Source organism: Macaca fascicularis, chromosome 17 (genome assembly GCF_037993035.2).
Source record: "Macaca fascicularis isolate 582-1 chromosome 17, T2T-MFA8v1.1".
NCBI lineage: Eukaryota > Metazoa > Chordata > Mammalia > Primates > Cercopithecidae > Macaca > Macaca fascicularis.
In genome coordinates, this window is record NC_088391.1 from 67,418,642 (window position 1) to 67,562,820 (window position 144,179).

Consider the following 144,179-nt stretch of genomic DNA (forward strand, 5'->3'; position numbering starts at 1 on the left):
TCTCCTCCATAAGCCACAGCCTGAAAACTTTCTTCAGGAAGTAAATTGGGTAAATCATAGGGCTTATCTAATTTGCTTCTTATCTCTTAAGGATCATTGTTTTTTATTGATCCCGCATCTTGACTGTCACTCTGTCATATACTTTCTTTAGCTGGTGTCTTAGTTGTTAAAGGCAGGAAGTAAATTCAGTCCTTGTTACTTCATATTAATCAAAAGCGGAAGTCTCACTGTCATTTTTTAAACTTCATATTGTAGAATAAGCTTTTGCTTGTGTCATTAAAATTTGCTCAAAATATATTTTAAATGGATTTGTATTTTACTGTGTAGATACAATATAATTTTTAGTTTTACTATTATATCTAATGCTTCCATTGACATTTTTACTATATCTTCATTAGCATGCAATTATTTATCTAGAATATATTGCCAGAAATGAAATGACTCAAAAGAATTAAACATTGTATTAGTTTACTCAATCTTAACAAAATACCACAAAATGGCTAGCTTAAATGACAGAAATATATTGTCTCACAGTTCTGAAGGCTGGAAGTCTAAAAGCAAGGTGTCAGCAGGTTTAGTATTTCCTAAGGCTATGAAGGAAAATCTATTCTGTGTCTCTCTTCCAACTTCTGGTAGTTTGCTATCAATCATTGACATTCCTTGGTGTATCTCTGTCTTCATCTTTACATATGTGTGTGTCTGTGTCCAAACTTTCCCTCTTTCAAAGACATCAGTCATAATGTATTAGGAGTCCACCCTGTTCCAGAATGACTTCATCTTAGGTTAACTAATTGTAGCTGCAATGACCTTATTTTCAAATAAGTTCACGTTTTGAGATAGTGTGGATTAGGACTTCAACATATGAATTTTAGTAGAGCACAATTCAACTTATAACAAACATATTTAAATTATTTTTTATATAATTCTCTATTGATCCTCGGAGGGTAGGTATGTTTTGTTGGTCCAAACATAATTTAACCTTCAAATTAGAAACTGCAGAAATTTCTGGTGAGAATAGCACTGAAGTCTGATTTACATACAGATTTGTAAAAGAATGTGAATGAAAGTGTTAATCCTGGCACTGCAGATAGAAAAATAAGAAATAAGAATGACAAAATGGTACATTTCTCAGAAACCGTATTCCCACCTCCTTGGATATGGTATTCCTTCAGCCCCCACAATAACTGTCAGTGTATTTGTACTAACGTCATCCTATTACTAAAGCTGAGGAAAATTATGTTGCCAAGGGAACAAAAACTTATTTTTGTTACCTTGTCATTTATTCAAGAATTTTTAACAATTACTCTGTGCCCAGCACTGTGCTAGGTATTAAATATAAAATGGTTTTTAAAAAGGCGGCATGGATTATCCTGAAACTTAACATCTAGTCAAGTGACAAGCATTAGCAAAAAATAAATATGCTAACTAATTTTTACAAAAAATAACAGTGGTCTGTATGAAAACAACAGAAGCAACTTTATTCAGATTAACTCAAAACGTGACTTTCAGCTAATGCCTGAAGAATGAGTGGTCATTTGCCAAGATCATGTGGAAGGAAGGATATTTCAGGTAGAGGAAAGGAAGTGATGAAGACGTTAATGCAAGGAAGAGCTTGACACATTAGAGTAATTAAATGAAACGTCACTGAGATGTAATGATCAACTGTGATGAGACAGTGTTAGAGAGGAAGGCAAGGGTATGATAATATAGGACATTTTTAGGTCATGTTTACAAATTGGGATTTTATTCTAAATACAATGAGTAATAAAAGAGGGTATAAAATATGGTAATGAGATGCATAACAACATTTCAGTCAACAATGGATCGCATATAGGACAGTGGTCCCATAAGATTATAATAAAGCTGAAAAATTTCTATTGCCTAGTGAGGTTATAGCCATCATAATGTCACAGTGCAATGGATTACCTTTTCTATGTTTAGATACACAAATTCTTACCAGTGTTACAATTGCCCACAGTATTCAGTATAGTAACGTGCTGTACAGGTTTGCAGTCTAGGAGCAATAGGCTATACCATATAACTTAGGTGTGTAGTAGGACTATACCATCTAGGTTCGTGTAAGTACATTCTATAAGATACACAAGAGGATAAAAATCACCTAATGATGCATTTCTCAGAATGTATCCCCAGTGATAAGCAATGCATGACTCTACATGAAATAAGCATGGGGCATGGTAACTTCATTGTTGTAAGAGGAATGGGTGGGAAAAAAAAAGAGGGAACAGGGAAGTCAAGATGAGAATTTAACTTAGATTCAAGTGGTAACAGTTGTAGTGGAACAACATATGTAGATTCCAGATATATTTTTGAGGAAGCAGTGGCAGGACTCATTCTTAAATTTAATGTGGCAAGTAAAGACAGGCAAAGGGAGATCTCAAAGATCCCTTCCACTTCTCTGACTCAAGTAACTCAAGTTACTCTGACTCAAGTTTAATGAATACTTAAAACACAAAGACCAGACAGAGTAAGGTTAGGTTTGGCTCAAAGATTGAGAGTTAGTTTTGGATATGTTAAGGAACTTAAGCTGCCTTTTTGATATCCATCAGATGTCAATGAGAAGTTGACTATAAAAAGAGTCTAGCTATTGTGAGAGTGGTCATAGTTGGGAGTATGAATTTGAGAGCCATTGCCTTCTAAATGGTATTAAACATCAGGCAAATAGATGCAATCATCTAGTGAGAAAGGTTAGAATGAAAACTGAGGACAGTCTGAAACTAGACTATAGAATTCCAATATTTAGAAATAGCTTAGAGTAGGAAGCAACTGTTGTAGAACTGGGGAGGACAGCAGTTCAGAGGCTAGAAAACACTTGACTACAAAGCATGGTGTCTCAACCACGCAAAAAAAAAAAAAAAAAAAAAAAAAAAAAAGGATAAGCTTGTTAGGCTAACAGCTAAAAGACCCATCGCTTTTGGCTAGACTTCTGAGATTTTAGCAAAAGGTGTTTCTCGGGAAAAGTAAGGGGCAAATCCCAACTGGTGTGAGTTAAAGAGGGAGAGGCAGGTAAGAAAGTAGAAACACTATAGCAGTATAGCCAGTGATGAGAATTTTGCCAACACAGAGGAAGGGAAAATGTGAGTAGGGCTAGAATGAGATGTGAGCAAATAAAGTTTTGGTTTTTGTCTTTCAAAAAAGATATGAATTATTAGAGCAAATTGGTAAGTTGTACAGGAAGATCCTATGGATGGGATGGAACGAATACACAGGTGGAGAATGGATACCTAAAGAACAAAAGTCAGAGAAGAAGTATTGTATTTGAGAAGATAACAGATCTCCATTGACTGCAAAGAAGAATAGCCTAAGATGGTCCAGATTGAAGGAGACTTAGTAAAAAGAAGATGAAGTCAATATGGGAAAGAATGAGGGCCAAATATTTTATAATTATTTTTAGCAAATTTCATACATTCTTACTAATTATAAAATATTTTTAAAATAAACTACATGTATACGTTTACATAAATTTATACATGTAAATTTATATTACATTTTTATTTAAAAAAAGCAACAAATATGATTAAACATACAGCCCATTGGGCAATGCAGTTTTCCCCTTTTACACGTTGTCTTACAAAGCAGTTGACAGCTTTTCTTGTATTATAAGACCTAAATGACAATCTTGACTTATATTTTAAGGATAGAAATAAATGCCAAACTTGTATAGATGTCTAAGAGTGCATTTCATGAAATATACTGCTAGAAACCATCAAAAGTTGAAGGGCTTATGGCTCTAATATAAAGCCAGCTTTATTCTGTCTGTAGAAATCTGGTAATACATGCAGTAAAACATAACAGCCCAATAAAGAATGTTGTTTTCAATTGTTTTCTTCTCCACAATCTTACATTTGCCGGGGATTTTAGTTTAGTCTCCTCTGTTTCGTAAAATACATCTGCAAGAAGCTGTTACATAATGTTTGCTTATTATAACAAATCTGAAAAAAGTATTTTCTTCCTACATTGTTTATTTTAGTGATTTATTCTCTTCCTCTCATCCTTCGATTATGACTTAAAAACTCTAAAATCCAGTTTTAGTTCCACTGAGAACCAAATGACTCATTATTAGGTGTTGTGGTCAGAGATCTTTCTCTCTTTCTTTTCCTCCTTCCCTTTCTCCTTTCTTTGCTTCTTTTACTTTTTTCCTTCATTTCTCTTTTGACCTGCCTGCCAACCTGCCTGAAGATTTGAAGATGAAAAGAAGTGAGTCATAAATATCCTTCCAAGGCCACTTTTAGTTCTCTGACTCAACATTGTTGTAAAATAATCAATACTCTCATCAATAAGTTTGGAACCAAGAAAAAGAGAAAACTTGTCAGCAATTGTGTATATAATCCAATTAGCCAAGGCAGCCCCTTATCTACCACTGGTTTTTAGTGGCTGGCATTTGTTCAGAATGCCCACAAACTGGCCTTATTTTAGAGTTGTATTTGGGAAGCTGCCCAGAATAGAAATCCTAATTATAGGTCCAATGGCAGTGGCAATATCAGGAAATGCCAGGACAGTTTTCCGAACAGGAGACTAATGAGGCTTATTCTATGTTTACTTATTTGGAACTTTTGGAAAAATTTAAACAATAACCTTTGAGTTGTAGAAAAGAAAATGAGTATTTTCTAACTCATGTAACCAAAATTTAATCAGTACCAAATGGAATTCATAAAGCTACCTAATCTCTTCTATTTTAAATATGTTTATTAAGCTATATCATCCTATGCGAATGACAGTTATGTTCTTAAATTGTGTTATCAGTATCCTTAATCATCTTCATAAATGGTCATTAGGCAATCTCCTTTCCTTTGCTACTTCAGAGACTCACAGTTAGGACATTTACCTTCTTATATTTAGCCGAGTATTGCAAGTGACAACTTATGTTGACTTTTTCCTTGCTTTGACTTTAATGAGGGTTTTCTTCCTTGAAAGCAATGGCCCATTTTGCAGAATCTCATCAGAACAAGTTTAAAGTTAAACCAAATTAGAACAGTCAACATATTTCTAGAGCAGTAAAGAACAAATTTTCATAATGCTTTTCTCAGCTTTAATAAGAAATGTACCTTAATTGAATTTTCAATAACTGTCAACATTGTCCAGGAAGAAATTATTCCAGCCTGATATGTATTTTATGATTTCCCTGAAATGAAGTAATTGTGGACTTTAATATTCTTGTCAATGGACAGCTTGGCATCAGGATTAACTACTGGGATAAATCATATTTTTGCAGTAATCTCAGCTTCAGCGAAGAAAGGATTCTTAAGTCAGACTTTAAAAAATGAGGATATGGAGAAATAGGAACGCTTTTACACTGTTGGTGGGAATGTAAATTAGTTCAGCCACTGTGGAAGACAGTGCAGCGATTCCTTGAGGATCTAGAACTAGAAATACCATTTGACCCAGCAATCCCATTACTGAGTATATACCCAAAGGATTATAAACCATTTTACTATAAAGACACATGCACATGTATGTTTACTGCAGCACTGTTCACAATAGCAAAGACTTGGAACCAACCCAAATGCCCATCAGTATAGACTGGATAAAGAAAATGTGGCACATACACACCATGGAAAACTTTGCAGCCATAAAAATGGATGAGTTCATGTCCTTTGCAGGGACATGGATGAAGTTGGTAACCATCATTCTCAGCAAACTAACACAAGAACAGAACACTGCATGTTCTCACTCATAAGTGGGAGTTGAACAATGAGAACACATGGACACAGATAGGGGAACATCACACACTGGGGCCTGTCAGGGGCTGGAGGGCTAGGGGAGGCATAGTATTAGGAGAAATATCTAATGTAGATGATGGGTTGATGGGTGCAGCAAACCACCACGACACGTGTATACCTATGTAACAAACCCGCACACTCTGCACACGTACCACAGAAATTAAAGTATAATTAAAAAATAAAAATAAAAACTAAATTTTAAAAAAATGAGAAACATTCAGAAGGCAGTTCTGAAAGCCATTCTCATTGAGGGAACCATAATGATGTAGGTTCATTGTGGATCTCTCTTAAAATCCATTATTTTCCTTTGCCCATGTCTCTGAATTACTATCTCCTTGTTTTTCTGTTTCTGATATAGTTCCCCTCTTCTCAAGGTGAGCCTGCCTGCTTTTTCACTTTTATTTATCATGGTCCCTAAAATCAAGGATATAATTTGGAAGGCTGTTGCTATAGGTTTCAAGATTTTGCAATTTGACAATGGCACATTGCTGTGTAATGGTATGTGTGAGATAACGCAAGTATTTTCCACTAATAGCAAGTCATGTCATAATTTTAGAAAAAGAAAAAGAAAAGACCAAAAGAGATATAAAACCTTCAAAAATTTTTCCACAAATATGTGAAAACTTAGCTGCATTAAGCATTTTACCAAACATTTTCACATACTTTATCTCAAATGTCATCTTTCTGGCAATCTGGAATTTTTACCAATAGAGATAAACAGTGCTAAATAGAATGTGTGAGCAAGGGAGAAAATAAATTGTAGAGTATAGTAGTTACATATAATATAATTGCTTGCACACACACACACACACAGACCTATATGGTGTGTATACATATGTAGGTATTTAAAATAACCTAAACAATTACTGTTATAACTTCCCACAAATAAATTACTCCTTTTCCTTGAACACAAAGAACAAAATTTTCCTTCTAACTTTAAGCAGAAACTATTTTATGTACAACTTCCCAGGAGAGTCTTAGAAATGACAAGCAAAATCTAAGCCCACAGCATATGATATGATTGTCAACAATCTGACTTTTGACCATTCATGTCATATTGTAAACGAAATGGCTGCTTGACTAACTCTCTGAGATGGCAACCAGCTGTGCAATGGTTGGTTACTCATTGCATTTTAATTAGTACTTGCTCTCCATAAGAGAGGATTAAAATTGTAACAAATGTTTGCTAATAAACTAAAAAGACTGAAAACATTTTATTCTTGGAAGCATTTTTGACACACTGTGTTGACATCAGAAGAAAAAAGCAAAAGTCTCTTATGACAATGTCCTTAGGCTATAATCTATTAAACTTCAATTAGCAATTTTAACTTGGTCTGTACTAGCACTAAAAAGATACTCTGAGTTTAAGTTACGAGATTATTTTACTTCCAACATGTTTTTGATGTTTACATCATAAACATTTCTGATGCACATTGTAGCAGAAAACACTCAAATTGCTTAAACCGTTTCACTGAGGAAGTAAAATTAGATTTTTGTGCAAAGGGAGGAACTAAATTGAAATTTTAAAAATCTAAGATATATATTAAAGGCAATGATAAATTAAACTGTAGTTTTTGCCTTTCAGAAACTGAGGAGCAGCCAAAATCTATCTTTACTTCATTTATCAGGACTATCACATAGTAACTTGATAGTTCCAAACAATTAGCCATTAGATCCTTTTGAAAGATCTTTTGCCTCTCTTATCTTTCAATATTTAAAATGATTTAAGAATACTTTTTTTTTTAAAGAAAATTGACAGTAAAAGGAACTGAATTAAAGTTCAAGAAATATGAATATACCTACCAGCCTCTCTCTTACTTTGCTGTGGATCATATGGGAAAGCCTTTCTATTTGCATTGAGATGTGATTCCTCCATGAAAAGCCGGACACACCCTGTCTTAGTTTGGAGAAATAATTTAGGTTCTTAGGCCTGGGATGAATAAGGCCTTTCTTGTGTGAAAACAGCATTAAAATTGAATTGTCCATGTCTTATGTTTATGTTTTTACTTATTCCGATTTTTCATATGGAAGTGTTCTTACACTTACTTTACTACTGGGCTTCTTTACAAACCTTAATTTGAAATGGTCCTAAAGTTTTCCTCCTATTTTTTATGTTATCTATGTGACATAAAATGTGAATGTGTACATGTGAATGGCTTAAGGCTATATTAGCTGGAATAAAACTTGGCACTTTGCTTATTCTTGTCTTGCTTTATTGAATCAGAAAATTTGGGCCCAAGGGATATTTAATAATAGTCCACTTTTTTATATTGCAAATGAGCAAAGACATTTAGAAGGCTTGATTGGCTTATCCAAGGAGATGCATGAAGATGGTGAGCAGCTAACACATAACTGACAAAATATTCTAATGGGTTTCCACTATTCTACAGCATAATTTGCCTGAAGAGTTTTTGGAGATTTTAGTTTTTTGTTTGTTTTTGCTATTAGAAGTCACTCTTGGCTCCAACATTATCCAATCAAATTATTTTACTGAAGCTTTCAAATCCGGTGACAGTTCTGATACATGAATATTTTGTCACATCTTTTTACAAAATTTAGTTTCATAATAAGATAATGGCCATCTGAAGTCAGCCCAAAGGCAGCTGAAACAATATCTCTCATCCTAATTCTTGGGATGTTTCCTCATAAAGCTACTGGTTCAGATAAGAGTCTATAAATGACTAAATTACAAGGTCACAACTTTGAAGAGTAAGACATTTGCTTACATCACGGTTCGCTCTTGTCACAAAAAAATAAAACCGAAACCTACAGATATACAAAGGGTAGACTTTGATTTAAGGCAAATTTTATATTGCCATTGATGAATTAGAGTTCAATTACATAGATTTTAGTAAATTGGTTCAACGTTATGCATTATCATGCAACAGGGGTGACCAAGTACTAGCAAAATATAGAATATACACAGAAACACTAGAAAATGAAATATGTCATTCTGGGTGAATTTTTAAAAGCAATTTAAAAAATCTAATCATCACTGAAAAATTGAAAATAATAAGCTTATGCTCATCAATAATTGATTCTGTTTAATGACTTTCACATGCAATAACAGTCTATCTTCCTATTTGTCTGTTCACAAAAAGAAATAATACCACACATCTATAACCATCTGATCTTTGACAAACCTGAAAAAAACAAGAAACGGGGAAAGGATTCCCTATTTAATAAATGGTGCTGGGAAAACTGGATAGCCATATGTAGAAAGCTGAAACTGGATCCTTTACTTACACCTTATACAAAAATTAATTCAAGATGGATTAAAGACTTAAATGTTAGATCAAAAATCATAAAAACAAAGGGCTAATATCCAGAACCTACAAAGAACTCAAATAAATTTACAAGAAAAAAGGAACAACACCATCAAAAAGTGGGCAAAGGATATGAACAGACATTTCTCAAAAGAAGACATGCATACAGCCAACAGACACATGAAAAAATGCTCATCATCACTGGCCATCAGAGAAATGCAAATCAAAACCACAATGAGATACCATCTCACACCAGTTAGAATGGCAATCATTAAAAAGTCAGGAAACAACAGGTGCTGGAGAGGATGTGGAGAAATAGGAACACTTTTACACTGTTGGTGGGACTGTAAACCAGTTCAAGCATTGTGGAAGACAGTGTGGCAATTCCTCAAGGATCTAGAACTAGAAATACCATTTAAACCAGCCATCTCATTACTGAGTATATACCCAAAGGATTACAAACCATGCTGCTATAAAGACACATGCACACATAATTTATTGCAACACTCTTCCCAATAACAAAGATTTGGAACCAACCCAAATGTCCATCAATGATAGACTGGATTAAGAAAATGTGGCACATATACCCCATGGAATACTATGCAGCCATAAAAAAAGGATGACTTCATGTCCTTTGCAGGGACACGGATACAGCTGGAAACCATCATTCTCAGCAAACTATCACAAGGGCAAAAAACCGAGCACCACATGTTCTCACTCACAGGTGGGAATTGAACAATGAGAACACTTGAACACAGGAAGGGGAACATCACACACCGGGGCCTGTCATGGAGTGGGGGGAGGGGGAGGGGAGGGATAGCATTAGGAGATATACCTAATGTAAGTAACGAGTTAATGGGTGCAGCACACCAGCATGGCACATGTATACATATGTAACAAAGCTGCGCGGTGTACACATCTACCTTAGAACTTAAAGTATAAATAATAAAAAAAGTTATATTCATGGAAACAGTGCAATTATATCACTCATCTCTCATGAAGAGATTTAGTCATTTAATTTTCATTTAATACTTTACACATTCGATTACAATTAACTTGTTAAATAAGCATAAATAAAATATTCTCTGCTTTGCTTCTGACTCACATTTGAAAATATAATTGTTGTCTCTTTTTCAAGGATGGGTGATCAAATAATTCATACAAATTACTGTATCTCCTCTCATTTTTATATTCACAATTAAAATCATTAAAATTTCAATAATTAATAGTGATTTATTTCTGCTTGATATATAAGGTAATGACATGTAACTGGAGTTCCATTAGGGCATTCATATAAATTTTTAAAATCTCTTTTAAATGGCTTTTGTCAATTTAAACCTTAAACTAATTTTATACCATTTAATATTTATTATTTCTAACTGAAGACCCAACATACTTCCAAATATTATAAAACACACATCTCACAATAGAAGACATAGATGAAAAAACTATTAAAATATTTTTAAAGTATACAATGTAAGAGGAAGAAATACTAAAATACTAATCCCAAAGTCAGAAAAATGAAATGTCCAAAAAGCTATTATAATTGAATACAGTCACGTGCCACATAAGATTTAGGTCAATGACTAACACATATATGACAGTGGGCCCATTAGATTATAATGGAGATGAAAAATTCCTATTGCCTAGTGACTTTGTAGCCATGATAATGTCATAGCACAACACATTACTCACCTGTTTGTCATGATGATGATGTTAAACCTATTGCACTACCAGCTGTATAAAAGTGTATCATATGCAATACATACGGAGTAGGCCCTCCATATCTGTGGGTTCTACATTCACAGATTCAACCAATGGTGGATCAAAAATATTTTTTAAAAATTGCATCTGTACTGAACATGTATAGATTGGTTTCTTGTCATTCTTCCTTAAACAATACAGTTATAACAAACTATTTACCTAGTACTAGATATTACTGTCTGTATTAGTCCATTCTTGCATTGCTATAAACACTTGAGACTAAGTAATTTGTAAAGAAGAGGAGTTAAATTGACTCACAGTTTCACAGGTTGTACAGGAAACATAATGCTAGCATCTACCTGGCTTCTGGGGAAGCATCAGGAAACTTGCAATCATGGCTGAAGGCGAAGTGGAAGCAGGCATATCACCTGGTGAAAGCAGGAGTGAGAGAGAGAGAGGGGAAGCATCAAACACTTTTCAATGACCAGATCTCATGAAAACTCACTCACTATCATGACAGTACCAACAACACAGTACTAAACTGTTAATGAGAAATCCACTCCCATAATCCAGTCACCTCCCACCAGGTGCCACCTCCAACAATGGGGATTACAACATTAGATTTGGGTGGGGAGACAGTTCCATATTACCGTATTTGCATCATACTAGGGGTTATAAGTAATCTAGAAATGAGTTAAAGTGTATGGTAGGATGTGCATAGACGATGGGCAAATACTATGACATTTCACATCAGGGACTTGACCAATCATGGATTTTGTTATCTCAGGGAGGTTCTAGAACCAATTCTCCCATGGATAATAAAGAATAGCGGTCGTTGATAATGATAATAAATAACTATGTTACTGGTTGATATACTTATACACTTTTATTGTTCTTTTAGAGTGTACCCCTTCTAGTTACAAAATAAAAAGTTTAGTTACAAAATAAAAAATTAACTGTCAGACAGCTTCAGATCCTTCAGGAGGTATTCCAGAAGAAGACATTATTATCATAGGAGATGACAGCTCCACTCATATTACTGCCCATGAAGACCTTCCAGTGGGGCATGATGTGGAGCTAGAAGACAGTGATACTGATGACCCTGACCCTGTGTAGGCCTAGACTAATGTGTTTATGTCTTAGTTTTTACAAAAAAAAAAAAGTTTAAAAAGTTAAAAAAAATTAAAAAAAATAGAAAAAAGCCTCAGGGAACAAGAATAAAGAAAATATTTTTGTATAAGTATACAATGTGCTTGTATCTTTAAGCTAAATGTTATTACAAAATAGTCAAAGTTAAAAACTTTAAAGTTTATAAAGTAAAAACATTACAGTAAGATGAATTTATTATTGAAGAGAAAATATTTTACATATATTTAGTGTAGCCAACGTGTACAGTGTTTACAAAGTCTACAGTAGTGTACAGTAATATCCTAGGCCTTACATTGACTCACCACTCACTCACTGACTCACCCAGAGCAACTTCTAATCCTGCAAGCTCCATTCACAGTAAGTGCCCTATGTAAGTGTATACATTTTACATTTTATATTGTATTTTTACTGTATCTTGTTTATGTCTAGATACACACATACCATTGTGTTATAATTGCCCACAATATTCAGCACAGTGACAGGCTATACAGGTTTGCAGCCTAGGAGCAACAGTCTGTACCACATAGCCTGGGTGTGTAGTAGGCCAGTTTTCTGTGAGTACAGTCTATGATGTTCACACTACAACAAAATTGCCTGATGACATTTATCAGAACATTTCCCTATCATTAAATGACTTATGACTGTTCTAAGTTTAAATTTTACTTTTACTAAAGGCAAGGTGGAAGACTATCTAAAGCAATTCCATAGTAAGAGTTCTTCCACCAGCATTTTCAAAAATCTACACACATGGACACTCTCTTAGGCAACCGTTATAGGCATGCAGCAATCAGCAGAGGCACATTAGTTCAGACAAAGTCCAGACTGGAAAAATCTAGAGACAAGCTTTCCTGTCTGAGTGGGGACTCAGGGACCTAAAAAAGCATGGCTTGGGAAATGAGTTACAATAAAAAAAAAAGAAGTATGATTTTGCAGACAGGGAACTCCTATGATATATTGTCTGCAAGCTGGAAAACCAGGAAAGGGGATGGTGTAATTCAGTCTGAGTCTAAAGCCTGAGAAGCCAAAGGCATAATTCCCAGTCTGCATGGGAAAGGCCCTAGAAACTGAAGCATTGACGCTCAAGGTCAGGAGATCCATGTCCCAGCTCAAAGAAAGGGTTTGCCCTTCTTCGACTTTTATGCTCCATTTGAGCCCAGAAGAGATTGGATAATGTTCACCCTCATTGGTGAGGGCAGATCTTCTTTACTCAATCTACTGATTCAAATGCTAATCACTTCCAGAAACACCCTCACAAACATACCCAGAAATAACATTTTTTCCAGCTATCTGGGCATCCTTTAGCCCAGTCACATTGACACATAAAATTCACCATCACACATACTCTCTCAGAATCCTGTACATTGAACATAGGCAGAACTATTATTCCTGCCTGCCTTAGTGACTCCTCATCCTTCCAGATACCATTTAAGCCTTCCTCCTCCAACAAGTTTATCCTCCTATCTCAGGTGGGTTTGGTGACTAGGGGCTAAGATGCCTACCTCCATATTAGCATTTTCTATGCTGTGCTTTAATTGTTGATTTATGTCTCTATCTTCTCCATCAGAGGCTGTGCCTATAATTTTTCCGTGCCTAACATATAACAGACAATAGATATTTGTCAGATTTAGATTGAATAAATGAATGAAAGGATACTTTGGCTAAATCTGAAGACTGAATAAGATGAGAAACATAAAGGAATGACAAGCAAAGGTAGCAGCATGTCTGAAAGTCTGAAAGCATAAAATTGCATGAGATATACAGAAAAGACTTCCATATGGAAATTCTTAATGCTCACTTCATCACACATCTACTAAATTCAGAACCATATGGTTATGGGATTTGCTAGGAAGTGGCAGACAAAAAAGTGGGAAAGCTGAGGATAGTAAGAGACACTGTTGGTTGCTTGTCTAGTAGCCATTCCTCCCTTCCTCCTTCTAACAAAACTTGCATTTAGTAATGTGCTTATCCTCAGGCTCAGGAGGGAAGAAGTGGGCGTCCTGTCATTCTAAAGCAATCAAAGTGGGTACATTCACCTTGTCGATATTGGTGTAGACCAACGAGTATCTGATGCAACATATCCTTACAAGCAGGTGAAAGTCCGCCCATGCAATTATGACTAGCAGGTACTTCATTCATTTGTATTGATTATTCACTTCAAACTAATTGGAATAATCTCAGGCTATTACTACTACTACTTAACAATTGTCGTCTATTGAGCATGCTCTCTTCCAAGTACTATAGCAGGTGTTTTACGCAGGCCATATATAAAGGAGCCTTATAAGCAAGGTCTTTGTTGTAGTGAGGAGATCAGGACTGACAATTTCTGGACAACCTATCAATGTTCATTAGCTATCCATTTTGTTCAATAAAGTCCAGTGCACCTTGACCTCAGTGACTAGAAAAGACTTCTTTTTTTACATATAGTAGATTAGAAATCAAAGTGAGTGAGAGAGAGAAATTAGAAATTTTATTAAACAGCTTCCTTTCCCATCTCAACCCGGTTTGCCAGGGAGAACATTCTGTATGACTTGGTATTCTTATCTAAATAAATGTGATATTGATTTTAACAAACCCACCATGGCAAACGCCTGGCTGCTCCAAGACCTCTATTTCAGTCACATGTTATTGCTTACCGGTAAGTCACCAGGTAGAGGTGAGTCTAAGATGAGGATTAGAGATTATACATTCTCAAGATGAGGATTATAGCAGATTCTCTTTCTGATGAGAATCAGGTCTCTTAGATTGTTCTCCCTCTAGTTCCTGCCCACAGCAATGTCAGCCTGTCACAGCAATGTCACCCTGAAAGCAGAAAGCAGAAAAGAGGAAGTGAGCTCATGTGAAGAGACCAAATAAGAGAGGAGGCCTTGTTTTATGAAGACCTGTCTCCTGATTAATCCAGTTCCACTGAGAGTGAGATTGCATTAATTTCCTCTTGCAGGGTGGATCCTTCAGGACCCACAATACCTCTTAACGGTCCCACCACTTCTCAACACTTTTACATTGGCAATTAAATGTCAACATGAGTTTTGTCAGTGACAAGCCACATCCGAATCATAGCAATCATGCAAACCTGAATCATGATTCAGGTTTTCCTGACTCCTGATCCCAAATTGTCCTCACAAAACCAAAATTTCTCAGTGCAACAAAGCCCATTTTTATAAAAGGGAGCGCTTCTTAAAAGACAGCAGTCATGTTTATAAATATCAAAGTTTCTTTCTTGCATAAATGTATAGTTATAAGTGTGTGCACTAATAGAAAGTAGTATATGACACATTTCTTTGTGTTTTAATTTGAATAATACTGAAAATACCAAAAAATTTGGAAATTACCCATAAAGTCATCACCTTAAATATCACACATGTGCGCTTCAACACACATACCCCACATACACGAACTAGGAAGAACATGTCTACATTGGCTCCCACTATGTTTTAAATATGACCACATTAGAAGTTTGGTGTGTTACCAAGTTTTTCTACACTAATGAAGGCATTTGCATATATGTCTATAGATGCATGTGCAGTTTTTACACAAATATAACCATGTGAAACACTTTGGTCTACTAGGATTTTTTTCCCACATTAACAATGTATCACCAGCATTTTTCTGGTCAATTTGTGCACCTAATTTTCTTGTGGCTGTGGCGTATTCTCTTTCATGAATGCAGCATGATTTATTTAAGCCGTGTTTGTTATGCCACTCTGCCCCTTACAATACTTTTCAGTCTTTGGTAGCACCGAATTGGTAATCATCACATCTTTTTCAAAATGTTTTGGCTATGTTGTCCTTATTTTTCCACATAAAGTACAGAATAAGGTTTGAAAGGTTAAAGAAAAACAAATGTCTCATTTACATTCATATTATAGAAAATGTAGATATTAACATGACATGAATTAGCCAGTTAAAAATATTGTTTTTCCATTCAGGAACATGGCAAGCTTCTGAATTCATTAATGCTCAGATTGTTTGTTTTATTGGCTTTATGTTCCCAAATGCTGTTTTGTAGTCTTATCTTAAATGTCAGATATGTGTAATGATAAATGTGTGCTAACATGTATCCATGGAAATTCTGCAGTTCAGCCCATCACATAATTTATAGATAAAAGATCAAAAGAGCAGCCTTTGTGCTCCTACTCTCAAATAACTTCAGTTATTAATATTTTAATGACTGCAAAGTGGCACCTGTTTTCTCATTGCCAGTATTTCATTCAATAACGGAGACAATCTTAAGATTTAAGGATGTATCTTTTCCCCTGGGAGGCTCAATAAAGCTACTAAAATTTTGAATAAAATGTGTGACCTGCAATATATGTCATTTTTTTTTCCCTAAATGGTTTCCCTGCAACTAAGTTTGGTTGTCAGAGTTAGAAGTCCTAAACATTTCTTTTAAAGTTAGTCCTCTTAGTGACGTATTTGATAAAGGGTCAATCAAAGCACTGATTAAAATTGTTCCTTTTCTAAATAAAAAAAATCTCTCTGTTCTCTATTGTTTACTGATTCAGAAGAAAAATCTGGCCATTCGTAACACTTTATGGTAGGATATTTTTTCTCATTGGGTCTTTTTCTGGTCTCTGGACTGCTGCTATAAGAACTTTCTCTGAAACAATCTTGCCTGGAGCTAAAAGAAAGAACTGTAAGTCCTAGGTTTTCTCTCCTTGTACACCCCCACTCCCAGAAAATCTAGATAACCTAGATAATTATACCAGATAATTACCTGAAATAATCAATCTAGAAAACTATTCCAGATAATGTTATCACAATATTTTGTCTTCATGAGGAATGTACGTTTCCAACACTCCTACTAAAATATTGTTATTCAACCAATTTTATACTTAATGGAGAAAAGTTGAAAGCACCCCCTGTAAGAACTGAAACAAGATAAGGATGCTCACTTTCACCCCTTTTATTCAGCATGGTACTGGAAGTTCTTGCCAGAACAATTAGACAAGAGAGAAAAAAAGACACCCAAATTGGAAAAGAAAAAGTCAAAAAGTCAAATTATCCCTGTTTGCTGATGACATGATCTCATATCTACAAAAACCTAAAGACTCCATCAAAAAACTCTTAGATTTGATATACTGATTCAGTAAAGTTTCAGGATCCAAAATTAATATACAGAAATCAGTAGTATTTCTATACACCAATAACAATCTAGGTAAGGATCAAATCAAGAAGGCAATCCTGTTTACAATAGCTACCAAAAAATAAAAACATAGGAATATATTTAACCAGAGAGGTAAAAGATCTCTATAAGGAGAACTATAAAATACTGATGAAAGAAATTAGAGATGACACAAACATCCCATGCCCATGGGCTGGAAAAGTCAACGTTGTTGACATGACCATAACTGTCCAAAAGCAACTTACAGATTTAATACAACCCTTATCAAATTACCAATGTCATTTTTCTACATAATTAGGAAAAAAATCCTAAAATTCATATGGAACCAAAAATGAGCCTGAACAGCCAAAGCAACCCAAAGCAAAAAAAAAAAAAAAAAAAAAAAAAAAAAAAAAAAAACCATCACATGCCTGACTTCAAATTACTTCAAATTATACTTCAGGGATGTGATAACCAAAACAGCATGGTACTGTTATAAAAATAGACACAGAACCCAGATATAAAGCCGCACACATACAACAAACTGATTTTGACAAACTTAACAACAATATACAGTGGGGAAATGACACTCTATTCAATAAATGGTGCTGGGAAAATTGGATAGCCATATGCAGAATAATAAACCTGGAACCATACCTCTCACCATATGCAAAAATGAACTCAAGATGAACTAAAGATCTAAATATAAGATGTGAAACTGTAAAAGTTCTAGAAGAAAACCTAGCAAAAACTCTTCTGAACATTGGCTTAGGGAAAGAATGCATGACCAAGTCCTCAAAAGTAAGCACTACAAAACAAAAATAGACAAAAATGACTTAAACAAAAAAGTTTCTGCACAGCAAAATAAACAATCAACAGGGTAAACAGACAACCTACAGAATGGGAAAAATATTTGCAAACTATGCATCCAACAAAGAGCTAATATCCAAAATCTATAAGTAGCTCAAATATCTAAACAAGAAAAAAGCAAATAACCCCAGTAAAAAGCAGGCAAGGCTATTATTAAAAAGTCAAAATATAACAGATGCTGGTGAGGTTGTGGAGAAAAAGGAAGCTTACACACTGCTGGTTGGATACAATGTTTACTATTCAGATGATGGGTACAGTATAGCTTAACCTTCACCACTATGCAATACATTCATGTAAGAAACCTGCACGTTTACCCTCTAAATACACTGTGTAAACAAAATTTTGTTATGGAACAGCTAGAACCATGCCACTGCTCATGCTTCTTGTCAACCTTAAATACAGGAAACAAAGTTATGGAAAATATTTGCCTTATATGAAATTTTCAGTGTGTACACCATATGTGGAAACTAAGAATTCGATCAAGTAACCTTAACATTTAAACTTTCTATCTGTCACACCTTTGCTGAAAAACAGACACCACTCTGCTTGTTTTAGCAGGAAGGGATACTTAAAGAGAACTGGATACTTAAAAAGCTGTTAATAGGACTGGAAGAATAAAGGTCACAGAATGCCACTGCAGACTTTCAGAAAAACAGAAAGCTTGGGAATTAAGGAAGGGATCCCTGAAGCTCTCAGCTGAAGCCTACAGTTGCCTATAGCAGGTGATTTGTAGAAGCTCACCCAGATGCTGCTGCAAACCTTACGTCTATATCCTGCAGAACATCTCATGTTTTGCTCCTAGAGAAAAAAACAAAACAAACAACAACAACAAAAAACACTTCAATTCTATCATTCAAATCTCTTATCACTGATCCCTTTGTCGGAATTAAACTTAAATCCCACATCAAAGGAGAGTGGGAAATGTAGGTTTACGGCTTCAGACCATGAGCTGTAGGGAGGATTTTAAAAGGCAGGGAAAGTGCTCAGTATCTCTTCCAAACATTCATTAGCATGATTTCTAAGACTGTAGTTTTCCACTGGAGAATACACATATTTATTTCTAATTTGGTCAATACTTAACAATTTTCAGCTTGGTCAAAACTCATGTGGGTGTCCCAGTTCTCTAATTACAAAATCCTATCAGTGCGGCCTCATCTAGCATCCTCTGTTGGCATTTTGCTCTTGGAAAATTGTGTTAGTCCAGCGTGGTGGCTCACACCTGTAATCTCAGCACTTTGGGAGGCTGAGGCAGGCGGATCACTTGAGGTCAAGAGTTCTCTAGACCAGCCTGGACAACATGGTGAAACGCTGTCTCTACTAAAAATACACATACACAAATTAACAGGGTGTGATGACATGGACCTGTAATACCAGCTACTTTGGAGGCTGAGGCAGGAGAATCACTTGAACCCAGGTGATGGAGTCTGTGGTGAGCTGCGATCACAGTGCTGCACTGCAGCCTGGGCGACAGAGGTGGCCGTGAGCCGCGATCACACTGTGTCCGGAACTGGTGGGTTCTTGGTCTCACTGACTTCAAGAATGAAGTCGCGGACCCTAGGGGTGAGTGTTATAGTTCTTAAAGACAGTGAGTCCGGAGTTTTTTCCTTCAGACGTTCAGATGTGTCTGGAGCTTATTCCTTCTGGTAGGTTCTGGTCTCACTGACAGGAGTGAAGCCACAGACATTCACAGTGAGTGTTACAGCTCTTAAAGGCGGCAAGTCTGGAGTTGTTCATTCTTGGTGGGTTCGTGGTCTTGCTGGCTTCAGGAGTGAAGCTGCAGACCTTCGCGGTGAGTGTTACAGCTCTTAAAAGTGGCATGGACCCAAAAAATGAGCAGCAGCAAGATTTATTGCAAAGAGCGAAAGTACAAACCCTCCACAGTGTGGAAGGCTGATTGCCGCTAGCTACCTCTGGCAGCCTGCTTTTATTCCCTTATCTAGCCCCACCCACATCCTGTTGAGTGGCCCATTTTACAGAGAGCTGACTGGTCCATTTTGACAGAGTGCTGATTGGTGCATTTACCATCCTTGAGCTAGACACAGAGTGCTAGACAGAAAAGTTCTCCAAGTCCCCACTAGGTTAGCAAGACACAGAGTTAGCTAGATACAGAGTACCAGTTGGTGTATTTACAAACCTTGAGCTAGACACAGAGTACTGATTGGTGTATTTACAATCCTTGGGCTAGACACAGAGTACTGACTGGTGTATTTACAAACCCTGAGCAAGACACAGAGTGGTGATTGGTGCATTTACAATCCTTGTGCTAGACACAGAGGGCTAGACGGAAAAGTTCTCCAAGTCCCCACCCAGCTCAGGAGACCAGCTGGCTTCACCTAGTGGATCCTGCACAGTGGCTGCAGGCGGGGCTGCCCGCCAGTCCCTAGCCGTGCCTGCACTCCTCAGCCCTTAGGCTGTCAATGCAACCGGGTGCCCCAGAGCAGGGGGCGGTGCCTGTCATGAGGCTGGGCCCCGTGGGATCCCACCACAGGGCGGGAGCTCAGACATGGTGGGCTTCAGGTCCCGAGCCCTGCCCTGCGGGGAGGCAGCTAAGAATTTGAGTGCAGCACCCCGGGGCCAGCACTGCTGGGAGACCCGGCACCACCTCTGCAGCTGCTGGCCTGGGTGCTAAGCCCCTCACTGCCCTGGGCCCGTGGCCCCGGCCTGCCGCTTCGTGTGTGGGGCCTGAGGAGCTTGCGCCCGAGCCCCGGGGGAACTAGCGCTGGCCTGGACTTGCCTGCAGAGAGCCCCGGTTCCCGCCCGTGCCTCTCCCCCTACACCTCCCCGCAAGCAGAGGGAGCCGGCTCTGGCCTCGGCCAGTCCAGAGAGGGGCTCCCCCAGTGCAGTGGCGGGCTGAAGGGCTACTCAAGTGCCACCAGAGTGGACGCTGAGGCCGAGGAGGCACTGAGAGTGAGGGCTGCTAGCACATTGTCAACTCTCAACACTGCTGCACTCCAGCCTGGGCGAGAGAGCAAGACTCTGTCAAAAAAAAAAAAAAAAAAAAAAAGACAAGAAAGAAAACAAAACGGTGTTAAAACACCTGTCATAACTGACCCAGTAGAACTGACTTATAGCCTCCTTACTTTCATTTTCTTTCACAGTGAAAATGGAAAAATTAGTTGTAAAACTTGGCTAGTACTTTTTCCTAACAACAAACCAAATTAATACAGTTTCATTTCTCTTGGGTCACATTTTTCTACAAGAAGATTAACGTGTTTTCCAGTCTGTCTGGATGGTTTTGGATGGCTGAAATGCTGTCAGCCTTATTGAATCATTCATGGAATTGATTTGAATCTTATAGAAAGTTATCTCCATCTTCAAAGGCTTAATTTGGTTATTTATGGATGGATTTCATGCAGTTTTCAAAATATATTATTTGTCTCCATTTCAATGAGCCTGAAAGTTTGTATAATGTTGGATAGGTTCCAGCAACATTATTCTGAGTGACTATGGGAATCAGGATCCAGCAACTTTAGGCAAAACATTTTCATTTATACCTCCTAATTTTCATCTCCTGTCTCCTTATAAAATGACTACATCTTGAATTTTAAATATTTGTTTATATCAAAATCTCCACTGTAATGGAAAAAAAAAAAACTCAATTCCAAAATTATTTTTCTCTTCTATATGTAGGAAAGTGTAATTATAAATTTAGGTACATTACTAACATAGAAACCCTAAAAATGCTGAAATATACCAAAAGAAAAGCAGTCACAAGTTAATCCTTTTCTATTTTAAATAATTTAAAGAAAAGCTCCAATTTAATTATCAATTATTCAGTTTTAAATTTCTTTCAATAATTTTCTGAATTTGACTGATATGCAAGAATACATTCTGTATGTTTCTGAATTTTGAGGATACCACTATGGCTTTATTAAAAATTACATTATAGAATATATTAATATGAAAACTCATTTGTGATATGATATGTTAAGCAGATTTCAAAAGAACATATTTGGATTCCATTATTAAAAAGGTAGAGGGATGAAATGTGTGCTAGAAAACCACTGATTATCTCTGGCCAGTGATATTATGGCTGATTTTAATTTTTGTAGGTGATTTCTGCATTTTCCTATATAACTTTTATTATTAAAAACACTTATTGCCAATCTTTATTTGAAAGTTTTCCCCAGAAAAGCAAATAATTATCTTATTTAAAAAATTGATAAGCTGAACTTCACAAAAATGTAAAACTCCTGCTTGAGGAAGACACTATTAAATGCATCAAAGGGCAAGTTACAAAAATTTGTAAACCATATCTCTGATAAAGAACATAAAAAGAATATATAATTTTTAAAACAACACAATAAAAAATTGTGCAAAAGACTTAACAGACACTTCACAAAAAATATGGATAGCAATTAAGTACATGAAAAAGATGTTCAACCTCATTAGTCATTAAAATGCATATTAAAATTACAATTAGATACAACTACACATCTATTAGGATGACTGAAATTTAACAATATGACTATAACAAATATGACCAAGGATGTGAAAAAATTGAAACTCTCCAGGAATGTAAAATGACACAAACACTTTTAAAAACAGCTTGGCAGTTTCTTAAAAAGTTAAATATACACCTATGATATAATTTCCTCTGCCAGGTATTTACTGAAGAGAAAAGAAAGCAAATATTCAGTAAAGATTTGTGCACAAAATTCATAGAAGCTTTTTAATAGTCCAAAACTTTAAAGAATCCAAATTCCCATAAACAGGTGAATGTACAAATTGTGGGATATCCAATACTGTATATAAAATGCATTACTACTCACCAATAAAGTGGAATGAACTATTTCTATGTGGATGGATTAATGTGAATGCATCTCAAAATAATTCATTGAGATTGAGTGAATGCAGTCAAACCAAGTAAGTACATACTGTGTGATTCTGTTTACACATAATCCTAGAAAATACAAAATAATCTATAGTAAAAGAAAGTAGACAGTGGTTACCTTATGACAGGAATACAGCAGGTCAAGAAGGAATGATAACAGCAGGGCATAAGGAAATTGTGGGGGGGCATGATGAGTGTGTTTATTATCTTGATTTTAGTGATGACTTAGGATATATACATGTTTGTGTGTGTGTGTATATATATATACACACACACATGTATATACACCATTTATGTCATGCACACAATTAACAAATTATATAATTTATATATTTTATATGTCAATTATACCTCAATACAGCTCTTTTATGTGTATGTATGTCTGTATGAATATATATAATCACACATATAATAAATAGAAAAGTGATATAAGTTGTATTAATTATTTCTATGTAACAAGGTTCCCCACATCTTAATGTCTTCAAACAACAAATATTTATTACTATACACAGTTTCTAAGAATCTGGAATATGGGAATGGCTCAAATGAATGGTTCTCTGGGTTCCTTATGAGGTTGCAGTCAAATGTCACACAGGGCTGCAGTCATCTGAAGGTTGGGCTGTGGTTGGAGGATCCTCTACTAAGATCGCTCACTTACATGGCTATTGGCAGGAGGCTTCAGTCCTCCATGTGTACCTTGCCATAAAGCCACTTTTGTATCCTCCAGAGAAAACAATCCAAGCAAGAAATAAAAAGGAAGAAATGATTCTTTTCAAGATGTGTTTAATAAGTGACATATCCTCACTTCTGCCACATTCTGCTGGTCACAGAAAACCCTGATACAACATGGGAGGGAACTGCAAAGAAAGTGAATCCCAGGAAGTAGGAATCATTGGGAGTTATCTTGGCTATGCTCATTGCAGGAAGTAGGAATCATTGGGAGTTATCTTGGTAGCATTTAAACTTAAAAGTGAAAACTCCTTGTATTCCCACAGTCAAAGTTAACATTTTCCACTTACGTGTATTTAACAAAAGATATGGCTATCACTTTATATGTTTTTATCCACTCAATACATTGTGGACATCTTTCCTGTGAGTAGGAATTGGCTTATTTAGATCTATCTCATACATTTTGGTTTTGTAAACAGTTTTATTTTGATTTAATCAACATAAAATAAATTGCACATATTTAAAGCAAAAACCGAAAACATCACCTGCTTATTTAAGAATAGATCTATCTTAATAATTAAAGTTCTGTACATTATCTATTTGCCTCCTTTGCCTAATAAATTGGTATGTGAAAATAAACATTTGAATCAAATAGATAAAAAGTCAGGTGGACATCAGACTTAGCATTTTCATTTTAGTCATTTTAGAACTTGGTTTCCCTGCCTTGATGGGAGGTTTGGAGATTAACTGTTTGGGGCCATTTGAATTAGGCAAGAGGTGAAGAGTTATTGAAACACTGAGGCACAGTGAAAGAATCAGAAGAATCTTAGGTTTCTTGTATCATTATCGCAATACAAACAGCTGGCAATTACACATTTTCATAGTAATCATTCCACTAATAGTATTTATATAGCACTTAAGATATTTAAGGTAAGATTCTAAGAATTGTGTTTGTAACAAAAGATATATTGCATCTATTATATGAATATGGTTAAGAAAAAGTTCACTATTTCTTGTATGTAGTCTTCTTAATGAACTAAGCAACAAAACTCTAATAAACTGAAGAGAGTATGAATACAGGAGAGTGGCTTAATTTTCCTACTTCTTATTTTATTTTAGCTATAAAATTAAAGGTTTAAAAAGTTTTAAGATTTAAATTTAATATTTATGCTTCCATGGAAAACCTTTCACTATATCCTCTGCAGTTAAATTTATTGTAACAAAATAGTACTTTTGGAAATACTGTCTTGTAGACTAAACTGTTTAGAAATATACAGCTTCATCAAAACATTTCTCAGACTGACATGGAGAAGTAAAGAGAAATCAACTGTAAGCTTTATGAGGAGAGGCTTACCACCGTGCCACCAGAGTCTGATACATTGCAGGTAACCAGGAAATACGAGATCAGAGAACAAATATTAAGAGAGCTCAATGTCAAGCATAGGTCCCCTGCTAACCAGGTGTGTGCTGACTTAGACAAATCACTTGTGAATTCAGATTTCATTGTCCTTGTATATAATGTTTCCAGTGGATCCTATTAATTGGACTTTTAATTGCCATAGAAATTCAAATCAAACTGGCCAAGCCAAACAAAAAAGAAAAACAAAAAATGTCAGTTAGAGGGCAGAATTTATTGACACAGTAGTTCTTGCTTCTTTGTATATCAGGGATTTTTAATACCCCAAATGTCCATCTTTCTTTATTTGGGACTGGTCAAAAAAATCCTAAAAATACCACTGTTTGTAACACATGTCTGCTCATGAGGCAGTCACTGAGACTAAGGGAATATAGTGTTCAGCTACACAAGTCCTGTATCATGTGTCTAACCCTTTATAGGGGTCAGGCATGGGAGTGGGAGAGGAAGTCACTCCATCCAAATCCCATGCAATGGTTTTTCTTAGTAAAAGGAGTTTTCATAAAGATGATATAGATACAGATAATATAGATATAGATTCTGAACATAAAAATAGACAATGTCCATTACAAGGATCATGAAATAAATAGCTTCCCGTATTTCAGACATAATTAAGTATGTGTTTCTATTTTCAGGACTTAATATTTACTAAATAATTCTTCTGTAGTGATGTGGTTTGGCTGTGTCCTCATGCAAATCTCATCTTGAATTTCAGCTCTAGTAATTCCCTTGTGTCATGGGAGGGACCGAGCTGGAGATAAGTGAATCATGGGAGCAGTTCCTCCCATACTGTTCTCATGGTAGTGAATAAGTCTCACAAGATCTGATGGTTTTATCAGGGGAAACACCTTTCACTTGGCTCTCATTCTCTTGTCTTCTGCCATGTGAGACACGCCTTTCACCTTCCACCACGATTGTGAAGCCTCCCCAGCCACGTCAAACTGTGAATCCATTAAACGTCTCTTTCTTTATAAATTATCCCATCTCGGGTATGTCTTTATCAGCAGCATGAAGACAGACTAATAAATGTAGTATACCTTTTCATATGATATTGGTTCCTAGTTAAGAGTGCATATCTGAAATCTGAAGGTCAATCATGTCAAAATACCACATACAAACATTTCACCCAACAGCTGCAGAATACTCATGCGCCTCATCAACACGGGGAATGTTCTCAAGGATAGATCAGATGTATTAGACCACAAAGCAAGTCTTAACAAATTTAAAAAATCAAAATCATAGCAACTATCTTTTCTGACCACAATGCAATAAAACTAGAAATCAATAACAAGAGGAACTTTGGAAACAATACAAATACATAAAAATAAAACAACATGCTCCTGAATGAACAAGTGGTCAACAGAGAAATTAAGACAGAAATATAAAACTGTCTTGAAACTAATGAAAATGGAAACACAACACACCAAAACCTATGGGAAACAGATAAAGCAGTTCTTACAGGGAAGTTTATAGCAGTACATGCCTTCTTTAAAAAAGTAGGAAGACGTCAAACAACCAACCTAATGATAGAACTAGAAAAGCAAGAAGAAAGCAAACTCAAAATTAGTATAAGAAAATAAATTTTAAAAATCAGCCATAAATAAATAAAATTGATACTAAAGAAAAATAGAAAAGATCAACAAGACAAAAAGTTGGATTTTTTTGAAAAGATAAACAAAATTGTAAAACCTTTATTTAGACTAAGAAAAAAAGAGAGGCTCAAATAAATAAAATCAGAGATGAAAAAGTAAACATTACTACAGAAATTCAAAGGATCATCAGAGACTATTATCAGCAACTGTATGCCAATTAATTGGAAAGCCTAGACCAAAGGAAAAAATTCCAAGAGGCATACAACCTACTAAGATTTTACCATGATGAAATAAAGAACCCAAACACATGACTAACCAGTAACAAGATGAAAGCAATAATAAAAAGTCTCTCATCAAAGAAAAGCTGAGGACTTGATGGCTTTACCAGACATTTAAGAATGTTTGCTGAACTCTACCAGACATTTAAGAGAAGAAATAGTAACAATTCTACTTAAACTATTCTAAAACACTGAGGAAGAAGAAATACTTTCAAACTCATTCTATGAGGCCAGGCTTTCTCTGATGCCAAAATCAGACAAAAACACAACAACAACAAAACTACAGGCCCATATCACTGATAAACATAGATGTAAAAATTCTCAACAATATACTGGGAAACTGAATTCTGAAACATATCTGTTGTGCTATGGAAGAATTCATCATGATCAAGTGGGGTTTATCCTAGGCATGCAGGGATGGTTCAACATATGTGAATCAATAAATGTGATATATCACATTAACAGAATCAAAGATAAAAATTATGTGATCGCTTGAATAGATGCCAAAAACGCATTCAATAAAATTCAATATTCCTTCATGATAAAAACTCTCAACAAACTGCTTATAGGAGGAACATACCTCAAATAATAAAGCCCATGTACAATAAACCCACAGCTATCATTATACTCAATGGGGGAAAATTAAAAGCCTTCCCTCTAACATCTGGAACAAGATAAGAATACCTACTTTTGCCACTTTTATTTAACATAGTACTAGAAGTCCTAGTCAGAAAATTAGCCAAGAAAGTCAATAAAGGGCATCCAAAGAGAAAGTAAGAACTCAAATTTTCTTTGTTTACAGACAACATAATCTTATGCTTAGAAAAACCTAAAGACTCTGCCAGAAAACTGTTAGAACTAATAAATAAATTCAGTAAAATTGCAGGATACAAAAATTCACATACAAAAATCAGTAGCATTTTGTGTGCTAAAAGCAAACAGTCTACAAAAGAAGTCAAGAAAGCAATCCCATTTACAAGAGCTATAAAGAAAAATCTACAAATAAACTTAACCAAAGACATGGAAGATCTCTACAATAAAAACTACAAAACATTGATAAAAGACATTGAAGAGCACACAAAAATGGAAAGACATTTCATGTTTATGGTTTGGAGGAATTAATGTTTTGAAAATGATCATACTAAGCAAAGCATTCTATAGATAAAATGCAAACCTTTTCAAAATACTAATGTCATTGTTCACAAAAACAGAAAAAACGGCCCTAAAATTTTATGAGTATATACAAAATACCCAGAATAACAAAAGCTAATTTTAGCAAAAACAGGAGCATCACACTACTACACTACAAAATATACTACAAAGCTATAGTAACCAAACAGCGTGGTAATGGCACAAAAGCAGAAATATAGACCAATGGAACAGAATAGGGAACTCAGAAATAAATCCACATATTAACAACCAACACATTTTCAATAAGGGCATCAACAATCTATATGGGTGAAAAGACAGTCTCTTCAATAAATTGTTCTGTGAAAACTGTATATCTACATGCATAAGAATGAAACGAGACAGTATCACTCACTGCATAGAAAAATAAAATCAAAATGGATTCAAGACTTAACTGTAACAACTGGTGCTGGGAAAACTGGCTAGCCATATGTAGAAAGCTGAAACTGGATCCCTTCCTTAGGCCTTATACAAAAATTAATTCAAGATGGATTAAAGACTTAAATGTTAGACCTAAAACCATAAAAACCCTAGAAGAAAACCTAGGCAATACCATTCAGGACATAGGCATGGGCAAGGACTTCATGTCTAAAACACCAAAAGCAACGACAACAAAAGCCAAAATTGACAAATGAGTTCTAATTAAACTAAAGAGCTTCTACACAGCAAAAGAAACTACCATCAGAGTGAACAGGCAACCTACAGATTGGGAAAAAATTTTTGCAATCTACTCATCTGACAAAGGGCTAATATCCAGAATCTACAAAGAACTCAAACAAATTTACAAGAAAAAAAACAAACAACCCCATCAAAAAGTGGGCAAAGGATATGAACAGACACTTCTCAAAAGAAGACATTTATGCAGCCAACAGACACATGAAAAAATGCTCATCATCACTGGCCATCAGAGAAATGCAAATCAAAACCACAATGAGATACCATCTCACACAAGTTAGAATGGCGTTCATTAAAAAGACAGGAAACAACAGGTGCTGGAGAGGATGTGGAGAAATAGGAACACTTTTACACTGTTGGTGGGAATATAAACTAGGTCAACCATTGTGGAAGACAGTGTGGCGATTCCTCAAGGATCTAGAACTAGAAACACCATTTGATGCAGCCATCCCATTACTGGGTATATACCCAAAGGATTATAAATCACGCTGCTATAAAGACACATGCACACGTATGTTTATTGCGGCACTATTCACAATAGCAAAGACTTGGAACCAACTCAAATGTCCATCAATGACAGACTGGATTAAGAAAATGTGGCACATATACACCATGGAATACCACGCAGCCATAAAAAAGGATGAGTTCATGTCCTTTGTAGGGACGTGGATGAAGCTGGAAACCACCATTCTCAGTAAATTATTGCAAGGACAAAAAACCAAACACCGCATGTTGTCACTCATAGGTGGGAATTGAAAAATGAGAACATTTGGACACAGGAAGGGGAACATCACACACTGGGGCCTGTTTTGCGGTAGGAGGATGGGGGAGGGATAGCATTAGGAGATATACCTAATGTAAATGACGAGTTAATGGGTGCAGCACACCAACATGGCACATGTATACATATGTAACAAACCTGCACGTTGTGCACATGTACCCTAGAACTTAAAGTGTAATAAAAATAGTTATAACATGGTACCCCCCCCCCCAAAAAAAAAGACTTACAGGAAGTGATATCCTCAAAGTCATTCATCCAGCAGTATGACCCCACAAAGCCTACCTGGGATCCACAATCTGCTATCTTCCAGACATACACCAGGTAGCATCTCTGCACAATAGCCCTGTAGTTAGAAAGGGGCATTAAAGGGTATTTTCTCCCAGAGGAGCAAAAACATCTAATGAACGTTGGATGGCAATAATAAATAGGCTTAAATGGAAAAATAGGCCAACTCGGGTATACTTTGCTCGAATAAAAATAGAAATAACTAAAATGGCTTTTTTTCTACAAATTGAATGCGTGGTTTTCCCCTTTACTCTCTTAGTAGGAAAGATTATTTTCTCCTGAATGCAATCATTTGTAAATACCAAGAAACCTAAAAATGTATTTGTTTGTGACAGGAATTTCTTAAAATACTCGAAATTAGGTTTTAAGAGTTGTCCGTTGGCTTTATTTCCAAGACTAAATTTCTGAGTCAAATTCTTTAACTTATTTTATATGTATAGATTTCAGTATGTACTCCAAATAATTGAAATTATGTTTTAAACATTGTAACACCTGAATAAAATGAATTCTTTAACATTATGAAATATGCTGTCATTGGTTACATTTTGTAAAGTGTCTTATAAGTTCTGTGCAACTTTGTTTACAATTTATTTTATCAGAATCTAAATAAAGTCTATATATTAAAATTGGCTGATTCATCTCTTAAATCTCTTTTAATCTAGAGGCTCTTCCCTGACCCCGTTCTAACATTTTTACAGAGAAAAAAATGGATCATTCATTTTATCAGATTTTTCCAGCTCTTTGGATTTTGCCCATTGCATACCATGGAAAAACATTACACTTTTAAGTTTTATATTATTTTTTAGAAAATAATTTCTTGAGTCAGATATCTATATGCAATGTCTTTAAAATTATATTCTCCAAATCTATGTTCTGTACAGCCATCTTAATGTAAGATTTCTAAAAAATTATTTAGTAAACCATTTCATTACTGGTATAAATATATTCATGTGGCAAAACATTTAGCATTTCCATTAGAATCCTTTGCTCTCTTTTGAACATGTAAAGAAGGAAACACTATTGTGTGTCACAGTTTTATTCCACACCTCAAACTTTCTTGCTACTCTGCCTTTGAATGTTGACATAGCATTTGAAAGACAAAATGTGGGTCATGAGTTAAAGTACAAGTTGAAAAGAGATAAGGTCTTTTCCACTTACAAAATACTGCCTTGGCCCAGACCACCTCCTTTACCCCTCTTGTCCTAAAAAATACAAGTGTCGTCTTACATATGCTAGTGAAGATGTGGAGAAAAGGAAATGCTCATGGACTGTTGATGAGAATTTAAATTAGCACAGGCACTAAGAAGAGAGTAGGCAGGTTCTTTAAAACCAAACACTGCATGTTCTCACTCATATGTGGGAACTGAACAATGAGATCACTTGGACTCGGGAAGGGGAACATCACACACCGGGGCCTATTATGGGGAGGGGGGAGGGGGGATTGCATTGGGAGTTATACCTGATGTAAAGGATGAGTTGATGGGTGCAGCACAGCAACATGGCACAAGTATACATATGTAACAAACCTGCACGTTAGGCACCTGTACCCTAGAACTTAAAGTATAATAATAATAAATAAATAAATAAATAAATAAATAAATATATATATAAATAAATAAATAAAAAAGGAAGAAACTGGGCCGGGCCTGGTGGCCCATGCCTGTAATCCCAGCACTTTGGGAGGCCAAAGTGGGTGGATCACTTGAGGTCAGGAGTTCGAGACCAGCCTCGCCAACATGGTGAAACACCATCTCTACTAATAACACAAAAATTAACTGGGCATGGTGGCGCGTGACTGTAGTCCCAGCTCCTTAGGAGGCTGAGGCAGGATAATCGCTTGAACTGAGGAGCCAGAGGCTGCAGTGAGCCAAGATAGCCCCACTGCACACCAGCCTGGGCAGCAGAGCGAGGCTGTGTCTCAGAAAAAAGAAAAAGAAAAAGTGGCTATTAGCTTAATTGTGTTACATTAGTTGATATGATGAATGATTGTGCACAGGTTTATATTTCTTTTTATTTTTCTTAACACCTTTTCAAAATATCATATAATAGAAAATGTTCAAATATATGCAAAATAGAATAGTAATGCAACCCTATATCCATCACCTTACTTTAACAATTCAAATTTTCGTTGTTCTTGTTTTATCTATTTTTAATTCCCCCACCACTTTATTTTTCCTGCTAGAGTATTTTAAAGAATAGTTAAGTTTTATAAAAAGTTCCTGTTAGATAAATACCGTTACATTAACTGGCAGTGATAAAATGATACAACACTTAACTATGATACCATCATTTCACTTTTATGTAGACCTCATTGCAGATTAGTTTATGAGTCATTTGAGACTGTAACCTTGAAGAAAGGCAGGTGAAAGTTCATGGTATTTTGATAATTTTCTTTATTGTATTATAATGAATCTCTATAAGTGATATAAATATCATTTATAACTTACTGTTATAAATGATAAGCCTATATGTATGAAAAAAACCTTTTTTTTTTTTAGGACTTGCGTGTAGTGATCAGTGACCTAAATAAAGGTTGAGGTACTTAAAAAAAAAAAAAAAGCTAAAAATCAAATTACCATATGATCTAACAATCCCACTGTCCTCTACATACAGCCAAAAAAAAAAAAAAAGAAATCAGTATATCAAAGAGATATCTGCACTCTCATGTTTACTGCAGCACTATTCACAATAGTCAAGACATGGAATCAACCTAAGTCTCCATCAACAGATTAATTAATAAGTAAATATGGTATATTCACACAATGGAATATTATTCAGCCCCAAAGAAGAATGAAATCCTGTCATTTGCAGCAATATGAATGGAATTGGTGGACATTATGTTAACTGAAATAAGTCAAGCATAGAAAATATTTTAGACAAAAATTTTAGACAAATATTTCATGTTTCCCACTCACATGTGGGAGATTAAAAAACTGATCTTACAGAGGTAGTGAATAGAATGATGGTTACCAGAGGCTGGAAAGGTTTGTTGGGGCAAGGATTGAAGACAGGTTGGTTAATGGGTACAAAAGTACAGTTAGATAGAACGAATAAAACTCTAGTGTTCAGTAGCACAATAGTTAACAATTTTTTGTAGACTACAGTTAACAATAAATTTTTGTATATTTCCAAATAGCTAGGAAGAGAAGACTTATGATGTTCCCAACACAAAGAAATAATAAATGTTTATGGTGAATGATATCCCAATTATTCAGATTTGATTATTACATATCATACACTTATATCAAAATATCATATGTACCCTATAAATATGTATAACTATTATGGGCCCACAAAAATTAAAAATAAAGAAGAAATACCATGGACACTTATTAGTCATTTTATGGCATATTTTCTTACTGAAAATAGAAACTGTGAGATACATGTATGTTGTTAGTGAAGCTTGCAGAAAATTGCTTTTCAGTATAATTCTTCTTATCCCAGACACAATCCCTAAGACTTTCTTCTCAACTGGACTTGATTAAAGCTGTGCTTTTACTGTTTCTTTGTTTAGCTTGCACTAACCACACAGGCACACTTAATGCTAACTGCTTTCAAGCAGTGTCTGCGCAAAAACACTCTTCTATACACAGGCTGTTCTCTCAATTGAGAACCTCTGAAAGAAGAAACTCAGCCTGAGAGACCAAAGTTTGTTTTCATAAGACCAAAGTCAGTTAGTGATCACTTTCGAATTGCTGTGGTGTCTGCTTTAATTTAGAGTAAAGTTGTATACTTTTTCAGGCCCGTATGTTTTGAGTATGTAAGTGCTAAACATTGTAAATGAAGTTTATAAAGTAGGATTGAAATGCACGCTTAGTTAGAAAAAAAAAAAATTGCATGGCCAGAAAAGCAACAGAGATGAAAGAATTCTGGAAGCATCGAGATCACATTTTATTGAAAGAAGTATCACTCCTCCAACACAATCTAAAAATCATTTCTGAAAGATTTTTGTCAGGGTTGCTTAGGCTACAGAAGGAAAACCTGGAGTGGCTTAATGATCATCTTCAAGTGTATGAAGGATTTCCATGAAATTGAAACTTGCTATATTTTCCCTTTTCATGGTGAACTGAATACAATAAAATAGCATTGAATTAAGTCAGAGGCAATTTAGGTTAGAGGTAATGGAGATCTTCCTGGCTTTCAGAATTGTAACAGAGCAGGATTCCTCCAAGGGAAGGCTGGGACCTCTTCGTTCCTCATGATCAGGATAAGAAGAAAGGAGGAGGAAGAGGAGGATGGGGAGGGGGAGGAGGGGGAGGAGGGGGAGGAGGGGGAGGAGGGGGAGGAGGAAGGGAGGAGGAAGGGAGGAGGAGGGGAGGGGGAGAGGGAGAGGGAGAGGGAGGCGGAGAGAGAGAGGGAGAGGGAGAGGGAGAGGGAGGGGGAGAGGGAGAGGGAGGGGGAGAGGGAGAGGGAGAGGGAGAGGGAGAGGGAGAGGGAGAGGGAGGGGGAGAGGGAGAGGGAGAGGGAGGGGGAGAGGGAGAGGGAGAGGGAGGGGGAGAGGGAGAGGGAGAGGGAGGGGGAGAGGGAGAGGGAGGGGGAGGGGGAGAGGGAGAGGGAGGGGGAGGGGGAGAGGGAGAGGGAGGGGGAGGGGGAGAGGGAGAGGCAGAGGGAGGGGGACAGGGAGAGGGAGAGGGAGGGAAGAAGAGGAGGAGGAGAAGAAGGGAGGAGGAGGAGGAGAAGGGAAGAGGAGGAGAAGAAGGGAGGAGGAGGAGAAGAAGGGAAGAGGAGGAGAAGAAGGGAAGAGGAGGAGAAGAAGGGAGGAGGAGGAGAAGAAGGGAAGGAAGAAACTTCAGTTCTTTTCTCAGTTTCCTGAGCTGAAATGGTTTTAACTGCTCTACAAGTACTAGGCGCTAGTTCTGTTGCACTGATCATCATTCCTACACATTGTCTCCAACTGTCTTTGACGAGGGAGAACCAGCTTTAGCCTGGACCACAAGATTTCTAAACTACTGCCAAGAAGAGGCTGAAAAGAAATTGAATGGAGCTTGGAGCAATATATCCAGGGCTGCTAATGTCACATGTGATGTAACTTAATCCTAAATCACTCAGAATCCAGGAAGTGTGGTGAAGCAGCCAGACAACTGTTTAACTTTGGGACCACAAGGCTAGATCATGTCCTCCTGTGGAATGCCCTGCCCATCAAGGCAGAAGATCGAAGAATCTCATTACCAGGACAGGAAATGAGAATATGGGGGAAGGAAACACAGCCCTCCTTTTTTCTGGGACCAGAGTCTGCATTGTGATATGAAGGTATGGAAGTAATAGGCTATTTCTGGTGTTAAGATTTGAGGAAGCAGCTTCACCAAAGAAAGAAATGGCCCAGGAAACCCTGTCCAAACCTGTTACAAGCCTTCCTTTCTGTTGTAAAGCACACTCCAATGGAAGTTAAACCTGGGCATGTGGACAAACATGAATTGGGCTACAGATGTCCTGAGATGACTCAAGAAAGAGACTAAAGAAGAAGAGTGGTAAACACTCAAGGACAAAGAGGGTAGGATCAGACATAGTGATGGGTACTAGTAATCCATATTTGAACTGAAAAGCAGATAGGGGAATGGTAAGCAACCTAGGAGAGTGGAGAAAGTGGAAAACTAGCATCTGAATACAAAAAGTGCCATATAAGAAACAAGCCAATTCACCTCCCAGAACCCAGAAAAGGCTAAGGGCTGCAGCCAGAAATTGGGATGCCAAGGAGGGTAAGAAATGAGAGAACGAAGACAGCTAAAACATATGAGGCTGACACTTTAGACATGGAGCTATCAGAGGAACTAGTCCCTCTTTCACCCTGTTCAACCATGGTGACTACTCCTCCTATACCCCTGCAAGAAGTGAGAGGTTTACTCCCTGCAGAAATCATACCAGAAAGGTCTTGGCTCAGAGACAGGCACAGAGGGTAAGGGGTGAGGTGCAGCACTCGTGCCTAAGAGTGAGACCTCTTCACCCATCCTTACTGGCTATGCCCTGCCCATCAAGGCAGAAGATCGAAGAATCTTCTCTAAAAAAAAAAAGAAAATAATAGATTTGGGGATACCTCAATATTATAGCTGGTCTAACAGACACAATACTTTACTGCCTTACTTTGGAGGCAGTCAGAAATCACTCTAACTCCTGGGCAGGTGCAGCAGCTCATACCTATAATCCCAGTATTTTGGGAGGCCGAGGTGGGTGGATCACCTGAGGTCAAGAGTTCAAGACCCACCTGGCCAACACGGTGAAACCCCATCTCTACTAAAAATACAAAAATTAAGCAGGTGTGGTGGCAGGCGCCTGTAGCCCCAGCTACTCAGTAGGCTGAGACAAGAATTGCATGAACCCAGGAGGTGGAAGTTGCAGTGAGCTGAGATCACGACATTGCACTCTGGCCTGGACAACAGAACAAGACTCCATCCCTGCCCCCCACCAAAAAAAGAGAAAAAGAAATCATTCTAACTCCAAAAAGAAGACCAAAACTCACAAAAAGACACCAGCATTCATACACAGTAACTCAAAATAAGAGAGAAAATGCATGGGGCAGAAAAAACTCAAAAAGTAAAATTATTATCTTTAGAAAAATAATTAAAGATATTGAATTCTTGAAATAAAACCATGACTCCATTTAAAAAAAAAAAATAGTTAAGGAGGCCGAGATGGGCAGATCACGAGGTCAGGAGATCGAGACCATCCTGACTAACACGGTGAAACCCCGTCTCTACTAAAAATACAAAAATTAGCCGGGCGCAGTGGCAGGCGCCTGTAGTCCCAGCCACATGGGAGGCTGAGGCAGGAGAATGGCGTGAACCCGGGAGGCGGAGCTTGCAGTGAGTGGAGATCGCGCCACCGCACTCCAGCCTGGGAGACAGAGCAAGACTCCTTCTCAAAAAAAAAAAAAAAAAAAAAAAAATAGTTAAATGGTATGGGAAAAAAATAAATATAATAGATGAAAGTTTAAAAATTTTTCAAAAGAAAAGTGAGAAGTTAAACAACCCACAATATAGGATAAAAAGATAAAGAGATCAACAATAGGAGGGAACAGACTAATTTATCCTGAATGTTGACTGAATTTGCTAACCCATAGTGGTACCATTTTCAGTACCCCACTTTCGTATATCCTTGGACTTTCAGAATTCTAGACCATGTCAAAGAAAACAGATATAAATCAGACTGGCAGGATCTTGAGACCACTGAATCACATGTGAAACAGGCTGTTCAAAAAGCCCCCTTTTGACTTAACATGGGTCTCAAGCATTACACTGCCCTCTCCAGTGGGAAGCCCCTTCTAATCAAAATGCAGTCATCACTAGATTGTATTTTCTGGAGAACTGGGCTACATCAGCTTATCGCTGAAACCACTGATCTTTGCCTTCCATCCCATCCTTATGAACACTTGGAGCCTTAGGATTTTTACTGGCCTCCCTTAGGGAGTCGGATACAGAGACATTCTAGCACTTATGCATCTCTCCATGACCATGTTAAAAGCAGAATTATATAGATACTATATTTCAACCAGGAAAGGGTGAAAAATACTCCAAGACAAGGAAAGTAGAAGTTACTTACTAGTGGTTCTGTTTCAGAGGTAAGGAAAATGTAGGTGGTAAGCTGTAACACTTCTTATTTACTAACCAGTTGGTCATTTCCTATTTCTAAGTGTCAAGCCCAGAAGAATAATGCATCCCCAACACAGTTCAGATCTCCTCTCTGAGGAACAGGCATGTTCCTACAGCTCCCACTCAGCATCTTTCTGAAGACAGCTAGACATACACACTTTCACGGTTTATTCCTTTGACTTCTATGCTATATTAACCATTCTCCTTTTAAATTCTTTATTACTAAAGATTAAATACATTCAATCTGGTCTTCATTAAGGAAATATAATTCATAGGAGGTAACTTTATTTCCCTCACTTCTAAATTGTTGGAGAAGCCACCTACATATTTAAGTGTAGTTCTATTTAGCATAATCTTTTGCTAAATTGTTCTCTGGTTTGAAGTACTATATCTATAGAGGTTTCATTAAATGTATCTTTTCATCACTCTTAAAATATTCCAAAATAAAAAATAGCATGATATAATACCTTTTAAATAAAAGCATGTATAAAGCTTTAATAGTCATGGAATTTTTACTAATGAGAAGGAGAAAGACATCCAGGAATGTTTGTATGTCAGAAAGGTAGTGAAAGTATTTTCTTTTCTATTTCTTAAATCGTAAAATGGAGTCTGTATTGACTTTTCCATAGCATGAAACTTGCAAAAGCTAGCGCTTTATTTTAATCAATCGATCATAGCCCCCACAGTTAAATAAAATATTTAAAAATCAAGAATCATAATATAAATAAAATGGACAGTTCAGCAATCCCAACATACATTTCTTTAAAAATCCGAACCTAATCTTTTGCTGAATGAACTTTTCCGTATACTTTCTTTTGAGAAAAACGAACATTTTTCATAACTTGTTTTATCCCTAGTTCATTTCTGTGCCTTATTTAAGCAATTCCTCTGAAAATCAGAAACTTGGCATTGTTCTTTGTATTTCTGAAAAGAATCCTCCCTCCCACAATTGTTCTTTGGTGAGAAATGCTGATTATGATTTCACTAGAGAAGTTGTATTAAATGTATCTTTTCATAGCTTTTAAAAGATTCCAAAATAAAAATAATATGATTTGATACAGTAATTTTAAAATAAGGGTATTTAGAAAGTTTTACTCGCAGGAAAGAGGAAGTCCATTTTTTAAGATTGTTAAGCACTTGCCAGGCATGTTATCATTTTCCACTTGGAGAACATCAATCACGGTAAGGCCAGATCTTTCCCGAACCTTTCTGTCTGCAAACCATTAATCTGCCTGGTCTCTTATTTATTTAGTTCACTTTGCAGACTGGATTAATTCCCTGTGCTTAAAGAGCAGTACAAAATATTTCATCAGCCAAAAGCCTAGGACTATTTTCTTTAAGACTCTGCCTAGTTTTGTGAGATTTTAACCATTGCAACTGCCAGAATTTAAAGCCCATCAGCCAAACTATAACTTATACCTTTGTCTCAAAAGGATCATTTTGATCTTCTGACTGGAAATTTTAATACTTTGAGATATATGTGGTTACATGCGTATATATTGTCATACTCAAACTGAAATAGAAATAATCTAATGTCCAAAGACAGAGAACTGCTTATAGAAATTGTGTTACATTCATATGTAATAAGGCATTCTCAGCCATTCAAATAATGATAAAAATGAGTATTAAATGAAAGGGAAAGATGTATAGAATATGGAGTTAAATTTAAATATTTGCAGGCCGGGCGCGGTGGCTCAAGCCTGTAATCCCAGCACTTTGGGAGGCCGAGGCGGGCGGATCACAAGGTCAGGAGATCGAGACCACAGTGAAACCCCGTCTCTACTAAAAATACAAAAAATTAGCCGGGCGCGGTGGCGGGCGCCTGTAGTCCCAGCTACTCAGGAGGCTGAGGCAGGAGAATGGCGGGAACCCGGGAGGCGGAGCTTGCAGTGAGCCGAGATCGCGCCACTGCACTCCAGCCTGGGCAACAGCGTGAGACTCCGTCTCAAAAAAAAAAAAAAAAAATATTTGCAAGTATGAAAGCTGTGTATGAAAGCGAAAAGAAGTGAATATGGTGAAGTGGTGGATATGAATGTGCATGCATAGTATGTATGACACGGAAAAAAACACAAGGGATTCAACATTAAATTTAAGAAGTTAAAAGTGAAGATAAATTTTCTGCTATTCTTCCTGTATGAAATGTTTTCTAATGTTTTACAGTGAGTGAGTATATACGACATTGTAATAAAATTTAAAAAGTAATTTATAACCAACAGGTTCTGTATGTTTTCATTAGAGGTTTGCTATTTGTTTATTTCGTCTTAGGATAAAAATGGAGTATTTTCTGTCCAGACGGTTTGATGAAGACTTGTCTAAAATCGGGAGGAGTAGGAGGCAAACTTGCAGATCCTGAAGGAAAAGCCTCAATCCACATAGATTACTCCTTGCTCTGAATTTCCAAGCTGAGAAGAGTTCAGCCACACCGACTGGCAAGCATTCAGGCTGGTGTTCATTCCATCCTCTGTTACAACTGCCATCTCGCTTTCAGTTGTGGGAAATGCTGACTCAGATTAACATTCACACGGAAAAACAGGATAATATAACTGAAAAGAGAGAGAGAGCACGTTCTACTGCTGTAAGTTGGCTCTCTATCCTCCAATGGTAGCACAGTCGTCTCCCTAACAAATGACACCAAGTGGTTCCTCCCTTACACTAGCCTCCTTATCTCCCAGACCTCAATGAATGTTTATGATGCAGATACCATGGTGTGTGGGTTCAAGTGCAACCCTTCCACTCCTGCACCGGAGTCCAAGTTCAAAACATCAAGGTCTTCGAGTACCACACTCTGCTCACATTACTCTGCTCACATTAGAATCACCTCAATGCCAAACCCAGTGCCTGTCAGCACACCTGTTTGTATCACCACACTCAGATCTTTATAACCTCCTTTGAGCATGACAGATGTCTTACTGTTCCCAAAGATGCTATTTGTTCTTCATAGATGTTCAACAATTCTGTTAAAGACAGGACAGATAGACATGAATAAGTATGTGTAAGCTGGTATAAGCATTTCTCCTCCTAGGCTAAAAATGGGGAATCTTATTTATATGTATGTAAGGGTTTGACGTTGCACAGTGAATGATATTATTTTCTCCAGCACATGTTAGGACTAACTGAAAAAAAGCCAGGAGAGTGGAGGTAAAGACATTTTGGAGAATGTGGGTAGCCACAAGACATCTTCATAAAGCATTCCAAAGCTAGGCAGACTTACTACAGGCCCAGCAGAGCAGCCACATCACAGGAAAATCCAAGAAGTTCAATAAACCAGTTTTACTAGGAGAGAACTTTATGCTGAAGTCCTCTAAATCAATGATTCTCAAACTTCACCTTGCTTAAGAACACCTGGAGAGCTTATTCAAAAATCAAATTATCAGGTTTCTACAGATAAGTGGCCTGGGTAGAACCAGTTATCTGCACATTTTCAGATTTGGCTCTATATTTTATCAGGAAGCAGAACTGTTACAATAAGGTACCAAACACTGCAGCTGAACAAATGGCCTTCTCTTTCTTTATATGGGAAGGTTGCCTTTTCAAAGAGCAAAGCATGTGCAAAATTCAATATGCAATTTGTAAAAATCAACTAGTCATTACTAGTTGGTGGAGATGAATATGGCTAGCGAGTCGAGTTCATAGTGCCTCTCAAAGGGCTTTATTATAATAAGTGGCAGAACACACTACTTGGCTGGAAAAGGACAGCATCTGCATCGGGACATCCTGGGAGCACAGATGTGTGCTTTGGCTTGGGAAACACTAACTATACATCAGATGTTTTTCTATTATGTGGCCATCATGAGGATGCTGTAAGCCAGCCATACAGCTGACTGGGTGTTTAGCTTTAGGAAATTGATTCTTCAACCTGAAAAATTAACCATCTTATTTAAGAAACATTAGTTATACTAGAGTAAAATCTTCATTTCTTCAAGCTTTCCAAATGAAAAAAGGTTATTATTTTAAGACCACTTCTTCCATTCCCCCATATACATGCAAATGTTTTGGAAAAGAACCAAATGCTGGCAGGGACTAAGCTAAGGGTCACTGATAAATGGCAGTGAAGAGTTCTCCCACCCTCAACTCCCATGGGACACATTTGGGGCAATGTGGGGATACAATTCTAATGCTATTGCACCACCCCCATACTTTCAGATCCTTTTCCTCACCTACCAGCTAATGAGAAAAAGTTACTGGAATATGAAAAATTGATCATCAAAGTAGAAACTTTTCTTTGTTACAAGCAAAATGTTGTAAATGAAAGATGAAGTCTTGCCATTTTTTTGTAGGCAAAAGCAGGAGACTGCATCAAATTCCCACTTTGTACCAGACATGGCTACAGATCCACTGAGAAGAGTGAGGAGTTAAAGTGAGGAGTTAAATATCCCAGGTATTCATTGAGAAAATGTATTACTCTCATTGTAACAATGGAGCAATTTGCTGATTATTTTTCCCATAGACATTAGTCATGCCATAGTGACTAACCTTTAAATTATCTGGCAAATGTTTCTCTTTATAATTGTTCTTATTAAAGATAAAATGCTGGCTAATTTCAATAGCAAGAAAGAGCAATTAGAAAATTTAGGAGCCTTTCTCTTCATACTTTCATTTCAGAAGCTCTGTGTTAGCTTAAGTAATGTTTTACACTTTGAACAGAGCTATTAGCAGATGGCTTTATTTTATGAAAGACAAGAGTATGTCTAAGGTGCCAACACATTTGTGAAATCGAAATCCAAGTTGCATTAATTAATGTCTATTAATAAGGTATAAATTGTCAGTTAAATACTTACTCAGTGCTATAAAAATAATTAATTTGGTCCTTGTCAAGGGTCTTTTGGTTTTGAGTAGAAGAAATCCACTACAACTAACAGAGGTAAAATAGAGGAGTTTACTGGATGATTACAGGCTGATCTTCCATATTATTCACTGTGTTGGCTGGTTTTCTCTGCTGCTGTGTGTGTTTGGGTGCCACCATACTGTCCCTTCCTGCAACATACCCTCTGAGTTCTAACATCAACCTCAGGTTGTAACATTTGTGAGTCATAAATCCATTTTAACAGGAATGACAAGCATATGAGTGTACCTTGGGTCAACTGTCTATCTCATAGTCCAATCAGGACTTGATTTAAAAACACTATAGTTTCTCTGGAAAGATAACTGGACACAGTAGCAGACAGTTGAGCAGTTGCCAGAGCTGTCACTAACTGGTACTTGAGACCATGTGCCACTCAGCCTCACCGCTTTACCATAATCTCACCTGCAGAGTCAACAGGTGAGGATAGATCATTTCTAACATCCCTTAAATGACATTAATCATTTAAGAGAAAATCTTCGAGGCCAACAATAAAGAACATTACATTTGTGATTATGAGATTTCAAAGAAAGCAAATTCCACTGTTAACTTAAAAAGAAAAAAAAACCTGAGAAAACCAGAGTAATCAACATAAAGAATCATTTCATTAAAACAAAATATTTAATTATATTTCTATTGAAGAAAAATAATATTAACTAGCATCTGCTGTGCCCTATTAATAGCCAGGCACTGTACTAGGCATTAAAATCTATTATCTAATTTAATTCTCACATTTACATAAGTTTGATATTATTACCCTCATTTGGAGATAAACTTACAATTGAGTTAAATAATCCACTAAAAGTCAAGTGCTCTGAACAAACACATTTGAGAATCAACTCTGACTCTGAAACTTTTGCCACATGATGCTAGCCTTCTGGGCATTCACCTGACATGAATATGCTTCTCTCCAGTGCTTATGAGGGATCCTGGGTAAGGAAGATGCAAATTTGATGCCAAATGGATAATTATATTCTACCCCAGTTATCCGGACCAACTATCACTCACTCATGGATTTGACTCTATCATCCATTACTACCCTCCCAGGGCATACACAGAGGGAGAAAGCAACAAGTAAATGCAGGGATAAACTAAGATGCTTTGGGTTTGTGAGACACAAGTGAACAGAGGACAGCCTTCAACAGAGCCTTCCAAAATCTTATAGGGAAATATTTCACTTCTTGTTTACCTATAATTTTATTCCACACTTTTTCATAAAACTACAGATACCAGTATATGACATGCTGATATGGTTTGGCTGTGTCCCTACCCAACTCTCATCTTGAATTGTAGCTCCCACAGTTCACACCTGTTGTGGGAGGGACCCAGTTGGAGGTAACTGAATCACTGGGATGGGTTTTCCCATGCTGTTCTGACAGTGAATAGCTCTCACCAGGTGTGGTGGTTTGTTTTTTTTGTTTTGTTTTGTTTTTGTTTTTGTTTTTTGTTTTTTTTATTTTATTATTTATTTATTTATTATACTTTAAGGTCTAGGGTACATGCGCATAACGTGCAGGTTTGTTACATATGTATACTTGTGCCATGTTGCTGTGCTGCACCCATCAACTCGTCAGCAACCATCAACTCGTCATTTACATCAGGTATAACTCTCAGTGCAATCCCTCCCCCCTCCCCCCTCCCCATGATAGGCCCCGGTGTGTGATGTTCCCCTTCCTGAGTCCAAGTGATCTCATTGTTCAGTTCCCACCTATGAGTGAGAACATGCGGTGTTTGGTTTTCTGTTCTTGTGATCGTTTGCTAAGAATGATGGTTTCTAGCTGCATCCATGTCCCTACAAAGGACACAAACTCATCCTTTTTTATGGCTGCATAGTATTCCATGGTGTATATGTGCCACGTTTTCTTAATCCAGTCTGTCACTGATGGACATTTGGGTTGATTCCAAGTCTTTGCTATTGTAAATAGTGCCGCAATGAACATACGTGTGCATGTGTCTTTATAGCAGCATGATTTATAATCCTTTGGGTATATACCCAGTAATGGGATGGCTGGGTCATATGGTACATCTAATTCTAGATCCTTGAGGAATCGCCATACTGTTTTCCATAATGGTTGAACTAGTTTACAATCCCACCAACAGTGTAAAAGTGTTCCTATTTCTCCACATCCTCTCCAGCACCTGTTGTTTCCTGACTTTTTAGTGATTGCCATTCTAACTGGTGTGAGATGGTATCTCATTGTGGTTTTGATTTGCATTTCTCTGATGGCCAGTGATGATGAGCATTTTTTCATGTGTCTGTTGGCTGTATGAATGTCTTCTTTTGAGAAATGTCTGTCCATATCCTTTGTCCACTTTTTGATGGGGTTGTTTGTTTTTTTCTTGTAAATTTGTTTGAGTTCTTTGTAGGTTCTGGATATTAGCCCTTTGTCAGATGAGTAGATTGCAAAAATTTTCTCCCATTCTGTAGGTTGCCTGTTCACTCTGATGGTAGTTTCTTTTGCTGTGTAGAAGCTCTTTAGTTTAATGAGATCCCATTTGTCAATTTTGGCTTTTGCTGCTGTTGCTTTTGGTGTTTTAGACATGAAGTCTTTGCCCATGCCTATGTCCTGAATGGTACTACCTAGGTTTTCCTCTAGGGTTTTTACGGTATTAGTTCTAACATTTAAGTCTCTAATCCATCTTGAATTAATTTTCGTATAAGGAGTAAGGAAAGGATCCAGTTGCAGCTTTCTACTTATGGCTAGCCAATTTTCCCAGCACCATTTATTAAATAGGGAATCCTTTCCCCATTTCTTGTTTCTCTCAGGTTTGTCAAAGATCACATGGCTGTAGATGTGTGGTATTATTTCTGAGGACTCTGTTCTGTTCCATTGGTCTATATCTCTGTTTTGGTACCAGTACTATGCTGTTTTGGTTACTGTAGCCTTGTAGTATAGTTTGAAGTCAGGTAGCGTGATGCCTCCAGCTTTGTTCTTTTGACTTAGGATTGTCTTGGAGATGCGGGCTCTTTTTTGGTTCCATATGAACTTTAAAACAGTTTTTTCCAATTCTGTGAAGAAAATCAGTATGGCGATTCCTCAAGGATCTAGAATTAGATGTACCATATGACCCAGCCATCCCATTACTGGGGATATACCCAAAGGATTATAAATCATGCTGCTATAAAGACACATGCACACGTATGTTTATTGCGGCACTATTCACAATAGCAAAGACTTGGAATCAACCCAAATGTCCATCAGTGACAGATTGGATTAAGAAAATGTGGCACATATACACCATGGAATACTATGCAGCCATCAAAAAGGATGAGTTTGTGTCCTTTGTAGGGACATGGATGCAGCTGGAAACCATCATTCTTAGCAAACTATCACAAGAACAGAAAACCAAACACCGCATGTTCTCACTCATAGGTGGGAACTGAACAATGAGATCACTTGGACTCAGGAAGGGGAACATCACACACCGGGGCCTATCATGGGGAGGGGGGAGGGGGGAGGAATTGCATCGGTAGTTATACCTGATGTAAATGACGAGTTGATGGTTGCTGACGAGTTGATGGGTGCAGCACAGCAACATGGCACAAGTATACATATGTAACAAACCTGCACGTTATGCACATGTACCCTAGAACTTAAAGTATAATAATAATAAAAAATAAATAAATAAATAAATAAAAATAAATAAAATTTCCATTTAAACTGGGAAAAAAAAATTAATTCAAGATGGATTAAAGGCTTAAATGTTAGACCTAAAACCATGAAAACCCTAGAAGAAAACATAGGCAATACCATTAAGGACATAGGTATGGGCAAGGACTTTATGTCTAAAACACCAAAAGCAATGGCAACAAAAACCAAAATTGACAAATGGGATCTAATCAAACTAAAGAGCTTCTGCACAGCAAAAGAAACTACCATAAGAGTGAACAGGCAACCTACAAAATGGGAGCAAAGTTTTGCAATCTACTCATCTGACAAAGGGCTAATATCCAGAACCTACAAAGAACTCAAACAAATTTACAAGAAAAAAAACAAACAACCCCATCAAAAAGTGGGCGAAAGATATGAACAGATACTTCTTAGAAGAAGACATTTATGCAGCCAACAGACACATGAAAAAATGCTCATCATCATTCGCCATCAGAGAAATGCAAATCAAAACCACAATGAGATGCCATCTCACACCAGTTAGAATGGCGATCATTAAAAAGACAGGAAACAACAGGTGCTGGAGAGGATGTGGAGAAATAGGAACACTTTTACACTGTTGGTGGGACTGTAAACTAGGTCAACCATTGTGGAAGACAGTGTGGCGATTCCTCAAGGATCTAGAACTAGAAATACCATTTGATGCAGCCATCCCATTACTGGGTATATACCCAAAGGATTATAAATCATGTTGCTATAGAGACAAATGCACATATATGTTTATTGTGGCACTATGCACAATAGCAGACTTGGAACCAACCCGAATGTCCATCAATGATAGACTGGATTAAGAAAATGTGGCACATTACACCATGGAATACCATGCAGCCATAAAAAAGGATGACTTCATGTCCTTTGTAGGGACGTGGATGAAGCTGGAAACCACCATTCTCAGCAAACTATCGCAAGGACAAAAAACCAAACACTGCATGTTCTCACTCATAGGTGGGAACTGAACAATGAGAACACTTGGAACATCACACACCGGGGTCTGTTGTGGGGTGGGGAGAGTGGGGAGGGATAGCATTAGGAGATATACCTAATGTAAATGACGAGTTAATGGGTGTAGCACACCAACATGGCACATGTATACATATGTAACAAACCTGCACATTGTGCACATGTACCCTAGAACTTAAAGTGTAATAAAAAAAAAACTTATAACATGATACCCCCCCCCCAAAAAAAAGTTATGGGAAGTGATATCCTCAAAGTCATTCATCCAGCAGTATGACCCCACAAAGCCTACCTGGGATCTACAATCTGCTATCTTTCAGACATACACCAGGTAGCATCTCTGCACAATAGCCCTGTAGTTAGAAAGGGGCATTAAAGGGTATTTTCTCCCAGAGGAGCAAAAACATCTAATGAACGTTGGATGGCAATAATAAATAGGCTTAAATGGAAAAATAGGCCAACTCGGGTATACTTTGCCACGAATAAAAATAGAAATAACTAAAATGGCTTTTTTTTCTACAAATTGAATGCGTGGTTTTCCCCTTTACTCTCTTAGTAGGAAAGATTATTTTCTCCTGAATGCAATCATTTGTAAATACCAAGAAACCTAAAAATGTATTTGTTTGTGACAGGAATTTCTTAAAATACTTGAAATTAGGTTTTAAGAGTTGTCCGTTGGCTTTATTTCCAAGACCAAATTTCTGAGTCAAATTCTTTAACTTATTTTATATGTAAATATTTCAGTAAGTATTCCAAATAATTGAAATTATGTTTCAAACATTATAATACCTAAATAAAATGAATTCTCTAACATTATGAAATATGCTGTCATTGGTTACATTTTGTAAAGTGTCTTATAAGTGCTGTGCAACTTTTTTTTACAATTTATCAGAATCTAAATAAGGTCTATATATTAAAATTGGCTGATTCATCTCTTAAATCTCTTTTAATCTAGAGGCTCTTCCCTGACCCCATTCTAACATTTTTACAGAGAAAAAAATGGATCATGCGTTTCATAAGATTTTTCCAACTGTTTGGATTTTGCCAATTGCATACCATGGAAAAACGGTATTTAAGTTTTATATATTTTTTAGAAAATAATTTCTTGAGTCAGATATCTATATGCAATGTCTTTCAAATTGTATTCCCCAAATCTATGTTCTATACAGCCATCTTAATGTAACATTTCTAAAAAATTATTTAATAAACCATTTCATTACTGGATTAAACATATTTATTTGGCAAAAGATTTAGCATTTCCATTAGAATCCTTTGTTCTCTTTTGAACATGTAAAGAAGGAAACAGTATTTGTGTGTCACAGTTTTATTCCACACCTCCAACTTTCTTGCTACTCTGCCTTTGCATGTTGACATAGCATTTAAAAGACAAAATGTAGGTCATGAGTTAAAGTACAACTTGAGTATATACCCAAAGGATTATAAATTATGCTGCTATAAAGACACATGCACACGTATGTTTATTGCAGCACTATTCACAATAGCAAAGACTTGGAATCAACCCAAATGTCCATCAGTGACAGATTGGATTAAGAAAATGTGGCACATATACACCATGGAATACTATGCAGCCATCAAAAAGGATGAGTTTGCGTCCTTTGTAGGGACATGGATGCAGCTGGAAACCATCATTCTTAGCAAACTATCACAAGAACAGAAAACCAAACACCGCATGTTCTCACTCATAGGTGGGAACTGAACAATGAGATCACTTGGACTCAGGAAGGGGAACATCACACACCGGGGCCTATCATTGGGAGGGGGGAGGGGGGAGGGATTGCATTGGGAGTTATACCTGATGTAAATGATGAGTTGATGGGTGCAGCACAGCAACATGGCACAAGTATACATATGTAACAAACCTGCACGTTATGCACATGTACCCTACAACTTAAAGTATAATAATAATAAATAAAAATAAATAAATAAATAAAAAATCACTGGAAAAAAAAAAAAAAAAGTACAACTTGAAATGTGATAAGGTCTTTTTCACTTACAAAATACTGCCTTGGCCCAGACCACCTCCTTTTCCCCTCTTGTCCTAAAAATACAAGTCTCGTCTTTACCATTTTCCACTGAGTATATGACCAAATCCCTGTGGCTTCCCATCTGCAAGTACTCATGACTTTAACTAGAGTTGAGTCTGTGTATTTAAAGGCAAAATTTAATCATATATTTGTAGAGTATTTTTATCCAGGCCTTAAAATTATTTATCTGGTGCACCAAATGTTTTTAAGGAAAATGCAATTAAAGTCTACCAAACTTGGCTTTTGCATGTGCTTAAGTTAACTGTGGTAGGCACCAGAGACACTAAAATTCTTTCTTCAGCTAGGGACAAATCTGTATAGGTGAAACACATTCTGGGCATGAAACCTGATTTCAATTGTTGGTTGAATCCACCCACTTTCCTTTGGCAACACATTACCTGGTACTTTTGGACTCTAGATTTTATAAACTTTTGGCGAGTTAAGGATGAATTAACTCAAATTATGTACTTTATTTAAATTGAAGATAGAATGTAGTTCTAATGTCAACTTTAACATCTAAATAAGGTCAGCAAACTCGTGACAGGATTTTCTTTATCATTTATCTATGCTTCATCTAGTGCATCTCCTCCATGCTCTAAGCCACGGTAGATGCCACACTTCTGTAACATCTTATAATAAATATACCTTTTATTTGCATCAGAATTCACACACTAATTGCAGAAAAGTTTCAGGTTCATTGCAATTGCTCTGGCCCGAAGGAGTCTTCATTAATGGTTTTCTGTTGTGTTTACTGCTTTAATTTATGTCTCCCATGGCAATTGGTGCTGCTCTCCTCCTGTGCATCCATTATCAAATATGCCTTTTGCAGCTGCTTGGGATGGTCTTAGGAGAGTAGAAGGAGGTGGGGGTGCCAATTACTTTCATGTTTGTAGACAAAGAATAACTTCCTGGCTAAGTTCTATTTCAGGATGCATGCCTCTGGTATTTAACGCAAATGAGACAAAAACCTAACCATAATTTAACAGAGTAGCATGGGTATTATCCCAGCCTGCACAGAAACCATGTTCAGACTAAATAACCCACTAATTGCTTATACTCAGTATGGAGTCAGCCCCCACATAAACGATTTACAGAATCCACTATCAACTTTGCATTGGCAACAAAGCAACCTCTAAAACAACCACCACAAAAGCTGGCAACTGGCAACTGCCGACTGGGGTGAGTTAGAACAACGTGGGAATGGTCACTTCTGGTACAAGCTGGATAAAAGGAGCAGAACAGATGAGCAATTTAAACTTCCACATATTTCATCCAAGTTAGTAACAAAACATGCCAGTCTCATTGGCCCCTGGAAAATCCCAACTCTTTATCAAAATCCTGTAAGTTCTGAAGTTTACCCAAAGAAACAGAAGGAAGCTAGCAGCCTGTTAATTAACTTGGGTTTTCAGTTCACAAGGCAGGGGGTAATATTCACCCAACATCTTCCACTTTATATATCTTGAATGCACACTGGCTGCTCTTCTTATGAACTGCCACAGCGCCTAAGATTAAGCTTCTTGTTGCATTTTATGACCTTCAAGAAGAAACAGTAGGATTGTCTGGATGCTCTGGGCTCATGAAGGAAACTACTTATTATCCTTTTTTTTTTTTTTTTTTTTTTTTTTTTTTTTTTTTTTAGATGGAGTCTTGCTCCATCACCCAGGCTGGAGTGCAATGGCGATGGCACGATCTTGGCTCACTGCAACCTCTGCCTTCCAAGTTCCAGAGATTCTCCAGCCTCAGCCTCCTGAGTAGGTGGGACTACAGTCGCCCACCACCACACCCAGCTAATTTTTGCATATTTTTAGTAGAGACCAGATTTCATAATGTTGGCTGGGCTGGTCTCAAACTCCTGACCTCAGGTGATCTGCCTGTCTCAGCCTCCCAGAGTGCTGGGATTACAAGTGTGAGCCATTGTTCCCAGCCTCATTATCCATTTCTTTTTGCCTGCTAGGTCAACATGCCTCACTATGTCTAACTTAGCTTCTCTAGGAGAAATTCTTCTTGCTAACCTATTGTCTGTATAATCTTTTAAAACATATTTACCTTAATTATTATGGATATATAATGGTGGTATATATTACATAATATTAATCTGCCTTAGCATTAAATTAGATTATTAGATTACAAAGAAAACAGAAATCTGAAGAACATTACTATTAGTCCCTTGCCATGCACCACGTAAATCCTTAAAAAATGCAATTGGACAATGCAAGGTAACCAAAGGTCTTTGTGATCCATGCCACACGAGACAGCAAAGAGAACATGGACGCCCTGGACTCAGGGGCATTTGACAATTCACTTCTGACTAACTCATCTATTTTTTAGGAGAGACAGAGAAATAATAGGCAGGTGGCACATAAAAAAATACAAAGAAGATAGCTAAAAAATGATTATCACAATCCCAAGGAACACCAAAATGAGAATGCAACAAACCCAGAAGGAAATACAGATATTTCCAGTGGAATTGAAGCAGCAACCTGTAGCCATTATGTTTCTCTTTGCTTTGAAAGTTCAAATATTTGTGTTTCTCTGAGACTGCTGATACAAATGCAGCTAATGAGACTCCTTCATTTAAGGGAAAAACTGGCAGCCCATTGAAGGTGTCAGGAGTTCACACTGATTCCACATGAACCTCAAAAATCAGAGTCACAAATTATTAGGGCTGGAAGACATTTGGAGATCACTGAATCAAACTCCTTATATCACAGACATTTATCCAGGGGAGCTAAGTGACTTGTCCAGCTATTTGGCAAGAGACAAATCTCACACAGATACCCAGATCTTCAGGTCAGTCCTCTCTCTGGATGATGATGCTACATTCTTTTTAAAATCACTCACACATGTGACCATAAGACAAAAAAAAAAAAAAAGAAAGAAAGAAAGAAAAAAGAACCTCACTGAAAAAGAACAGAACAATAAAAGAAAACTGAAAAATGTATATTTAGTGATGACCCAATTCCAATAAAACACATCCATACCTCACCCTTGATGTGTAGATAGGCTGATCTTAGGACCAGACATGCAATATTGTATCTGGTTTGAACAAACTTCTGGGCGTATGTCAGTGCTTCCAGCAAGAATCTACCAGTCATCCTTCACAGCATGCTTGATCCTGCCTGGTGAACTCTTTTCCTATCTCCATATAAAGTAGGGTGAGGGCACATGTGTTCTGTGTTTCTTCATAATATGTCATTTCTTCAGAAAACAAATTTGAGTATAAGAAAACACTTTAATCTCCTTAAATTAATGAATGTAGTATTTAGAAGAACAAATTCATTTTTTTCTTTACCCAGTTTGCATAGTAATGTCTGAGCACAAGCAGCAGCTCACAGACCTATACAACAGCACTGAAAGAAAAAGAACAGGCTTTCCAACCATTGTCTTCCAAAATTCTGCCCCCACACCTTACCAAACAAACATAGACCTAGTTTATCTAGAAACTTGAAAGCATGTACTATATCTGTCTACTTTATCCATCTCCATCACTACTGTCACAGTGTAAGTGACATCATCTCTAAGATGATGATTTTTTCCTAATTGATCTTCTTGCTTTTACTTTTATCTCCTTACCATCTGTTCATCATTGAGCAGTTATATTCCTTTCTTTTAAACATAAACTGAACCTGTTTTTCCTGGATAAAATCCTCCAAAGTCTTTCCAACACGCTCAGAATAAAATTCAAATTCATTAACTTAGCTGGGAGAGGAGCTTGCAGTGCTCCAAAAAGAATTAGAGGAACTGAATATCACAAAAACTCCTTTATTCTTGGAGTCTATCCTGGATAAAATGAAGCTTGTGAGCCCAGACAACAAACCCTATTTTGTAAGTAATATTCCATAGAACATTGAACATTTCTGTGCTTACATCCCCTTTGCTGTCCCAGGCTTTATCCAGCTACTGTTTGACCACTGTAGATTCAATCTGTTCAAAGATATACATGTATATATCTTTTTTTTCCTTTTTTTTTTTTTTTTTTTTTTTTTTGAGACAGCCTCGCTCTTTCACCCAGACTGGATTGCAGTTGGCGAGATTTCGGCTCACTACAACCTCCCCCTTCCAGGTTCAAGCGATTCTCCAGCCTCAGCTTCCCAAGTAACTGAGATTACAGGTATGCACCCCCACACCCAGCTGATTTTTTGTATTTTTAGTGGAGACGGGTTTTCACCATGTCAGCCAGGCTGGTCTCAAACTCCTGACCTGAAGTGATCCACCCACCTCAGCCTCCTCCCGAAGTGCTGGGATTACAGGTGTGAGCCACCACACCTGTCCTATTTTCTTAGTTGATCTTGGAAGATGTAAAGAAATAGTTACATACTCCTGAGTCCAGCACAGTAAGAGGATGGTAATGTACAAGGGACTCTATCTCAGAAAAAGGCGCAGGGGGGCGGGTAGTATATCTGAGACAGAATCAGGACTTTGTGTTCTAACCACCATCAATGTTTTTAATGCAAATATTAAAAACTTAATAAAGAGGGAACCAAAGAGGGAAGCATTTCTATATGTAAGTGAACACTGAAATCACTGATGTAAGTTAGAGGCATGGGAGCAACTGCAGTTAGAGCCAGAACAAAAGAGAGTAAGTAGAACTCTTTGTAGGTCAACTTACAGCTAAAACAAGTCAGTAGGTATTCCTTACCAGTAAAAGTAAGTCTGTTTTACTTTTCTTTCTGCCATGTAACTACAGAATATGAAACCCAATATCCCCAAATCAGCCCCTGAAAATCCCATCTATAGTCCATAACACTCAAACTGGCCCAACTGGCCCACAGAACTGATCTTTACTGTGTTTGAATACACGTAGATATTAACTCTCCTGGTCTTAAAGTATGAAACTTGCATTGGTCTTATCTGAGTTCCTTCCTCAGGAAACTGACCATCAGACCTCCCAGATAGTATGAAGTAGCTGACACTTACCAGATCACTACATCTGGACAATGAGATCCCAGACCCCTCACCCATCATGATTGTCTAGTCAACCACCTGCCTCCTGTTGACCAGCTTCTCTTGCTTAGCCCTCCTATACTTAGCTACATTCCTTCCCCTATTGTACTTGGTGAGAGAGATGTGTTTAATATTGATCTCCCATCTTCTCGGCTGCAGTATCCAATTAAAGCCTTCTTCTCTGACAATACTTATCATCTCAGTGATTGGCTTTCTGTGCAGCACGCAACAGGACCTAGACCAAACCCTGGCGCTTCAGTAGCAATTCCACAGTTCCCTAGGGTCAACCCACAGGACGCAGGCATTCTTCTTGGAGATTAATCTTTTTTTCTACCAACTGCAGAGAAACTCTTTCCTACCCTTCTGTCATTACCTGTTCTCATGTATGAAGATAACCAATAGTTTTGGAAACTAGACATGTTCTGGCCATTTCTTCAAAGACTATGATTCGATACTTATGTGCTCCCAGAATTTTTTTTTAAGAACTTCCTGTACCATTCTGATGATCACCCCGAGCTGAATCACAACCCAGCAGAACTGGAGGGACAGTGCAAGGCTGTACCCATCTTGGCCAGTAGAGCCACGTCCATGTTTTGAGATCCTACAGCCTCTGCTGCCCCCTGGTGGTAATTACTAAACTTACCACACCCCTCTCTGGTTCAATAAAATCAAGAAATATCTATTGAGGACCATGTCAAAAGTATGACATGAGAAGCTGTGACATAATGCCATGTAATATATTTCTTCATTCATGTTTGGAAGTCAAGAAACATAAGTCATCCTCCTTGAAACAGCTCCAAATACCTAACTAAACACTTATATATGAAACTGCCACTAAAATTTTGATTCAAAATGCAGAGAAAGCAAAAACTAATCTGTTCTAACATAGGAAATTTAAAACAAAAGCTATACAAAGAATCAATAATAAATACAGATAAAGTAAAATTGATTATTTTCTTATCAATAATAGTATTTTTTCTCTTTTCAGAACAGATACTTTTTATTTTCTTAAATTCCTGTTGTAAAGTCTGTTTTGGTGCTTCTGACCAACCAAAAGTAAATATACTAGGGTCTGAAACAGAACTAAAAAGCATGGAATCTGGACACTCTTTCAGATGGTTAGTAAATTTCATCAACCATTTCTTTTTGCTCATCAAACTGGTCACAAAAAACGAATCATAAATTACAAAATGTTTTTTCAAGCATCCCTGAAAATTGCCTGTAAATTGCCACCCTCAACTTCTAGAATTAGAGCACTATGACATACTTTCTAACTTGTCTAATATTTCTTTTCCTTTGACTGGAAGTCCACTAAAGAATCATTTTTGTCAGTGTGTCTCACTTAAAGACGCATTTACTAATAAGATCATTTTCACTTTGTGGGCAGACATCTGTTTCCAATTCAATTTCTGGAAGCCAAGAAGAATTCTGAGCAACTCACAACTATCTGACAGTTCTCCATCTTTGTTTCTACTGGTAGAAACAGACTTCTTAAATGTTCAACCCTTCCAAATGAATTAATAATATATTTATGTTCATGTCTAATCTAATGTTCTCAAACTGGGATATTTTCTCGTCAAAAATTTCACCACAGCTGTTTTGTAGTACAAGGTGTTTGCTATATTATTTTTATGTGGCTGCATATCATTATAAACATAGAGACTACATTTTAATGTATCTAAATCTGTCTGATGCTCTTCTGTCCTTTGATGCTCATAAATTGAATACGTACTTAGGGACACGTGGGTGCTTTTTCACTGTAATAAGCTGTAGTGAAATCTAAGGAGTTCTGATGGATAACCTTGGGCTACGAGGGGGTAATTTTGATACATGAGTATCTCTAGGATACTGGGAAGTTCAGCATATTATATTGCCTCTCTTGAAAGTTCTAAAAGTTTTGGGGAATTTAAAAACTGCCCTACATACTTCTTAGATCTTAAGATCTATGACTGCTAAGAATTAAAATGTATGGAATGTGTAGAACATATAGAGACATCAAGAATAAATCACTTAGAATTAGAAGCCAATGAATGAATGAACTGGCCCTGACACAGACAAAAAGTGGCTGAGTGTCTGACTGTCTTGAGGTCAGTGCAAGTTTAGGATCTAATTCACCCAGGCACCCAATGGATTAACTGTTATTTTTATTTTCTGGATCTCACACTGTGTTTTCAGGACTGAATTTTCCCTTCCTGAATGAATGACCTGCTAGCTCTTTCTGCCTAGAATGCTCTACCCTTTCACGGTCACACCTGAACCAACTATGAGTTCCTGTTCTGCCACCCACCCGATCAATCCCTGATTATTTCTGAAACAGCTAGGACACACCTCCTCTCTAATTTGTTTGTTAAGCTGAGCCTAATTGTCAGTGATTGAATTTTGTATAATTCGATCATTCTGGACTAGAAAATGGTAGCTGTTCACTTTTCAATCATTCCAATTAGTCTAATGAGTAACTTGGTGGCACAGACTTTAATTTTTAAATCCTCAGCATCAGGAATTGTGCCTGACACACAATGAGTGCTAAGAAATGATTGGTTGAATGAATATAGATAGCACACCATAAAGGCAAAGTCAATTTCCTCTGCACATAAAATTAAAGATTATTTCTATGAACTTTGAGCATTGTTGCAATGAGGAAATATGCCTCTTATTTGCTTTTACAAGTTTAATTCCAGGAGCAATTTTGTTTATGCAAATATTTGCCTCTATTGTCAAATTCCAGCTAAAACAATTTTTGTTATCTATGGTTGTTACACAAAACTTCTAACTTCTAGTAGCAAAGTTAATTAAATAGAGTTGAATATTTTTTTTTTAATTTGTAACAGGTTTAGCCTTGATGAATAGGTTTTGACCTATTGTTTTTACCAAACTTAATTCCCAGAACTTATCTCCTTAAGTGCAATGCTTTATACATGGCAAATGTTCAAACTTTAATTAGGTATTTAAGTTTAAAGTAATAGGAAAGAATAACTTGAATAAATTAGTTCCTTGCTACTTTACAGCAATTTTTGCCTCACTCCACTGATTCTCTATTAGATAAACTTCTTCACTACAAAATCTTATACACTTTTGATTGATGCCCATTCTGTAATGTTATCTACCGTCCAAGATCACTGGGAGACAGAGTATTGGAATCTAACATTCAAGTCGTGCTTGTCTGCCTAGAGGCTCGCATTCATCAGAGGAAGTAAGGACAGAAAGTACATTAAAATAAACTCTACTATAGCCCAGATTTTTAAATTGGACTATTCTACACATGATCCTGATTCTAATCTTCCTTTTTCTGGAAATTCAGAGCACCTAAGCTAAGATCAGGTGAAAAAAATGAAAATTATAACACGAGGAGGGAAAGGAACTCATAGGATATTTGTCAAAGGGCCATGCAGCTTTTATGATTAGAAAAGCATTTACTTCCGTAACAGTGAAGATTACATGAGACCACCATGTCATCTGTCAGTCAAACTCAGATTGACTCTGTTTCAAACTTCTGTAGCTGACTCAAAACGGAATGCCACTGTTCCCAAGCACCACCTGCCATAACTTGGTATTTTTCTGTGCTTAATGAATCACACTTATTCTCCTGGATATGGGAGCATTGGAATAGAAAAACACAGCGACTAAGATTCCCTCGCACTGAGTTACATTAAAAGCTGTACCTCAGAAAGTCCACCTATCACTGTGTCACTGCTGACGGTTCCTCTGGCTTTATCTATATTCCTGCTTCAAATTATTTTTAGCAAAAATTTAAATGATGTTCAGGGGTTTGTTGGTAAAAGAAGTTTAATATGTAAGAATTGAAGTACATATTAGTGAGAATGGTTATGATGATGATGATGATGATGGATTCATGCTGCAATCCTGATTTGATTTGCTATAATTAGGCTACAATTTGATCTATAGAGGACTAAAATCCTATTTGAAGTATAAGTGCATCACAAATGTGGTTTATGGTTAAAAAAAACCTGACAATGCGGAAAGCCAATTCCCACCCACTTATTGGGGTTACTTATTTGTTTTTGTTTGGCTTTATTTTTCTGTTTGGCTCCTTTCTCTAGTTTTTGAAATGATTTCTCAAAGTCAGTCCCAATTTCTTTGGTTTATTTCTATTTACTAGGTGGTACTCATATATTTAAATATATTTACATATATTGTTACACATATATATGTGTATATATATGTGAGAGAGAGAGATCTATAGAACTGTGAAACAACTTCGGAACTAATTTAAGAACTAGAACATCACTAATTCTGTGTATACTACCTGACCCAAAGAAAATCAGCTTCCAAATACAGGCCTTTAATTTTGCAGTTTTTAAAAATGGTTTTACCATGTGTATATAAACCTCCAAACTATATATTTCTATTGATGGAAATCTTTAAGAAATGATATTAAACTTTACATTATCAAAGTAAAATTGCACCAGACAAGGTAACCAGGCAAGGAAGACTTTTTTCAAGATGACCACAATAGGTTCACAACTATCGCAATGTGGAATATAGAGTGAACTGTGTTGAAACAAAAGGCAGGCGAGATTTTCAATACCGGGTCAAGTTGATGCAAAGGTTCTGAAGGACATAAGCCTGGAGGTTACTAAATAGTTAGGTCATCTATTTTTGCTAATTGGCATGAAATGAGGGAGAGGAGAAGTTAGGCTCCTTCCCCCGCACCGAGACTGAGAGATAAGGGCCCTATCTTTTTTGGTGATTACGTGTCAAATCTCCCAAAATCATACAAAACACATTGCTATGTTGTAAAACTGGCAAGAGGCTGGGAGATTTACATCTTAAAAGGGCAGAGAAAGAATTTACAATTGCAAGTTTTCTAAAATAAACTCACTAAGAAAAGGGAGATCAGGAGCTTAGGTCAGGAAGAAACCTTTCTAAAGTTTAGTCAAGCTGAAAGGAAATAGACCATCTTGGTCAAAATATGCTTCTAAATCTTTGTTTTCTCAACATTACATTTCAAAGAGATTTACCCAATGAGTATGAGGAACTGTAGGTCATCCATATTCACCCCAGTATAATATTGCCTCACTTTAATACAGCACATTTTAACACCCATTTTACTGTAGATGAATACTATAGATGAATGTGTCTTCACATGGCCTTTCTCCATGTGTGAACAACTCTGATGTCTCGCCTGTGTCCTCATCCCCTCTTCTTAAAGGGACACTGGTCAGATTGGCTAGGGCATTCCCTAACGACTCCATTTTAAATGAATTTCCTTTGGAAGTCCTTACCTCCAAACAGAGTCACATTCTGAGGTACTCAGAGTTAGGGTTTCAACATATGAACTGTGGGGAGAGAGTTCAGTCTGCAGCAGTATGCATTTTTGTGCTCATGTTCAACATATTTTGGGATGTTCTGCATGTTTTTACACATTTCTTCTAGTACACATAGAAATATTTCCTTGGGATGTCTACTTAGAATGAATGTTTAGATTGTCCGGTACTCTTGCTTTTCGTTTTCATCAGCACTTAATATTGTCAGCATTTCCACTATTTCCCAATCAATACAAATTCTTTGTATATCCTGGGAATTAATATAATTAATCAGTGGTGTCTGCTACAGATGTCTTCTAGTTTTGTTGCGTATGTTCCACTTCCATGATGTCTTAATGCAAAGGTGTTGTTTTTAATACAATACAATTTATCAGTATTTTTCTTTATGCCATTTCTTTCTGTTTCATTATGGTTGGAGTCCTAGTTAAGAAAATTATATCCTACTTCAGTCATAAACATTCACCCAAATATCTTCTTCAAATGTTTTAAAGTTTTGCCCCTAATATTCCAGTCTTTAATCCACCTGGAATTTATTTTAGTATATGATATGAGGCAGGAATCCAATTGTTTTTCCCATAGAGATAAACAAATATTCTGGCCCCATTTATTTTCTAGTCTACTCTTCCCTAAGTAGTTGCAATGCCACGTGTTATATATAATTTCTGTATATCCATGGGCTGCTTCTGGCCTATTAGGGACAATTGAATAACATGTCTCTTGCAATATTTACTATAAAATACCATTACAGATGTACCCTGTGAGCAAAAGATAAGGTGGAAAAATCAATCTTAGATGTATGCAGTGGGAGTTCACACTCAGTGCGGATGGAATAGACATGGGTCTAATCATTTTGGAAAGTTGTTTGAGATTATCTGATAAAATTGAATATACTCCCTCTCTCTGACCTAGTCGTCACATTCGCTGTTGTGTGCTCTCCATCAGCAGTTCCAGTGTGGTCCCCAAGAGTGTCAGCATCAATGTCACCTTGATATTCAGCATTAATTGAATAGCATGTCTCTAGCTAATACTGTGGCTTTATAATGAGTCTTGGAATATGCAAGGGGATATTCCCACATTATTTTTCTTCTTCAGGAAACTCCTGTTTTTCAGCATTTGCTATGCCAAAAAAATTTTAGAATCTGTTTTTCAAGATGCAAAAATAAAATCTGTTGGGATTTTGATTGAAATTTCCCTGAACCAATACAATCAATTGTTCATATGTATGTGTATACATATATGTGTGCGTATACATACACATATATATGAACAACAAAGGCTTCTTTTACATATAAAAAATTTATTCTTGGTTACTCTATATTTCTATGTTAATATAGCTACACACATTTTTATTTGTTTTATATTTTCCTGATGTTTTCATATATATCATCTAACCATTTATTTTCAACTTTCTACATCTTCATGTTTTATATGATTAAAATAGATATATTTTACTCAAACTGGCATTTTTTAACTGGAAAGTTTATTCTTAACTTAATGTGATTACTAATATATCAGAACTGATTACCATTTTCACTGTGCTTTGGAACTGTTCCATTTTTTATGCTTCTTCCATTTTATCTTTTCAATTAATTATATTTTAATTTGGTCACCTCTGTTTTTCTTTCCTAAGAAATTCATAACTTAATAACATATGCTAATTTTGTAACTGGCTACTATTAAAATGCTGTCATGGGCACAAAACTGTAAATCAGTTTCTTTATCCTCTTACTGAATAATTAAAAGACTGAATAATGTAGCACTGACAATGTTCCTGCCAATGATAATTTTATCCTTAATTTTTCTTTTCTTTTAAAAAGGAACACATCATTATTATTATGTTATGAAGACAATGATTGGCTCTAATTATATGTATACATGTTTGTGTGATGTCCTCTCACATTGAATAGTGACTGACCAGTGTGGTCAACAGAATGTAGTATAAGCCATAGTGTGTGACTGCCAAGAATAGGTTATACCAGTATTCTAACTTCTACCTTGGTGCTGCTTGGATTACTGGTTCTGGAAAAGTCTGGTCACTGCACTGTGAAAACACCCAAGCACTGTTAGGGAAAGTTAGTCCCAACACTAATTTCCAGCTGTGTGACCCAGCCACCTAGAAAGTGGATCCTCTGGCCACATGTACACCTTTACCTGCCTGCAACCCCAGTTCGCATATGATTGCAACCTCATGAAAGACCCCAAGCCAGAACCATCTATCCAAGCCACTTCCAAATTCCTGAGGCAAAGAAACTGTTTGAGATAAGCAACGGTTACTGTTGTTTTAATACCACGTTTTGAGCCAATTTGTTACTCAGCATTAAATAGCTAATGCAACGTATTTACCAGTTTCTTTTCTCACAATTCTTTTTTGCATCTTACCTGGCAGGTAAATTTTCTTCTTCTTGAAGAAAAACTTTTAATATGCCTTTAGTGAAGTTAGTGCTAAATGAACTTAGATTTTCTTTATATGAAAATATATTTATTTCAACCCAGTTATGTTCTGTGAGTACTCTGAAAGATTTATTCTGCTATTATTTGACTTCCAAGTATTTAAGAAGGCTGCTGGAAGTTCAAGTGTGGTTCTTTGTAGGTTTCTTGTGCCTCTCTGGCTACCTTTTCCCGAGGTTTTGTATAGACTTACTAAGTTGATAGTTTTTCAACTATTCTGCTTTTAATATGTGGTGTACTCTGTGTCTTTGAATCCAACCAATGCCTCTTTGAACATTTCACCGCATTTTATTTATTCTTCTGAGATCATGATAAGATATATTATTAAACTGTCCCATTCAATCTTTCATGTCCAGGATCATCACTTCACTACTTTCCTCTTTCTGTTTTCCCATGTTGCAGCCTAAGTAATCTCTTTACATCTGTCTTCCACTTTTCTCATTCTTTCTTCAGTTATATTTTATGTGTTGTTTAATCACTCCATTAAGATTTTCTTTCAATTACTGGTATTTTTTCATAAAAATTCTACTAGATCTGCTTCACATATGCTTGTCATTTTGGTTTCAAATATTAAGTTGAGGTACTTGCTTTCCATTTTTTATTTTTAGGCAAAGCAAATTCATCATTTCCTACTTTAGTGTTTGCTATAAGTCACCGATTAGAGACGTTTGGACTAGCCAATAATTTTCCTTTAGGAAACTTGTCAACATATTTATATTTAATAAGCATAAAACCACAAAGATTTCTTTTTTATGCAAATTTTGCTAAGTTGTATCATTCTGTTTATTAGATACATTAGATTATAATTTTACCAACTTATTATGCTTTACTAAACTATTTAATGTTTCCTTTTTAATTCCTGATATTATTTATGTCTTCTTTGTTTTTATTGTGACCAAAGAGTTAACAATTTTGCTAATCTTTTTATATTTTTTCATTTATGTCCCTATAATATTTCTTTTCTTCTATTTTCATTGAGTTTAATTTACTATTTTCTTATAATTATTGAAATGGAAACTCAGATGATTAATTGTCAGCCTTTCTTATTACTAGCCTATGCACTTTTTAAGCTTTTAAGTTCAGGGATACATGTGCAGTCTATGTACTTTTAAGGGTGCACATTTCCATATAAGCATATTTTAATAGAAACATGAAACATTTGTAAGTAACATATTATTTTTCATTCAACTAAAAATATTTTCTAATTCCCATTGCGATTTCCTCTATGACCATGAGGAACTTAGAAGTATTCTTCTTGGCTCTCGACATTTTTTTTAATGGATTTTTTCTCAGATTTGTAAATTAATTATACCTTGATTAGAAATTACAGTCTGTATCATCTCATTTATTTGAAATTTTTGAGACATGATTTGTGAGGCAGCATACGATCAATTTTTTTGACTGCCCCATTTGTCATTTAAAAAATCTATCTATAGTTATTGAGCAGAGAAGTATGTTTTAGGGGCATTAAGTCTGTAATGAGTACTTAAAATTGTTATTTTTTATGGTTTTTCTCCACTTGTTTTATTAGTTTTTTCTGTCACTCAGGCTGGAGTGCAATGGCACTATCTCGGCTCACTGCAACCTCCGCCTCCCAGGTTCAAGTGATTCTCCTGCCTCAGCCTCCTGAGTAGCTGGGATTACAGGCACCTGCCATCAAGCCCAGCTAATTTTTGTATTTTTAGTAGAGACAGCGTCTCACCATGTTGGCCAGGCTGATCTCAAACTCCTGACCTCAGGTGATCCACCCTCCTCGGCCTCCCAAAGTGCTAGGATTACAGGCATGAGCCACGGCACCCAGACTGTTCTATTAATTATTAAAATACATGTTTAAAATTGTCCATTATCATTTTGAATATGTCTATTTCTCATTTTAGTTCTGTCAATGTTTGTTTTGCATATTTTGAGATCAAATTATTAGGTTCATACAATAACAATAATTTGTTATTATATCTTCCTGAATGTCTTAGTCTGTTTGTGCTGCTATAACAAAATACCTGAAACTGGGTAATTTATATATAACATACATTTATTTGTCACAGTTGTAGAGACTGCAAGTCTAATATCAAGGCACTGGCAGCTTCAATATTGGGGGAAGTCCTGGTCTCTGCTACTAAGATGGTGCCTTGTTGCTGTGTCCCCGAGAAGGGATGAATGTTGTATTGTCACACTGCAGATGAGATGGAAGGGGGAACGGGCCTAAGCTAGCTCCCTTCAGTTCAGCCCTTTCTAAGGCACTCATCTATTCATGAGGCCTCTGCCTGATGACTTAACCACTTCTGAAAAGGTCCACCTCTTAATACACCAAAACAGGGATTAAATTTCAACACGTAAACTTTGAGGAGCACTCAGACCACAGCACAGGTGAATTTTTAGCATTATGAGTGGCTTTCTTACCTCTAGTAATGCTTTCTGACAGCTATTCCAGATTTTTCTGGGTTACTATTATATGCTATCCCTTTGTGCACTTTTTAGATCTTTATGTTTCACCTGGGTCTTGGCCCGGGAATTCTTAGCTGCCTCTTTTGTTCACTTATTCCTATAATCTGGTGGACACACACCACATATCTCACACATAGCACACACACATCATCTACACATCTACCACATGCATACACACCATATACCACACATACATACACACACACCCCACACATACACACCCATATACACACACACATCTCCAGCTTTGCTTATCTTCTCTGGAAGAGTTGATCTGTATCACCTAGAAATGATCAAAAACAAAGCTATTGATTATTTTATGAAGTCCCTTTTCCTTTTTCTCTGATGAGTTTTGTACATGTTTTACTTCCTAAACATTGCATACATACAAAATACTTCATTTTATTGCACTTGGCTTTATTGCATTTCACAGATGTTCCTTTTATTTTAAACAAATTAAAGGCTTGTGGCAACCCTGCATTGAGCAACTCTATTAGCACAATTTTTCCAACAGCATATGCTCACTTCATGTTTCTGTGTCACATTTTTGTAATTCTCAAAATATTTCCAACTTTTTCATAATTATTATTACATGTTATGGTAACCTGTGATCAGTAATCTTTGATGTTACTATTGTAATTATTTTGAGGCACCACAGACTATGCTTAAATAAAATGGAAATCTTAATTGATACATATTGTGTTCTGACTGCTTCACCAACCAGTTATTCCCTACCATATCTCTCCCTCTCCTCTAGCCTCTTTTTCCCTGAGACACAACAATATTGAAATTAGGCCAATTAGTAAATTAGTAATTCTACAGTAGCCTCTTAAGTGAAAGGAAGAGTTGTACATCTCCCACTTTAAATCAAAAGCTAGAAATAATTTAAGTTTCATGAGAAAGGAATGTTGAAAGCCGAAATAAGCTGAAAGCTAGGCCTCTTGCACGAAGAGTTAACCAACTGACGAATGAAAAGGAAAAGTTCTTGAAGAAAATCAAAAGTGCTACTCCAGTGAACACACAAATAAGAAAGTGGAACAACCTTTTTGCTGATATGGAGAACATTTGAATGACCTTGACAGAAGATTAAACCAGCCACAACATTCCCTTAAACCAAAGCCTAATCCAGAGCAAGGCCCTAACTGTCTTCAACTCTATGAGACTTAAAGAGGTGAGGAAGCTGCAGATAAAAAGTGTGAAGCTAGGAAAGCTTGGTTCATATGATTTAAAACAAGAAGCCATTTCCACAACTAACTTAAAGCATATACATCATGGAATACTATGTAGCCATAAAAAAGGATGAGTCCATGCCCTTTGTAGGGACATGGATGCAGCTGGAAACCATCATTCTCAGCAAACTATCACAAGAACAGAAAAACAAACACCACATGTTCTCACCCATAGGTGGGAATTGAACTATGAGATCACTTGGACACAGGAAGAGGAACATCACACACTGGGGCCTGTCGTGGGGTGGGGGGGAGGGGGGATGGATAGCATTAGGATATACACCTAATGTAAATGATGAGTTAATGGGTGCAGCACACCAACATGGCATATGTATACATATGTAACAAACTTGCACATTGTGTACATGTACCCTAGAACTTAAAGTATAATAATAAAAAAAAGTAATATTAAAAAAAAAGTGCAAGGTAAAACTGCAAATGCTGATAAAGAAGCTGCAGCAAATTATCCAGAAGATCCAGCTAAGATAATTGATGAAGGTGGCTACACTAAACAACAAACTTTCAGTGTAGATAAAACAGCCTTCTATTGGAAGAAGATGCCCATCTAGGACTTGAATGGCTAGAGAGAAGTTGACGCCTTGCTTCAAAGCTTCAAAGGACAGACTGAGTCTTGTTAGGGGCTAACGTAGTTGGTGATTTTAAGTTGAAGTTAATGCTCATTTACCATTTGAAAAATCCTGGGGCCCTTAAGATTTATGCTCAGTTGAATCTGCCAGTGCTCTTTCTATGGAACAACAGGGCCTGGATGAGAGCACATCTGTGTACAGCAGGGTTTACTGAATATTTTAAACCCACTGTTGAGACCTACTGCTTAGAAAAAAATATTCCTTTCAAAATATGAGGGTTCATTGAAAACGCACCTGGTCACCCAAGAGCTCTGATCAAGATGTACATAATGTTGTTTTCATGCCTGCTAACATACTCATTTTGCAGTCCATGAATCAAGGAGTCATTTTGTCTTTCAAGTCTTATTATTTAAGAAATACATTTTGTAAGGCTATAGGTGCCATAGATGATGATCTCTACAATGGATCTGGGCAAAGTAAATGGAAAACTTTCTGGAAAGGATTCACCATTATATTTGTCATTAAGAACATTCATGATTCAAGAGAGGAGGTCGAAATGTCAACATTAGCAGGAGTTTGGAAAAAATTGATTCCAAACCTCTCAGATGACTTGGAGGGGTTCAAAACTTTCGTGGAGGAAGTAATGGCAGATGTGGTAGAAACAGCAAGATAACTAGAATTAGAACTGGAACCTGAAGTTGTGACTGAATTGCTGCAATCTCATTATAAAACCTGACAGGATGAGGAGTTGCTTCTAATGGATGAGCAAAGCAAGTAGTTTCTTGAGATAGAATCTATTCCTGGTGAAGATGCTATGAACATTGCTGAGACAACAACAAAGAAATTTTTTAGAATACTACATTTACTTGATAAAGCAGGGTGTGAGAGGATTGATTCCAATTTTGAAAAAAAAGTTCTACTGCAAAAAAATGCTATCACTCATCTATCACGTGCTATAGTCAGACCTTTCATGAAAGGAGGAGTCAATCGATGTGGCTACCTTTATTGTCATCTTATTTTCAGAAATTGCCACAGCTACCTCAGCCTTCAGCCACCACCACCCTGACTAGTCAGCAGCCATCAACATAGAGGGAAGACCCTCCACCAGCAAAAAGATTGCTACTTACTGAAGGCTCAGGTGATCGTTAGCATATTTTAGCAACAAAGTATTTTTTAATTACAGTATGTAAATTGTTCATTTACTTAGGTGTGAAATAATGCTATTGCATATCCAATAGACTACAGTATAGTGTAACATAACTTATACGTGCTAGGAAACCAAAAAATTTGTGTGACTCACTTTATTACAATATTTACATTATTTAGGTAGTCTGGAACCAAATCTGCAATATCTCAGATGTAGACCTGTAGTTACTTTATACTTTTATGTAATAATATCAAAATCTAAAGTACTGTGTGTCTAAATTGTTTGTTTTCATTGACTTTCATATATTATAATTTTTTCTTGAATTTAACAGAATTTTTTTTATCTGTATTCAATATTTATTTGAATTTTCCCCCATGGATTCCTTTTTTTTTTTTTTTTTTTTTTTTTTTTGAGACGGAGTCTCACTCTGTCGCCCAGGCTGGAGTGCAGTGGCCGGATCTCAGCTCACTGCAAGCTCTGCCTCCCAGGTTCACGCCATTCTCCTGCCTCAGCCTCCCGAGTAGCTGGGACTACAGGCGCCCGCCACCTCGCCCGGCTAGTTTTTTGTACTTTTTAGTAGAGACGGGGTTTCACCGTGTTAGCCAGGATGGTCTCGATCTCGCGACCTCGTGATCCGCCCGTCTCGGCCTCCCAAAGTGCTGGGATTACAGGCTTGAGCCACCGCGCCCGGCCCATGGATTCCTTAAAGACTAAAATCAGAATGCTTCCCTCCTAAAGGAATTTATACATTTATTTATCCTCAAAGTAACTTGGGTCCCCTTTGAGGATTCTAGTTTATATTAGGAATATCACAATTACCTTCACTCCCTGACACTGATTCTAATACCTGGGTTCCTGTTCTCCTTATTGGTTTGGGCATTTGATTCCAAAGTCTAGCCTTTACAAGTGTTTGTCTCACTACTCCATGTTCTAGTTTTTAATTTTCTCAAGTGCCCAGGAATGTATATATTGAACACAGCATGCATTTTATTTATGCATGATTGGGTTGTATTGAAGAGGTGGTTTATTCAGAATCAGTCATCTGCCATACCACTTACAGCTTGCCTGCTCCACTTTCATGTCTCAATCCTGGGATTTTACTCTCTCTTTAACAGCAGATAGATCCATATTTCTAGGGAAATCCTTGTTAAAAGGTAACCAACTTCTCCCTTATTCCAAAAAGTCCCCAATATTTTTCACTTACTAACTTACAATGGAAATATATCCCAATAAACCCATTGCATATTGAAAATATCATAAGTTGAAAATGCATTTAATATATCTAACCTACTGAACACCATAGCTTAGTCCAGCCTTCCTTAAACATCCTCACAACACTTACATTATTTCCCACAGTTGGGCAACATCATCTAACACAAAGCCTATTTTATAAGTTTTCATATCTCACGTAATTTATTGAATTTATTGAATTTGGTGCACTGTATCATACAGTCTCTGTTGCTCCCCCTTGTGCTCACAGGGCTGACTGGGGGCTGCAGCTGACTGCTGCTGCCCAGCATCACGAGAGAGTATCATACCACATATTCCTAGCGGGAAAAAGACCAAAAATAAAAATTCAAAGTATGCTTCTGCTGAATAGATATTGCTTTTGCACCATTGTAACATTGAAAATTATATGTTAAATCATTTAAGTTGAGAGCCATCTGTACTCAGAAGCCCACTTGTACTATTTCAGGCAAAGACCTCTGCTTCATCCCATTGCCACCAAACATACCACCCACTGATGATTCCATTGAGCATGGGTGAGACTGAAGGCCTGGGGGGATCACCATTACAGTGTGGTGAAGACTCTCCATTGGAAGAGGCATAGCAAATGGCAGACAGATCAGGGAAGCTCAAGAATAAGTTCAGTATGGAATCTATTTTAGAGTATTAGGTTCCTGCTACAGGAGGATGAATTGTTCAAAAAAGTGAGTGAATTGGAAAGATTTTAGATTTATCTTCAAAGGAAAAATACCATGACTATCAGCTTTGACATCTGTATTAATACTAGAAGCATGATTCGAGCTAACACATTCCAGGTTCCAAATTCTTCCAGTGAAGGGAGGCTACTTTACACATTTTATTTCCTTGTATACATAGAATGGAGCCTTGGCTTCTGGTGAAAAGCCCTGGGCAGTTTTTTTTTAGCTAGTTAAGATGCTTTTTGCAAAAGAGGTCTCTTCATTAGTAACCAGCATCACTGCCATGCTTATTTATATCCGCCTTCTGAGTGGCTGGAACAGAATTCCAACCTAATACCATTTCTGCTTTCAAAGGACTGTCTTCTAGACCTCATTTAGCATGAGGATAGAGAAACACAGATAAATGTCTTATCAGGCGAAAAAGTAATTTCATGTTCTTGCAGTTCTTTTCTCTGTCTATTCAAATGCAAGATGCCCTTATCTTCTACAAATGATTTTCTCTTAATCCGCAAGAAACTAGTTCATTCTTTCTAACAACATCATTATATTTTGAGTGAATTATCACAGAACAATTAAGAGCTGTTCTCATGTGACGCACTTATCTTAGGCTGTTTGTTTCAAAATTTGATTCAGCTGTGCCCTCCACTATTTCCTCATTTTGTTGAATGCCTTTGTCAGCTTGGAGGAAGGAAAATAACACAGTAGGGGGCAGGGCAAGAGTCACTGTATTATAAGACATTATTGCCTTTGGAAACAATGTTCTCTATTGTAGTTCAATGAGCTAATAAGCAGTGCATTATTTTGTTAAAAGGCAGTTGTTACTATCATCACATCAAAACATCCTATAACATTAACTAAGCTATTGCTCTGACACTTTTGTATATAAAGAAAAAAATGTGTTCATAAAATCCTATTTTGTCATGGGTTCCATTTTCATGCTTTCCTTTAGAAATTTTTTGTCTTATTAGAGACACTAAACATGAAAGAGTGATGACTGAGATTGAAACTCTATTAAATACAAATGGTGTTACTTTAGAGAATATAAATTCATTTCTCTAATTTGCAATTTCTGCATCTACAGAAGAGAGATTTTTGAAGTTTATTTGGACTAAAAGTAATGTAGCTAGCTCAAGGCTTCACAGAAGGGGACAGCCTGAAAGAGGGAAACATTATTACAACTATTAAACAATCTTAACCTAGACTTATTTTGTTTTTGCCCCATAATTCCATTAAGTCATGACAGTAAATAAGTAAGTCAGAGAGTGGGAGATAAAATACACCTTTGATTTATGCTGGATGCTTGCTGTTTTAAAAACAAACTTATTATCAGAGGAAAAAAATTTCTTATTCGATCTTAAGAGAAGCCTCGAGCAGCAGAGCTGTATATAGACCATTTTCCAATATCCATTGAGAAAATTCTTTGCCCGCTGAAATGGTTTGGCTGTGTCCCCACCCAAATCTCATGTTCAATTGTAGCTCCCACAATTCCCATGTGTTGTGGGAGGGACCTGGTAGGAGGTAATTGAATCATGGAGATGGGTTTTTCCCATGCTGCTCTCGTGACAGTGAATGTGTCTCATGAGATCTGGTAGTTTTATACAGGGGAATTCGTCTGCACAAGCTCTCTCTTGCTTGCCACCATGTGAGACATTCCTTGTTCTTTCACTATGATTGAGAGGCCTCCCCAGTCGTATGGAACTGTGAGTCAATTAAACCTCTTTCCTTTATAAATTACCCAGTCTTGGGTTTGTCTTTATTAGCAGCATGAGAACAGACTAATACACTCAGACATTTTCTGATGCTTATAACATGGCAGCACGAAGCATTTCCAGTATCTCTTCCTGACACTTTTTACTTGCACGCAGTGGAGGTAACACTAAAGGATAGATGTGATGTCAGCTATCCAAGTACAGAGAAAAAAAGTTACATCTTTACATTATTAAGCAGATCCCTAATCTGGCTTTGTTGTCACTGTCACTGCTAAGTAACAGGGCACAGAAGCTCACTGTACTAAAATATAGTTAGAGCAAATTCTGTATGTTAATTCATTACCACATCTTTAGTAAGTGCCTGCCATGTGTCAGAAACTAAATTAACCACTGAAAACACCAAGTAAGACATGGTCCCTATGCTTAAGTACTCAGTGCTTAGTCAACGAGACATACATGTTAAGAAATAATTAGATTTCCAGTTTGGATAAAAGGGTGTAGATTCTTTTCTCCCAGCTCCTCCCCACTAAGCCTAATTATAAACTCTGGAAATACAAGCAGCAACTGAAGGAGAACTCTGAGAGGTGGAAAGTGGAAGACGAACTGGTTAGTGATCCCAAGACAGGCAGGAAAACAGAGTATCTAATGGTCTTACAATCCTCTACCCAATAGAAAAAGGCTATCCAGTCCCAGCATGCCAAATTTCCAGTCTAGCAATGGAAGGCAACCCAAATAGGCTCATTCCTCCCCTGAATCAAATTGGAGTTCCGTCAGCAATGCCAGGTAAGCAAGGCAACATATGCGGGGGTGGTGATCAAGCCTCGTGCTGAAAATATGCCACCGAGGAATAAGCCCTCCTTCTGCATCAGGCCTGAGACTCTCCTTCCCCACATGGAGCCACTGAGCAGTCAGGCAGCACCCTCAGAGGGGATCCAGCCACAGTAAGAATTGACTCCAGAAGCACTCTTTATCCCTTGGAAGAGGGAGAGACTCCCTGCCCCACCTAGAGGCAGGCAGCTCAGCTGCGGGAGATTCCTTCCTCCTCTCAGTAGCACTAGCAGGGTCCAGTGAGAGCCCCAGCGACACCAAATAAACCAAGCAGATAAAAATAGCAGTGTAAAGCCTCTAAAGATTAAATTGTTTACAAACTAACAACAACAACAAAGAAAATAACAAGTGTTGGTGACAATGTGGAGAAATTGGAGCCCCCATATATTACTGGTGGAAATGCAAAATGATGCCATCCAGTTTAGCGGTTCTTCAAAAATTAAACACAAAACTGTCACCTGGCCAAGGAGTTTTACTCCTAGGCATATATCTCAAAGAAGCAAAGAAAGGTGTTCAAACAAAAACCTTGTACACAAATATTCATAGCAGCACTATGGAAATACCCATATGTCCATCAACTGATGAATGGCTAAACAAAATTTGGTATAGCCACACAATGGAAAATTATTCAATTATAAAGAGGGATAAAGTTCTCATACACGCTATAACATAGATGGACCTTGAAAACATTATGCTAAGTGAAAGAAGCGAGTAACAAAGGATCATATATTCTGTGATTCCATTTATGTAAAATGTTGAACAGGAAATTCTATAGACACAGAAGTAAATGAATGGTTGCTTAGGGCTGGGTAACGGGGAGACAGGGAGGTGATTCTCACAGAGAACAGGGATTTTCTTTGTATGACGGAAGTGCTCTTAAATTGACCATGGTGATGGTTGCATGTATCAGCGATTATACTAAAAACCATTGAGGTGCACAACTTTTTTAAAAAAATTAAATTGTTGCTAGAACCACAGCCCACAAAATAAGCCTAGAGCTGTGGGCCAAAACTAAACAAGTAACTTCTTATTAAAATAAAGGATTTAAATAGGACCTAGAGTCTCCTAACACAATTTTCAGAATGTCTATGATACAATTAAAAGTAACCCACTGTGCCAAGAAAAGACAATCAACTAATGCCAGAGCCAAGATGAATCAGACACTAGAATTATCTGACAAGGATTTAAAAGCTGCCTTCATATAAAGGCTTTAACAAGCAATTGAAAATTATCTTGAAATCAATGAAAATATAGAAAATCTTAGCAAAGAAAACCAATTTCTGACAAAAATATTTTAGAATATAAGAATTGGCCAGGCACAGTGCCTCATGTCTGTAATCCCAGCACTTTGGGAGGCCAAGTCGGGCGGTTCAGAAGGTCAGGAGTTTGAGACAAGCCTGGCCAATGTGGTGAAACCCTGTCTCTATTAAAAATGCAAAAATTAGCCAGGCATGGTGGCAGGCGCCTGTAGTCCCAGCTACTTGGGAGGCTGAGGCAGGAGAATCATTTGAACCCGAGAGGCGGAGGTTGCAGTGAGCCGAGATTGCACCATTGCACTCCATCCAGCCTGGGTGACAGAGCATGTCTCCATCTCAATATATATATATATATATATATATATATATATATATATATATATATATATATATATAAAATATATATTATATATTTTACATATCTATTTTAGTTATGTATTTTATATATATATATATGAATTGAGTTTTACTCTGGGAAGTGAAGTAGAAAGGAGTAGAGGGAGATTCTCACTTTCACCCTATAACCTTTTGAATTCTTGGAATTGTTTTCACTGAGCATGATCTAGTTTTTAAAATAAAATTTGAATTCAAACTCCATAAAATTACCTAAACTTCATTTTGAAAAATGAATCTAGTACTAAGATCTCTCCCTTTTCTGGTAAGTAGCTGAGATACCTCCCTGTTCATGGTTTTACATTGGAGTCACAAAAAATGAATTAGCTTTCCTTATAAACAGGTCTATGAGGAACAATTTAAAAAATACAGTACATATATTTCTAGGAACAAGTAAAGTCTCCTATTAAATTGGCCAAGTTGAATTCTGAGAGTGCCAATGTACTGTGCTAAATTACTGTATTCAGTGTCTGGAGAAATAGAGTTAAGTATTGTTATATTCTTGCTTTAAATATTGAGTTTTTGCCTTTGACTACATATTTGTTGTTCTAACCTTATTATAAACACTGAATATTATAAGTTGAAATTCCTTATGTCCTCTGTATCCTATTGTCACTTAACCAAGCAAACTTGTGTGGCAATGAATAAAGTTTGCTCAGTTACCACCACATACAAAACTCTACGTTTAATATTATTGAAAAATTCATCTTTAAAGAAATCATGTCTTAAAACCACCACCTGGGGGAAACTGCCTATTTAATTGTGTGGAATTCAACACCGAAAACATGGCTAAAAAGGATCAGTGTTAACATGGTTCTTCTCCCTGTGGAGACTGGATACTGAGCTCTACTCTTTTAACCCAAGTAAGTGGAATTGACTGAAATCCCAGAAACAGGTGTTTCTGGAGAACAAAAACAGCCTAGAAAGGACATCCTTTATAAATTTCTTTCTCATTTATATTTGTTACCTCCAAGCCTTCTAAAGTTCTGACCAAACATGAGAATCATAACAGGCACTCACCTAATTACTTGTACACGTAGTTACACCGTTTAGAGTCAAACTTCCAGGTTCAGTAATTAGACCACATAGAAAGGTCAAACTTTCCCCCTTTTATTTTTACCAGGAAGCTACTAAGAAAATGATACCACTGTAAAAGTTATTTTTCTGCTTAACCCAGAGGGAAGTGCAGAAAGTAAAGGACAAGGAAAAAAATAGGATTTTCACAATGCCAGAATAAATACTGTCACTCCTGTTGGAGGCATCTGCCCTTCACTGCAGCAGCAAGAGCCTGTGTTTGTGCCCAAAACATCCTCGCTGTGGCGTGCAAATGCAGATTTTAATATTTCTGTCAGAGCAAACTATAAATATAAAACTTAACCCCCCAAGGGATTTGTCACATCAAGTGAGCGTGAATATTTCAATTCCTGGATTCATCACTTACCAGACACTATGTGTCTTAGAACAAACAAGTTATTTCTGGATAACTGTCTGAGCGTAAAGTGAGAGAGGTAAGATGAGTTGCCATTTTAGGAAAAAAATAAAACATATTAAAAAAAAACTTCAGTTAAACTAATTCAAACAATGCAGAAGCGTATAAGGTGATATTGTCTCCTTGCCATCTCTCTTGCCACTCAGTTGTCATTTCCAGACTTAACCATATTAGCAGTTTCATATCTACCTTTCCAGAAACATATATTTACACATTATATGCACTGTCCTTTTATCTATACCAATGCTTCTGTTTTATAATTTTATTTTCTTATTAACCAATATATTGGTCAACTTTCCATCAAAGTAGCTAAATCTACCCACTTCTGATCACAGTTGCAAAATAGCAGAATGTATGAATATTAGTACTTTTTCTATTGATAAATATTTGTATCGTTCCCGCATTTGAACTTCAGTGAACATCTTTGTATCTTGTATGCCTGTGGAAATCAAACTGTTAGATAAATTCCTGTGAGAAGTGGGATTTCTGGGTAACAAGAAATCATGATATTTTCAACTTGTCTTTGAACAAGATGTGGAAGTACTTATTTCTTCTAGCCAAATCTGGCTATCATAAAATATTTTAGTGTTTACAATATGATAGACAAAAACGGTGTCAAGTTTTCATATTATGAGTGATTTTAGCATCTTATCATATGCTGACTATTCACCGTAATTTTTTTCTGTGAAATGTTGCTTCAAGTCTTTGCTCATTTTTCTATTGTAAGAACTCTGTGTACTAAGGAAATAGAATGTGTGTCTGGCATATATTTTATATTTTGCAAATATTTTCCTCAGTTGTCACTGTTTTGTGACACAAAGACCCAGTTGCTCCTCTGGAATGTGTAAGTTCAAGAATGATTAATCTGCGTAATAAATTTATTACTACAGTTATTACCAAAAAAAGTTTTATTGATTACCATAATATTTCAAAAATTAAAAAAAGAAACATTGCAATTCTTAATGTGGTCCAATTTATGTCTTTTCCTCTCTTTGTGGGTTAGAAGAAGACTTTTCTAAAGAGTTTTTAAAATAAAATAATTTTTTTCTGGTACTTTTAGAATTTCTTTATATTTATATATATTTTTTTCTTCCCTGAGATAGAGTCTTGCTCTGTCACCCAGGCTGGAGTACAGTGACATGATCTTGGGTCACTGCAACTTCCACCTCCTGAGTTCAAGCAATTCTTCCTGCCTCAGCCTCCTGAGTAGCTGGAATTACAGGTGTCCACCACCACACCCGGCTAATTTTTGTATTTTTTAGTAGAGAGAGGTTTTTGCTATGTTAGCCAGGCTGGTCTTGAACTCCTGACCTCAGGTGATCCGCCTGCCTTGGCCTCCCAAAGCGTTGGGTTACAGGTGTGAGCCATATATTTATATACTTATATTTCTGGTATTTATTTCAGAATAAAGCTTCAAGTAGGGATTCATCTTTGCTTAAAAAGACCTAGTCAAAGCCCAGCAGAACTTTCTGATTAATCTACTAGTTCTTCAACAAATTTAAATGTTTTCTGTATCAAATTATTAATATTTATGAGTATATTTCTGAATTTGTTTTCTTGATCTAGTTATCCATTATTAGCAAATTATTTTAGGGTAGCTCCATAGTACTTTTAAAACAATAAAAATGATTTCTTGTTAATTACTTTTCAGTATCAAAATGTTTCAAAATATTCTCATATTAATTTTTAATCTGATTTTTTGTCAAGTTTTTAAAAAATATGTTGACATTTTAATTGAAGTATAAGGTGTCTATTGTTTAATTCTGGGAAAGTTGTCAATAATAATTTCATTTTTCTATCCAAAAACAGGAAATGGCTTTCCATTTATTTAGAAGTTACTTCCTATTCTTCAACGGAATATTAAAACTCTCTTCATACTGTGTCTGAACATCTTTCATTGGGTTTATTCTTCAATATTTTATCTTTGTTGTTATGATGGTGATAGTCTCTCTTCCCAAAATGCTGATAAAAGAAAAATGAGGAAGCTATATAACTTGTCAACTTGAAAAGCTCTGAGTCTAATTAGGAACTTGCAAATATGTAAAGGATAGTATCTTTGAGAAAATAAAACAAGTACAGAACAATGTGAGAGTTCAGAGGAAAGAGTGGCCAGTTCTGCAAAGTAGGTTTCCTCCCAGAAGACAGCATTTGGCCTGGGTCTTTAAACATGAGTGAACCTTTGCCTCCACCATCAAGTGCCTGAACATCTGTAGCCTAGTCTTCAGCATCCTTCTGACCACCAGATTCATCATTATTGTGGTCACTGGCTCAGCAGTGAGCTCTCAAGAAATTTCACAGATATTAAAAGATCTTGTTGATGACTATCATCCACTGCTGACCCTGCATCCTGGGGCTGCTGTCCCTGCTCCTTTGACACAGCACCTTTATACATCAGTTTAAAAGCACATGTCTACTTACAGTGGGATTGAATTATGTACATGCGTTAAAAAAAAAAAAAAGAGTGGGTGGAGTCTTTGGGGCAATAAAAGAGGAAAGAGCTTTGCAAGCAGAAGGGCAAATGCAAAGACAGGGGAAGGAGAGGAGAGGGCAGTTCAGGTGAAATACTCCTGCTGGGATTTCAGCATGGCTGAAGATGGAGTATATGTGAAAAGAGGTTAGAATTTAACTCCTAAGGAAATAGCCTGGGCCACATACACATAGTAAATGGTCTTGTATCCCAACCAACATAAGAAATTTGGAATAAATTAAATGTATTTTCTTATTGTAAGTTGACAGGTAGGTGTGAAGAGATTTATCCAAAATGGAAACAGGGACACATGGCAGGGAATTCCAGCAGAGTGGGGAGACGTGAGGTCTAAGCATAGTGAATCTAGGTTCTAGCAGCACATCTCAATGGTAGCACAGCACCTAACATGTAGAAGGTTCTCATTAAATATTAAATATATCAATGAAAAATAAACAAGATTTTTTAAGAGTCAGGTATTTCTAGAAGTTCATAATTTGTAATTGCTTCATCTCAAGGTTTAAACCACTCATTCTACACAATCACAAGATTTCCTGGAGGTATAATATTTTGTCTAAAGAGCACGGCAACATTAAGGAACCAGAATCTGAAACATTGCTGTGTTCTGCAACACAGAAGTAATTAAGTAAATGAATTAATGTTGTCAAATAACTTGGGATGCTGCTTTGCACAAACTAAGTGCTGTACAACTGATAATAACTGTTGGCTAAGTAAATAAATAGTGAAGACTTGGATGCAAGACTGAGATAAAAATTGTAAAGTAGTAAACATTTAAGTAAGACCTCAGTTCCATCTTCCTTAACTACTTATTCCCCTCTTAGACCTCCCATGTTTGCCTCATCCCTTCCTTCAAAGTTTCACATATCTCCGTTAATCAGCATTTTAAAAATTCACAGAAAACGGCATACATAGCAAAGGAGTATGAGCAGAAATAGAGGAAGGAAGGGACTTGTGTCATTTGACACATCCAAGGAAGCTCTGTGCAATTGGACCCTTGTGAGTAAGGAGGATGACCAGAGATCCTCCAGTTTGTGCGGACCACGTTTAAGGAGTTTGGATTTTATGTTTAGCAATGGGAAGCTAGCAAGGGGACTTGAGAGTTAGTTATGTGCTTACAATTTCATTTTTAAAATGGGTCTTTTCTGTTCAAAGTGGAGAACAGATTGGAAGGAATAAAGAGTAAATGTTAGGTAGCTATTACAGTCAAAGTAAAAGAAAACAGTGGTTTGGACTATGGTCGTGGCTGTAGAAATGGAAAGGAATCACCAAGAGGTCTAATTTGGGATGAACTCATATGGAGAGTTGAAGACAGCACAATGTCAAGTATAATGACTAGGTTTTGTGACATGAAAAACTAGGTACCACTTCTTAAGACAGGAAACTTGGGAAGTACAGGCTTTGGGAAAAGGAGAGTATGATCAGTTTAGTATATGCAAAGTCTAAGGAGTTCCATGGGTCTGGAGCTCAGTAAAGTCTGGGCTAGAGAAATGTACTTGGGAGTTGTAACAGCCCTTTTTGTGCATCTTTACAACCTTTCATCCCTATCTGTTACACTGGCCAAAGTTGCTACAACTATGGCTGGTATCCCGTATCCAAGTTTCAATCAGATTTTCACAGGTCCAATCCGATAATGTCTGATAATGCCATATATCTCTTGTTGGCTGCCTGAGGCTCACATATGTGCACCCCAGAAGTATAAAGGAGTAAACTTATATGAGCCACCCTTGAACAACCAGGAAAAGCAGCTGATGAATGAACACTTCTTTTTACTCTCCTCTGGGTGGAGAGATCTGAGAAGTGCCTGCAGGAGTGTTGCCTTGATAATGCATCTAGTCTTTCCTCTTTCCTTGTCTCATTTCCAGCATACCTCATTGCCACCGGTTGGGATAACTTTCCAAATCACTACCTGCATGCAAGCCTTGATCTTACTGTGCTTTGTGGGGAGCCTAAGAAAAGTAAGAGTTATTAGTGAATGAGTGGTACTGAAGTGGCAAGAGTAGAAAGGTCATGAAAAGAAAGACAGAAAAGAGGAAGAAAAAGAGGCTTTCGAAGTGCCTTTACTGATTGGATAAAGCCAATTAAGAAAACTAAGAAAGGGTGTCCAAAGTAGAGGGAGGGAGGAAGTTGTCAAGGAAGCCAAGAGAAGAGAATACTGAAGGAAGAAAAAGTCAGTTCTGTCAAATGCTTCTGAAGTAAAATAAAAATGAATATCAAAAAGTGTGCAGTAGATTTGGTATCATAGAGGTCAGTGATTCCTGTAGCTGGGACCACCTTATTCTTTTATAAAAACACATGCTTAAAAGAATCCATGGAATTGAAATCAATGTCATGCTCAGATTAGAACTCTAGGTATTAATAAGCTGGATAAAGAAGGTGGTTTTCAATCCCCCTGGAATCACACCATGTTGGGAGCTCTCTATGTGTGAGGTCAGTTGTCTATAATAGCCTTTGGACACATTAGTGCTTGGTGGAAGCTGTGGGATACATAAGAGGCTGGACCGATGAGCCTACTGCTGATCTAGGTGTTTCGCAGAATGCTTCCACCAATAGCTGTATCAAGTTGACAATAATATTTAACTTGATCTCATAAACATATGCTTGAGTTTTCATATTCAAGAGATTAACCTGAAATTCTATCTACAATGCTATCTTAAAGGTAATGTCTGCATACCTTTTGTCAATATAAAAAGGGTTTTGTGAGAATTTACCTGGTATTTAAACCACTCCCCATTTTTATGTGGATTGTTAGTACCAAACGCTTCCTATGAGAGAAAAGAAAACTAATTTTCTGGAATTCCTCCATCCATGTGTTTCATAGCCAGGATCACTTAAAATTCAAGCCTAGCACCACCACAAAGATGCCAACTTTTCATTCCTAACAAAGACCTTCCTGAATATCATCTCCAACTGTTAGCAGTAATTTTCCCTTGACTCCTACATACTGCTGGCAAAGTGCCAGGTGAAAGGCTCACAAAGATGCAGACTAATTAAGAAATATGAGATCTCTCAGTGTCCAAATTAAAAGAAAGAGATCAATCCTGCATCCCAACACCCATGGTTAAAATTTCTGATTAAATGTAGTGCTCATAAAGAAAATTAAAGTTTAGAGAAAGAGAAATTGCTTTTCTTATTTCATATGAAAACATCAAGAATTTTATTCAATTCTTGGATTCAAATACTTTAGTCCCATGCTAGAGTGCATATTGGGGTAATGAAACATATTTTAGAATAACTAACACTGTGTGTCACACATGGTATTATTGCTTTACATATACTGAGTCTAAATATTTTGAGTAACTGCATGAATTTGCTATCATTGTCTCTAGTTTGTAGAGAAATAGAGGTACAGAGAGTTTGAGTGACTTGCTCAGGTTGCCAGAGCTAAAAAGTGGTAGAGGCAGGATCCATATTCTGTTAATGCCACCTCAGATCCATGTTCCTAAACCCCTAGAATGAAAGTACTCTAAAAATGTAATTAAGCTAAAAGAGCATTTATCATTTTCTTGTATGAACTTTCTGGTACACCACAAGCTTTTCACATTCATACATCACCCAAATTAACATTCAAAAGTAAGAGATATTCAGACACCAGTCTAAAGTAACTCCCCACGGAAGAAAAGGAAGGTAAAGACTCTATGCGACTATTGGCTGATGCTTAATTCTTGTTGATGTCAAATCTACATGGTACCACAAATCAATAGACAGGGGAAGTCAAACTTTGTAACCTGAAGTGCACCCTTTTCTCCTGTCATCCCTCAACAGATTCAGAAACCTCTGGCAAAAAGAGACTCTATGCAGATGAGGAATCAAAGAGGAGAAATTCCTGGTCAGAAAGAGTCATGTTTGTTTTTGGCTTTTCAGCACAGCTGCTGAAACAGTCCTGCCGTGGAGGATGGCTGCTCTCAGCCACCCACACTTCTCAGAGGCTGCAGCCGAGGCTGATGGCAAAGGCTTCTCAATTGTATTGTACCTTATTTCTTGAATTTGAAAAGGCTATGTAAAGGTGGCCCTAAATCAAAAAGCAGTTTCTAACAATTAAAATGTGGCTATGCTGAAGTCTAAAAGGGAGGGGGGAAAGATTTTCACACTCAATAATGAACACATAATGGAAAGAAGATTTAACTGAGCACAAAATCTGTTGCATCTCATTTCAGGAAAAAAATATTCACACTGAATATCACTTATTTTCCTCTATTTTACAAGGCCAGAGATTGCTGAAAGAAAACATCACATTCTTCTCTGCCTCCAAAATTAGTTTCTCAAACATGTTCTCTTTCAATGATGCTGCAAATCTCAAAGTGATTTGCTATGGTCTGAATATTTTTGTCTACCCAAAATTTGTATGTTGAACTTGAAACCCCCCAAAGTGACATTAGAAAATGGGAAGCTTGAGGAGGTCATGAGGGTGGAGCTCACGTGAGTGGGATTTGGACCCTTATTAAAGAGTCCCCAGGAGCTGCCTTGCTCCTGATGCCACATAAGGACACATAAGTGCCACCTGTGAGAAATCCAGCTCTCGCCAGACACAAAATCTGCTGGCTCCTTGATCTTGGGACTTGCATCCTCCAGAACTGTGAGAAATAAATTTCTGTACTTTATAAGCTACCCAGTTTATGGTATTTTGTTATAGCAGCCAGAACAGTCTAAGAATTCTTTATATAAAGATATTCTTTACACAACGAATACTGGTTTTGAGATAGAAGCCTGAATTCAAATCGCAACTAAATATTCATGCCAGTATCACATTTTAGGCAATAGTTTGAGCTTCACTATCTTCATATGCAAAATCATAAATAGTTAAGACCACATATGTGAAAGTGCTTGTCTGACTGACACATTAAGAGGGAAATAAAAATTAGCGATGGCACGTCAAATGCAGCCCTTCACACAATAATTCACTGGTTTCAATAAATTGTTTTATCATTCTGATAAATGATGGGTCACCAAGATCCTGTGCAGAATTCTCTGGTATAAATAAAGTTGGTAGGTTTTGAGAGATTTAAGTGCTCCACTCCCAGTAAGCAGCAATGGAGAGAATTGTCTGTTTAAGACGTACTCCCTGGCATGAAATGCTGGCTTCACGGTCACAAAGGACATGAGAAGTCTGCTGTAACAGATGTGCAAGGATGTCTTTCTTCTTCTGCATGTTCCATACTTTGGAAACTTTCTTGCCTCTAAATATCCTGTGTGCCTACTGTTCTCTTACAGAGGAGATCTGTTCCTCAGAGGAATTCAGATAAATGCATATAACCTCCTCAGGCAATTTGGGGCAGTTCTTTTAGGACACCTGACCCACATGTTTAGGGCTGGGCTGAAACCTACCCAATCTCTGAGTGCACAGAATGCATTCCTTTCAGAATGTGTGGGATTTATGATGGTTAAAATTATTCTGTAATCCTCAGAGTATATGGAAAATAGTCCTTGGATTCTGAACCTGTTGTATTACTTTCATTAAGTTGAGTCTTTGATATAGGGGTGAGAGAGACACATTTGGCTTATAGAAACAAAACCATGTACAAATTTTTCAACTGGTTCTTGGAGTAGTCAAGTCTGGAAATTGTATTTTATATTCAGGCCTCAAAATATAAGGCAAATAAAAAGGTTTTTATTACTATCTCATATCAGAAATTTTGCAATGTGGCTCAGTAATCTCATCTAGCATGTGGGTGATGTCAATGAAGGTCAGGTCTTTTAAAGTATCATCCTAGAAAGGAGATTATTTCATCAAATACAGAGGAGACTATTTTCTGGGAACTAGTATTTCACAGGGAATATCTATTTAATGTTCAGCGTGTGTATATGTGTACATCAAAACCTGTCAACAGCTTGCATGTGTCACCTTGATGGCCTTGAAATACAGTTAAGAACAGAGCAAGATTAAACCCAAGAAGAGGCATTTTACAATTTCTGACTCCAGCTATGTGACATAGCTGATTCTATCCCTTAAAAAATCTCAGCGATCTAGACCTTAATTGTATGTAGATGGAGACTTGCTTGAGTGAGTCTAATTAACTACCCAATGCTATTAATAACCATGAATTTTTATTAACCATTCCACTAAGGACTTTATATAATACCAAATTTAATCCACTTGGCAAAGTAGATGCTATTACTATGCCTGTTTTATAGAAAGGTAAACTAAGGCACAAAGAAGCGAGATGGTTATGTGTCATGTGGAGGTGAATGTGAAGCGCTACGGCCTTAATAGCATTGGTGAGTCTTTTTGTGGACGCACCTACCACATCCTGTAGGTAGCAGTAGCATCGCAATGCAAACACAAGCCATCTGATCACAAAGCTCAAGCTTTTTACCCCTACCATTCATTGCTGTTTTACATTTCTGTGTCAAATGCAAATAGCATTACCCTGAGCTTAAAAAACAGAAATTCAAGTCATTAATTCTCCACTTTATTATTGTCTTATCATCATTTTGTTGATTGAAAATGATTTTCATCAGCAAGGATTCTCTTTTGAGTGAAAATCAAGCACCAAGTTCAAAGACTCTCAGGCCTTACACAGGGTCTGAAATTCCCCATGACACTAAGGTGCAATGTTTGCCACATTTATTTCTCCACATCAAATCCAGCTCTGAGCACCCACTTGCCATGGTCAGTGAATATGAGGACCAACATCGTTCACTGGTCATGGTGCCTTGCCTTGTATGGGTAATTCCAGGACTCCCATAACACTGTGGCCCAGGGAAGTCTTCCATCTTCCGCCCCTGGGGAAGCTGTCATCACTGTCGTGCACCTGGTTCACACTATCAGTGTTGAGTGCTGGTGTCCTGCCACCTGTTACACTGCTTATGCAGGCAGGCCTCAAGCACAGTCTTCTCAGGTGCCTCTTACTGACCATAAAAACTCTCTTTACTTTCCGTAGACTAGCAGGCTGAGTGATCAGCCTCCACACATGCCCACATTGTCATCCACTCACTGAATCCTGCCATCTTCAATCTGAAACTTCTTTCGACAAATATTTGTTGAACACTCAGTATTTCCCACATACTGTTTGAAGTATTAGAGATAAAAATATCATTTAGGCAAAAAAAAAAAAAAAGAAGAAGACCTACTCCTCAATATAAGTGCTGACAAATTAAGCACCACTTTCTGTTTCTGTGTAACCACTTATTACAAATTTAGTGGCTTGAAAAGACAAATTTTTTATCCCACAATTTCCATGCCTCACGAGTCCAACTTATTTTAGCTAGATCCTCTGCTCAGGGTCTCACAAGGCTAAAATCAGGTGTTATCTGGCTGCATGCTCATCTGGAGACATGAGAAAAAAATACATCGTAAGCTCTTTCAAGATGTTTGCAGAATAGATTTTTTTTGCAGAGGCATGACTGAGCTTCCCATTTTCTTGCTAGCTTCGAAGCTTAGAAGACTACTCTTAGCTCCTAGAGGCCACACTCAGGTCTTTGCTACATTGTCATCTCAACAACATGGGAGTTTGCTTCTCCCAGGCCAGCAGAGAATCTGTATGGCCTCAGATGTCTCTGATTTCTTTAAAGGGATCACCTGATTGGGTCAGATCCACCCAAGACAGTGTGCCTTTTGATTAATTTAAAGTCAATTGACTGGGGACCCTCATAATCACAAGTCTTCTCAGACTCAGACAAAGCAGTTGTGCAAGGCATCTACACCAAGATTATTTCTATATTGGAAATAATCTTAGATTTCTACTTACCATAGATGGGAAGAGTATGTAAAAAAAAAAAAATACCATGTGATTTTCGTCTTCACAAAGTCACTTGGATTTCTGTGTCTATGATAGGCTGCAGATGGACAAAAGTTACTAGGGGGACAAATTAGGAATTCACTGCCATGACATATGCAGAAGAGGTGAGAAGAGATGTGATTTGGAATATATCTGAAAATAAAGCCAATAGTACTTGTCTGTTGTATTGGCTGTGGGTGCCACGCATGAGTGGGCATAGGTCTCTGCCATCCTTGAAAATCAAGATTCCTGACTCTCCAATCTCTAGAGGCCACTGCTCATGCTGCAGACCTATCCTTCTCCCTCTGCTCTCAGGATAATGGCTGAAACTGAGTGCAGTCTCCGTCACCTACAGGATCTGCCCCTCCTGTCCCTCAGCCTAATCCAAGACCCTGCTCTACATTGATCTTACTGAAGTCCCTTGAATGTGGTCCTTATCACTTCACCTTCATCCATGCTATTCCCTCTGCCTGGAATACTCCTCCCTTATCACTATGCCAAGGTAAGTTTTCCTCTTCCTTTAAGTACCATTGCAATCATACTTCTTAGGGAGCCTTCTCCAACCTCCCTGACTGTGGCCAGCAGAGCTTCCTAGACAGCATCATGGCTGCCCATATCTATTATGTACATTTACTCTTACATGTCAAATTCCTTTATTGAGGTTCATCCTCAGTGTTAAAGTCTGCTCAGTGAAGGAAGGAAGAAAACCTGCCTGCTCATCATTTTATTCATCACCACAAACACAGTATCTAGCAAATAATAATCCCTCAATATCAGCTAAATGAGTAATGAACAGCCTCCAAACCTGCCCTCCCCAGTAGTCATGCCTAATCTCTTCATGGGTCCAGACCTTCCAAAACTCGACATGGACAAAGGTGTGACTTTCATGGCTAACAGCCCCAGTCCCCATACAATGGCTGAACAAAGCCTATAGCCCTTTCCCAGCATACTATTTGCCATCCTCACCCTTTACCCTCAAACCAAACGCATATCAGACGATGATGGGAAGGTATGAAGTTCTTTTATGGAAGGGCACAATGCAGAAGAAACAGAGGATGAGGCTTTGCTCTACCTCACAAAGAGAAATATTTGAAGAAAGTATTGTTCCATGGTACGTATACACCATGGAATACTATGTAACCATAAGAAAGAAAAAGATCATGTCTTTTGTGGGAACATAGATGGAGCTGGAGGCTATTATCCTTAGCAAATTAATGCAGGAACAGAAAATCAAATACCACATGTTCTTACTTACAATGGAAACTAAATGATTAGAACTCAAGAACACAAAGAAGGTAACAACAGACACTGGAGCCTACTTGAGGGTGGAGGGAGGGAGGAGGGCGAGCAGAAAAAATAACTATTGGGTACTAAGCATAGTACCTTGGTGATGAATTAATCTGCACAACAAACCCCTGTGATGTGAGTTTACCTGTATAACAAACCTGCACATGTATCCCTAACCTGAAATAAAAGTTAAATAAAAATAAAAATAAATGAAGAAGGCATTGTCCCATGAAAGCATGGTTCATTTACCACCATTGCTTCCAAGGGATGGTGGGAAATAGCTCTAAGCTTCTGAGGAGCACTGATGGGGGCTCCAGTTGCAATTCAATCTCTTGATCAGGGAAAGCTATGACTGATCGCTATCTTGGACTTTTAGATGAGCTCGCGTTGATAGCGGATAACTCGTGTTTTTCTAGAGGTGCTCCAGTCCCATTTGGGAACAGAACTTGCTTAGTATGTCTTTCATCCTTCCCTTTATAGGACAGTAACTTGGGCATCCTCATGGGTGAGGATCTTTCGTAATCCTGGCTCTTATGGTTAGAAGAGTATAAAAGGCTCTCTCTCAACCATTCAGGAAGGCTAGAGTCAGTTTCAGTTAAATGCTTTCCCATTTGAAATTGCCACCAAGGTTAAAAGGGAAAGGCTATGGGTTGGTGTCACTTTATTTTAGGACATAATCTACAGTCTTCACTGTTTCACTTAATTCAATTTTCTTCTGTCCTATACTATAATAGTCAGCACATGCAGTTATTCTTTATGTGAAAATTAGTATAAAATTGGTCCTTTACTTTCATCTGCTATAATTATGATAGGCCCCTTTCTTTACATTGCCTTCACATCTCCTAATTTGAAAGTTTGTAATTTTCCTATTATTTCTTAAGAACTTACAAAATGCTTGCTCCCTGAAAGTCCCCCTGAAATGAAGGGTCCACAGGACAAAGTGATTTTGTTGCTTTTGAAGGAAAGAAAATGCATTATCTTGATAGAATCTTAGTAGCTTCTTAGCAGGTAGAGAGTAAAGTTGGAATATTTAAGAGGTCTGGAAGTTTGGTTTAAGGTTCACCTTTCATGGTGGGAGCTTGGTTGGTATTAGATTAGGATCATGCTATAACAGTTGAGGTATAGTGAGCAAGGTAGAGATTTTGAGGTGAGGTTTCGGAGTAACAAGGAGAAGGGTAGTTTGATGCCAGTTATTGAAAAGTTGAATGTCTGATGTTCATTTGGATGTTTTATTTGGGGAGGTGGGGAGATTTTCTGAAACAAACAATACCCTTACTTACAACTTTTATCTTCCTGAGAAGTTTCCTGGAATTGTAAAGTCATATTAGTGAAGACAGTTGAATATAATTTTCCCAAGGAGGGTAGCAAGCTGTGTGGGTGTGGACAGTTCTGATCATCAAATGAACATAAATGTTAGGATTCCTGATTCAATTAGGATTAAGGTTTCAAAATTTGGCTAATGACTCAGGCTTAAAGCAACTAAATAATGTGTGTCAGGTCAATTACTTTCACAGCTAGAATTTTCACCTGGTCTATCACATTCTTACTAATATATGTTGCCCCATTTCCAGAGATCCTTGTGGTATCTGTGTCACTGCTTGCTAGTGAAATGGGCAGCTCACAGATGAATTCATCATGGCATTTTTACACATTCTAGAACAGCTAATTTTGTGAAATATCATGCTTGCAAAGGAGAACCCTGGTTAATGTAATTACTACCTACTTATTTTTAATAAATATCTCACCCACTCCAGAAAGTAATTCAAGGTACCTAAGTTACTCCGCAACACCTTGTGGGCAAAGTTTATGGTTAATTTATGTGGACCACAGATTCTAGCACAGCTTCTTGTATACACTAGCATGGATGAATAAAGATACGGTAAAATACTTTTCACACTAAAAGTACATTGAAGATAATTTCAATAATTTACCTGCTTAATAAATGATAATTCATAAGACTGTTCTGAATGGTGCAAAATCAAAGACACTTAATCATACTATCAGTCATAACTATTGCACACTTATAAATCTCCACTGTAATTTTCTATGTATATGTTACTCTTAAGTTAATAGATACATGGGTGACCTAGCACTCAGAAATAATTTGCTAGCATATTTACTAGGATTATTCCAACTTGTATTTGCAAAGTTCATTTTTTTCTTCCACTGCGAGTCACATCCTTATTATTCTTGAATGACTTTACCATCATTTTAGATTTGAAGAGGATCTTTCAGTTATGATGCTTTTTTCAGAGTTCTGTCCTCCAGAGTGCATATATTGCTTTATTAAATTAATGAGCAAACTAGAACATGAAATTCTGCATGAATCAGTTTTGTAAATAATTCTTTCAATTGTTTCAGGGAATTAGTGTGATGGAATTTCCAAACAGAATAAAGCTGGAAATAAGGAGGAAAACCCTGTTTCAGAGAATATGAGTTTTCATGTGTGTGGCATACTTTATTACTATTTCTTTCATGATTTTTTCACTGTCATTTTCTACAGCTCCTCTTTGAAACTTACATTGTCCTCACAAAGATGAAATTCCCTTCATCTCAGCATTCTGGGAATAGTGACCACTATATCCATTTATATAAATATCCCAAATCTTAATTTTTAATAATTAATGCATCTTTTTCCTATTACTTTCACTAATATAATCACCACTTCCTCATAAATCTGGCTTTCCTTCTGTCCGTTCTCTCACATTTCATTAATTTGCTCCTTTGAAAGAAGAATAACAGATACTTTCCTGTTGATCATATTTCTTATTGAACCTATTAAAACATATTCTAAGGAAAACATGTAGCCTCTTTCTTCAGGAATCATTAACTCCAGAAATGGCCCCTGCAGTCACCTGGACAAAGAATAAGTGGGGTTCCCTTAGGATTTTCTGCATCCCACATATCCATCACCACTATCATCCTGTAAGCCAGGATCTTCTTTACAGTTTTTAAATGTATTCCATTTTGGCTTCAAAAGATGGAGCAGGTGTACTTTTCCTCATTCCTGCTGCTAAGTATGACTAAAAACCTCAGACAATATCCACAAAACATAAGGAGACTCTGAAAGTTGGAGAAAAGAAACCTCAGAGCCCAAGGAATAACATAGTCACGAGTTCCCATTGCTGTATTTTGCCAGAATTAAGACAACTACTCCAAATTGTTGAATATTTAGGTTATATACACTTTTTACTCTTATGAAGTTATAAGGATCACCTGTGATACGGGTTTCTTTGCTATATCTCGGATATTTTTCTTGGCAGAGACTCTTAGAACTTAAATTATGGTTTAAAGAGTATGCATCATTTCAAGGTTCTTGATTTTAAGTTATTGTATATAAACAGTATATTAAAAAATCATCTAAAGTAGAATGCATATTTTTAAAAATTGCCAAACTATTAAATGCCAAATGGCATGCTAATACTTTAATTGGCCTTTCTCTTATTAATAATGATGTTGAATAATTGTTAAATTCTTTAGTTGATTGTAATTTGGGGAGACTAATGTTTTTATAATCTTTAAGAGTATTCATCTTATTTGTTCAAAAGTTCCTTTTATATATTAAAATATCCCACTGTGTCTTGTGGGGTTTTTTTTTGCCAATTAATGATTTTCTTTTACTTTTATCATTTTATATATATTACATTGTTTGATAACAATAATACAATTTATAAGTTTAAATATTATAGATATGTATAAAGTAGAAGGTCTTCCTGTAATTTCACCCCACATTTCTAAAATTTGCTCAAAGGAAAACAAATGTACCCAAGGAAAACAAACCATTCTACCCAAAAGGCACATGAACTTGTATGGTCACTGCAGCACTATTCACACCAGCAAAAGAAATGGAATCAACTAAGATGCCATCAACAGTGGACTAGATAAAGAAATATGGTACGTATACACCACGGAATACCATGCAGCCATAAAAAAGAATGAAATTGTGTCCTTTAAAGCCATATAGATGCAGCTGGAGGTCATTATCGTAAGTGAATTAACAAAGGAACAGAAAGACAAATACTTAATGTCCTCACTTATAAGTGGGAGGTAAAAACTGAATACACATGCACACAAAGATAGGAACAATAGACACTGGACTGCTTGAGGGGGTAAGTGGGAGGAAAGGCGAGTTCAAGACTGCCTATCCAGCAGTATGCTCACTACCTGAGTGATGGGATCATTCATACACCAAGCTTCAGGAACACACCATTTACCCATGTAATAAACCTGCACATGCACTCACTGAACCTAAATTAAAATTCAAAGAATAATAAAATTAAAAGAAAATAAAGAACCAGAACTGTAACTTTTAAAATATTATTTATTTAATTTATTTATTTTTCGAGACAGGGTCTCACTCTGTAGCCCAGGCTGGAGTGCAGTGGTGCCTCCCAGGTTCAAGTGATCCTCCCACCTCAGCCTCCTGAGTAGCTGGGACTACATGTGCATGCCACCACACTCAGTTAATTTTTCTATTTTTAGTAGAGATGGGTTTTTGCCATGTTGGCCAGGCTGGTCTCAAACTCCTGACCTCAACTGATCAGCCCACCTTGGCCTCCCAAAGTGCTGAGATTGTAGGTGTGAGCCACCACACTTGGCCTATATGGAACTTTTTGTCGTGGCAGTGATTTTGGTTCTTCTTACTTAATTCATCAGTTTTTTAAAACATTTCTTTATTAATTTCCTTCCATATGGAACTTTTTGTTATGGTGATTGTAGTTCTTCTTACCTAATTTATTAGTCTTTTTTTAAAACACTTTGTCTTCATTAATTCCTTCCCTCAACATTTTTAGTACTTTTTTTCTAATTTAGACATTTAACTTTTAGTTCAGTTGTATTATGTATTTTCTGCTCATTGATGCAACTTTTTAACTATAAAGTTTCCTCTAGATTATAAATTTAACCATGCATTACAAGTTTTGACATATATAATAGCATTTCATTGACATTAATTTCAAAATGTCTTTCATTTTAACTTGATTTCCAATTTGGGCTATTTTAGAGAGCACTTTGTTATTATATTTTCAAGTGATTATATTTGCAGGATACTTTTCAATACAACATATAAGATTTTTTTTACTATGGAATTTATCTAGTTGACTAGTCTGGTTGTCATATCTGGTTGACTAGTGTATGGTTGATTTTTGGTATGTTTTCTATGAAGAGTCGAAAATCATACATTTGACTTGGGTTTGGAGTACAATATGGCTATATTAAGTCTCTTCTGCACCTTTTCTCTTCATCAACCCCAGCCATTAAATTCCATAAGAGATATGTTAAAATCTTCTACTCTGGCTGTGCTTTGGTTGAATTCTGCCTGAATTTCTAAGAAAATGGTTGATAGGTAGACAGACAGAAAGATAGATAGATAATATCATGGATATATGCTTCAATGATTGTGACTTGTGTTTGTTGAGAACAAACATCTTCATGTGACCTAAACCATTACACTTCAGTTTTCTGAACCATCACTGTGATTTTCAACATCATATTTGGAAGAGGACCTGGGTTTAAGTTCTGTCTTCTGTGTTGTCGTTATCAATTCAGGCCATTTGTTTCAACTCTTTGAGCTTTAGTTTTCCCATTTGCAGAAACAAGATAATAATAGTCCATTCTACCTTAATAAATTGTTATAAGGAGCATAGTAAAGTACATAATGTGAAAGTAGAGTTTAATAATGTGAAAGGTACAGTTTTTCAAACATAAAATATTATTTTTTAATATTTATTTACTTGTAAGTTTCAAACCTGTAGCTGATATTGTTCTAAGGCTGCAATTGGCTAGCTTATAAAGGTAAAATCCTAAGTTGGAGAAAATATTTCAAGAGTTATTCTGAAGAATGATTCAAGAGTTAGTATTGAATACTAACTCTTTAGCTTTCTTAAATAGTTTATTAAACTGTTTTCTTCACTGGAGTATTAGGGAGAAGAGATGCAATGTCACTCTTGAGTTTAGGAATAAATTGTTTTGTTTTGTTTTGGTTTTTTACAGTTACGAGTATTGAATGTGAATCCTCTTCAAAGTTCATTTTATCCCCAAATTAACTTCAGTGTGTTTGTTTTAGAACACTGTGCTCTTATATGTGAGTCAAGGGGCATATGGTCCCTTTACTGGAAAATAAAGAACAGATGTGTGGTTTAGATAAGCATACATAAACATGTGAAGGTCAATGACAGGTGACTCATCACTTTCACCATATTGTGGAAGGGATATGAATAATTTCCTTAGAGGAAATTTAATCCTTCATACAGTGACATCAAAGAAAGCATTATTTTATTTAGTTTACTAGATAAGCATAAAAGAATCTAACAAAAATACAGGTTTTTCTGGGAATCCAGATGATGGATTTAAGAAAATGTGCTGAAAGTCAATCTAAGTACTTAATTCACATGTCCACACAGACTCACATTAAGAACAGGAATATCTTAAATACACTTTCCCTTTAAAGTATTTGAGTATGCAATTCATTTTTCATGAAAAGACTATGGGTAACTTGGCATAGTAGAGTGTTTCATTGATTTTGTCTTCAGATATCAAAATATTTTACTGGAGTCCCTTGAAATAGAAACCGAGCATCTAACCTTTAATGGAAAAAAATGAAATCATAAGTTCTGGAAAAACTTTTAAAATCTTTTTACTTTTTGCCTGTCTTTGCTAGGATCTTCCATGTTGATCAATTCAAGAGTTTTCTGGGCCAGGCGCAGCAGGCTCATGCCTGTAATTCCAACACTTTGGAAGGCTAAGGTGGGCGGATCACTTAAGGTCAGGAGTTCAAGCCCAGCCTGGCCAACATGGTGAAACTCTATCTCTACTAAAAATACAAAAACTAGCTGCTGGGCATCGTGGCACACACCTGTAGTCCCAGCTCCTGGGGAGGCTGAAGCAGGAGAATCGCTTGAACCAGGGAGGCGGAGGTTGCAGTGAGCCATGATCACGCCACTACACTCCAGCCCCGATGACAAGAGCAAGACTCCATCTCAAAAAAAAAAAAAAAGTTTTCTGGACGGCAAATGAAGTCTTAAAACTGAAAGGCAGCACTGTTCTAGCCTTCAGAGAGAATCATATTTACGCTTTCCCAACCAAGGCAAACTCTTTTCTGGTTCCACCACTTTTATTTCCACAGCTGTAAGAAAATCGGTCCAGACTGTAAACCCTTGAACCTAGACTCCAGAAACAACTTCCTTATCAGTTCCCCTAGTACTAACCTTTTTTTTTTTTTTTTTTTTAATTTGGAGACAGGCTTTCAGTCTGTTGCCCAGGCTGGAGTGCAGTGGCATGATCATAGCTCATTGCAGCCTTGACTTCCCAGGCTCAAGTGACCCTCTCACCTCAGCCTCCCAAGTAGCCAGGACTACAGGCACGTGCCACCATGCCTGGTTAATTTTTTGTAGAGAAGGGGTTTTATCATGTTGCCCAATCAGGTCTGGCCCAGGTGATCCGCCCACTTGGCCTCCTAGAGTGCTGAGCCTAGTAGCAACTTCTAACTCCATCAGACAATAGTACAAAAGTAGCAAGAACAGTTTTCTTAGATTCATCCATTCATTTACCTCTCATTAATATATGCATGTATTACTTAATAATCCATCACTTAACCATCAAATATGTGATAAGAAATCTACTAGGTACCTGGGGATATGGAGGTAATGTTACTTGAAAGACCTTTTCGGGGGTCCTGGAAGATCTCAGATCATAGTGGAGGACACAGATGCCCACAGACTATTACACAATGCTGTGTTAGGAAATTAAATGTATGTATTTCTGGGGATGAAGAGAATAGCACAGAATGAATGCAGACTTGTATCTGCTTTGGCCACCATTGTATTTCAGAACCTGAAACACTGAAACCTGTGGCACTTGGTGAATATGTGATGAATACAGGAAAGGATGGACGGATGGATGGATGGATGGATGGGTTGATGGGTTGATGGGTTGATGGGTTGATGGATGGATAAGAGGGTCAAAGGTGGCTTTGTAGAAAAATCAACCCATTTGTAGTTTGAGGACTATAGGGGTATACATGAGAGATGTATTTCCATGATATAGAGAAAGTAAATGGCATTAGCATGTTGAGGACACAGGGCAAGTAGGTTTGTATGATGGAGCAGAGTGTGATAAAATAACAGAATAAAATTGGGGAGTTTAAAAGAAACTGCAACATGAAAGGCTTTTTATGCATCACTAAGAAATCTGGTCTTGGTAATTTAAACACACTCAAAGGTTTTAGGTAGAAAATTGATGTGATCTGATTTGTCAGGTAAGAGGACAGAGCTACAGGGAAACAAAGCATTTGAGAGTGGTGGCAAGAGAGTGGTTGAAACTAGAGGCTCTGGAATAAAGATTGATAAGAAATATACTTTCTCCTATTAGAATTCCGTAGGGCTGGCTGGGTGGAGTGGCTCACGCCTGTAATCCCAGCGCTTTGGGAGGTCAAAGCGAGTGAATCACCTGAGGTCGGGAGTTTGAGATCAGCCTGACCAACATGAGGAAACCCCGTTTCTACTAAAAATACAAAACTAGCTGGGCATGGTGCATGCGTATAATCCTAGCTACTCGGGAGGCTGAGGCAGGAGAATCGCTTTGAACCCAGGAAGCGGAGGTGGTGTGAGCCAAGATCGCGCCATTGCACTCTAGCCTGGGCAACAAGAGCAAAACTGCATCTCAAAAAAACACACAAAAAAAGTATTCTGTAGGGCCTCCAGTAACCTTGAGAAGAAGTATAGCATAATTGCTAGGACCAATCATAGTGGAGCCAGACTTCCTAGGTTTAAATCTGGGATTTATCATTTACCAGCCATGTGATCTTGGACAAGTTACTTAGCTTCTCTATACCTCAGCTTACTTACTTGAAAATGGAGATTAAAATGATAGTGCTTGCATCATGAAATTGATCATGTTTAAGACTGAGTTAGTCTATAAAGTTCTTGGAAAAGCAGCAACAGTGTTGTTAAATTTGTTAAATAAAAGCCATGTGTAATGATTTGTAACTTTTTTGTCTAAAATTATGCTTTAATTTTCTGTTTTCTTTTCTGCAAAACCATATATGTTTTTATTTTCTGTCAGGTGAAAAGTTTGTCTCATTTTTAGCCTATGATGACGGATGTCTGATTCAAAAATGGGTTGTAAGTTGAACTAATCAATCAATAGAACTTGCAAAAATTTAGATGCTCAAGATAATATTCAGTACTTCCTCCTCACGGAGAATATAAAATGTCCACAGAGAATTTGTGAGAAAGACCTTGTAGACAGAGTTGCCAGTGTACAAAGAGCCATTCACCATTACCTAGGAGGAGGAATGGGATAAGCTGTTTTTATCACCTCAACTTCTACAGGACCACTGAGCTTCAAATGGGACTCCTGCAACTGGGGGATTTTAATAACTTGAGTCTGAATCCTGCCTGAGAATTGCAGAAAGGAGAAGGCAAACCAACCAGCTACCCCAGCAGTGGAAGTAGCACTCATAGGTAGGAACTGAACAACCAGACCACTTGGACACAGGAAGGGGAACATCACACACCGGGGCCTGTTGTGTGATTAGGGGACAGGGGAGGGATAGCATTAGGAGATATATCTAATGTAAATGACGAGTTAATGGGTGCAGCACACCAACATGGCACATGTATACATATGTAACAAACTGCACGTTGTGCACCTGTACCCCGGAACATAAAGTATAATAAAAAAAATAAAATAAAGAAAGAAAAAGAAATAGGGTTCCTATGTTGATCAAAAAAATGCATCAGGGCAAAGGAATGATGACTCCTTCTCACGATTAGAATCAGGGAGAAAGGGTCACGGGGAGGTATGCTGAGGAATTGTCCTGTAAAGAGGGAAGTTCAGGGTTCCTAGGGACTATGAAAGCAAAGAAAATGAGGAGCCAGATAAATGTTCCTCATGTACATCAAGGGAACTGCTAATAAAAGATCTCCAGCAATGAAGAAGCAGGGGTCCCACCCCTAAGAAAAAAGTGAGTTTGAACCTGCCTGACTCAGACCTAGCATGAAGACGGTTTACAAGAGCAAGAACCTTCTCATACCCCTGTATCCCCTCACTTTCAACATTCTCACTTCAGAGCTATTGGACATCAGGGTTAGTGAGATGGGTGGGGAAGAGAATCAAAGCAGGTTGTAGCTCATGTCAACCCCCTCACCTTTTCCCTCAGCCAGTAGAAATTAGAAGCATTAACTTCTGTATATGACACAATTAGTACTTTTAAGTACTAAATGAGACTATTTGGTGATTTAAAGTGATCTTAAGCCTTTGGCTTACATTCTGCAGTGTCCTGTAACCTCCCTTTTTCATGCAAGGGCAGGAGAATTTCTAGCTCACTGAGCAGCCTAAGAGACAAGTGAGAGAAGGAAACACATTTTTTTCTGTGACTCGCATTCTACAAATTATGCTTGACCAGGGTACGGTTATGAGTTTTTTTGTCTTCTGTTTTATTCATTTGCACATTTCACACCAGACAAACCAACTCACTCTAGACACCACTCAGGAATTATATTTCCAGACCTTTTTTCTCCCAACTGACATGAAAGTGCTTGTCACATTCAGGACTTCTAACAAACACCCCATTATTCTAATGATGCCAACAAATGCTTTGATCACTTGTTCTTAACCTGCCATCTTAGATTTCAGAGAGTCTTTGAATACCTGAAATTGTCCCCCAAATTACAGATGAATGCACATATGAACATTTTTTTTCTTGTGACAGCATTTATAGATTTGCTAGATTCTCAAAACAAGAACAGAAGAAAACAAAAAGTAAAGAAAATATCTTCATTTTTAAAACCATTCTCTTACAGCTGAGATAAATGAGATATATGCATGTCCAGGTTTGTACAAAATTGTGAAAGAGGTGAGGTATCATTCTGTGAACTTACTATTGCTAAGGGCTCTTTACTATTTTCTGTCCTCCTACCTTATGACCCTCCCGTAATAGAAAACATTAGTATCATGCATATATTCCTTACACTAATGAGTTACCTCTCTCCAGAAGTTAAGTTTAAGCCTTAGGGTATGTGCTCATAAATCAATTTCAGATGTAGTAAACAGAAAGTGGGAAATTTTCTTCATTGTTAGTGGCGATTTCTTAACCCTTGAAACCGCATTATGTAGTCTTCACCTAAGGCAAACTCTAGAACATTTATGTTTTCGGGTATTATTATAAATATGCATATATTACGCTTTAAACGTATTTATGCCCTTACTCATTTCCTCAAAAGTCATACATGGTGCTTACCACAGAGTTGCTGAGTAAATGTCTGATTTCCAGGACACTGGTTGGTTTGCAGAAATTAAATCTGATGAATGCCGGTTGTTTTCTGATTTCTACTACTGACAGGATTCTCCAGGTTCTCCCTCTCTCTTTCCCTTTTTGGGTTGTTTAGAAAATTCCATTCATTTGCTTCTTCCTTTACCCCTGTTCTAGGATTTTAACTGTTATTCAGAATTGGAGCTGTTATTCTTTGTGGCCTTTGATTGTGAGTCAGAACATTAATAATAGTTCTCAAGGTACTTGAAGTGCCATTCTATTTCTGACTATTTCCCCACCCGCCCCAACAGGAAAATAATAGAAGTAACCTCCCTTTGTTTAAAAGATAGTCGCTAAATCGATTAGCTCCAATTTGTAATTTTAAACAAACGCCAACCAATATTCATTGATAATGGAGGGGGAGAGTTTCTAGTATGAACTGAATCAAAAATTTCAGTGGTTATTTACAGATTTCCAGATGCTTTTCTGACTATGTCCAAGTCACAGAGTGTTCTATGACAGTGGTAAGACAGCCCACTTTCCAGCCGTGCAGAGTTCCTCTTCGTACGGAGAAAGCCATCTCTTCTGCTCCAGTAAAGATTCCTCTCAAATCCACAAATAGACATCTCACACTGACAATGTGTGAGGAAAATGAAGGAAAAAAAATACATAAAGCGAAAGTAGGGTGAAAAGTTGATCTTGAAGCGTACTCAAATTGTGAGTCCTCAGCTGAAATTGATTTGCAGAAAGTGTCTTCCGATCTGTTAACATTATTTTTTTTTTTTAAAAAAAAAAAAAAGATAATTTGAGTAACTGCAGTAACTACTTCTTTTACAACTAACTGGGAATGGAATTGATGAGACTGATTTGGAGAACACAGACTGAGTGACCAGAAGTGGTAAAATTAAGCCCTTCAAGCTGACTCAATGTTTGGTGCATTTAAGAAGTGCATCTACTGAGATACGTGGTTGTACGAGGCTCCACGGATGTGGTAAGGCTATATGATGATTCCTGAGCCTCCTGCCTTCTTGGTTGGCATATTACTTATCACCTGGCTCTTGGGGTCAGAACTTAACATAAACCTTGGCTCCTCCTTCCCAGGCCTCTTGGCTGATGTTCTTTTCTACAACATTTACTTTTCATTGTATAAATTTAAGGCATACAACATGATATTTGATATACATATCCATGGTGAAATGAAGTAAGCAAATGAACATGTCCATCACTTTCCACATGTACCATTTTTTGCATTAGAGCACCTAAAATCTACTCTTAGCAAATTTTTAATATACAACGTAATATTAACTAGTCCTTCTGCTGTACATTAAACCTCTAAACTTATTCATCCTGTACAACTTAACCTCTTTGACCATCTTCTTTGCTATCTATAACTGAGAAAATAATATCTACTTTATAATATTGTTTCACTATCAATTTAGAAAAGCACATAGAAAAGTACCTAATAGGTAAACAATGGGTATTAGTTATTGTACTATAAATGTCTTTTAATAGCTTTGTCACTTAGTTATTCACAGACCTCCTCCCATGATAACATGTCAAGATTTGTGTTACGATACCTATTATTTTCTATTTAAATAAACCTATCCCGTGTTCTATTAAATATGCATACCTAGAATGCTGGTATGACACTAAGACCAGTACCATCTTGTTGTAACCACTGTGTCTTTTTACTATGTCTTAATACCAGATAATGCAAGTAATATTTATTCTCTCATGCATTCATATAGCCAAAAACTGTTGCACACTTGCTGTTGATTGCAATTGGTTTTCAGACTGAGGCAGGAGAATAGGGTCTGGAGACAGAAAGCCTAAGGTCAACCTGCTGCGGACTTCTTAGATTTGGACTGAAAGGAAAACTCCACCTCTCCATCCCCAAGTGACAAGGGACCAGAGACCCCTCCCTCTACAAAACTCCTCCTACCCTGTGTCAGAAACAGGAAATGCCTCTAATTCGTTTGCCAGCCAAGCCTTCACTTCAGCCTCTGATTGGTTGCAGGCCAATCCTTCATTCAGATAGTGTGTAACCAATAGGTGGTCTCTAAAGGGTACCTCAGGGTGTTAACAAATTCTTTTAGTTCAACAAAAACCCTGAAGAACATTGCAATCAGGGCTCTTGAGCTGCTTGCTCTGTGGAGTGTACTTTCACTTCAATAAATCTGTGCTTTCATTGCTTCTGCTTTGTTCTTTTGTTGTTTTGTTTGTGCATTTTGTTCAATTCTTTGTTCAACATACCAAGAACATGGACAACTCTCAGTCAAGACTTTCCATCTGGTAACAGTATTTCAAATGTATTCAAAGAAGAGAAAAAAAGTTTATGATTGCTTTACCAATTTATTTTCCCACTGGAAATTTTAAAACAATTTACAATTGTATACAGTAGGAATTACCTCAAAATTGTGAATTTCTATTAGGAATATTGACATCTTTACACTATTGCTCAGAAGCATTCTGTATCTCTCCAATCTACATATACTTTCCAATTCATTGCCATAAAGTTATCCAGAAAGAATAAAGTATACACTTCACTCTTTTCACTCTTCTCCACATTTCTAGTTATATTCATTTTCTTATCTTAAAATTTTGTAATTGTGTTTAATTTAGGTTGGTGTTCTGGTTACGCTTTCCAGCAGTTTGTCTATTTTCATGGCTTTCCAATACATGCTTTTTAATGTTTATTCTAACATATTACCCTTTTCTAATTATTTTGCTCATTAGTGAGTATCTAGTCAAGGATTGGGTATATATTAATATATATTAATATTTTCTTCAGTTAGAAACAAATTTTAAAAGTTTATTATGAAGAAAATATATCAGGATTAAGTTTCTAGATATTCCAAACATGTGCTGTTTTAAAGAAGTGCTTAAAACAAAATGGCTCAGAAGTTTAAAATAAAAGGAAAAAGGAAGGTATATTTAAAAAGGTAACAGTATAGAATTTGATGCCAAATGCACTTAATAGGCCAAACAGAATAATTATATGTTCACAACAGCATATATAGTAAAATAAATGTAAACTTGGGTGCAACAAATAGCATGGCATTAAAATATATGGAAAAACTGAAAGAAAGAAATGAACAAAACACAAGACCCAGGCAAGATATTTAAATAGAGTACTTTCAGTGTGTAAGAGATTATAGAGAAAGAAAAGTATTTATCCAAAAATACCCTACTTTAAATCACAAAAGAACCTCAAGAAATTCTACAAGTACATTTTTTCATGCTATGCTCTAACCACTGTACCTAGAAATCAACATCAAATGTGTAATTTTAAAACATACCTGAAGATTTAGAAACTCCTTCTACAAACTAGTGAGTAAAAAAGGAAATTAAAATAATTACAAAGTATTTAGAAAATAATAATGTAGTTTATATGAAAACATAAAGTATATAGAAAAACTCATGAGGTAAATTCTTACCCTTAAGGATTTTATAAAGGTAGAAAGAGGTATAATAAATTAAATATGCCTTTGTGCTGAACTAGGCAATCTTCAAAACGTCTGCCATGCTCATACCCTTTTGTGAGGTTGACTACCTGCCCACAGTAGTGCTCACTGAGTTTTAGACAATCTAAAGACAGACATGGCCACTGGAAAAATCAGTGAGCAGTGCTCACAGTAGTGCCCTACTGCCCACACAGTGAGGCTCTGTACCATATATCCTGCTTTCACACATGGCCAATTAAATGGACCAGGAGTCAGCTTGTCATCTAAGACCTAACTCATTCTAAGGGTGGACAGTGACCAACAGGAATATAATGTGAAAAGATGAACAGGGCCAATGAAAATCTTTAGATAGCTAAGCATCCCAAGATGCAAAACACTTCTGCTGTTCTGGCCACTGGTTGAAGTGGTCTCTGAATGCATTAAGAAAGAGAAAAGCTGATGGTCCTATTGATGTAGGATTTTTGCTCCTTAGTTCAGCTAAAACCGGGTTCCAGTCTGATGACCAGAAAAAATTAGGCAAGGGAACACATTGAAGGGTGAAGGAGAACGGATTTATTAAGCATAAAAGAAAGCTCTCGGCAAAGAAAGAGGGGGTCCTACTACAGGCTCCCACCTCACAGATTGAATACCAGGACACTGCTCATGAGCTGAAGCCAGGATCCTCCCCCTACATAAGGCACTAATTCCTGGTGGCTCCATCCCATTCCCCCAGTGCCTGTGGGCCTCCAGGCAGTTGCAGGCATGCCCAGAGGAGACTGTGCAGGCTCCCTCTTCTGCACAAAAACATCTGGCATAAATACTTACAGGGCAGGTTGGAGATTCTCCGGGGACCCTTCCTTATCTGCCTAGGCATTTGTCTGCCTCTTGCCGCCATCACTATGTGTTGAGAGATGAGTGAAATTAGAAACACAGGTTCTCCTGGTGCTGTCCTGCTCAGAAACATTGATCCTAAGCAGTTATATGATAGCTGTTTTCAACTCAGTGTTTCTATCAGTCACCATTTCTAATAAGTAGCAGAAAATTATGAGATGCGAAAGTCCTTTCCTATCTCAATAGTGAAAACGCATATATTTCCTGTTCAGAGAGTAAAACACATGCCATGTTATCTAAGAATCTTAATATACGCCTCCCAAAGATATGGTATTAATGCAAGTTCTGGCCCATGGAATGAAAAAGGCTTCACAGAGGGCCTTTCCCCTATCCTTAACTTGAAGTGCCATTGCTGGTTTCTGCCTGTATCAGTTTTCAATAATATTTAGTGGAAGTCTGGAAAAAAGCATAGCAAGCTACTCCACTGAAATATACTTAGTTATTATTCTTTTTATTTCATTTCTTATTTATACAAATGCACATAATACGAAAGGAATAAAATCAAAACTTGATGACAAAAGTAATAGATGCACAAAATATAAACAAAACAAGGGGAGATGAATAGTAGAAAATGTGTACTGTGCAGTTCTGTACAGTTGCTAAAGAGATGCTGAAGGTTTACATTTGTTTCACCAAACAAAGCGGGAAACAAAATCAGTGTTAAAACGTGTAATGTTTTCAAGCTATAAACTTTTTTATTTGGGAGAATCTATGTTTTGCCTTATATCGACACATTTCCTTATAATGACATGTGAGAAAACACTTTCAGGTAAACTCCCCCTAGCTACAAGAGAAACACTGTATAGTATCAATGAATGGCAGGTTGAAAGAGCCTTGAGTCAACATAATGAGAATTTTATTCTTTAGCTTCCTTCGGTTTACATTAATGGCACAACCGAAAGAGCAGTTCAATAGAAACGAGTCTAAAAGGGAAGAAAAAAATAACACATTTTAACATCTCTGAAAGGTCATTTATGTTGACAAGATTTCAGTTTCTCCAGTTTAAATTGGGAATTAGTATTGTGTCAATTCACTTCAGTGGTAGTAATGACTTGAGCACATAATGGGTAGTTAATTGACTTATGGAACCAAACTGCAGGTGGGGTCTGTCTTTCTCCATAGTTTATCTCAGTCTCTCTCTGCATGTAGATTTTATTCTCTGAAAGAGGCCTATGCCACCCTGTTGGGGACATGACTGTCAATAGCTCTAAAATTACTTCATATCCACTTACTGACCTGCCCACCATGCACACATTTGATATTACAAAATAAAATTCCAATGAAGGATTTTGACTGGCTTGGGTCACATGACCAATCCCTAACAATTGCTAAACCATGACCAATCCTTAACAATTGCTAAGCCAGAGAGTGTGGGTCATTAAAAAATATTGGATCCTGTGAGCCAGAGATGGAAAAAGAAATCAATTCTCCGATAGAAAGGATGGGATTAGCAAAGACAGACATGGCCACTGGAAAAATCAGTGTAAGCTCTATAGCCAATTTAATTGGTGCCTAATAATGATACCCATTTCACAAGTTATGAGAATTAAATCTAGGAATGTGCTGTGTAAATAGTAAAATGATATATAAAAGGCCAACCACTGTTTCTTTCAATATGACTACTATTCCTGAATTTTAAAAAAAGCAAACACAAAACAAAAAACTCAGAAAATTTCAGAGAAGTTTTTTTTTGTTCAGGAAGAAACACAGCTGCTTTTTCTACAATCCCTTGTGACTCTACAGCAAATTACCAGCTGTTAAAAGTCTGAAAATCAAGAACCTCCAGGAATATACTCTGGCCCACCAGGAAGATGATTACTCAGCAGCAGCTCTACTCCTAGACCAGACCCACTGTCTCACTTGCAGTCCTCCCTAAAGTTATTAATGGTGTGAAAGTAATACCAATGACACCACATGGTTAGACTCTTACTAACAAAATATTTGTGTGTGTATGAGTTAGTATCTTTTGTTAATTAAATCTGTCTTTGAATATAGTTTCCTAAGAATTTTAGGAAGAGACTGGGTTATTACCCTCCCATTTCCATGTAGCAATTTTCTCAAGGGTGCTGTGAAAGAGGAAATATGCCAGTAAAAGTAATTTTCTAAACAATGCTCTGAGGACATCAAGGCAAGGGCGTACTTAACAAAACTATGTCGTGCCCTGTAATGTAAAGCCAAAATTTTGGCCTATTTAAAGATAGTTTAATTAAAAAACAAAAACAAAAACAAAAACAAAAAAAAACCAAGAGCTACAGTCTTACAGAGTGCAGAAAAACACATTGAAATGTCCCTGTCTCCCTTTCGCCAACAAGAAAGAGCTCCAGCCTGACGGAACAATTATATTTGAAAACAGACTATTTTTAAATTGGAGCTTTCATCTTAGTTTATCTAATGATGAAAAGTGGTATGCACAAGTAACCACAATTTGTATGCAGAAGATAAAGTCTTTTTGTAAATTACACCTATAAAATATTCTAGTTCCTTCAAATTTTTTATTTATCTTTTGGAGCAAATCAATTTCCAAGACCAGACTTGCATTTAAGCAAATACAATTAGCATATACACAGTTGACCTTGAACAACATGGGTTTAAACTGCTCTGGTCCATTTATTTATATGCAGATTTTTCAATAAAAGCGAAGTAACTTATGAACAGAAAACCAAACATCATATGTCCTCACTTATAAGTGGGAGCTAAGTTATGATGACGCAAAGGCATAAGAATGATATCATGGGGAAGGTTGGGAGTGGGGGTGAGACATAAAAGTCTACATATTGGGTACAGTGTACACTGCTCAGGTGACCGGTACACTACAATCTCAGAAATCACCACTAAAGAACTTATCCATGTAACCAAAAACCTGTACCCCCAAAACTATCACAATTTTTTAAAATGCCGGGCATGGTGGCTTACGCCTGTAATCCCAGCACTTTGGGAGGCCAAGCCAGGTGGATCACCTGAGGTCAGGAGTTCAAGACCAGCCTGACCAACATGGTGAAGCCCTATCTCTACTAAACACACAAAAATTAGCTGGGTGTGGTGGCGCATGCCTGTAATCCCAGCTACTTGGGAGGCTGAGGCAGGAGAATTGCTTGAACCTGGGAGGGGATGGTTGCAGTAAGCTGAGATCATTCCATTGTGCTCCAGCCAATGCGCTGCAGCCTGGGCAACAAGGGGAGACTCTGTCTCACACATTTAAAAAAATATTTTTTTAATTAAAAAAAAATTACAGGGACTATGCCTGCCTCTCCTGCTTCCCCTTCTACCTCCCCGATCTCTTTTGTTTTTAGCATTCTTGAAACAAACAGCAAGATCAACCTCTCCTCTTCCTTCACATCCACAGCCTACTCAACTTGAAGACAGATAATGAAGACCTTTATGGTGATCCACGTGGTCCACTTCCACCGGATGAACAGTACATATATGTTCTCTTCCTTATGATTTTTAATAACATTTTCTTTTCTCTACCTTATTATAAGAATACCATATACAGTACATATACAAAATATGTGTTCATTGTCTGTTTATGTTATCAGTAAGGCTTCTGATTGACAGTAGGCCACTAGTGGTTAAGTTTTGGGGGAGTGAAAAATTAGCTGTGGATTTTTTACTGCATGACACCCCTGGGTCACTGTGTTGTTCAAGAGTCAACTGTGCCATTTATATGACAGTAGGAGAGACTCCCACCCTGGAGTGACTTGAAAGCAAAAGCCGTTGCCAGATTTAGGAGAAAAGTATCTATTTCACTTGTCCTTTAGTTTTCAATGATTAATGGAATTTTTATGGAAAAGAAGAAGGAGAACATTTTCAGTTGAGGAAATTCCATGTGTAATGGCACAGAAACTTGAAAAGGCATATTAACACCAGGAATTCAGATGAAGATAGTAATTCTAATAGTTCTTCATTGATAAAATGATGCCCAGGAATGACCCCTTAAGATGCCCAGCATGCCACAGCCCTCATCATGGGCTGTTCTGGGAGCAATGGTTGTAAACTGGTACCAAAACAGAGCAATTAGTAACCCTTGTGGAAATAGTGCCTGCTGAAGATCTAGCATAATTGGAGCCAACTTATGCTTTTCTGTGAGGACCAGCAAAGTTCAAGACTGCACCTCATGTTCATCAAACTGGACAACTTCCTCTTGCCTACTGATAAATGTGCCATAACCTACATGCTCACTATCTTAGTCTATTTTCTGTTGCTTATAGCAGGAGACTTAAAACAGGGTAACTTATTAAGAAAGGAATTTGTTTTTTACAGTGTGGAGGCTGAGAAGTCCAAGATCAAGGGATCACACCTGGCAAGAGCTTTCTTGCTGGTGGGGACCTTCTGAAGAGTTCTGAGGCAGTGCAGGGTATCACATGGTGAGGAAGCTTAGCATGCTAATGGGCTCATCTCAGATCTCTCTTCTTATAAAGCTACCAACTCCACTCTCTACATAACCTATTGGTCTGTTAATCCATGAATGGGATTAATGCATTCATAAGGGCAGAGCCCTCATGATCCAGTTACCTCTTAAAGGCCCTACCTCTCAATATTGCCACATTGGGGATTAAATTTTAACATGAATTTTGGAGGAGAAAAACTTTCAAACCATAGCACTCACAAAATCACATTCATTGGGATGAAGAAAGTTCTGAATTTCCAGCCAAAAGTGTTAACAGTTGTATCTTTAAAGATTAAACTTCAAAGTTACTGGGTATTTTTTTTTCCTTTTGTAGTTAGCACTATGAAACAGAAATGTTTTCTGAGTTAAGGGTACTGTATGTAACTTCATCCCATTAGTCATTTTAGCACCTTGCTCATCTGATGTTGGCATAGGATTCTACTCTTCTTCCTCTTCCTCCTTCATCTGCTCCAGAATTTCAGCCAATAACCAAAGCACACTTTGGTTCTTGGCAACTCTAAGGCCCAGATGCTGAATAATTTTCAACAGTTAACTCATTACTAATTTTATTCTAATATCAACACTTTTGAAGAAGTCTATAGCGAGACTTATTCATAGGATGATGTTTCACTAAATTTAAATACTTGCACCAGAAGTAACAATGTAAAGAATTTTCATCACCTGATTATGTATATATAGTAAAATTCCAACCCAGTCACTTTATTGCAAATACGTGATTCTTTCTGAAGCATGTTATGCTTTGCTTCTTTGAGGAAATAAAATACTCTTTTTCTAGTACTAAAACTTCTTCAGAAGAACAACAAAAAGGCAATCATGTTTTTGAGGTTTGTTTCCTCAATTGTTTATTTTCCTAACAGGGCTTATGATGTTACCTTGAACAATTAAAATGTTCTATACATCCATAATACCTTCACTTAAAGGACTATGAATTACAAAAAAATCATACCCTGACAACAACCTCCAGAGGCAGAGGCAGAGTTGTATAAATAAACACAAAGGCAAGCTGAAGTAAAGAGAATTAGACTACACATTAAATTGGACGACTCTTTTCATAATTATTGGAATTAAGATCTTTTGCCTAATAACCAGGATGACAAATATCCTGGTAACTGCTGGTAATTCATTGCAGCTTCTTTCCCTTTGGTTTCTGGATGTGCCTCAGAACCTTCTGCAGCACAGCTCCCTGGGCACCTGGGCAGCCCTAGCAAGCTACTGAAGCTGCACAGTAACTGAAACCTATTTGCTATTCCTGCCCTGCAGTGTTCACATACAGAAGGAAGGATAATGCCAGTTGTTTCAGTTCTTCAGACAGTTGGCTGTGATCAAGCACCAGATGACCTGTTTATTGATTAACTCTTATCCATAATGTTTATTTTTAATTGATTTGAGGGATCTGAAAACAGTTCAATTGTTGTAACTGTCAGATACAACATAAGTAATTTATGCCTCTGTGACTAAAATCAAAATAGGCTCAAGTACTTTCTTCTTCTGTTTTGACTTAAAACATTTAGTAACTTTGATGATTTCAATTGTGAGTCTTAGGGATCTCTTTCTAGTTACTCCTTTCTCTTTTATCATGGTCAACGTCCCAGAAATAATAATGTGTTTTAAACAGGTCACTGGATGAATTCTACAAGTACATGATTATGTATTGGGTTAGTTCCCTTAGTTGCATGGTACATCAGAGTAGATTCTGCCTCCCTCTTCCATGCTTAGCTCAGTTTATCAAAATCAGTATCTTTAATGATAGGTCTGTGAGTGAATAACTCCATATAGCTATCACTTTAAAATCTTGGACTGCAGTATTATGAATCAGGGCAGAGTCTTGTGGACCAGAGTACTTGAATCTGAATTGAGTCTCTGCTACTTAACAGCTGCATAAGGTTGGGCAAGTCACCTAACCTTTCTGTGTTAAATGGGGATAATAATAGTACTTACTTTGTGGGTTGTTCTGAGAATAACCTGTGATAATAGGTATAACAGGCTTCAAAGTGCCTGGCACACAGAAAGCACTAGATGAGGACTAGCTATCATTAGTCTGCACCTAGAAGCTGCCTGTTTAAGTACAGCTATTTCACTAGGAAAACACTGATCCTAAGGAAGAGCTGAACACAGTAAGAATGTGAGAACTGATTAGAACAAATCCACCCTACTTCCAAAACAATAAAATAACCTATATAGTGATGGTGAGTTGAAACATAGTCATTGTTTGAAAAAAAAAAAATTGCACATCTATGTTCATATTTGATGAAGATTGAATTTGACATTAATATTTGGGAACATTTATCTTCATAGGAATTTACTGTAAACAATTTTAGCTTTTAAATCTGGTGGTAAAAATGTTGATATTTCCCTCATTTTAGAATGCATCATCTGGCATGTATGGAAATTATTATATATTAGCTTCACCTTTGTATATGTTCCATTAGGTCATGATTCTTTCAATGTAATAGATATTCATCACATTTTTGCAAGTAAATTGTTTTCCATTTAACTTTTCAGTAAACTGAACAGTTTGTTATGGAAATTTGAGTCTGAATTTCTGATTTATGTAGCCTAGCCTCTTTTGAACACAAATTCATCTAGAGTAGAAAGGAAAAAGATTTTTTTTAAAAAAAGAACATCAAGCTAGCAGGTGAAGTAATGCTATCTTTTTGAAATAAACATAACCTACAACTAAAACAAGCATTAACATTATAATACCTGAATAAAGACATATATGCCATCCAGTCAACATTTATGAAAACTGGTTCACTACACAACTAGTTATAATTCTGTGGGAGAAGTAGTGACCCTGTTTGATTTTCAAAATAGCCCTTGACCTAAATTCACTTTTTTAAACCACACGGTTTGAAAATGGGGCATTGTGAACAAAAAGAGTTAGCATTATAACTGCTTTCTGAAGGAAAAATAAACCACCAAAATAGTGGTATTTTTTCCATGTGAACCAATTCTTTAAAATCTAAGGTGTTTCTTGAATACCACATTTACCAGTTCAAATGAACTCCATTTATTTTGAGAAATGTCAAACTTAAAACATACAAACACATTTTTTTTGTTCTGGCCATCTAAGATATAAATAGATGGATAGATAATTTAAAAACAGGCTATAATACTATAATATGGGAATTAAATTTAGTTTGCGTTATTTGACTTCTTCTAGACACAAAGTATTTATGCATAATTAGAAATATTTACATTGTCCTAATTATCATGCAATTTGGCTTCATGAATCTTCTGAGAGACTATTGGAAGAAAATTAAAAATCTGGGGTTTTAGATTCAAGATACTTTTTAAGTAATAGGAAATTAATATTCATCTATATTTATTAGTCATCAATATGATTATTCTATAATTTCTCTGAATTAAAAATCTTTAAAAGCAGATGATCTTTATCAGAAATAGAGGTAGTTATTAGTTATACAATTTATTAGTTATGCAAAAATACATGTATTTCCATTAAACAGAAATACATTTTATAAAAATGTATTTTTTGATTTGTGGGATTATACCTAATGGTTTAATCTAATTTGGGACTTTTCCAGTAACACGTTAAAGGAAATTTCGGTTCATTCATTTGACAGACACTATTAAGGTTATTATTTTCAAGTTTGAGGTAGGAAAACAGTCTAGGAGGATAACAAATTATTTTCAAAATAAAAGTTCCTCATTAAGTAAGTATAAGAAAAGAATTAAATACAAAGTAGATTTTTACAAACATCTGTGTAAAGAAAAACACCAAATACAGGGAATTCTGACAAACCGAAAAGTCAAATCATTGATAAACTGCTGTTAGAATGTTCATACTTAAAATTAAGTTTCAAAGGTTTTGCATTTATTCCAATTTGGGTACAATAAGGTGATTCTTTCACTGCAGTCTTAAAGTGAATTAACTGACAAATTCCTGGTCAAAGCCAAGTGTCTTTGTCCTTACTTTTCAAAACCTAGAGTTAATTGGGTGCCCTTTTCCCTGCAAACCTATCCTAAACCAGAATATTTACATGGAAGCCAACTTCTTCCAATTTGACTTCCTCTTGAGTCCTGTCAAATCACACTGTTGCTAAGATGCAACTATTTTTGTTATATCATCGTTGACAAATTGTCTTCTTTCCTACCTTGCCCAATCTTTTTAGATTGTATTAAGTCAGACCATTAAACATTTAAAATATCAAAAGATCTGCCCACGCTAGCTCACTACTCCTGGCTTGGATTTATTGGGTCGTAATAGAAATAATATCTGCAAAAACACTGCTACATTCCAAGAATTCAAGAAAATTCTCCAGGTCCTCATCTCTTTCTCTTCAAAAGCCCCCAGTGTTACATGATAATCCTTGTTTCTCTACTTACTTGATTCTCTGTTCACCTTTACATCCTTCTGTCGCTACTCTCCCTCATTCCTGCTTCTATAGGTACCTCGTATTAACAATTTCTGAGTTTGGGGGATAGAGGGAGAATGGGCAATGGAAATCAAATTGTTTCCTGACCTTCATCATAGTGAACTTGGAAGTCAGCTTTCTTGGTATTGCTGAATCAACGAATGCTTCCGAGGGGCTTTCCGGCTTCACATATTTCTGCTGTATTTTTCTCCTCTCCCATCGTGCAGGCTTTCTAGGGCTGCCTCAAGAAGGTACTACAAAGAAAATGGCTTTTTTTTTTTTTTTTTTTTTTTTTTTTGAGACCAAGTTGCATTCTTGTTGCCCAGGCTGGAGTGCAGAGGCGTGATTTTGGCTCACTGTAACCTCCACCTCCTAGGTTCACGCAATTTTCCGCCTCAGCTTCCCAAGTAGCTAGGATAACAGATGCCCATCACCATTAATCGGTAATTTTTTGTATTTTTAGTAGACATGACTTTTCACCATGTTGGCCAGACTAGTCTCGAACTCCTGACCTCAGGTGATCCACCCACCTCGGCCTCCCCAAGTGGTGAGATTACAGGCATGAGCCACTGCATCTGGCCAAAGGTGGCTTAAGTCACCATAAATTTATTCTGTCTTAGTTCTACAGGCCAGAACTCTGAGATCAAGTTGCCGGCAGGGCCAGGCTCCCATTGAAACCTCTAAGGGAGTGTCCCATCTTGCCTCTTCCAGCTTCTGGTAGCTCCACGCTTTCCTCGGCTTGTGGATGTATCACTCTAGTCTCTGCCTCTATCGTCACAGGGTGTTCTCCCTGTGTGTTTATGTTTTCACATGGCTGTCTTCCCTCTATGTCTCTGTCTTCTTACAAGGAGACCAGTCAAATCAGATTAAAGGCTCACCCTATTCCAGTATCACCTCATCTTAACTAGTTACATCTTCCGTGACCCTATTTTTAAATTACATCACATCCTGAGGACTGGGACTTAAGACTTCAATGTATCTTTTTGGAGGGATAGGATTCAACCTATAATACTCATCCTTATTTATGCTTTTTAAAAAAAGGAAACCAGTTTTTTACTCTAGGTCAAGTTTAGTTTCAGGAGAAAGCAAGAGCCTTATATGACCCGGAAATTTTATATGACCTCTTAATGATTTGGTTGAATAATAACAGTGCTCTCTGGAACTCTGAGCTCATGATAAAAGCTTTTCTTTTTTCTTTTTTTTTGAGGCAGGGTCTCACACTGTCACCCTGGCTGGAGTGCAATGGCATGAACTTGGTTCACTGCAACCTCTGCCTCCTGGGCTCAAGTGATCCTCCCACCTCACCCTCCCAAGTAGCTGGGACTCTAGGCATGTACCACCACACCCGGCTAATTTTGCATTCTTTGTAGAGATGGGGTTTTGCCATGTTGCTCAGGCTTGTCTTGAACTCCTTGGCTTAAGCAATTCACCTGCCTCAACCTCCCAAATTGCTGGAATAAATGGTGTGAGCCACTGTGCCCAGCCAAAACTTACCATTTTTTATTGAATTTAGGTCTCCTAAATTTCTGTTTCTGTTCTTCCCTACTTCTACTCATAGGATCAGCCCTCAAGACATTGCTAGGTACACCTAATTGTTACAGGCAATTAGATTCCATGTAATTGATGTTGATCTGTACTCATACAGCACTGAAATACCAATTAACATTACATAGAATGACAAAGTATTTTACAAATGTATTTTATCACTACTTTTATCAAAACCAATGTTTATGATAGCCATAATGTAGCACAGAGTTCTAGTTTTTACAGGAAAGATCTTTCTTGTAATAATGTAATAAAAATTTCACTCAGCAAATTACTGACTTAAATGCTATTCTTATTATATGCTCCTCTCAGTCTAGTTATGAGGACTGTTCTTTAAGTGATATATAATAGAGTCACGGGAAAGGTAATAAAGTTAAAGTGCTCACATTATGAAGAGGATTTCATATCAAAGATAGGATGTGGAAGATATACTTAAGCACATCATAAATATAAATGCTACTAATGATGGTCCACCTCCTCAATGGCTTTATTCCAACATGAATCCTCATATTAATCAAACACATTCTGTCATCTGGACACTGATTATTACTAAGGGACTAGTATTTCAAAATAAGATCCCATCATGGTCATTAATGCACATCGCATATAGAGGGCCCTTAAAGTGAATTTACTCAGAGAGATCGGTTTATAGTTAGGCAACAGACTTACAGATGACTCATCACCTACTGATTAGGTAGCATTTGGAAAGTTACTTTATATTTGTGAAGACTAAATACTTTAAACTAGAAAATCTAGAAGAAATGAATAAATTCCTGGATACATACACTCTCCCACATACACCACATACACTCTGAACCAGGAAGAAGTTGAATCTCTGAATAGACCAATCACAAGTTCTGAAATTGAGGCAGTAATAAATAGCCTGCCAACCAAAAAATGTCTAGGACAAGACAGATTTACAGCTGAATTCTACCAGCAGTACAAAGAGGAGCTGGTACCTCCTTTTCCATTGGAACTGGTACCAAGAAATGTAAACATTTCTTCTGAAACTATTACAAATAACGGAAAAGGAGGTACTTCTTCCTAACTTAGTTTACAAGACCAGCATTATCCTGATACCAAAACCTGGCAGTGATAGAACAAAAAAAGAAAAGTTTAGGCCAGTATCCCCAATGAACATTGATACAAAAATCCTCAATAAAATACTGGCAAACCAAATCCAGCAGCATATCAAAAAGCTTATCCATCATGATCAAGTTGGCTTTATCCCTGGGATGCAAGGCTGGTTCAATATATGTAAATCAGTAAATGTAATTAATCACATAAACAGAACTAAAAACAAAAACCACATGATTATCTTAATAGACATAGAAAAGGCCTTCAATAAAATTCAACATCCCTTTGTGTTAAAAACTCTCAATAAACTAGGTAGTGATGGAACATACCTCAAAATAATAAGAGCTATTTATGACAGACCCACAGCCAATATCATACTGAATGGACAAAAGCTGGAAGCATTCCCCTTGAAAACTGAGACAAGACAAGAACGCCCTCTCTCATCACTCCTGTTCAACATAGCATTGGATGTTCTGGCCAGGGCAATCAGGCAAGAGAAGGAAATAAAGGGTATTCAAATAGGAAGAGAGGAAGTCAAACTGTCTTTGCTTGCAGATGACATCCTACAACTAGAAAACTCCATCATCTCACCCCAAAAACTTCTTAAGCTGATAAGCAGCTTCAGCCAAAGACTTAGGATACAAAATCAGTGTGCAAAAATTACAACCATCCTGTATACCAACAGTAGACACACCGAGAGACAAATCATGAATGAACTCCCATCACGACTGCTACAAATAGAATAAAATACCTAGGAATACAGCTAACAAGGGACATGAAGGACCTCTTCAAGGAGAACTACAAACCGCTTATCAAGGAAATCAAAAAGGACATAAACAAATGGAAAAACATTTTATGCTCATGGATAGGAAGAATCAATATCACGAAAATGCCCATACTGTCCAAAGTAATTTATAGATTTAATGCTATTTCCATTGAACTACCGTTGATGTTCTTCACAGAATTAGAAAAAAAAAAACACTTTAAAATTCATATGGAATCAAAGAAAGAGCCTGTATAGCCAAGACAATCCTAAGCAAAAAAAACAAAGCTGACACCATAATGCTACCTGACTTCAAACTATACTACAAGGCTACAGTAACAAAAACAGCATGGTACTGGTAAAAAAAAAAACAGACACACAGACCAATGGAACAGAACAGAGAACTCAGAAACAAGACTGCACATCTACAACTATCTGATTTTCAACAAACCTGACAAAAACAAGGAATAGGGAAAGAATTCCCTATTAATAAATGGTGCTGGGAAAACTGGCTAGCCACACACGGAAAATGGAAACTGGACCCCTTCCTTACACCTTATACAAAAATCAACTCAAGATGGATTAAAGACTTAGATATAAAACTCAAAACTATAAAAACCCTAGAAGAAAATCTAGGCAATATCATTCAGGACATAGGCACAAGCAAAGATTTCATGAAAAATACATCAAAAGCAATCACAACAAAAGCAAAAATTGATAAATGGGATCTAATTAAGCTAAAGAGCTTCTGCACAGCAAAATGAACTACTATCAGTGTGAAAAGACAGCCTATAGAATGGGAGAACATTCTTGTAATCTATCCACCTGATAAAGGTCTAATATCCAGAATCCACAAGGAACTTAAATTTACAAGAAAAACCAAATAACTTCATTAAAAAGTGGGCAAAGGACATGAACAGACACTTCCCAAAAGATTACATTTATATGACCAACAAACATATGAAGAAAAGCTCAACACCACTGATCACTAGAGAAACGCAAATCAAAACCACAATGAGACACCACCTCATGCCAGTCAGAATGATGATTATTAAAAAGTCAAGAAACAACAGATGCCAGTGAGGCTGTGGAGAAATAAGAATGCTTTTACACTGTTTGTGTGAATGTAAATTAGTTCAACCATTGTGGAAGACAGTGTGGCAATTCCTCAAAGACGGAACGAGAAATGCTATCTGACCCAGCAATCTCATTATTGGGTATACACCCAAAATAATATAAATCATTCTATTATGAAGATACATGCATGTGTATGTTCATTACAGCCCTATTCAAAATAGCAAAGTCATGGCATCAACCCAAATGTCCATCAATAATAGACTGAATAAAGAAAATGTGATACATATACACCATGGAATATTATGCAGCAATAAAAAGGAACAAGGTCTTGTCCTTTGCAGGGACATGGTTGGAGCTGGAAGCCATTATCCTCAGCAAAGTAACACTGGAACAGAAAACCAAACACTGAATGCTCTCGCTTATAACTGGGAGCTGAACAAAAAGAATACACGGACACGGAAGGGAACAACGCACAAATGGGGGCTGTAGGGGGGTGGGAATGGGAGGTACAGCATCAGGATAAATAGCTAATGCATGTGGGGCTTAATACCTAAGTGATTGGTTGATAGGTGCAGCAAACCACTATGGTACACATTTACCTACGTAACAAACCTGCACTTCCTGCACATGTATCCTGTAACTTTAAATTTTTTTTTTAAATTGGATATTTATATAAGATAATTTATATAAAACTGGCTAGCACATTACCTACATGAAGTAAATGTCCATTAGGAGCTATAACTTTTTACAGCATTCAGCTAAGTGCAAGGCACAGTTCTAAGCACTGTTCTAAATATTTTACATGTATTTTCTTCTTTAACTTCTTTATCACATATGTTTACATTTAAAACAGTGACCAAAGTGATCTACACTATATGTACCATTTTGGGAAATGCATAATTAAACATTTTAGATATATGTCAAGAAAGTAATATTAAATAGATTATTTCATCCAACTACTTCTTGGAAATATTTTTACCAAAGTGTTCTGTATACGCAGTCATCCCTCTTATTTTAAGGAATTTCAGGACATTTAAGTAATGTCCTATAGATTAATGGTTCCCCACCTTTAGCATGCATCAGAATCATCTGCCAGTTAAAACACAAGTCCTCACCTCCCTCACCAGAGTTTTGGATTCAGTCAGTCCGGACTGGGGCTTGAGAGCTTTCATTTTCAATAATTTCTCATAACACATTTCCAGGTGAAGGTGGACTAATAACAGTACTTTGAGAATCATTGCTATAGGTCAGACTGGTGAGAGGCAAGAAATTCTTTCTTATTTCCAAACCCAAATCTATCTCATTCATGGTCTAAGTATGTGCCTAACAAGAGATAATGTATTTTCATTACTCTTGACTAGATGCTAATTTCTTTTGAAATATTGAAACTAAAACTGGTACGAGTATTAGGAAAGCCTGAAACTCAGATGACAACTGTGATTCCATAAGTATGGAACTTCTTGATGCAGATTCACCTATAAATAGCCCCACGGCAGGAATTTTGAACATCAGGGGAAGCAAGAAACCCTTTGCAGTCAAGAGGAAACAACCGTGCTTTGTTCTGGACAGACAATACACTCCTTCAAGAACACTATCCTAAAACATCAGAGTATTTATTTTTAACTGATACTGGCTTCTCCAGCTGGATCACCTCAGGTTCATCCTCCAACTTAAAGCCATACAAATCCCATTATGTATCTACTTTTAAATATTGTTCTCCAGGTGCAGCCATAAACAAGGATGAGTTCATGTCTTTTGCAGGGACATGGATGAAACGGGAAACCATCATTCTCAGCAAACTATCACAAGGACAGAAAACCAAACACTGCATGTTCTCACTCATAGGTGGGAACTGAACAATGAGATCACTTGGATACAGGGCAGGAAACATCACACACTGGGGCCTGTCGGGGAGTGGGGGCTGGTGGAGGGACAGCATTAGGAGAAATACCTAATGTAAATGACTAGTTGATGGGTGCAGCAAACCAACATGGCACATGTATACATATGTATCAAACCTGCACGTTGCGCACATGTACCCTAGACCTTAGTGTAATAAAATAGTTCTCAATAACATATGGAAGACTCTCTTGTAAAGAACAGGTTTTACTCTTCAAAAATATAGACAATAATTGATCCATCATGGTACACAAAATATATTTTCACTGGCATCATATTTCAAAGCCTTTTCAAAGGATTTCTGACTCCAAAGTTGACAGTAATGAGGTAAGAAGTGGGACGCAGAATTTATATCTGCCAAGAAGTCAAGCATTCAGCTTAGTGCTGTTACTGGGAGGGGCAGCAGCCACACAACTATATCTATGAAGCAAATGTTCTGTTCTGAAAAACTGTTATTTTTCAGAAGGTTGGAATAGGATGAAAATTCACACCATACTCCAAAGTGCAAAACACAAAAGTTTCTTTTCTTTATTGTCCATACATTCACAATGTTGCCGAATACTTTTTTCTCTGATGGCAGGCAGGTTTGGCAGGATGATTTAAACTTTCTAACTAAAGGGGGACTTCACTTTTGGACAAAAATGGAGACTGGTCAAAGTGTAATCTTGGTCCCAAACCCTTTTTTGTTTGTTTGTTTCTCAAGGGGCCTTCCATTCCTGCTTCCCTTCCAAGATAGTGTCTGGGTACAGGGAAAGCTGAATGTTCTCATGGAGTTGGATAGTCAGAGGTTCTGATGCCATCTATCGAATGAATGTATTGTCTCGTTTGCCTCTGGGCATCTGCTGAAGTAGCTATGGCTGATATCAGTTGTGAATTTCTTCCTTAGCCTGGGCCAATCATATAATTGCCTCCAAGGACATCACCCAATGCCTTACTATTGATCAGTCTTTCCTTTCCTCTCATGGACACTGCCAATTTCCTTACACATAGCCACAACTTTGCTCTTTGGGGGCACCCTACAGCCATCAGCTTAATTTTATCCTTACTGGTTTTCTATAACCCCGACAGGCAACAGAGGAATCTGTGGAATCCTGACAGTTCACTTGGGAGCTGATATTTGTGCAGGGACATTCTCTCAGGCCCCCTTTCTGTCTAAACACACCACGACACCATCTCCTCCACCTGCCACTGCTCTATGTTGGATACTCGAGTAGGGACTCCCTGCATGGTAATCTCCTTGAGTTCAGTAAGTCCTCCCCTGGAGCTCCTTTCTTCTCACTGCTCACACCCAAGGCAAGGCAGGGAAGACTCAGGCTAGAGAGGAGCCTGCTGCTCATCTGAGGGAGCAGGAAGAAAGGTCATTCCATTCTCCTGGACTCTGAGCCCTTCCTTGCCTTCTCTGTACTCCTCACACTCTTCAATTACAGGGACTCTGTTTTTAACCTGGGTATACGTTGAGTTCTTACTTCCTATGGCTTAAAATCTCAGTTCAGACCACAAGTTTTGTTCTTAATATGTTTTAAAAAAACAACAAAAAAAATAGTTTTAAATTTTAAAAAAGTTGTTCTTCTGACATAAAGCTTTCAGAGCTATTACCTGTCTTTGGACCACAAGATTCTATTTTCACAGTCAAAGGTTGAAATCGACACCTACTTTTGCCTTATTATTATAATTCATATTCTTCTGAGATAATAAATACCTGTCATTGAAAAGAAAAAAAGGTCAAATTCAAGCAAGTATGAAACAGCAAAGCACGTGCACACACACACGCACACACACACACAATTCCTTATTGAACTTACACTGCTTCAGGTTTTTATATATATATATATACACATATATATATATATATATACACACACACACTTATATACACTTTAATTTCTAGGGTACATGTGCACAATGTGCAGACTTGTTACATATGTATACATGTGCCATGTTCATGTGCTGCACCCATTAATTCGTCATTTACATTAGGTATATCTCCTAATGCTATCCCTCCCCCTCCCCCCACCTCACAACAGCCCCTGGTGTGTCATGTTTCCCTTCCTGTGTCCAAGTGTTCTCATTGTTCGATTCCCACCTATGAGTGAGAACATGTGGTATTTGGTTTTCTGTTCTTGCAATAATTTACTGAGAATGGTGGTTTCCAGCTGCATCCATGTCCCTACAAAGGACACAAACTCATCCTTTTTTATGGATGCATAGTATTCCATGGAGTATATGTGCCACATTTTCTTAATCCAGTCTGTCACTGATGGACATTTGGGTTTGTTCCAAGTCTTTGCTATTGTGAATAGTGCCGCAGTAAACATACATGTGCATGTGTCTTTATAGCAGCATGATTTATAATCCTTTGGTTATACACCCAGTAATGGGATGGCTGGGTCAAATGGTATTTCTAGTTCTAGATCCTTGAGGAATCGCCACACTGTCTTCCACAATGGTTGAACTAGTTTACAGTCCCACCAACAGTGTAAAAGTGTTCCCATTTCTCCACATCCTCTCCAGCACCTGTTGTTTCCTGACTTTTTAATGATCACTATTCTAACTGGTGTGAGATAGTATCTCATCGTGGTTTTGATTTGCATTTCTCTGATGGCCAGTGGTGATGAGCATTGTTTCATGTGTCTGTTGGCTGCATAAATGTCTTCTTCTAAGAAGTGTCTGTTCGTATCCTTTGCCCACTTTTTGATGGGGTTGTTCATTTTTTTTCTTGTAAATTTGTTTGAGTTCTTTGTAGGTTCTGGATATTAGCCCTTTGTCAGATGAGTAGATTGTAAAAATTTTCTCCCATTCTGTAGGTTGCCTGTTCACTCTTATAGTAGTTTCTTTTGCTGTGGAGAAGCTCTTTAGTTTAATTAGATCCCATTTGTCAATTTTGGTTTTTGTTGCCATTGCTTTTGGTGTTTCAGTCATGAAGTCCTTGCCCATGCCTATGTCCTGAATGGCAATGACCTAGGTTTTCTTTTAGGGCTTTTATGGTTTTAGGTCTAACATTTAAGTCTCTAATCCATCTTGAATTAATTTTTGTATAAGGAGTAAGGAAAGGATCCAGTTTCAGCTTTCTACTTACGGCTAGCCAGTTTTCCCAGTACCATTTATTAAATAGGGAATCCTTTCCCCATTTCTTGTTTTTGTCAGGTTTGTCAAAGATCAGATGGTTGTAGATGTGTGGTATTATTTCTGAGGACTCTGTTCTGTTCCATTGGTCTATATTTCTGTTTGGGTACCAGTACCATGCTGTTTTGGTTACTGTAGCCTTGTAATATAGTTTGAAGTCAGGTAGCGTGATGCCTCTGGCTTTATTCTTTTGACTTAGAATTGTCTTGGCAATGCGGGTTCTTTTTCGGTTCGATATGAACTTTAAAGCAGTTTTTTTCCAATTCTGTGAAGAAACTCATTGGTAGCTTGATGGGGATGGCATTGAATCTATAAATTACCTTGGGCAGTATGGCCATTTTCACAATATTGATTCTTCCTATCCATGAGCATGGTATGTTCTTCCATTTGTTTGTGTCCTCTTTCATTTCATTGAGCAGTGGTTTGTAGTTCTCCTTGAAGAGGTCCTTCACATCACTTTTAAGTTGGATTCCTAGGTATTTTATTCTCTTTGAAGCTGTTTTGAATGGGAGTTCACTCATGATTTGGCTCTCTGTCTGTTATTGGTGTATAAGAATGCTAGTGACTTTTGCACATTGATTTTGTATCCTGAGACTTTGCTGAAGTTGCTTATCAGCTTAAGGAGATTTTGGGCTGAGACAATGGGGTTTTCTAAATATACAATCATGTCATCTGCAAACAGGGACAATTTGACTTCATCTTTTCCTAATACCCTTGATTTCTTTCTCTTGCCTGATTGCCCTAGCCAGAACTTCCAACACTATGTTGAATAGGAGTGGTGAGAGAGGGCATCCCTGTCTTGTACCAGTTCTCAAGAGAAGTGTTTTCAATTTTTGCATATTCAGTATGATATTGGCTGTGGGTTTGTCATAAGTAGCTCTTATTATTTTGAGGTAGGTTCCATCAATACCGAATTTATTGAGCGTTTTTATCATGAAGGGCTGTTGAATTTTGTCAAAAGCCTTTTCTGCATCTATTGAGATAATCATGTGGTTCTTGTCTTTGGTTCTGTTTATATGCTGGATTACGTTTATTAATTTGCGAATGTTGAACCAGCCTTGCATCCCAGGGATGAAGCCCACTTGATCATGGTGGATAAGCTTTTTGATGTGCTGCTGAATCCGGTTTGCCAGTATTTTATTGAGGATTTTTGCATCGATGTTCATCAGGGATATTGGTCTAAAATTCTCTTTTTTTTTGTTGTGTCTCTGCCAGGCTTTGGTATCAGGATGATGTTGGCCTCATAAAATGAGTTAGGGAGGATTCCCTCTTTTTCTATTGATTGGAATAGTTTCAGAAGGAATGGTACCAGCTCCTCCTTGTACCTCTGGTAGAATTCAGCTGTGAATCCGTCTGGTCCTGGACTTTTTTTGGTTGGTAGGCTATTAATTATTGCCTCAATTTCAGAGCAATAACAATTGTTCTATTCAGGGATTCAGCTTCTTCCTGGTTTAGTCTTGGGAGGCTGTATGTGTCCAGGAATTTATCCATTTCTCATAAGTTTTCTAGTTTATTTGCATAGAGGTGTTTATAGTATTCGCTGATGGTAGTTTGTATTTCTGTGGGGTTGGTGGTGATATCTCCTTTATCATTTTTTATTGCATCTATTTGATTCTTTTCTCTTTTCTTCTTTATTAGTCTTGCTAGCTGTCTATCAATGTTGTTGATCTTTTCAAAAAACCAGCTCCTGAATTCATTAATTTTTTGAAGGTTTTTTTGTGTCTCTATCTGCTTCGGTTCTTCTCTGCTCTTATTATTTCTTGCCTTCTGCTAGCTTTTGAATGTGTTTGCTCTTGCTTCTCTAGTTCTTTTAATTGTGATGTTAGGATATCAATTTTAGATCTTTCCTGCTTTCTCTTGTGGGCATTTAGTGCTATAAATTTCCCTTTGCACACTGCTTTAAATGTGTCCCAGTGATTCTGGTATGTTGTATCTTTGTTCTCATTGGTTTCAAAGAACATCTTTATTTCTGCCTTCATTTCGTTATGTACCCAGTAGTCATTCAGGAGCAGGTTGTTCAGTTTCCATGTAGTTGAGTGGTTTTGATTGAGTTTCTTAGTCCTGAGTTCTAGTTTGATTGCACTGTGGTCTGAGAGACAGTTGTTACAATTTCTGTTCTTTTACATTTGCTGAGGAGTGCTTGACTTCCAACTATGTGGTCAATTTTGGAATAAGTGTGATGTGGTGCTGAGAAGAATGTATATTCTGTTGATTTGGGGTGGAGAGTTCTGTAGATGTCTATTAGTTCTGCTTGGTGCAGAGTTGAGTTCAATTCCTGGATATCCTTGTTAACTTTCTGTCTCACTGATTTGTCTAATGTTGACAGTGTGGTGTTAAAGTCTCCCATTATTATTGTTTTTGAGTCTCAGTCTCTTTGTAAGTCTCTAAGGACTTGCTTTATGAATCTAGGTGCTCTTGCATTGGATGCATGTATATTTAGGATAGTTAGAGCTCCTGAAGGAAGCACTAAACATGGAAAGGAACAATGGGTACCAGCCACTGCAAAAACATGCCAAAATGTTAAGACCATCAGTGCTAGGAAGAAACTGCATCAACTAATGAACAAAATAAGCAGCTAACATCATAATGACAGGATCAAGTTCATACATAATGATATTAACCTTAAATGTAAATGGGCTAAATGCTCCAATTAAAAGACACAGACCGGCAAATTGGATAAAGAGTCAAGACCCATCAGTTTGCTGTATTCAGGAGACCCATCTCAAGTGCAGAGACACACATCCGCTCAAAATAAAGGGATGAAGGAAGATCTACCAAGCAAATGGAAAACAAAAAAAGGCTGGAGTTGCAATCCTAGTCCCTGATAAAACAGACTTTAAACCAGCAAAGATCAAAAGAGACAAAGAAGGCCATTACATAATAAAGGGATCATTCGACAGAAGTGGGTTAGGTATTTCTAATTAGAAAACACTTGGACTCAGGAAGGGGAACATCACACACCGGGGCCTATCATGGGGAGGGGGGAGGGGGGAGGGATTGTATTGGGAGTTATACCTGATGTAAATGACGAGTTGATGGGTGCAGCACACCAACATGGCACAAGTATACATATGTAACAAACCTGCACGTTATGCACATGTACCCTACAACTTAAAGTATAATAATAATAAATAAATTAAAAAAAAAAAAAAAGAAAACAAGAAGGATCAGGTAAACATTCTGGGTAAGAGCACCATCATCTAAAGGCTGCTGTTTAGCCCTTTAGAGTCAGATGTTTGATCATATTAGTTCACCCAAAAGGCATCCACACCTAATACACTAATTTCTACAATTTAAACCCATAAAACCTAATTTTGAAACTATAAAACGAATAATATAATTTGTAATGTGATGCGCATTTTCTTTGTTATACAACAACTGAAATCTTATGAGGCAGACTATACAAAGACTGCAACTGTGCAAGCTGACAATTTTTTAATTCATTTGCAACAAAATCTGGTATTTCTAACTTTTGATTTAGAATTACTTCAACATTGTAAATGTGTACACAGTACATGACTAGTATTAAAATTCAAGTAACACTGAGTAGTTATAACTATAGTTATATCCTTAAATATTGTTGTCTATAAATCATGAGATTTAATTGGGTGTCAAACCTTTTCTATTTCATTCATACAAATTAAAATCACTATCAAGAAATCGGATACTCTTATTATCTTATCTTTATTTTCTTTATTTGGTATTAAACACTTCATGCTGTGGATATTCATCACAATAAAGTAGAGAGAAAAAATAAACTACATATAATTTGTTAATTGTAAATCTGGACTAGAACTTAAGATTTCTGATACTACTCTGATATTCTCTCTTACCTTCATATTTTTAATTGAATACATTTGTTAAGAAAAGGAGAAAAAGCAAGTGTCTCTACTCATATCCCTTCTATTCAACATTGTCCTAGAGATTCTATCCATTATAAGACAGACAAGAAAAAAAGCCACAAAAATTAGAGAGAAATAAAACAGTTTTTAGTAACAGATAACTTAATGCTCTAAATAGAAAAATCCCAAATATGCTATAAAAAATTTTCAGTAGGACTAATATGTGAGTTTAGCAAGATACAATAAAGGGCAATATGCAAAAATCAAATGTTTTCTATATAGTATAAATGCACAATTAAAAATTTTAAAGCAATACCATTTACAATAGGACAGTAAAACGAGATTCTTAGGTATAGTCTAGTAAAATAATTCTAAGATCTATATGCTGAAACTATAAACATTGATGGGAAAAATTAATACAACCTAAATAAATGGGAGTTATATCATGTTCATAGATTGAAATAATATTGCTAAGGTATTAATTCTCTGTAAGTTGATAAAGAGATTCAACACAACTCCATTCAAAATCCTGACATTCTTTTTTGTACAAATTGAAAAACTGACCCTAAATTTATACAGGGAAAAACTTGGAAATAAGAAAAAAGTTGTAGAACTTGTGGTACATGATTTTAAACTATAAAACTATAATGGAAAAGATACTATTCATGTAAAATATGAACAAAGAAGAAAGTCCAGAAATTGACCTATATAGAGAGAGAAATAGAGAGATATTTTCAACTGATTTTCAACAAGCATGTCATAGTAGGTCACTGGAAAAAGAATAGTCTTTTCAACAAATGGTGCTTTTAGGTATGGACATCCACATACACACACAAAAAAAGCTCAACTTACATCTTACACCATAAGCATAAAACAACTCAAAATAGATCACAGACTTAAGTGTGAAATTATACATATTTTGTGAGAAAACATAAGAGAAAAATTCTTATGACATTCGAATAGCAAAAACTTTAGAACCAAAAAAGCATATGCCATTAAAAAAAAAACTTGATAAATTAGACTTAATAAAATTTTATGCCTTTGAATAAATGATATTAAGAAAATTAAAAGATAATCCACAGACTGGGAGAAAATACTTGCAAAACACATATCTGATAAAGAGCTTCTATCCAAAAAAATTAAATATATATTTAAAAATTGTTACAACTCAATCATATTAAAATCAACTCAATTACATATATGTACATAATTTAAATTTTACTGTAACTCATAATTCATAGTTGTCAATTATAACTTTTTGAAAGTTTAGAAAAATGGGCTAAGAAATTTGAATAAATACTTCAACAAAGTTGAAAGCAAAATGTCAAATAAGTCTATAAAAAGGTTAATGTATTTGTTATTAGGGAAATGCAAACCAAAACCACAGAGGCAAACTAGATCTCTAAAATTAAGGATATCACTAAATACCTACTAGAACAGCAAAATTAAAAAACAAAAAAGCTGGCAAAAGCAAGTGCTGGCGAGGATGTGGAGCAATTAGAAATCTCATATTTTACTAATGAGAGTGCAAAATGGCATACCCACTTTGGAAAAGAGTGTGGGGCATTCTTATAGCATTAAATATGTATGCATGGCACAATCCAGCAGTTTCACTCCTATTTATTCAGGATAAACAAAAATGTGTGTCCACACTAATTTCTGTACATGGAAGTTTATATCAGCTTTATTCATGGTTTCCAAAAATTGGAAAAAGCTTAAATGCCCAAGAATCAGTGAATATATAAATTGTGGTATATGATACAATGGAACACTACTTTGCAATATGAACTACTTAATACCTACAACAAATACAGTAGTCTTAAAGGCATTAAGCTAAGTGCAAGAACTCAAACACAAAGAGCTGCATACTTTCTGATCCATTTATACATCATTCTGAAAAAGGCAAAACTGAGGATACAGAAATCAGTTGCTAGAGGTGAAAGGAGGAAGTGGAGGGTGTCAGCCAGAAAGGGGCGCTAGAAACTTTGGGGGGTGATGAAAATAATCTGTATCATGGTTGCCACGGTGGTAACACAAACTGTATTCATTTGCTGAAAAATAACAAGCTATACACCTAAAAAAGGATACTTTTTACTATAACCCAATTATACATCAATAAAACCAACTGAAAAACCATAAATGTAACTACATTTTTTCACACTAGGCATTGTCACTTAATCATTTCAGGATGGTGTATAATGCCAAACTCACCTGAAGAGTTAGGTACATGTGAACCAAGAAATAGGTAACATTAAATTCAAGATTTCACCTTCTTCTCACTAATCCACCTCTTACCAGGTGGCATTCCAGATTTCCACTTGCTATCCCTGAAGAAAATTAATGGCATCTACCTAACTCCTTTCTAACTCAGTAGCAGGCATTAGCAGCATCAGTCACTTTGAGTACTCATTTCTCTCAGGAGAAAAAAACAGCAACCCCACAGCAGCCAAAGAGCAGCATGAATCTGAGATAATGGTTCTGAATAATGATGACAGAAGGAAAAAATAGAAATGAGGAATGATCGAAAGTAAAATAAAAGCTGAAAACAAAGGAGTAGGGCTAACAATATGGCACTTTAAATGTAAGGCTACAGATCACGTTTCTTTTCCAAGTTTATCCTTGTATCTTTTCCTGTCATATAGTCACATGAGACTTGCAGCTCATTATTTTCAGGTGAGGGAAATAGGGTCATGGTTTTTGAGAAAAGTTAGTAAGAAAGCATTAAAAAGTCTGTAAATACAGACGTTGCAAATGTTTTATGGTCACCTCGCAATCAACAGGCATGTGTTTCCTTACTCACTGAACACTACTGTGAACACTCTACAAGTTCATAGTATAACAAAGCAGAATAGCATATGGACCTGGATGTTTGATTCACAAAAAATGAAATGCAGGAAATGTGACTAAGGATTAAATGTGGTTCTCATGCTTGTTACATTAAAGAAACACACATTTATTTAGTCCTTCTACTTTATATAAATATACTTCACAGGAAATACATTTTCTACCTACCTATGAAAAATAACAACGAATAAACTCTGACATCCATGGAAAGTATGAAGCAAATATGGAGCCCCAAGCATGACAAGGTATGAACTTTGGTAAATCCGGTTCTCCCATTATATTAAATGTGCATAAAAATAAAGATGTCCTCTCTATAGACAGGGTAGATGTGAATTCAACAGGTAAGTTCAGGGACGCTAGAAATACACTGTTGTCACCTCATTTTGTTTTCCTGCTGACAAAACATCATCTTTAAAGGTCCATGCAGGGACATTATGCCCAGCTTATTAAGTGCCGAAATGAACAACTCTAAAGGCAGTTTTTATATGGACTGGCATTGTAGATTGTATATTTATTATGACAATTTCCTGGCAGGTGGTGGTGCTTTGTCTGAAAGTCAGAACAGAGAGGCTTTTTCTAATGGGTAACAAGGGGACATTTAATCTAGTGAGCAGTGGCCTGGTTTTGATAGCTTTGTAAGCTCATTAAAATGCCAAATATTGAGATGTGACTTCCAGAATGGCATCCCCATGGGCCTTTCTCCAGGGAACAACAAAGATTAGTAAAAACTGTAAAAGTATGTTAATTAAGTAAGACATGAAAACTCTCTGAAAATTGTTGATGGCATTCAGCAAATGGAGAAACAATTATTTAAGAAAACCTACTCAACTTTGGTAAGAACAGTGCGTCTGTGGCAGTTGAGCCATAACCTAACCCCCACCCCATTCCATATCACCATGATAGAAACTGAACTCTTAGAAGGTGTAGCCAAGAACATGGGGTTCCCTCCCTCTACTCTATCCCTTGCTCCCTACCTGTGAAAAATAGCTCTAAATAAACTGACATTCATGGACAGTATGAGGAAAGTACAGTGCCTCAAGCATGGTAAGGTATGCACTTAACTATGGTAAATCCAGTTCTCCCATTATATTAAAAGTGTGTAATAATAAATATGGCCTTTGTTGGCTCTTTATTGCTCCCAGGATAGGATTACAGCTTCTCCTTCCCATGGAGAAGCTGTAATCCTAGCATTTTTTATACCTCCAGCTCCATGTTGCAGAAGCTCTATCTCAAGCAAACCATTTGAGAGGTCTGGAACTCCATTCTTACACCCCTCCTCATTTCAATGGCAGAAGCGCTATCCAGGCATGACAGGCCAAGAATACTGAACCCCAATCACCCTCTCTCCTGTTCACTCATAAAGCAGAGCTTCCTACTGGGTGAACCAAGCTAAGAAGAACAGAGGATATCACCCCTGCCCAGAAACGCACTCATAAAATAAGAGTGTCATGGAGTCACTCCAAGAGAAATGGGCCACTGTCCCTACAGCAAGCTCCAGAACAGTGAAACCATTTTTTCTAAATAAAGAGGCAACCTGTAAGAAGAGAGACCTCTGCAGTTCTCCCCAAGGGCACTGATTTTGTTTAAAATAGAGTGTGGGGAAGTTTAAATGAAAGGATGCTGTCTAAAACAAAGGAGATTTTGCTGGTGAGCAATTAAGAGGAAGCTGGTAGCTTTACAAGAGCAACTAACAGGCTAAACTGTAGAACAGTTTGTGATTCAACTGAGAGAATCAGGGAAAGAAACAGCTAAGAATAGACCTCTGGGTCATAACAGGCCTCAAACGCTAGCCTCAAAGGCTAATCCTGCAGAGAATCCCAAATTTAATTAGATCAGACTGTGCAGCAATATATGTCCCAATGCATTATCAAAAATAATAAAGCAATCAGCAGGTATTACCGGAGGCTAACAGCTGGGTGTGATGACAAGGGAGGTAGACAATAGATCAGGAAAAGAGAAAGAGTGCCCTTCTAAAACTGTTGTCATTCTATGGTGACTGTTAATATGTCCAAGGCTGTGCCCAGTGAGGAGTAACATAGCAGACTATATGCTGCTATGGAAGTAGACTTCTTTAAAATAGTACAACCATGACACTAAAGAAATAAGCACGCAATAAAAAAAAACTGTAGGTATGTGGGTGTTGAGATTATGATTCAGAGTTGCTACAATGTATTATCTAAAATGTCCAGATTTAACAAAATTACGAGAAATGAAAAGCAAATGTGATCCATCCATAGGGAAAAACAGTAGGCAATAGAAATTCCCTGTGAAGGCCTAGATATTAGATTTAGGAGGCAAATACTTCAAATTTATTATAAATATAAACGAAGAAAATGATGTTTAAAGAGGTAAAGAAAGATATGGTGGCAGTGTCATCAGAGAATAGCAATACATAAATTAATAAACAGAAATGAGTAAAAATCCAGAAGTTAAAAGCTACAAGAAAAAAAATGAAAAATTCACTAGAGGGGATCAACAAATCTGAACTGCCAGAAAAAAACAATCAGTAAATTATAAGATACACTGGTGGAGATCATGAAATCTGAAGATTGACTCTATTTTCAGTTACTCAAATCAGTAATGGATAAAAAGAATGTAGGTAATGAATTCATTTACTGACAAAGCGGCCGGGCGCGGTGGCTCAAGCCTGTAATCCCAGCACTTTGGGAGGCCGAGACGGGCGGATCACGAGGTCAGGAGATCGAGACCATCCTGGCTAACACGGTGAAACCCCGTCTCTACTAAAAAATACAAAAAACTAGCCGGGCGAGGTGGCGGGCGCCTGTAGTCCCAGCTACTCGGGAGGATGAGGCAGGAGAATGGTCTAAACCCGGGAGGTGGAGCTTGCAGTGAGCTGAGATCCGGCCACTGCACCCCAGCCTGGGCGACAGAGCAAGACTCTGTCTCAAAAAAAAAAAAAAAAAAAAAAAAAAGGACAAAGCATGTTTACGGCTCCTGCCTCTAATCCCAGCACTTTGGGAGGCAGGAGGATCACTTGAGCCCAAGAGTCCGAGACCAGCCTGGGCAACATAATGAGACCCCATCTTTACAAAACATAAAAAGTTAGCCAGGTGGTGTGCACCTGTAGTTTCAGCTACTCAGCAGACTGAGGTAGGAGGAATACTTGAGTCCAGGAAGTCAAGGCTGCAGTGAACCCTGAATGCTCCATCCACTCCAGCCTGGGTGACAGAATGAAACACTGTCTCAATCAAACTAACTAACTAAAGCAAGGATGAAACCCCATCCCACATGTATATGAATATAAAAATTGCTCAATAACATGGTATTGCCATAATAGAGGTATGTGCAGAGCAGATAACAGGAGGCTATGTAGCAAGAGGGACTGTTTATATACTTGTTCTTTTTCTGGGATAACTATGAGATGATAATTGACTCAGTTTTCAGCTACCCAAATCAGTGATGAATAAAAAGATAAATTTTCTAGGTCTCCCTGAAGAGGTGCTTTACATCCCTTGTAAGTTGGATTCCTAGGTATTTCATTCTCTTCGAAGCAATTGTGAATGGAAGTTCATTCATGATTTGGCTCTCTGTTTGCCTGTTACTGGTGTATAAGAATGCTTGTGATTTTTGCACATTACTTTTGTATCCTGAGACTTTGATTAAGTTGCTTATCAGCTTAAGGAGATTTTGGGCTGAGATGATGGGGTTTTCTAAATATACAATCATGTCATCTGCAAACGGACAATTTGACTTCTTCTTTTCCTAATTGAATACCCTTGATTTCTTTCTCTTGCCTGATTGCCCTAGCCAGAACTTCCAACACTATGTTGAATAGGAGTGGTGAGAGAGGGCATCCCTGTCTTGTGCCAGTTCTCAAGGGAAGTGCTTCCAGTTTTTGCCCATTCAGTATGATATACGCTGTGGGTTTGTCATAAATAGCTCTCATTGTTTTGAGATATGTTCCATCAATACCGAATTTATTGAGAGTTTTTAGCATGAAGTGCTCTTGAATTTTGTCAAAGGCCTTTTCTGCATCTATTGAGATAATCATGTGGTTTTTGTCTTTGGTTCTGTTTATATGCTGGATTACATTTATTGATTTGTGTATGTTGAACCAGCCTTGCATCCCAGGGATGAAGCCTACTTGATCATAGTGGATAAGCTTTTTGATGTGCTGCTGGATTTGGTTTGCCAGTGTTTTATTGAGGCTTTTTACATCGATGTTCATCAGGGATATTGGTCTAAAATTCTCTGTTTTTGTTGTGTCTCTGCCAGGCTTTGGTATCAGGATGATGTTGGCCTCATAAAATGAGTTAGGGAGGATTCCCTCTTTTTCTATTGATTGGAATTGTTTCAGAAGGAATGGTACCAACTCCTCCTTGTACTTGTGGTAGAATTCGGCTGTGAATCCACCTGGTCCCGGACTTTTTTTGGTTGGTAGGCTATTAATTATTGCCTCAATTTCAGAGCCTGCTATTGGTCTATTCAGGGATTCAGCTTCTTCCTGGTTTAGTCTTGGGAGAGTGTAAGTGTCCAGGAAATTATCCATTTCTTCTAGATTTTCTAGTTTATTTGCATAGAGGTGTTTATAGTATTCTCTGATGGTAGTTTGTATTTCTGTGGGGTCGGTGCTGATATCCCCTTTAAAACCCTAGAAGAAAACCTAGGTAATACCATTCAGGACATAGGCATGGGCAAGGACTTCATGTCTAAAACACCAAAAGCAACGGCAACAAAAGCCAAAATTGACAAATGGGATCTCATTAAACTAAAGAGCTTCTGCACAGCAAAAGAAACTACCATCAGAATGAACAGGCAACCTACAGAATGGGAGAAAATTTTTGCAATCTACTCATCTGACAAAAGGGTAATATCCAGAACCTACAAAGAACTAAAACAAATTTGCAAGAAAAAAGCAAACAACCCCATCAAAAAGTGGGCAAAGGATATGAACAGACATTTCTCAAAAGAAGACATGCATACAGGCAACAGGCACATAAAAAAATGCTCGTCATCACTGGTCATCAGAGAAATGCAAATCAAAGCCACAATGAGATACCATCTCACACCAGTCAGAATGGCAATCATTAAAAAGTCAGGAAACAACAGGTGCTGGAGAGGATGTGGAGAAATAGGAACACTTTTACACTGTTGGTGGGATTGTAAACTAGTTCAACCATTATGGAAAACAGTTTGGCAATTCCTCAAGGATCTAGAACTAGAAGTACCATATGACCCAGCCATCCCATTACTGGGTATATACCCAAAGGATTATAAATCATGCTGCTATAAAGACACATGCGGAAGGGGCGGAGCAAGATGGCCGAATAGGAACAGCTCCAGTCTCCAACTCCCAGCACGAGCGACTAAGAAGACCGGTGATTTCTGCATTTTCAACTGAGGTACTGGGTTCATCTCACTGGGGAGTGCCGGACGATCGGTGCTGGTCAGCTGCTGCAGCCCGACCAGCCAGAGCTGAAGCAGGGCGAGGCATTGCCTCACCTGGGAAGCGCAAGGGGGAAGGGAATCCCTTTTCCTAGCCAGGAGAACTGAGACACACAACACCTGGAAAATCGGGTAACTCCCACCCCAATACTGCGCTTTAAGCAAACAGGCACACCAGGAGATCATATCCCACACCTGGCCGGGAGGGTCCCACACCCACGGAGCCTCCCTCAATGCTAGCACAGCAGTCTGTGATCTACCGGCAAGGCAGCAGCGAGGCTGGGGGAGGGGCGCCCGCCATTGCTGAGGCTTAAGTAGGTAAACAAAGCTGCTGGGAAGCTCGAACTGGGTGGAGCTCACAGCAGCTCAAGGAAACCTGCCTGTCTCTGTAGACTCCACCTCTGGGGACAGGGCATTAACAAACACAGCCGAAACCTCTGCAGACGCAAACGACTCTGTCTGACAGCTTTGAAGAGAGCAGTGGATCTCCCAACACGGAGGTTGAGATCTGAGAAGGGACAGACTCCCTGCTCAAGTGGGTCCCTGACCCCTGAGTAGCCTAACTGGGAGACATCCCCCACTAGGGGCAGTCTGACACCCCACACCTCACAGGGAGGAGTACACCCCTGAGAGGAAGCTTCCAAAGCAAGAATCAGACAGGTACACTCGCTGTTCAGAAATATTCTATCTTCTGCAGCCTCTGCTGCTGATACCCAGGCAAACAGGGTCTGGAGTGGACCTCAAGCAATCTCCAACAGACCTACAGCTGAGGGTCCTGACTGTTAGAAGGAAAACTATCAAACAGGAAGGACACCTACACCAAAACCCCATCAGTACATCACCATCATCAAAGACCAGAGGCAGATAAAACCACAAAGATGGGGAAAAAGCAGGGCAGAAAAGCTGGAAATTCAAAAAATAAGAGCGCATCTCCCCCGGCAAAGGAGCGCAGCTCATCGCCAGCAACGGATCAAAGCTGGACGGAGAATGACTTTGACGAGATGAGAGAAGAAGGCTTCAGTCCATCAAACTTCTCAGAGCTAAAGGAGGAATTACGTACCCAGCGCAAAGAAACTAAAAATCTTGAAAAAAAAGTGGAAGAATTGATGGCTAGAGTAATTAATGCAGAGAAGGTCCTAAACGAAGTGAGAGAGATGAAAACCATGACACGAGAAATACGTGACAAATGCACAAGCTTCAGTAACCGACTCGATCAACTGGAAGAAAGAGTATCTGCGATTGAGGATCAAATGAATGAAATGAAGCGAGAAGAGAAACCAAAAGAAAAAAGAAGAAAAAGAAATGAACAAAGCCTGCAAGAAGTATGGGATTATGTAAAAAGACCAAATCTACGTCTGATTGGGGTGCCTGAAAGTGAGGGGGAAAATGGAACCAAGTTGGAAAACACTCTTCAGGATATCATCCAGGAGAACTTCCCCAACCTAGCAGGGCAGGCCAACATTCAAATCCAGGAAATACAGAGAACGCCACAAAGATACTCCTCGAGAAGAGCAACTCCAAGACACATAATTGCCAGATTCACCAAAGTTGAAATGAAGGAAAAAATCTTAAGGGCAGCCAGAGAGAAAGGTCGGGTTACCCACAAAGGGAAGCCCATCAGACTAACAGCAGATCTCTCGGCAGAAACTCTACAAGCCAGAAGAGAGTGGGGGCCAATATTCAACATTCTTAAAGAAAAGAATTTTAAACCCAGAATTTCATATCCAGCCAAACTAAGTTTCATAAGTGAAGGAGAAATAAAATCCTTTATAGATAAGCAAATGCTTAGAGATTTTGTCACCACTAGGCCTGCCTTACAAGAGACCCTGAAGGAAGCACTCAACATGGAAAGGAACAACCGGTACCAGCCATTGCAAAAACATGCCAAAATGTAAAGACCATCGAGGCTAGGAAGAAACTGCATCAACTAACGAGCAAAATAACCAGTTAATATCATAATGGCAGGATCAAGTTCACACATAACAATCTTAACCTTTAATGTAAATGGACTAAATGCTCCAATTAAAAGACACAGACTGGCAAACTGGATCAAGAGTCAAGACCCATCAGTCTGCTGTATTCAGGAGACCCATCTCACACGCAGAGACATACATAGGCTCAAAATAAAGGGATGGAGGAAGATTTACCAAGCAAATGGAGAACAAAAAAAAGCGGGGGTTGCAATCCTAGTCTCTGATAAAACAGACTTTAAACCATCAAAGATCAAAAGAGACAAAGAAGGCCATTACATAATGGTTAAGGGATCAATTCAACAGGAAGAGCTAACTATCCTAAATATATATGCACCCAATACAGGAGCACCCAGATTCATAAAGCAAGTCCTTAGAGACTTACAAAGAGACTTAGACTCCCATACAATAATAATGGGAGACTTCAACACTCCACTGTCAACATTAGACAGATCAACGACACAGAAAGTTAACAAGGATATCCAGGAATTGAACTCATCTCTGCAGCAAGCAGACCTAATAGACATCTACAGAACTCTCCACCCCAAATCAACAGAATATACATTCTTCTCAGCACCACATCGTACTTACTCCAAAATCGACCACGTAATTGGAAGTAAAGCACTCCTCAGCAAATGTACAAGAACAGAAATTATAACAAACTGTCTCTCAGACCACAGTGCAATCAAACTAGAACTCAGCACTAAGAAACTCAATCAAAACCGCTCAACTACATGGAAACTGAACAACCTGCTCCTGAATGACTACTGGGTACATAACGAAATGAAGGCAGAAATAAAGATGTTCTTTGAAACCAATGAGAACAAAGATACAACATACCAGAATCTCTGGGACACATTTAAAGCAGTGTGTAGAGGGAAATTTATAGCACTAAATGCCCACAAGAGAAAGCAGGAAAGATCTAAAATTGACACTCTAACATCGCAATTAAAAGAACTAGAGAAGCAAGAGCAAACACATTCGAAAGCTAGCAGAAGGCTAGAAATAACTAAGATCAGAGCAGAACTAAAGGAAATAGAGACACAAAAACTCTCCAAAAAATCAATGAATCCAGGAGTTGGTTTTTTGAAAAGATCAACAAAATTGACAGACCACTAGCAAGACTAATAAAGAAGAAAAGAGAGAAGAATCAAATCGACGCCATTAAAAATGATAAAGGGGATATCACCACCGACCCCACAGAAATACAAACTACCATCAGAGAATACTATAAACACCTCTACGCAAATAAACTGGAAAATCTAGAAGAAATGGATAATTTCCTGGACGCTTACACTCTTCCAAGACTAAACCAGGAAGAAGTTGAATCCCTGAATAGACCAATAGCAGGCTCTGAAATTGAGGCAATAATTAATAGCCTACCAACCAAAAAAAGTCCAGGACCAGATGGATTCACAGCTGAATTCTACCAGAGGTACAAGGAGGAGTTGGTACCATTCCTTCTGAAACTATTCCAATCAATAGAAAAAGAGGGAATCCTCCCTAACTCATTTTATGAGGCCAACATCATCCTGATACCAAAGCCTGGCAGAGACACAACAAAAAAAGAGAATTTTAGACCAATATCCCTGATGAACATCGATGCAAAAATCCTCAATAAAATACTGGCAAACCGGATTCAGCAACACATCAAAAAGCTTATCCACCATGATCAAGTGGGCTTCATCCCTGGGATGCAAGGCTGGTTCAACATTCGCAAATCAATAAACATAATCCAGCATATAAACAGAACCAAAGACAAGAACCACATGATTATCTCAATAGATGCAGAAAAGGCCTTTGACAAAATTCAACAGCCCTTCATGCTAAAAACGCTCAATAAATTCGGTATTGATGGAACGTACCTCAAAATAATAAGAGCTATTCATGACAAACCCACAGCCAATATCATACTGAATGGGCAAAAACTGGAAAAATTCCCTTTGAAAACTGGCACAAGACAGGGATGTCCTCTCTCACCACTCCTATTCAACATAGTGTTGGAAGTTCTGGCTAGGGCAATCAGGCAAGAGAAAGAAATCAAGGGTATTAGGAAAAGAAGAAGTCAAATTGTCCCTGTTTGCAGATGACATGATTGTATATTTAGAAAACCCCATTGTCTCAGCCCAAAATCTCCTTAAGCTGATAAGCAACTTCAGCAAAGTCTCAGGATACAAAATTAATGTGCAAAAATCACAAGCATTCTTATACACCAGTAACAGACAAACAGAGAGCCAAATCAGGAATGAACTTCCATTCACAATTGCTTCAAAGAGAATAAAATACCTAGGAATCCAACTTACAAGGGATGAACTACAAACCACAGCTCAGTGAAATAAAAGAGGACACAAACAAATGGAAGAACATACCATGCTCATGGATAGGAAGAATCAATATCGTGAAAATGGCCATACTGCCCAAGGTAATTTATAGATTCACTGCCATCCCCATCAAGCTACCAATGAGTTTCTTCACAGAATTGGAAAAAACTGCTTTAAAGTTCATATGGAACCAAAAAAGAGCCTGCATCTCCAAGACAATCCTAAGTCAAAAGAACAAAGCTGGAGGCATCACGCTACCTGACTTCCAACTATACTACAAGGCTACAGTAACCAAAACAGCATGGTACTGGTACCAAAACAAAGATATAGACCAATGGAACAGAACAGAGTCCTCAGAAATAATATCACACATCTACAGCCATCTGATCTTTGACAAACCTGAGAGAAACAAGAAATGGGGAAAGGATTCCCTATTTAATAAATGGTGCTGGGACAATTGGCTAGCCATAAGTAGAAAGAAAGAAAGCTGAAACTGGATTCTTTCCTTACTCCTTATACGAAAATTAATTCAAGATGGATTAGAGACTTAAATGTTAGACCTAATACCATAAAAATCCTAGAGGAAAACCTAGGTAGTACCATTCAGGACATAGGCATGGGCAAAGACTTCATGTCTAAAACACCAAAAGCAACGGCAGCAAAAGCCAAAATTGACAAATGGGATCTCATTAAACTAAAGAGCTTCTGCACAGCAAAAGACGCTACCATCAGAGTGAACAGGCAACCTACAGAATGGGAGAAAATTTTTGCAATCTACTCATCTGACAAAGGGCTAATATCCAGAACCTACAAAGAACTCAAACAAATTTACAAGAAAAAAACAAACAACCCCATCAAAAAGTGGGCAAAGGATATGAACAGACATTTCTCAAAAGAAGACATTCATACAGCCAACAGACACATGAAAAAATGCTCATCATCACTGGCCATCAGAGAAATGCAAATCAAAACCACAATGAGATACCATCTCACACCAGTTAGAATGGCGATCATTAAAAAGTCAGGAAACAACAGGTGCTGGAGAGGATGTGGAGAAATAGGAACACTTTTACACTGTTGGTGGGATTGTAAACTAGTTCAACCATTATGGAAAACAGTATGGCGATTCCTCAAGGATCTAGAACTAGATGTACCATATGACCCAGCCATCCCATTACTGGGTATATACCCAAAGGATTATAAATTATGCTGCTATAAAGACACATGCACTCGTATGTTTATTGCAGCACTATTCACAATAGCAAAGACTTGGAATCAACCCAAATGTCCATCAGTGACAGATTGGATTAAGAAAATGTGGCACATATACACCATGGAATACTATGCAGCCATCAAAAAGGATGAGTTTGTGTCCTTTGTAGGGACATGGATGCAGCTGGAAACCATCATTCTTAGCAATCTATCACAAGAACAGAAAACCAAACACCGCATGTTCTCACTCATAGGTGGGAACTGAACAATGAGATCACTTGGACTCAGGAAGGGGAACATCACACACAGGGGCCTGTCATGGGGAGGGGGGAGGGGGGAGGGATTGCATTGGGAGTTATACCTGATGTAAATGACGAGTTGATGGGTGCAGCACACCAACATGGCACAAGTATACATATGTAACAAACCTGCACGTTATGCACATGTACCCTACAACTTAAAGTATAATAACAATAAATAAATTTAAAAAAAAAAATAAAGAAAATAAAGACACATGCACACGTATGTTCATTGCAGCACTTTTCACAATAGCAAAGACTTGGAATCAACCCAAATGTCCATCAGTGACAGATTGGATTAAGAAAATGTGGCACATATACACTTTTTTATGCAGCCATAAAAAAGGATGAGTTTGTGTCCTTTGTAGGGACATGGATGCAGCTGGAAACCATCATTCCCAGCAAACTATCACAAGAACAGAAAACGAAACTCCGCATGTTCTCACTCATAGGTGGGAACTGAACAATGAGATCACTTGGACTCGGGAAGGGGAACATCACACACCGGGGCCTATTATGGGGAGGGGGGAGGGATTGCATTGGGAGTTATACCTGATGTAAATGACAAGTTGATGGGTGCAGCACACCAACATGGCACAAGTATACGTATGCAACAAACCTGCACGTTATGCACATGTACCCTAGAACTTAAAGTATAATAATAAAAAAATTTAAAAAAAAATTTCCAGGTCTTGAATTTGTTTAATGGCAAAGCATGTTATCTCTACTATTTTATGTTATTCCAAAAGCAAGATTTTCAATACAACAGTCCTTCTGTTTTTTCTTTATAAAGAGTGGAGAGGCTCCATTTGGTTTGAATTTGAACCATCATTTGGAGTATTCAACCAACTGAGTACTCCTAACAACAATACAAACTGAATCCAAATGGAGCCTCTCAACTCTTCACTCTTTTTATCAGTCTCATACCATATCCTCCTTCCCCAACCACTGTCTCAAAGTGAAATTTTATTTAAGTCCAGAGCCACCGCTAGAAAGATAAGGCTGAAGTCTCAATGGGCACTTAGCATACTCAACTTGAATCAGAAGAAACAGGGACTTATAAGGGAGAGTGAGAGTCTCTTTTGATAGATTTTCATTTGTTACCAGGGCTTTGATTACATAACATAACAGGTTAGTTTGGCACATTGAACATACCTACTTGACTCAAAGCTACGTTAAGAAAAAAAAAAAAAAAAACCCAAATTTTGATGCTGCATTTCATTTTTATGTTTATTCATTCAATATTGATTAAGCATCTGTGTATGTGAAGTGATATACCCAGCACTGGCAACATAACAAATATGCTATGCCTATTAAGTTTATTCCTTTATTCAACACAGATTTTTGAGTGTCTACTTTATACTAGACACTAAACTAACGGCAAGATACATATCGGTAAAGATAACAGCAGTTCGTGCTTTCATAAAGCTTACAGTCTGCGAAGTTGGGAGAGGTGGTTAAAAGTTATAACCAAAAATAAGGCAATCCGGTCATATGCAACAACATGGATGAACGTGGAGGACATCAAGCCAAGTGAAACAAGCCATGCACAGAAAGACAAATACCACATGATCTCACTCATGCATGGAGTGTGAAACAATCAAATTCATAGAAGCAGAGAGTAGAATGGTGATTACCTGAGACTGGGAGTGGGGACAAGGGGCAGGTAAAGAGATTGGGGAGATGTTGGTAAAAAAATAAAATAAAATTTCAGTTAGGAGACATATATTCAAGAGATTTATTATACATCACGGTGACCATAGTTAATACCAATATATCACATGCTTGAAAATTGCTGAGAGAGTAGATTTTAAGTGTTCTTACCACACACAAAAAATAAGTATATAAGGTAATGGGTGGGTTAAATAGCTTTATTTAGCCATGACACAATGTATCACATAGCTCAAAACATCATGTTGCACGTCCTTAGTATATACAATTTTTACTTGTCAAAAAATTGTAAAAGAAAATAAATTGGCCAGGCATGGTGGCTCATACCTGTAATCCCAGCACTTTGAGAGGCTGAGGCAGATGGATTTCCTGAGCTCAGGAATTCGAGACCAGCCTGGCCAACATGGTGAAACCCTGTCTCTACTAAAATACAAAAAAAAAAAAAAAAAATTAGCCAGGCGTGGCTGTGTGCACCTGTAGTCCCAGCAACTCAGGAGGCTGAGGCAGAATTGCTTGAACCTGGGAAGCAGAGGTTGCAGTGAGCCAATATCGCACCACTGCACTCCAGCCTGGGCGACAGAGCAAGACTCTGTCCAAAAGAAAAGAAAAAAGGAAGGAAGGAAGGAAGGAAGGAAGGAAGGAAGGAAGGAAGGAAGGAAGGAAGGAAGGAAGGAAGGAAGGAAGGAAGGAAGGAAGGGAGGGAGGAAGGGAGGGAGGAAGGGAGGGAGGAAGGGAGGGAGGAAGGGAGGGAGGAAGGGAGGGAGGAAGGGAGGGAGGAAGGGAAGGAGGAAGGGAAGGAGGAAGGGAAGGAGGAAGGGAGGGAGGAAGGGAGGGAGGAAGGGAGGGAGGAAGGGAGGGAGGGAGGGAAAGAAGGAAAGAAAGAAAGAAAAAAAAAAGAAATTAGCATGGATGGATAGTATTCTGTTAAGAATAGCTCATGTGATTGTCTCCATGTCTGCTCTTTGCCTGCTCCATCATTTTTAGGAAGTAGCAGACTCTGTGTTCATTAATAGATGGAAATTATGAGGTACTATAGACAATAGAAATTTATTACAAGACATCTTGGCTTTCAGTCTAAAAGTCTATACTGGCCAGGCATGTGGCTCATGCCTGTAATCCCAACACTTTGGGAGGCCAAGGCAGGTGGATCACCTGAAGTCAGGAGTTCGAGACCAGCCTGACCAACATGGTGAAACCCCATCTCTACTAAAAATACAAAATTAGCTGGGCATGGTGGCAGGCACCTGTAATCCCAGCTACACAGGAAGCTGAGGCAGGAGAATAGCTTGAACCTGGGAGACGGAGGTTGCAGTGAGCCAAGATGGTGCCATTGCACTCCAGTCTGGGCAACAAGAGCGAAACTCCATCTCAATTAAACATATATATATAATAATATATTTATATATGTGTATACATATATATAATATATTATATAAAGTTTCAATTATGCAAAATGAATAAGTTCCAGAGACCTAATATAGAGCATTGTGACTTCAGTTAACAATGTTGTATTGTATACTTGAAATTTGGTTAAAAGATAGATAGCTCTTAACTGTTCTTGACACAAGGAGGAGGAGACAGAAAAGGAGGACGAAGAAGAGGAGAAGGGAAAAAAGACAACAATGGTAACTTTGTGATGTAATGGATATGTGATAATTAGCCTGATTATGGTGAACATTTCATAATGTATACATATAACAAAATATCAGGTGGCATATCTTAAATAGGTACAATTTTATTACACCTTGATAAAGCTGTTAAAGAATAACTCATACAATTCTGTCTCTATTCAACATCAGTTAAGCATCTATGTGAGAGAAAATTTTCCAAAATTATTTTCTGGAAAGGGAAGAGGTAGTCTATAAAGTCAGTGAATGTACCTAAGACAAGGTGGTTTATGGGGTAGGCTCTAGACCTCTCCCTAGGAGTCCACATCACCTCATTTTTAGAAACAAAATAACCCAGCTGAAGAGAGATATCTGGACCAGGTGATTTCCTGGAGACCACTCTGTACTGTAAGATTTGTGATAACAATAGCTATTGTTGTTGGCCATTCTTATCTGCTAGGTACTCTTCTGAGCACTACATGGATGAGCTCATTGAACCTTTGTAAACTCAGAGAAAGTATAATTTTCCCAGTGAAAGGCTGAAGCACAGAGAAATGTGCCTCAGGATTGCCCAAGCCTTTACCAGATGTTAATCCACCCCCTTAATCCTCAGTCTCTTTTTGAGCTACACATACTGGTTTTTCCCTATAATTTTTAAAAATATTTTAATGTTACTTTTAACTCAGCAAGTGTCTAGGGAGAAGGTCCACCTCTCATTAGCTCTAATATATCAATGTCAATTTCTCCACCTGGGAACTCAAAGAACAATCAGTGCTCAGGTAATATGAATCCCTTTATCCACATAGTTGTGTGAGTGCAAATGTCTTTGTCCCTTCAATGAGTACTCTGAATTATGAATGCAAAATCTTATAAGAAAAAATAGTCACCTTGTGTTTTTCTGGTGACAGCTCCATTATAGAATATCAGCAGAGAGTTAAATATTTTAATTAATGATTTTATCATACTAACTAGCTAAACATTTTTTCCTTTTCGTTCAGGGTGATTTTCTAAAGTTATCAAAAATTAATATGTTGTTTCCAAAGCAATGATGTACAAATGTGCCAAAAATTATCCTGAGAATCATTCACTTGAGTCCATAATGAAGTAACATCTTAATTTACACCCATGAGATCATAAGACTTTTAAAATTGTTAACACATTTTACATTTGCCCCGAGAATATTCACTGGTGGTACTTGTGGCTACAGCATTAACCCCAAGATAAATTTAACACAAAATATCTTGCTTTTATTATTTTCACATGGCACTAGCATAGTTACTTGGAAACAAAAGACATCATTCTATTTATAGCTTTCTGTTTTTAGTAGTGTTATTTCTATTTACAAAATATAGTAATTCCTTATTGCTAAAAATATCAAACCCTAGAAAATGTAGCATTCCTACATGTGATGTTAATATCATTCTTGAACATTTGTTGGCCAAAGATTCATTTGATGAATCAATTTTTCTGAAAGAGACAGTTCTGATGATTCAGACAATTCTGATGTTCGTTCTGTTTAGAAATAACTCCAAGAACAGTTTGTATATTTTATTTTCACTTTGAAAATCAGTCAGATTTGCTTCACCCTCAAAAAGCATGTTTATGTAAAATTAAATGAGTGCTGGCAACAAGCTGCACTTTTTTGTTCTAAACAGGAAAATCAATGATGTTGTTCCTATGTCAGTGTACCCATTCTTTGCAAAACATTTCCTCCATGATGAGAAGTGTTAAGAATGTAATCTAAATAATCTTACTGGCAATTACACACTGTTTTAAAACTGACAAGTCCTCTTTCTCTGAGAATTTATTTTACAATATGAAAGGAAAACAACATCAATCACTTTCCTTTTCAATGTTTTCAAAACAAACACATACACAATTTTCTATATAATAATGTATATGTATAGCATAAGATAAACATATATAATTTTTAAAATGCTTGTTAAGTGTGCATATATCTAAAACTTATATATAAAAATCACCACAAATTAAATGTAGATGTGATCATACTTCTGTCCCTTGGTAATTCAAAATTTAAATTCATCATTTCCTGGATTAGGCAAACATCTAGATAAGTAGAAACAATCATATATAGGGTGAGTCATTTTATGTACTTAATGCAAAAACATAAAATGACATTAACATAACTTCTAGTAGGACTATAGGAGGGGTTCTCCCTCTTTTTTAAACTTTGTCCACTTAATCAGAATCTGCAGAACTCAGAGACAGAGAGGAGCCTGAGACTTGGTATTTTTCACAATCTCATCTAGGGACTTTTTTTTTTTTTTTTTTTTTTTGAGACAGAGTCTCGCTCTGTTGCCCAGGCTGGAGTGCAGTGGCTGGATCTCAGTTCACTGCAAGCTCCGCCTCCTGGGTTCACGCCATCCTCCTGCCTCAGCCTCCCAAGTAGCTCTTAAGACCCAACAAGCTTGGAAAATATCAGTTGGACTGATATTTTCTACTAAAACATCGTCCACTGGAGGAGGTGAGAACCCAGGTGGAAGAACCTGTTTATTATCTCTTTCACTCTATCTCAGGTTTTTCAGTTCCCTACCGTTACTTCAAAAGAGATTGCTGGATGAAGGCACCAAGTGATGGGCTACAGTTTCTTAAAAATCTTACAGTGTCTGGGCTGGGCACAGTGGCTCATGCCTGTAATTCCAGCACTTTAGGAGGTTGAGGCAGGTGGATTGCCCGAGCTCAGGAGTTTGCAACCAGCCCAGGCAACATGGTGAAACCTCATCTCCACTAAAACACAAAAAATTAGCCAGTCATGGTGGCATGCACCTGTAGTCCCAGCTACTTGGGAGGCTGAGGCAAGAGAATTGTTTGAGCCCGGGAGGTGGAGGTTCGAGATCGTGCCACTGCACTCCAGCCTGGGTGACAAAGCGAGACTCCATCTCAAAAAAAAAAAAAAAAAAGAATCATACAGTGTCTGGTTGGAAGGTAATTTATAGGTCATTCAGCCCAATCTTAGGTGATTTCCTAATCTTTCTTCAAATTTAGTGTTATCCTCTGGTCATCATCACCTCCTGCTCATCATCAATCCTTGATCTTAACGTATGTGCCAATCACATGAAGTTAACCTAATTCAATTAAAGAGAATAATGTATTTTAAAGAAAGCAACATATTTCAGTAGATTCTCCAGTCACCCAGCCAATCATGCTTAGCCTACCTCGCTCACATATTTTTGGATTGACAAGTGACTATCATGATTCATTTCTCATTTACATACTTATTCATTCCCAAAGGCATAAAAAAAAGTCAAGCCAAGGCTGCAGAATTACAGTTCCTTTGTTTTTATCATCAGGTGTTATCCAAGATAACCATGTCTACAGAAAAAA

At 37.3% G+C, this 144,179-nt stretch overlaps 1 long non-coding RNA gene across 1 annotated transcript; it reads right to left on the reverse strand.

The window, feature by feature from the left end:
• Positions 1 to 7,754: 7,754 nt before the first annotated feature.
• LOC135968029 (uncharacterized) lies at positions 7,755 to 97,296 on the reverse strand. Its single transcript, XR_010582453.2, has 3 exons — positions 97,049 to 97,296; positions 14,491 to 14,656; positions 7,755 to 11,136 (listed from the first exon to the last, which is right to left on the reverse strand). It is a non-coding gene; the product is annotated as an uncharacterized lncRNA (long non-coding RNA).
• Between the last annotated feature and the right edge of the window lie 46,883 nt (positions 97,297 to 144,179).